This window comes from Tachypleus tridentatus, chromosome 13 (assembly GCF_004210375.1).
Source record: "Tachypleus tridentatus isolate NWPU-2018 chromosome 13, ASM421037v1, whole genome shotgun sequence".
Lineage (NCBI taxonomy): Eukaryota > Metazoa > Arthropoda > Merostomata > Xiphosura > Limulidae > Tachypleus > Tachypleus tridentatus.
The window spans coordinates 48675159-48819337 of NC_134837.1; the positions used below are offsets into that span (position 1 = coordinate 48675159).

Sequence of the window (144179 nt, forward strand, 5' to 3'; positions counted from 1 at the left end):
ATTATTAATTACTTTTAATAGAAAGTCATAATCTATTTTGAAAACTTTTCCAAATACCATTCATTCTAGTTGGATGCTATTCTCACCAATTATCTAAGGTTACAGTTGAACACCAGTTTCCTCTTTTGATATCTCTGTGATGGCTCACCGTAAGTTTGAGAGCTTATAAAACTATAAACTAGATTTCCCCTTGTGGTCACAAGTTATATAAGTCATTGTGTTGCTTTGCACCTAGCAGCAGTTTTTTTTGATGAGTAGTTTATTAATACTCCCTGGTGACTGTAAGTCTGAAAACTTATAACCCCAAAATTCGGGTTTTAGTACCCGCGATGGGCAGAGCAAAGATAGTCCATTGTTTAGCTTTGTGCTTAATAACAAATACACAGAACTTAATTGATATACACATAAGATATAATCTAATATTTTTCCGACCTGGTGGCAACACCAGTAACATCAAATCACACACTAGCACGGTAGCTCACGGGGAGCTCATCTCGAAAGTAAAACAAAATTAAACTTAAAGTTATCTTATGACAGGTCTTGACGAATCGTACTTTCATAAATGATATAATAAAATATGTTCTATCTGCCAATTGGTTGTTGAAATAATACAACCAAAGATATCTTCCTCTAAAAAATGTATGCAGATGTGGAGAATCTAAGAGAAGGATTTTAAAATTATAGATAGTCCTTAGCATAAAAACAAAATGTTATCAGTTGTATGATAACTACGTTTGACTGATCTGGCTGCTCATAGATGTGACGTCATTTTTAGTGAAGAGCTGCAACTGAACGACACTGAAGCAGCACATCTCTTCACTTCAAAAGATGGAGGCTAAAGGAGACGAGCAGGTAAGCTTGTATTTCGTATCTTACAACACATTTTTGTAGTGATTCTTAAACCTAATGTTGTATACAATCTGAGCTATGACTTTGCAAGTTGTGAATACTAATACATTTGTTCCACTTACAGCTTATTTGCGATGGAATTGTTTAATAGGAACAGTTTCAGTGTCCCAATTCAGATAAGTTTTCGCGTAAACTTTAAATAAGATGACGGAAGTTTATATATATGCATATCGCACAGAATTTCAACTTCAATATATATTTTATTAAGAAGAGAACAAGAGGAAAAGCAAAATATTACTAAAAAGGTTAAACTATCTAAGAAGTGCAGCCAAACATGTGTAAGTGATTAAAAGTGTGGCAACTGTTTCCTTATAAACGACAGATATGAAGAAGATAAAAATTAAAACAAGATAAAGATTTTGTGCTGTTGTTAGATTTAAACATAAGAAAAAAATAGTAACTTACAACTCTAAGGGATATATATACATATCTTTATTGTGTCAGTTTTAGTTTTTTCGGTATCGAATGTATATTCGTGGCTGGCTGACAACAAAATGTGGAAAAACATATAAATTTCAGCATTTTAACGAAATATATATTTGTATTGTTACATTATAATATGCTATAATATAATGTAATTTCCTCATGTGAAATTTTTTTTTAAATCGAAACGTTAGTAGAGTATTTTGTCTGCGAAAAAAATCATATTTTAAAGGTAAAACTGTATGAATGTATTTGCTATAGGTTTACGCAAATAACAATTAAGTCCTTAACTTCTACAATGATTTTTTATATAAATTTTTTCGAAGAACAAAACTTCTGTTCTTCCACTTCTATCTTAAGGAATTGAGAATTTGTTTAATTAATTCCAGGTGTCTTTAAACAGATTTAATATATCATCACCCGTTTCGTCAAAATTCATGAATATTTAACTGCTGTTTCCCCTATTTATTGGATAATTACTCTGATATTTTTCAAAACAAGTTAAAATAGCTTTTATAGTTTTTATTTTTTACGAAGAGAAGGCAAATATTTATTTTACAGCACTGAACCAAAAAGTGTACCACTTAAACTTTAATCGCCATTAGGTGGCTCTTAAGTGAAAACAAATGTTTAGTTCACACGTCTTGATTTCTGTTAAGTCTCTTAATAAACCGTCTGCCTTCCTTTAACTAGGTTAATTCTGAGCACCAACTAATTTATTTGGAGTGTCTTATAACAAGATTACTCATATGAGACATTGTGGATAAATGACATCGAAAGAGTGTTGACTTACTTGATTCTTTTCTGTTTTGTATGTGATAGGTGTCCGTACGTAAAACGTTGTTTTTGTATTGAGATAAAAAAACATAATAGACTAATGGACGCTGGTTTAAGTACAATTCATATAACGGTAGATTATTTTCATGTTTTTTTAGGCAAGGGGTGCTGTGGGTTCGAGGCCGTATCTTTAAATTCCACCCATAAGACATATTTCAAGGTGTGAACATAATCTAAGACACCTTCCAAATGCACCATTTTCAGTAAAAAGTTTAAAAAACTCGAGGGTGCGTACCTATCATTAATAAACGGAAAATATTAAAATTTATGAGTCTAACCCGCTCACTATGAGGAAACAAAACACTAAAAGCAGTAAAAGGCTATAAGTTTAAGTATAATTTACTTACTACTAAGTAGTAAAATGGGTAATTTCTGAAGCTATGTATAAGAAACGGCAACTTCTAATCAAGCTAAACCAGTATTTAAGTCAGAACTAAACTGTAAAATGTGACTAATAAATCAACAAAGACAGTTCTGTATTAAAAACAAATGGAATTGCTTGATGTTATAGATCAATACACCAGAAAACCGCTGTACTGATTGCAGTGCACTGAATCATTATTTGGAGACCTTCGTTGTTTCGACATCTGTGGTGGACTGATCACAGATAGCTTCTTGTGTATCTTTGTACTTAACATCAAACAAATTAAATCAAATCTTCGTTGTTGAGAAGATATTTGTTCAATGTACTTCCATTGAGGGAGAAGATAGTTTGAGTTACGATTCCTCACTATGTTTCTGTTCATGACTATTAAATTATACTAACGGAGGCATAGCTACGAGCTTTTCGTATCGATTGCCTTCATCTGTCTTGGTGATTAACATATAACTCAGACTTTGCGAGGCCAGTTCGCAGGGACCATGCTTACATCAAGAAGTGTTACATTTAAAAAAAAATTGGCAATGGTTGCTAAAATATTCTATCTATCAGTGACGTGTTTCAGAAGCTGGCTGGGTGGACTCAAGCTCCTGCTTTCATGTCCTGAAAGAGCCCTTTTCCTCAGTCATAAGACACTGTCAAGAACTTCTAAAAAGACACACCTTATTCCACGTCCTACTTAATGTGAGGTAATAGGAAAACATAATAAGATTTTGACTTTAAAATGAATGGGACTCATAAGTACTTACAATAAAATATAATTGTGATATGCTAGTTTTGCTGTTAAGTGTTGATAGGAAAATTCACTGTCCGGTTTTAGATTTTAGATGGTTATAAGACTAATTATATAGGAGTAAGCGAGGACCTGTTTGTTTCGTATGTATTTTAACTTTATATGTACCAGAGACAACCCACAGTCCCTTCTAGCGTACACACCACAATAAAGACTTATCTCACGATGATTGAAAAGTGCCCCTTTTTTAATACACCACAATAAAGATTTATCTCACGATACTTGAAAAGTGCCCCCATTTTTAATACACCACAATAGAGACTTATCTCACGATGCTTGAAAAGTTCCCCCTTTTTTATAAATGTTCTTTTACTGTCCTCTGCACATTACTGCAATATATACGTTGTACTTATGAGTACAGACAAGTGCAATCCATAAGCATAGGATAATTTATCATAGTTTATATAAAGATTTGTTTTATTTCTATAGTTTGTTGTTCCATCCTAGGAATATTTATCTGGAATAAGAATTAGTTGAAAGCTTTTTTAATTATCAGATTTCTAAACTTTTGTCTCAAGCAATGATGTTTGCAATATCTAATCCACAATATTTATATATTTATTATAAGTGAAATATTGTCATTAAGATATGTTATTACTCTACAATACCTAATTAGTAATATTATAAAATTGCAACAGATTATTGAAATACGCGAGATTATCTACTTAAAGAAAAACAGATTACATGAAATATCCTATTAGTACTAATTTTAAATATAGAATTAGGGACCATTACAAGCAATATACTCGCGTGCACAATTGAATACAGAGACTTAATAGACCTGTCGTAACCACTTGCTACTTATCTGGCTTGTTGTTTTTTTTTCACTATATCCAAATTAGCGTTGCCATAGCGATAAAAGAAACAAGCATAGAATGCTCACGCAAAAAATGACGTTTGGTAAAGTCTGAAAGGAAACGTTACAATAGCTTGACTATGATTATTTGTTTGCTTTAGGGTAAACTTTCACAGTAGAATATAGCTTTCTGCTCACCAGTAGAAACTAAATCTTGGATTTTAACGTTGAAAATCTGTAAGCGTAACCGATGACCCACTGGGGACAATCGTTTGAGAATTAATAAAAGAAATAGATTTTAAACATATCTGTCAAGAGGAAACGAGGTTATTCTTGAAATAACAGTATTATCCAGGAAACTAAATTCGAAATAATACAGGCAGTCATAACTTTGGTGTATAAATTAAAGAGAGACGTTCCACCTATTTTTACGATGGTTTTTAGCGGCATTTCACATCTGATGATACGTAATAATATTTCATTTCTGTAATAAAATGGTATTCAGAAAATATGTAGTCAAGTTGAAGATGGCGCAAAAAGAGAAAGTCTTCAATATGATTTAGTGGTTAATTTCCTTATCTGAAGTAATAAAATTGAAAGATTAATATCAGAAAGCTTGTCAGTTTGGTTTGTTTGGAATTTCGCGCAAAGTTACACGAGGGCTATCTGCGTCAGCCGTCCCTAATTTAGCAGTGCAAGACTAGATGGAAGGCAGCTAGTCATCACCACCCACCGCCAAATCTTAGGCTACTCTTTTACCAACGAATAGTGGGATTGATCGTTACTTTATAACGCCCCCACAGCTGAAAGGACGAGCATGTTTGGTGTGACGGGCATTTGAACCTGCGACTATCAGATTACGAGTCAAGTGCCTTAACCACCTGGCCAAAGCTTGTCACAGGTACTTGCATCTTTTCATTGCTTATGCCTAATTCCTTTAATGCTCCCCCCAGTGGCTCAGCGGTATGTCTGCGGACTTACAACGCTAAAATCCAGGTTTCGATACCCATGGTGGGCAGAGCACAGGTAGCTCATTGTGTAGCTTTGTGCTTAATTCAAAATAACAAGAACCACTTCCTTTAATGCTTTAAGTGTTTTTATAAGGTTTTTTGTTTAGCTTTTCTTATAAAATATCACGATTTGATAGCACAAAAAATATGTATCTCATTAAGCAAAGAATAGGCTAACCTGAAGATGACTTAAGAAAGTCGAAACGTTGTTCTCTGCTTTATTTTGGTAAAAGTGTTAATACCCATACTAATCGTCCTGAGATACATTTTTACTTCAAGTGGGATTTTGTTATCACGAAGCACGAGAAAACGTTTCGAAATTCTAGAAATTTTTGCCTTGGTTACAGTGCTTCTCTGGTTTAACTTAGTGAGAAACCAATAGCTTGACGAACTACGGTGTACCACAAGGACCATAAAAAACAAGAGGAAAACAAAACTTTGACTGGAAGGTGTAATATCAATGTTTCACTCTATCTGTTGCAGTAGCAATGTATTGGCCTACACTTTCCTTATCGTATTTAAATATTCTGGGATAATTTTATGTGTATATTACGGTATAAGGTTACATCATGTAGTTTGGAAAACAATTTGTAATCTTTTTAGTACTTTGTACGGAAAAAAAATAACATCAGATATAGAAAAAGGAAGACTGTTCAAACAACAAAAAGGAAAACGGGAATTTGTTTCTGAGGTTTTGAGGATCCTCGCATCTGACGCATTTCACATTCATTTGTTAGATAGAATATTCGGAATTCTATTAGCCATTTTTGCTTTTTTTCTCAGAAATAAAAATAATCAATTTTTTCAACATAAACTCTGAATATCCTATACATAAAACTGCTATTGGAACTGCTTATCCTGGTTTGTTCGGTGAAACGAAATCGGCTAGATAGGTCTTAAAGAAGATTGCTACTATGAAACAACGAGAAATCATGTGAAATACTTTGAAATATGTAAATACATTAATACTTGAAATCACTTGCTCAGTGTGTAAATACTGAAACAAATCCTTCTATTCGTTGTAATAAGTTTAAAAATGAAATTATAAAATCCAATTACAGAACAATTAAAAACAAACGCACAAAGGAATAGTCTAAAAGAAACTCTTCTAATAAGCTATGCAAATTAATATTTCATTGCTAACAAAATTATAGTTGCAGCTCAAATACTTCAAGTATTGTCATGTTTATAAGTAATATATTTCTCTGAAGCATTTGTTATGATTGGTTGTGTTTACAAAATTACTGTTTATGAACAATCTGTTTTAGTAGAGCTTCAATGAAGAGGAGTTAGGTTTAAGGAATTTTGTTTAAAGACTATATGTTTTACTGAAACTTTGTTTACAGTTGATTGTGCTTAAGAAAGCATTGCTTATAAATAATTCATTTTACTGACGCTTTGATAAAAATTAGTTGGACTTAAAGAAATATTGCTTATAAACAAGATGCTTCACTGAAGCTTTTTTGACAACTAGTTGGGAAACTGAGAGATCAATGTTAAGAAATCTTTTTATCATTATCAGACGGTCTAACTAGTCTGCGTGAAAAGAATTTTTATTACGATTAGACGGTCTGATCGGTCAGTGTAAAGGTATTATTACTAATTGGAATAAACAAAGTAAGGTGTTCAAACTGTGAGATAATTTTGCAATACAATAGTCATTTTGTTGTTGTTGTCGTTTGGGGGAGACACTGGTATCATCATCTCAAGTAACTAAGTTTAATAGTACGTTGTTTGTTTGTTGTTAAACACAAAGCTTCTTAATGATTGGAAGCGTCAATAGGCTTCCGCACGCGGAGCCCGTGCTCCGAATCCCCAGTTGGTGTCTTGAAAAAATCAGAACAGAGAACTATAATCAATATCATACTGAAACGTTGAAAACTTCCGTGCCTGTGGACCCGAGGACCGAGTCTTGTATGTGCCCAGTAACGTTTCTGATAATAAACTACTTCTGTCAGACCACAGCAAGGATCGAGCCGTGAATTTTAGCGTAATAAGTCCTCGCTGCTATCGTTGAGCCATTGGAGTACAGCTTCATAGTAAAATATTACAGTTTATGTAGCTCAAAACTGTAGAGTCTTAGGTGATTGGATTTTAATGAAGATAAAAAGGTTGATGCTCTTCTCTTACTTGTAATACAATACTTAGTTTCTCGGCTTCACGATGCTGTTCTTCCTTCCATCCAGTTCACTAATATTTATAATATAAGAACAGTTAACCAACTTGTGAAATTGAAAGACGATATATTTTCCATGTGTTTTCCAAAACTATACAGTTTTATGATTTTTATTAGAATGCTATTCAAGATTGACAGCCCTTGTCATTATATTAATTGTAATCATTATTATATTAAATACATTATCAATTATATATTGATTATATTAATAATAATTGTATTAAGGCATGTTTTCTCGGACCACAAAAATTTATAATTCCTGAATTTTTTACGTGTTTCTGAAATCCTTAAAAATTCTGGATCTCCAATTACATGACCTCTTTTTTTCAGATTACTAAAATTCCCCATTTTCTGAATTTTTTACGTGTTTTTTGGGATCACTAAAATTTATGATCCTTTGAGTTTAAGATATGTTTCCTCGGATCTCTATAAATTATTGATATGCGAGTTTAATACTTATTTTATCGAATTCTTATTAGTTATTGATGTCTTTGAGTTCAAGACTTGTTTTCTGAGTCGTTATAATTTATTGAATTTCCCAGTTGAAGATTTGTTTCCATGGGTCCTTATAATTTATAGATTTCTGAGTTTCCTTGGATTGTTAAAATTCACGATTCTCACAGTTCTTGACGTGCTTTTTGGAATAGTTAAAAATCCACGATTCTTTGACTTTAAGAAAATTTCCTCGAATACATATAACTTACGGATCTCTGACTTTAAGACCTGTTTTCACGTATCAACACATGCTGTAAACCTTGGAGTTCAATATATGTTTCCTCGGATCACTAAAATTTGTGAATTTTTGAGATCATGACTGTGTTCTTGGAAAACAGGATTTTTACTATTTCTTGTCTATGGTCTTCACATTTTCAAATTCTTCCCTTTCTCTTGAAAGTTTTTGATACATATTTTAGTAGTTTTATAGTTTAGTGTTAAATATTTCTTTCCTTATAAAACTGAGAAGATTTTTACACATGACCTTTCGAAGATTAACAATTATTTTTTTAGTGACTTACTGAGCCGCGTGGTGAGAATAAAACTCAGACAGATCAATATACTAGTATGAGGGCGCTGTAGCAAGTGAGAGAAGAATTTTCTGAAACAAAAAGACCTTTGTCTTTTACAAAAATAATACAAGCATAATTATATTATTTTCTGAACATGCGAACAATGATTACGTGATATCACTGGAAATTTTAACACAACGTATTAAAACTGAAACTTCAAAAGTAATAATATCAAGGTTTTCGTTTTCACAGTGTTGATGTAATTCCTTTCGTTTTAACCTACTTTAGTTGCTAGATCTCGCGTTCAAAATGAGATTATCCCAATAAAAATAATTTATATAAGGAAACGTTTTATTTTATATAAAATAAATTACTTGCATGTTTGTTTGTTGAATTTCGACCAAAGCTACCCGAGAGCTGAGTGGAACAATTGTCCCAAATTTAGAAGTGATAAACTAGAAGAAAAACAGCTGGTCAACACCACCAACTGTCAACGCTTGGACTATTCTTTACAAATGAATAGTGGCATTATTTGTTTCGTTTTTGTTTTAGAATTTCGCGCAAAGCTACACGACGGCTATCGCAGATAGCCGTCCATAATTTAGCAGCGTAGGACGAGAGGGAAGGCAGCTAGTTATCATGACCCACCGCCAACTCTTAGGCTACTCTTTTACCAAGGAATAGTGGGATTGATTGTCACATTATAACACCCCACGGTTGAAAGGGCGAGCATGTTCGATGTGACGGGGATTCGAACCCCTGGACATCAAATTACGTGTGGATCACCTTAACCACCTTGTCATGCCGGTTCATAGTGGCATTAACTGTCATTTTATAATGTTTCACGTCTGAAAGGACGAGCATGTTCGGTGGTGGAATTCGAATCTGCAGATTGGAAGTAAAATGCCCTAACTATCAATTTTTGCCAGGCCTTATTTGTAAGAGCATAAATAAATAATTATTTTGTGAATGCAATCTCAGTTTAATTGGACGTTCTTTATTATAATGTGTGTGAAAAATCCAACAAACAAAACAACATACGTAATGTACCCAAATGTTTGAACAGTTTAAAAATAAGAAAAACAAATATCTTCCTCTAAACATTATTGGGGTGAAAACTGTTTAGTTTATACTTTTGATTAACTTGAAACAGTTTTATAATTTGTACACTTTTAATTATTCGAAAACTTTAAACGTGTAGTAGATTAATAAACTTTTATGATGAAGTCAACTCACTTAAAGAGTTTTTAAATGTACAAGCATTACATATAAAGCATTAACGGTTAAAATGTTATTTTCGACATATTTCATGAAAATGTCAGCTTTATGAAAAACTATGCATTATTTGTTCGTTTTTAAATTTCGCGCACAGCTACACGAGGGTTATACGCGCTAGTCGTCCATAATTTAGCAGTGTAAGACTAGAGGAAAGATTGCTAGTCATCACCACTCTCCACCTACTCTTAAACTACTCTTTTACCAATGAATAAGTGTATAACTTGTATACGTTTATTGCTATAATTACTTAAAATATTTCAAAGCATTATGAGTGTATAATAGGGTTAATGGACTTTTATGGTGAAGTTAATTCATCTCGAAAGCTCCTAAGTTACCAAATATTACACATTAAACATGAACGTTTCAGAGAAAAAAATGCTTCTTACATATTTTCTAAAAATGTCAGCATTATTAGAAAGAATTATATAAAGAAATATAAAAAAACCAAAGTAAGGCAAAAAATACCAGGTTAAAGATCGACATCGGCAAAAATAACATCTAAAACAAAATGCGAAATAAACTAGAGTAAATAGAAAAAAATACCCTCTAAAGATCAGAACCCTAAAAGGGTGTCAGTTAAAACTAATTAAGAAGTAAAGGATACAACATTAGCAACTAGAAATTATTAACATCAATGATGCTTGGCAACAGAGAAAATCTCGGGTAAAACTAGATGATTGGGATAATACTGGGTAAAGCTTAATAACTGGGGAACGCTAGTTTCGATGAATTTTGGCAACTGGGAAGTACCGAGTAAGTTAAGTTCAAAAACTGGAAATTACTGACTGAAGATTACCAACCGGTAAAAAGTCAATATTGATGAAGCTCAGCAAATGAGAAGATGGCGCAAAAAAGTCAAGAACGAGAAAACTTAATAAGTTGGGAAATGTCAAAAGCCACTTGATAGATGAGAAGAATTATTGCCAATGAAAGTGAGCAACTAGAAAAATCTTGGGTAAAAATTTAAGGACTACAAAACTGTTGGCTGAAACTTGATCTCTCTGTAAATGATTTAAATACGTCTCAAATGTTGCTAGCAAGGCAAGGCAAGAGTGCAGAATATTTTATGGTATTTAAAATAATGTAACTTTTAAAAAGATTTATTTTTCATTAGAAGTAGTGTAAATAATTCACAGTACCATAAGGCACATATAAACCGTAAAATATTAGAATTTACGGAGCATCAGTTGGGAAGGAATGAACTACTTTAAATAGAAAGGAAGTATTGAATCGTAACAACTGACTTCAAATGTTTTAAACTGAATATACTGGAGTTTCAAATAAGCTTTTCAACTAATTTAGTTTTTGTGCTCCGTTACGTGTCGGAATTTTTTTATATCTTATATCGAACATTTTTTGAAAGAAAGAGCATAATAAACAACAACCGTCCTGATATACATCAAGATGTTTTACATTGAAATGTAACAATAGCATTGAATTACACATCATATTGCGTTTTGGTAGCTCAACAGTACACTTCAGGCCTTTTAACGCTGAATACGAGCTCGATACCAAAGGCGGATACAGAACAGTTTGTTTGTTTGTTTTGGAATTTCGCACAAAGCTACTCGAGGGCTATCTGTGCTAGCCGTCCCTAATTTAGCAGTGTAAGACTAGAGAAAAGGCAGCTAGTCATCACCACCCACCGCCAACTCTTGGGCTACTCTTTTACCAACGAAAAGTGGGAGTGACCGTAACGTTATAACGCCCCCACGGCTGGGAGGGCGAGCATGTTTAGCGCGACGCGGGCGCGAACCCGCGACCCTCGGATTACGAGTGGCGCGCCTTACGCGCTTGGCCATGCCGGGCCTACAGAACAGATATCCCATTTGTGAAGTTTTGGTTAACACATTTAGACTGCTCTATTCAACCGTACGGATCACAATGACATCCAAACTAGAGACTGCGAATCGTTTTAAAATCTATCCAACTAGTATCTCTTTATTTATTTGTATACTTTTTATTGAAGCATTTATTTTGTTTTGGATACTTCTAATAGCAACTCTACGAATAGCCAACGATCCAAACCTTCTGTTAAAATTTTGATTTTTTTTACCTATTTATCAAACTTAATATGCTCATCTTGTACAATTCACAAAATATTACACCCTTTAATACGTCTCACGATAGCTTTATATTCATATGAGAAAACGAATTTCTTAGGTATAAAACCAACAGAGTTAATAAGGTGGTTTCGACTATTCTTTCGGTGGAACAGCGATAATTCTACGAACGTACAACGCTAAAATCAGGAGTTCGATTCTCTACGGTGGACACAACAGATAACGCAATGTGGCTTTTTTCTAAAAAAAAATAAACGACTTGTCCGTATATAATTTAAGAGCTAAATTATTATCTCATGTTTAAGATTAGGGCACCAAAGTGAATAAAGTATGCCACTAACACCCAGCAGGTTGTGGCGTGTGTGTGTTTTCTTATAGCAAAGCCACATTAGATTATCTGCTGAATCCACCGAGGAGAATCGAACCCCTGATTTTAGCGATGTAAATCATGTAAATCCGTAGACTTACCCCTGTACTAGGAGGGGGCGCAGGTTGTAGCATATAGAATTTTGGTTTAAACATTATTTATAGTAGCAGTTCATAACATACGAAATCTTATGGTGTTTAACACTTAATTAAACATCACAATAACTCTGAAAATGAGATTAATAATATCATTATTAACTATCCTAGTAGGGGCCTTCAGTAAGACGATAATCATATCATTTTCAACTAATTAAGCATGGATCTTCAGTAAAATTAACCACTCCATTCTTTGCTAGCCCAGTTGGTCTCTTTTAGTAAGGACATTGTATAGTTGGTTTAAATGTATCTCAAGACGGCTGGTATAGGTATTAAAACTCATTAAAATCAAGTAGAGAACAATGTTTCGACCTACTTGGGTCATCATCAGGTTGAGGATGACCTAAGAAGATCGAAACTTTTATCTCTATTTTATTTTAATTAAAGTTTTAATACTCATATCAGCCGTCTTGAGATTCATTTTTACTTCAAGTGGGTTTCTCTCATTACGAATCGTAGGTTTAAGCTATTTTAAAAAAAATCCAACTGTATCTTCTGTTTATTACAAGAGCTTTATCCATAATTTTATGACAGTTGGTTGTTATGTAAATTACGCATTGTTTTTACCTCCAGTTTTGTTATTCTATTATACTATTTGGTACATTTATTATTGTACTATCAATTCATATGTATGTATATATATTTAAACACTATAAAAATAACATTTGCGACAAAAAGCATTTAAACTGCAGAAGTTCATTTGGCATATTCTCTTTAATTTGCCTATTTCGAATTCAAAATCAGAGCATTTCAGGTCTATCTTTTGTCTCTCACTATTCACTTCCCAAGAGGCCTTTCTTTTGTAATAGAGCTTGTGGCTTGGACTGGAAAATGAGAGACAAAATATTATCTGAATCACTATCTGTATTATGTTTATATGCATTATAATTCTTTGAAAGTTACGGTTTAAAAATCAAATGCTGGTATATTATAAACTATCAGTCTTAAAAATTTAGGCCTAAGTGCTACCAATGCTTCACCGGCTTTTGGCGCTTAAATTAAATATAATATATATAATATTTATACATTAGTGTACAAAAAGACCGTGAAGTTAATCTTTTAAAAATAAAGCTTTTGGTGTCAGGTATGAAGCAAAATACTTTTCATAAATATAGATAGAGAGTTTTATTAACGCTCATTTAGTACTTCGGACCTTTCAGCATTTCAAGTTACAACAGATCATCAGGGATTTTACTTGTTAAACCAAAGGTTTCATAGGTATTTATCCATTAATTTCATTTATCTTTTATTGAAAAGTAAAACATAGCATACATGTATAAGTGTATTGTGTATAGGTCAAAACTATAAAGCATTTAGCTGGTGTTGTGTCCTCTGTGAGATCATTTTGCATTGTGTATCAGCCATCCAAAATTGTACTAATGATTGTGGTATACACTTAAAATTGTGACTAACAATTCAATTAATGTTATACTTATGATTAGATAATAACTTTACATGTTAACTGACCAAGTAATATTTCTAAACAATTCTAGAATGAATTTTGAAATTGTCATTGGGCTATTTACAAGTGCCTAATTTAATGTAATGTAGTAGTTACATTATTGTAACAGGTGCTTGTCACACTTATGATAATAAGAACAATATCACAATCACAGTTTTACCTGTATGAATAATGTGAACTTATGAAGAAACCAACCTTCTGTGAAGGTCAACTGCAATTTAGCATACCATGGTGTGGCAAAGGATGACCTCGCAGTGGAAGTCCACCAGTTGAACCGGCTAATTGCCAGGAAGAAAGACAAGGGGCAGGAAGTATCCACACCATTGGAGCTTGCAATATCCTTCATGGATATCCACAAACTTGTATGCATCGCTGTGACCCTTCCTGTCACTTTAGCTGCCTGTGAGAAAAGTTTCTCATGTCTGAAGCTTCTCAAGATATGCTTGCACAACAGCAGTGGTAACAACCACACCAGCAACCTTGCTGTCATATCAGTAAACTTCAGGAGGGCAAAACAACTCGATATTGATACTGTTATAGACACATTTGCTGCCGATCAGTAGAACAGGCGCATTGTTATGAAGTAATATTGACTATAAACTCAACATGATGAAAGATAGTTAGCCTGATAGTGACTTTTCCTCAGAGTGTATTAACTTCACATGGGATAATTCGTTTCTGCTATGTAAACTATGTCTTTATGTTATATTTCTTTTGATTTGTAGCTTTACTCTTAATGGTATATTAAATGTTCAATCTAAGCTAATCTTGATTTTCTTTATTATTATGTATTACCTTTGGTGATACTTAGGTGAGCTTTCTCTTTTACATATACGCATATTTTCATAAACAGATTATTTCTGATATGTAATAATTAATTATTAATCAAAGAATGAGTTTCCAATGAAAACTGCATTGAAAACACAGTTCAAAATAGCACACATTTCTGAAATGTACCTTGGTATTTACATGATCATAATTTACCATCTATACTTCATATTGATGGCATTTTGGGAAGCCCCTCAACAGTTTACCTCAACCCCTCCCAGCTCCCCCAACGAAAATATCCTGACGCCGCCACTGGCCTGTATTTAGTACATTTCGTTTCAGAGATATTTTTTCCAGTCAGATTTTAATATTTGATGCAAAATATAATGAGTGTTACTTAAGGAAAGATAATTCTTTTTTGTTAGTTTTAAATGTGAGTTCTTATTAAGTATCACCTAAATGAGTTTTCCGTATAGAATCTTTAATTATATTTCATTGTTTTTAAAAATGGTATTGTATAATGAAATTATTTTGGTAAAGAGCATTACTAGCAATAGGGGAAATCTTTGTCATTCTGTAGTTCCGGGCGGGGTCTGGCATGGCCTAGCGCGTTAAGGCGTGCGCTTCGTAATCTGAGGGTCGCGGGTTCGCGCCCGAGTCGCGCCAAACATGCTCGCCAGCCCAGCCGTGGGGGCGTTATAATGTGACGGTCAATCCCACTTTTCGTTGGTAAAAGAGTAGCCCAAGAGTTGGCGGAGGGTGGTGATGACTAGCTGCCTTCCCTCTAGTCTTACACTGCTAAATTAGGGACGGCTAGCACAGATAGCCCTCGAGTAGCTTTGTGCGAAATTCCAAAACAAACAAACAAACAAGTAGTTCCGGGCAGAAATCAGTAAATGGAACCCAATAATAATAACAAAACTCAGAAGTAGATTAAAAGACATGACATCGGGGGCCCTTCCATTTGTGAGTTCTTGTGGAATTACCCTGTTTGCCCAATACATAAAACAGCCTATGACTAGCGAAGCACACTTTCAGTTCTTAAAGTTTGTTTTTTAGAGCAAAACCACATTGAGCTATCTACTTGTCAACTACAGGAATCGAACCCCCGGATCTAAGTGTTGTAAGTCCGTAAACTTAACGCTGTTCTTCGTGAAGGAGTATCAATATTACTCGATTGGTATTTAAAGTTTATGTGTTGGAGTATAACTTATATCTTTTCTACTTGTTTCAATTATAGTACGGGCGGTCAGACAGCTATCGAGTTGCAGTGACTCCAAATATGGCAGATGGCACTGCTCCTGCAACAGCGAAAAATAACCCACGAGCTCGTAGGGGTAAGAAGAAAGGTGGATCTGACCTGGATGACCTTAAGAAAGAGGTTTCCATGGTGAGAATAACAAATTATAAAGCTTTTAAGAATAAAAACGATGAATAGCATAAAAAATGTAGGCGATCTTGATTGAGATGAGACTTGAAATCAAGGTCTGAGAAAAACTTTTCATTTATTTGTTTCTTACTTTTACTTAATATTTGTGTTGCATATAATAAGAAATAATTATTTTCATTAATTTTTACGAAATAGCTAAACCACAAAGAAATTTAAATGTTGTTAAATATTTCAAATCTTAACGTTTCTAGCGTGTACTTTATTTTTAACATCATTTGTACCTGATAAATTACAACTAATTCCAAAGGACTAGGCTATTCTTTAAGCCTAACGTTTCATTTTAAGCATTTTAAGGCCTTCTTAGTATACATACAGGGTGGCCCGTAAGTCCCTACCCATACATATATCTTATGTATCCAGGGTGTCACCAGTACTTTTGCGCTCATGTACCCACGTACTTGTCACAATAAGCTCTTCAAGTGTAAATGGGCTTACATCGGCCATATTTCTCGGAAAAATAAACAACAAATTTATAATATATGCGTAATTAAATATAACATAATAACATATGGATGGGTAGGGACTTACGGACCATCCTGTACAGTCGACAACGGTTTCAGTTGAGTGTATTATGTTTTAGGACAAAACTGTTGTCGACTGTATATAAATATATATATATAAAGGCGTAAATGGAAATAATGGACTTTTAAAAAAGTTACTCTAGTGCACTGGAGTTAGTTGTCGTTTATATTTTAACCTAAAGCATATTTGTTATCCCCATGAAGAATTTCAAATGCTGTAGCTGAACCAACGAGTAGGTAATCTTTCCTTCCAAGAAAAAAAAATATTTATAATATTTTCGAACTCTTTGGTGGTAATTTCGTTACTTGAGATGTAACTTCCTCTATCGAAGTGAAATGTTTTCATTAAATCAATAATCGATTAGTAGCCTTAGAATGTAAATAACTATACATATCTTAACAGGTAAGTGAAGTGGGAGTTACTTAATGCCAATATGGCAACATATGTTTAGTATCTCTTGTGCTTTTTTTTTACAGGACGAACATAAAATATCAATTGATGAACTGTGTTCGAGATTACGTACAAATCCTGCAAAGGTGAGTGCTAAATAAATTGAACAATAAATAGTTATAAATGTAATTAACTAAACGGATTAACAGTTATGTAAAACAGTTATGTTGTATGGCTTGGAATGCCATAAAATGCTCAGATGTCATTTGTAACGCAATAATAGCCTTAAATGTTGTTAGTTCAACAGCATATTCATAGCTGCTAAGAATTTAATAATATGAATTTTATTAATTAAATCAAAATAAAGATTTACTCGACTTTGCACATTATCGTTATAAGGCTATAAAAATAATAATAATTTGCAAATAACTACAAACCCACCTACAGCTCATCTTCAACTGTAAATATGTTTTTATTTACTATCAAACAAGTAATAATTACTTATATGCAATAATAACTAAAGTTGAACAACCGACCTCTGGTGGCTTAAATCTGGCTCTAGCAGATTTCTTTGTGTACAAACAAGGTTCTGATGCTTCTATGTTGTTTCATTTCTGGGTTTATTCTATGTAAGTAAAATTATGTACATTTTACTTTGTATCCGATAGGGACTGACCTTACAACGAGCTAGAGAAATCTATGATAGAGATGGTCCAAATGCTCTTAGTCCACCTAAAACAACCCCCGAATGGGTGAAATTTTGTAAAAACCTGTTTGGGGGGTTTGCCTTGCTCTTGTGGATAGGTGCTATCCTGTGTTTTATTGCATATTCCATACAAGCAGGAACATTTGAAGAACCGCCAGATGATAACGTAAGTAAGATAGCCAAACCAAGTTATTGATAAGTTTAAGTGCATATGAATACTTACTGTGGCATGTTAAATGTAATAACATAGTAATATATCTTGCTTTGGCATCTTACATGTAAATACATAACAGTACTTGTTGTGGTATGCTAAGCCTAAACACAATACAGTACTTGCTGTAACATTTTATGTGCAAATAAAATAAGTACTTATGTAATATCTTAACGGTAAATATACGACAATACTCACTTTAACATATTAAATGTAACTTCTCTAAAAAGAAGTTAAAAATTAAAACATACCAATACTTGCTGAGAGATCTTAAATGTAAACATATAACATTAATTGCTTTAAAACCTTAAGTTTAAATTCATAACGGTACTTGTGTAACATCATAAGTGCAAATCTGCAACAATACTTACTATAGTATGGTTAACTGTAAATATACAACAATACTTGTTTGGGTATCCTAAGTTTAGACATACAATAGTACTGGCTGTAACGTGTTAGCTGTAAATACATAAAAATATTTTCGGGGGTCTCTTAAGCGTAGATGTATAACAATAGCAGCAGATTGTTGAAACAGATATCTTTTATAAAGAAGACTGTGTAATAAACACTTTAGTTAGTACCACAATTATTATCACCTTCATTCCAGCACACTGTCAGAGTCATGTACTTTATCTAATGTTTAAAACGTGTAAGAGTTTTATAAAGTTTAGTATTTTAATACAACATAATTATATTTAATCTTGGTGTGGGAGTTTTGCCACTTGTAAGTAAAGGCCCTCTACCTCTTTATTGTGAAGTGTTTCATTTACTTTACTCAACAGAACTACGGGAGTATTCTAAAACCTAATCTAAGATGTTGACAACAAAATAAAATATTATTACAACTTATCGATATTCAAGTCTTACGAATATAATGTTGATATTAAAGATTCAATCCTAGCATACAGTTGCATTTCCACAGTTATAACCTAAACGTAAGTTCATTAGCAATACCATACTCTGTTAAAAGGGTTTGTAGAAGTTATAAAAAGAAACATCTAAACACATTTTTGGTAAAGAAGTTCTGTGTTCATATTTGGTGATGTCTATGATATAATGTATCTCCATATTCACAAATATCTTAATGGTTTGTGTATTTATTAGTTATTCTAGCCTTAATGGTTTGTTTATGTATTAGTAATACCAAGGAGTTGAATTAATGGTTTATTCATGTATTAGTTGTACCTAGGAAATATCTTAATGGTTTATTTATCTATTAGTTATACGTAGGAGTTGCATTACTGGTTTTTATATATTTGTTATATCTAGGAGTTGCGTTACTAGTTTTTTTTATATATTATTTATACCAAGGAGTTGCATTACCGGTTTCTATATATTTGTTATACCTAGGAGTTGCATTGATGGTTTGTTTATCTATTAGTTATACCTAGGAGTTGTGCTAGCAGCAGTGGTAATAATCACCGGATGTTTTTCATATTACCAAGAAGCTCGAAGTTCCAAGATAATGGAATCCTTTAAAAATATGGTTCCTCAGGTAACATTTTCTCACGTTCTTCATTAATGCATTAACCTTAGTAGCTAGCTTTTGGGAAGAAAAATAAAAAATTAATTTATTGTTAGCAACATATAATTTTACATAAGAACACTCTCAGTGTCTAAATATCTCCATATGTTTTTGAGGTAGTTATTTATTATTTAGTTATACATTTAAAACTTATTCTATGTTATTAAGTACAGTATTAGAAAAGATAATGGTATTTGCAAACGAGTATTGTCGATATTTAATACATCACGAACCACGATAGTAGTTCATAACAGGAATCATAAAGAATTACGTAAAACTTGAAGGGAACGTTTGGGCAAAAAAGCGCCTTCAACAGAAAAGATTCGGTTCAAACATTTTAAAACCTTTATTATCGACCGCTAAGACAGTACACATATACAAATGCACAAAAACGCACGCACGTTAGGCTTAAAAGGAAAACTAAAATCCGACCAAAACGGTTCGTTTGTTATTGACATTGGGCCCGGCATGCCCAAGCGTGTTAAGGCGTGCGACTCGTAATCTGAGGGTCGCGGGTTCGCATCCCCGTCGCGCCAAACATGCTCGCCCTTTCAGCCATAGAGGCATTATAATGTCACGGTCAATCCCACTATTCGTTGGTAAAAGAGTAGCCCAAGAGTTGGCAGTGGGTGGTGATGACTAGCTGCCTTCCCTCTTGTCTTACACTGCTAAAGTTGGGACGGCTAGCACAGATAGCTCTCGACAAGCTTTGAGCGAAATTCAAAAACAAACAAACATGTTATTGATATTATTCTCTTGCCAGCATAAAACAAAAACAGCTTGGTCAATTGCACCAAAACGTTTTGTATAATACTAAATAAAATACTGCAAAGGTTGTATGGGTATTGAAAAGTCGAGTTGTTTGTTTTAATTCTCGTGTAAACGATGTTTTCATCATATCTTGAAGCCAGCGTTTTTACAAATATCTGGTGTTCTTTTAAAAACAAGTAAGCACACAGGTGAAACAGGAACTGGCAGTCAATGATAGAGGAACACCAGATTATTTTATCCTGCTTGGTACAATATACAGTCGGTATCTTTAGCAAATTAATTCCTATATTATGCACGAAGTGAAGGAGTGAAGAAGTATTACATATAACATTATATTTTATTACACACATTCGTAGAATAACTGCTTTAAAAGACAAAAAAAATTATTTAAAGTGGTGTTTCAAACGTATATATTTTATTTGAAAAGACTGCTTTTCCACTGATACTTATTTCCTGTTTAGTAGCATATATTTGCATACTGCTGTGCATTATATATAGATAATTTAGTTACATAGGAGCTATACATACTCACTATATTCTCAAACAAATCTTTCGCTGCAGCTTGAGATTTCACATCTCGAACTAATGTGATCAAATATTCAACAGCTACAGTAAATCATGATGAACCGTAACCGCCATCTACTAGCAATGTTTATTATAATTACAATGTATAAAGTTAGCTGCCATATTAAGTAATTCATTGTTCTCGGTTGAGCATAAAAAACAGCATAAAAAATAAATAAAAAATTGGGAATTTAAGAACATGTTAACAGGGATCGTAGAAAAATAAGGACACAAGGCTGGAGACACTGGATACATAATTTAATCAAACTACAAATTTCTATTTTACTTCATCATACGCAGTTCTAGGGAGAAACATGGAGTCAAAATAAGGCCTTGTAGTTTAAATACAATATGCCTACAATATATCTAGCCTTGTTTCAGTACCTTTTACGATCATTATTTTCAGGTTTTTAAGTTCTCAATCTTTTTATTTATCTTGTGTCTTGCAACTCGAAATGCTACAGGGGAAAAAAGGATTTATCGCAATTCATAAGAATGACCTTTAAATAATGTTTTGTTGTCGTAGATGTAAATCATTACGTCATGGAAGAAACGTTTGGCATGTGTTTATTTAGTTCACGAGAGTACTCTCAATCATTCAGCAATGCAATGCCAGTGCGTATGTTGGGGAAGTATATAACACTGACTTTTTAAGAAAGAATGCTAATATAGTAATATTATTAAATAACATGAGGCCAACGGTCACCTTAATCCAAATAGCTGTTGTGATGAAGATGGACTTATCTCCTGTTACCATTAATAAGAATGAAAGTGGACTTATTTCCTGCTACCATCAGTAAGATAATAAACAAGGGTTTGAAGTAGGCTGAGACTCTCCAGCTAGAAATCAAAAAGATGTTTCTTGAGAAAAATGGTCTAAAAACTGGAATCAGAACAATCCCTTTCTACCATTCACTAACCTGTCAATTCTTTAGTGCACTCCAATTCTGGAAATTAATCTTGGAGATTACACACAATCTACGCACAATAGAAGTTTTGTGAGAAAGCTGGTCAGGATGTATGATATAAAACTGACTTCGCAGTCTTTCACAGTAACTTGTCAGTAAATTTAAGGAGTGAGTAATATATATTAACCAATGCCGCCAGGTTGAATAGGATCGATGACCTTAAAGTATCACTCTAAGAAGGGGCGAGTGACGCTAAGTAGTTTAACGTTGAAAATGGTCTGTTTGGTTATTTTTCTTTACATTTGGAATTCGTAAGACGATACATTTCCAAACTAACTTTAATTACCTTCTGTCATGGTCATTATACCTTTTTTTATAGTTCCAGGTGCTAAGACTGTATTATTTATTATTGTTCTGATCTAAATGAAACAAATGCACTTGCTTTATTTTGCTTATGATAATCTGTCAATAAATCTAGGAACTCAGCAGATCAGGTGATTTATATATAAACAAATAAATGGATAAACTTTTAAATACATTTATCAAATGTAGAATATTGTAATCAGTTTTTGGAGAATATTAATTAGATTCGAGCTGTCTGTAACTTAAAAGCTATTTGTTTCTTCTTGAAACACGACATCTAGCCCCCCGCCAATACAACGGTAAGTCTACGGATTTACAACGTTAAAATAAAGGGTTCGATTTCCCTTGGTGGGATCAGCAGATAGCCCGATGTGGCTTTGCTATAAACAAACTCACTCACGACATCTATAAATAATGATTGAACTATATTTACCAACAGTATGCAACCGTAGTGCGAGAAGGTCAGAAGTTTAGCATTCCGGCAGAAGAAGTTGTTGTTGGTGATATCGTGGAGGTCAAAGGTGGTGATCGAATCCCGGCAGATATACGAGTTATAGCTTCCCACAGCTTTAAAGTGGACAACTCCTCTCTCACAGGGGAATCTGAAGCTCAAACTAGATCCCCTGAACTAACCAACGATAATCCACTGGAAACAAGGAACATGGCATTTTTCTCAACTAACTGCGTGGAAGGTACTGGTTTTATTTGAAATTTGTAGTAAATAGGTATATTGTTAATCTCGCTATTATGATGATTTTGGAAATATTGTTATAGATATGAGGAGAGAGAGCCAGAGTTTGCCACAAACTAAAATATATAAGGCAAAATTAGTGCAAGATCAAAACATTTTAATGTTCGTAAAGTTCTTTTACTACAGAATTACACCACTGGCTGAGAAGTTTTCGGTTTCAAAAACTACTAATTAATCACATATTTCAAATATTATGAAAAAATTAATAAATAATAACAATGAGGACTCTTTGGCAAACCATTTGTATTATTTATTTATCAGGTTTTTTTTCAGAGGATTTTTTGGTGAGCCATTTTTATTGTTTATGTAGGTCGACATGACCAATCTTTCACGAGGTTCTTTGGTGAGCCAAATATTGTTATTTATGAAGCTTACTAAGACACACATTTGGTTTTATGTAGGTCAATAAGAATAAGCTTTTAGATGTCTGTTTGGTAGCCTAATGTTTGTTATTTCTGTAGGTCAATAAGATAACAACGTTTTAGAGGTCTGTTTGGTGAACCAATGCTTGTTATTTCAGTAGGTCAATAGAGAAAATTTTCCTAGGGCTCTTTTGTGAGCCAACTTCTCTTATTTTCGTAGTTTAGTAAGACAAACAATTCAGATAATTCTTTGGTAAGTAACAATTTTTTATTTATATAAGTAGAAAAACCCAACCTTACCCGTTGGTGAGCCAAATTTTATTATTTATGATGCTCACCAAAACAAACATTCCATGGGACTCTTTGGTGAAATAACTGTTATTGTTTATGCGGATCAATAAAAGAAATCTTACAGAAGTCGTTTTGGTAAGCAAATGTTTTTCTATTTCCTTAGGTCACTGAGAGAAACCTTTCAGAAGACTGTCTGGTTAGCCAACTTCTATTACTTTTGTAGTTCAGTAGGATACATCTTTCAGGGGACTGTTTGGTTAGTCAACTTCTGTTACTTTTGTAGTTCAGTAGGATACATCTTTCAGGGGACTGTTTGGTTAGTCAACTTCTGGTACTTTTGTAGTTCAGTAGGGCAAATATTTCAGAGGAATGTTTGGTTAGCCAACTTCTGTTACTTTTGTAGTTCAGTAGGATACATCTTTCAGGGGACTGTTTGGTTAGTCAACTTCTGTTACTTTTGTAGTTCAATAGGGCAAATATTTCAGAGGAATGTTTGGTTAGCCAACTTCTGTTACTTTTGTAGTTCAGTAGGATACATCTTTCAGGGGACTGTTTGGTTAGTCGACTTCTATTACTTGTGTAGTTCAGTAGGACACATCTTTTAGAGGACTGTTATGTTAGCCAACTCTTGTTACTTCTGTAGCTTGGTAAGACAAATCTCTCAGGGGCTTTTTGGCGAACCAACTTTTCTTATTTTTACATTTCAGTAATGGAGATCTCGCAGAGTACTTTTTTAGTGCGCAACTACTTTTTTATTGAACTCCTACTATATTTTACAAACAAATTTAGAATATGGCTCGAAATGTTTTTAAGCAATGTACAGACAAAGTGTAATAAACATTTATTTTATCTAAGAGGGTACCAACATTAATTTCTGTAAGTTATATAAAAACATGTTATTCCAATTTATATAATTAACCTAACGTACTTTAGAAATCTAACCAGATATTTATACATAAAATTACTTTAACAAAGTTTATATATATATATATGTTAGCTAATTTCCTTTTGACGGTAACTTCCACGTCAAATATATGACTTAGTAAACGCCCCCAAAATATAAATGGATAGTAGAGAACAAGTCCGCACATAAATCATTTAAAATCATTGATGAAACTAAAAATTATACTGCTTAACTTAAGTTCAATATAGTTATACTTTATAAGTCCGAAGTTTTATTTTATCAACTTTTTTGTGAACGAGTACCGGTACGGCCAGGTGGCACTGGACTCGTAACCTGAGGGTCGCGAATTTGATTTCCCATCACACCAAAGATACTCACCTTTTCAGCCGTGAGGGCTGAAAATGTGATGGTCAATTCCACTATTCGTTAATAAAAGAGTAGCCCAAGAGTTGGCGGTGGATGGTAATGATTAACTGCCTTTCCTCTAGTCTCACGCTGCTAAATTAAGGACATTAGCGCAGATAGCCCTCGTGTAGATTTGCGCGAAATTCGAAACAAATCAAACCAATCTTTGTAAACGGAAACTGACAAGAACGAGTTGTAACTGAGTTCTGTTGGTTAATAGTTTTTAGCACGCTCTGATCAATTCGATTAAAATTTTGAGTTTTCAAGTGGCCTGTTCTCTTGGTTAATTTTCAGGTACTGGTACAGGAGTGGTCATTAACACCGGTGATCGTACAGTAATGGGTCGTATCGCTAACTTGGCTTCTGGTCTGGAGATGGGAGATACGCCCATAGCCCGAGAAATTGCTCACTTTATCCACATCATCACTGGAGTGGCTGTTTTCTTGGGGATCGCCTTCTTCTTTGTAGCTTTTATCCTAGGCTACCACTGGCTAGATGCTGTCATATTCTTGATCGGTATTATCGTAGCCAATGTTCCAGAGGGTCTTCTGGCTACTGTAACCGTATGTGATTTTATTGTCTTATAAAACCAATTTCTATGTTTAAGACTCATGTTTTATACTCTTTCTTTCTTCTAATTTTTTAAGAAAAATGAAATACTTCTACACGCTCAAAGCCTAAATACATGCTACTATACAACCATAAAATTCCCGTGAAGGCTATGGAATAAAGAGTTTTAGTATTGAGCAAAAATATTTTTAGCAAATGACTGTCAACGTTGGCCACGCGAAAAATATATTCCATTTGTGCTCTGAATAGTATGATTAGTAAATGTAGTCATTCATGGTAAAAGGTAACACAATGAAAATGTGATGATCTTAAAAACAGACTATTATCGCATTGACTCTTTGAAGCATAATATCCCAGGAGAAAAGAGCTAAGATTAAATAATAAATGTTCAAGGATAAGATTTATAAAATTATGATATTGATGATGTCTTAAAAATTTTAAAATTAATTATAACGTAATAATAATAGAACTACTCCTCAAAATTACATAACGTACTTTTTTAAACCATCTGATATCAGTGAAGTGGAGTCGTCATGTGTAATTTGTATTTTAACTTCTTTCACCCGTTATATTGTTGTTTTTTATTTCTTGGCATGGATTAGTTTCTACAAATATGTAAGAAAAGTAGTTTGATAAAAAAACTAATATTTTTCTTATAACACCCTTAAAAGAAAGAGTTGGTGATTTCATTCTAAAGTATTAATTTCGCGTTTTATAAGAAAAATATATTATAGTATTCCAACTAAGAATACAATGAATAATATCCCAAACAATAAAATCGCACGTTCTTTGAAGAAATGCTGAAACGTGACAAGTTCCATTCTGGGTGGATCTGGCATGACCAAGTAGTTAGGGCGCTTGACTCACAATCTGAGTGTTGCAGATTCGAATCTTATTCCCAGAAAACATGCTCACCATTTCAACTCTGGTGGGTTTATAATGTTACAGTCAATCCCACCATTCGTTGGTAAAACTTAGCCCCAGAGCTGGCGGTGGGTGGTGTTAACGATCATTTACCTTCCCTCTAGTCTTAAAATGTTAAATTAACGACGGTTATCATAGCTAGCTCTCGTGTAGCTTTGGCGAAATTGTGATGATTTGAACACACATACATAACATGTATAAATATATATACAAGCTGAGCTATAACATTTCCTACTTTCAATAAAGGAAAATAAAATTTGTAGCACAATAAACCATTCTTCAAGACTAAGTGTGTTACCTCAGCACTGAATTAGTATGACATCATAAATGATCAAAATGCCTACCACCATTGTTTGCGAATGTTTGGCAGCTTACCACGAAAATATTTTTACAATACGTTGCATCAAATACAACAGATTTAGTATACTTAATATATCTATTGGAGTGTTCGTTATAAACTGTTTATTTTCAGTTTACTTTTTATTTACCGTGAATGAATTATAAAAAAAGTGTTGGTTTTAGCTTAGGTTGTGTCTTGCAGCTTTATGAAATTTGATTTCTGTTTTGGCGGTGATGAAAAAAGTAATTACCTTTCGATGTATTAATATCTGACAAGGAGCTAAATAATAAAGAGATAATAAGTGATTCATCAGAATTTGAAAGAACCTAACTTTTCAAAATTAACGTATTCTCTTTAGGTGTGCTTAACCCTGACTGCCAAACGAATGGCGGCTAAAAACTGTCTGGTAAAAAATTTGGAAGCTGTCGAAACCCTCGGTTCCACATCTACAATTTGTTCCGATAAAACAGGTACCCTGACTCAGAATCGTATGACTGTGGCCCACATGTGGTTCGACAGCCAGATTATAGAAGCAGACACTACTGAAGACCAATCGGGTAAATAAGACCTTGTTATTTTACTACCAAAACTTTGTTTCTTATTATAGTTATTTATCGTTACCAGCGATCGACGATAAGAATTAAGTTAAAGCTTTAATTTCTTAATAGAAAACGTCTCATTAAATACTAAATTATTGTTCATTTTATGGACAACGAAGGCAGACTTTCCGAACAAAAGATCACTTACAGTCAAACCTGACTAGTTCTTCAATCATCTACCGAAACTTAGATAGCGAAAGAGAGAAAGCAGCGAAATTTGTAAAAAAAAAAAAAAAAAGAATCAAGATATTATACGTATAAAGAAACTAAAACCCAAACTTAATTGTTCAGCGCGAGAAATGCTTTTGACGATTTGAAACATAGAGGTTATTTATCATACTAGTTCATGCGCAAAGTATATTTTATTATTATACCATAGTAAGATTATATTTTATTCCAAACTAGAACGAAGTTGTGTTTTATTACCAGGTGAGGATTAAGTTATGTTTTAGAACCATGCAAACTAGAATGAAGTTGTGTTTTACTACCAGGTGAGGATCAAGTTATGTTTTAGAACCATGCAAACTAGAATGAAGTTGTGTTTTACTACCAGGTGAGGATCAAGTTATGTTTTAGAACAATGCCACTATATAACAAAACACACACTATGTCAAGTAGAATTGACAAAAATTCTGTTTTTACTTGAAGAATTAAAGATAAAACTAGATGATAAAAATATTTTGTTTTAATTATAACATAGTTACTTAATTATTGATGAACAATTATTTAATAATTTCGTTGTTTATTTTGTGTCTCCTGGTGGCACAATTGTATGTTTGGGCGCTAATAACGCTAAAAATCGATTTCGACACCCGTATTGAACATACAGTAAATAGCCAATTGTGTAGTTTTACTTGACAATAAACACGGCCCGCCATGGCCAGGTGGTTAAGGCGTTCGACTCTTAATTCAAGGGTCGCGGGTTCGAATCTCCATCACCAAACATGCTCGCTCTTTCAGCCGTGGGGGCGTTATAATGTGAATGTCAATCCCACTATTTGTTGGTAAAAGAGTAGCCCAAGAGTTGGCTGTGATGATGGCTAGCTGCCTTCCCTATAGTCTTACACTGCTAAATTCGAGACGGCTAGCGCAGATAGCCCTCTAGTAGCTTTACGTGAAATTAAAAAATACAAAACAACAACAAAGAAAGAGAGACGCCTTTAACTAGTGGAAATGTTCTTTAAATTTCAAAAACAACTGTTTATGAGAATTAACTGCACATTATGTAAAATAAATTATGTTTTTAATTGTTAACTTTCAGGAGTTCAGTACGACAAATCTTCGTCTGGTTGGAAGGGTCTATCCAGGGTAGCCTGCCTATGCAGTCGAGCCGAGTTTAAAGGCGGACAAGAAAATATTCCAATCTTAAAAAGGTGAACACATTACTGTTCTTTTTACTTAAAGTATCAGTAAAACTGAGATATGGAAATTCAGTGCATTACATGTTAACATCATATATAACAAACAAAAATATTACATAGTTTTTGTACAATGCAAAGAGAGTGGGGAAAAAGTGTTATATGGAAATTTGTTTGTATAACTATGTCTTTACAATGTTGCGAGCTACGTATAAAGGTGTATCAATATGTGTGCCACAAAATACAAGTATTTGTCACTAAATACAGATGTATAATGTGTCACTATAAATAACCGCACCAGTTGTGACAAAGTGGATAGAATGTCCGAACGGGACTAATGGATCTGGTTTCACTTACTAGACTTCTCGTACAGAGTTTCAAATGAAGAACTGTATAACTCTGGAACAAGTGGTGAAATGAATCATGGATGGAGCTTCATTTGTATTTTTATAATTTACTAGTTAATATGTTTGTTTGTTTTTAATTTTGCGCAAAATTACACGAGGGTTATCTGCGCTAGCTGTCCTTAATTTAGTAGTGTAAGACTAGAGGGAAAGCAGTTAGTAATCACCACCCACCGCCAACTTTTGTGCTACTCTTTTATCAACGAATAGTAGGATTGATCGCACATTATAACGCCATCACGGCTGAAAGGGCGAACATGTTTGGTGTGACGGGAATTCGAACCCGCAACCCTTAGATTGCGAGTCGACTGCCCTAGCCACCTGGCTATGCCGGGCCGTTACTGGTTATTAGATATTGGTATTTATCATTTATTTTTGACTAGAGTAAGCTTTCTTGTAAATCAGTTAAAAAATTAACCAGATAATAAATAGCTAACCTAATATATTTGTATCGGTTTTTCTGTCTGTAACAGATATTTTCAAATTTCCTTAACTTCGAGCACTATATAACTTTCAGGGGCTCGAATCTTGGTAAATATTTAGATGAAAAATCCTTTGGATCACAATTATATGATTCAAACATTTGACATCCAGGATGTTTAAAGATTACCGAATCCTCTTTCGTCTCTCACAAGGAATAGCTGACTCAGACAAAATAGGGGTACTTTGTTTTACGGGTTTTTGTTTAATGTGTGCGGCAGCGAGATATTAAGAGAGATTAAAAGATCACGTCCGTAATAGGAATAAAAAAGGCGAAACCAAAGACAGCCAGATCCACTGAAGAGAAGATTGTTTGTTTGTTTCTTTTGAATTTCGCACAAAGCTACTCGAGGGCTATCTGTGCTTGTCGTCCCTCATTTAGCAGTGTAAGACTAGAGGAAAGGCAGCTAGTCATCACCACCCACCGCCAACTCTTGGGCTACTCTTTTACCAACGAATAGTGGGATTGATCATCACATTATAACGCCCCCACGGCTGAAAGGACGAGCATGTTTGGCGCGACGGGGATGCGAACCCGCGACCCTCAGATTACGAGTCGCACGCCTTAACGCGCTTGGCCATGCGGGCCCTAATGAGAAGAAAAATCGTCGACAAAATACTTCAAGAAACAGGCTTTAATAAAAAAATAAAAACTGAAATTGTTTTTCAACTTGTACGAGTTTGAAAACCATTTCAATTTTCCCTCTTGCTGTTTCAGACACTGATGGCAGTGCCTGATGTAGCTTGATGTAAAATTATTAAATAATTCTAACCTTTTATGTATATTTTACACAATATACAACGTTTTTTGTTATGATTGTGCAATATACTTCTGATTTGTAATTTTCCATGACTCAAGTATATAAATTCTGTTGAAAAGGTTCGATTTTGTGAATCAAATAGTTATATTTTTTTATATTATAGGGAATGTTCTGGCGATGCATCTGAGTCGGCCATTTTGAAATGTATGGAATTGGCCATAGGAAATGTTCAACAATACCGAGCTCGTCACCCAAAAGTCTGCGAAATTCCCTTTAATTCCACTAACAAATATCACGTGAGTACTCAGGACTGAATAGTTTTGTTTGAATACTGAATTTTTTGGATTATATTTTATTCTTCACAGTAAAACTAACTATACATGATGTGTCACTTTACACAAATGTATCAGTAGGGACTGGGTGTGGTCAGTTAGATAACGTACCTGAACTATGAATCGAATGTTTCATGGTTTTTATCCTACAGCCCAAAAGACGCGCTCTGCAACTAGGGGGTCCTGTAAGAGTGAGAGTCAAATCCAGTTATTTGCTGTGTGAATTGTAAACGTGGATATTAAAATAAGTACAAGACTGCGGTAATGTTAACACTGAAAGTTTTGTAGTGTTAGCTGTAAGTAATTGTGAACATATTTAACGAAAACATTTTATCATATTGAAGTAATATTTATTACACCGCACTAATAACATTTTAATCGTACCAAGAATAAGAAATATTGAAATTTAAAGGTGTAGAAAACATCCTTAAAACAAAGTAAGTCGTGTGTATATAAAATGTTTTCCAAAGTGACAAGTCAGAAACGCAGAACATGAAAACAAGGGTATTAGAACTCGTTTATTTACACATTGTGAGACATACTTCTTGATGTACATTTTATGCAGACAAGTCTGTAATCCGAGTTCAGAAAAGCTGAATCTATTGATTACCTTTGCCTAGTAAAGTCTGCTTTCGATCATTTTTATACAAGCCACTTTAATATCCACTAAGATTCTTTAAGCAGTTACTGTCTTATGAAAACTATGAACGTGTCTGTAAGGACATTGGTCATAAAGGATCTGTATTCTTTTATGAAAAAACGAAGAAGTACTTACAGAGATGGGACGTTACCAACGGACACGACATGGGTGATCGTTTGGACTTTTGAGGCTGTCTTTACGGACCCAGCCCCCCTAGGGAAAAAAATCAAAATTCTAACCCATCCTTAATTTTTCAGGAAATAATCGACTCATCTTTTAAGTGCTGACCTCTTAAATCACTTACGATTACTCATTCCATATCTTTAGTCGTCCTGTTAGAGAAATATGACCCTTAACTGGGGTTTCTCCTATCTTTTCCAAATTTTAAGCTTGTGTTTTCTCCTGATTTCTTTATGATACAACAGAAGCAAACTAAAGACTCTTATTCTATCAGTCTCCCAGATAATTCAGTAAACTTCATTAAGATACTTTTTACCCTAACTACAGATTTATATAAAGATATTACTACCATTATTTTAATTGTACTTAACACGTGTGTATGTAATCATAAATTTTCATAAACTTCACTACCTACAGAAACTACCTCAACAACTCGAGCAAAATCACGTCAAATCCTGTTATTTAAACTGAATACGTTGCTTTATATTATTTGCTGTAGGTTACAATAAACGAATTGGAAGAGCCCTCCGATTGTAATTATGTCCTCTGCATGAAGGGAGCCCCAGAAAGAATCTTTGGACGCTGCTCAACCATTTATATTAATGGAAAAGAGAAGCCTCTGGATGAAGACATGAAAGAAGCTTTTAACAATGCTTATTTGGAATTGGGGGGGTTAGGAGAACGTGTAATTGGTAGGTATTCTGAAAATGAGGAAAAGTTCATTTAGCTACATCTCTGAGTTTCTTCTAAAACAATTATTGACTTTTTCCCAGAAATAAGTATAAGAAGCTAACAATTGTTTTATTTTAGATTTTCATTAAGTTTTTTAGATTTTAAGTGAAAATTTTTTTCAACAAATCTGAATTGTATAACAGCTCACATATTTGTTCATTCAACGCATTCAGTGAAGTAACTAATTTTGGTTCACTTGTAAAAATTACAAAAAAGCCAAGCCCGAATAATGTCCAAACCCAAGGTTAGTAATACTCTAAGCAATACAATTGTCAAAGTGAAAAGGTTTAACCCAAATACTAAATGAATTAACAGAGGTACCTTCAGTGGCAGTGGCTATTTTTTCACCATTGTACGTGTATGTGCTCGTTTCTCTGCAATATTTCTCAAGAACGGCTAAATACGTTTGAACGAAAGTTGGTACACATTTTGAACTATGACCAAACTTAGATGTGATTAGTTTTTGGATGGCCAAGGCCACAGCAAGTTAAGAAAATACAAAAAAGCCGTTATGTGTTAACATGAGGACCGATGTTTTACATTGTGTTTGCTCTGTAACTCAGTCAAAAATGATCGGATTCTGATGAAACGTAGCGGTCTTATTAAGAATATTATTTCTCTTTGCAGTGTCAAAAATGGTCCGTGTCCTTTGATAACAACGGACTACATTTTCATATTTTTGCAAGGGCCACAAATAAGAAGGCGTGTGATCCAATGAGTACTCGTTTAGTTTTGTTATTTATTCGTTGAATTATTTCAAATGTAATTGCCTGCATGTGAATATAATAAGAAATAAAGATATTTAGGTAAAGAATTACCCATTATTTAATCAACTCTTAATGTTAATAGGATTCTGTGACCTCAAATTACCTGCTGACAAATATCCACCTGGGTACCCATTCGACCCTGATGAGCAGAACTTTCCTTTGACCGGACTTCGTTTCCTTGGACTTATCTCTATGATTGACCCTCCACGGGCTGCTGTCCCTGATGCTGTAGCTAAATGTCGCAGTGCTGGCATTAAGGTATAGTCAGGAGTACTGTAAATTTTGATATATATTTAATTTACAGTTGTATGCTGTGTATTTCATACAGACTTTTTGGAAATATTAGGGAGCAATGAACACATCGTATGTAATTCTACTGTCGTGATGTACAGTACATAGGTTATATGCTATTATATTATTCAAATTCGTAGTTTTGACACTAAAGTCAAACAATAGGTGTACGAATTGCAATATCTGCGCGATTTTGTTTTGTGAATTAAGATAAGTTATATGTATATGTGGTTTCTGTATGTATAGGCAAGAACAAATGAGGATACAGGCTCTATACGTGAAGTAATCAGTTGAAACACACGTCAAAAAGCAGTTAATGGTTGAATACCAGAACAAAAATAAATACATTTTTAATCTTAAATCTTGTAAACAAAAATACACTACCCCAAACTAAAATTAGTTCTTTTGTGACCTAATATTTGTCAATTATAATATGCCTATAGGTTATCATGGTTACTGGAGATCACCCCATCACTGCTAAAGCTATTGCTAAAGCTGTGGGTATTATATCAGAAGGCAATGAAACAGTCGACGACATCGCTGCACGACTAAACATACCCATAGAAGAAGTTAACCCAAGGTAAGCCACAATATAAATAAACTAACACTGAGTTGAGTGACGACAGTGTTCTCGTTTCTAATGTTCCAAATTCCTGGTTAACTCTGGAGTTAGAAATTGAATTTTTTTCTCATTATTTTTCTTGCCTTTTCCAGTCGAACCGGCTGTGGCTGCTAGTAACGTGCTCGTAGTTTGAACTTGAGGATCTCGTTTCCACAAAAACGCGTTACGTATCTAGGAACCATGTTTAGTTATAAGAGTGACGGCGAATGCTAACCACCTGTGTAACATTACATGAAAATTACGAAACAAACAAACCATATATAGTGCTTTTAAATTCGTGCATGGACTTGACTTAGTCGTCCCTATAATAGTTTACTTGAAGGCTTAACACCAAACGATTCTAAATGTTCCAGTAAAATGAATTGTTTGTATGTTTAGTTTGTGGACTGAAGAATCTGAATGTCATTGGTAAGATTATGATAATAAAATGGTGAACTAGATTTTAAAATCTTTCTTTTATGTTTTATAATTAAAGTTGAAAATTGGTCGTATAGAAATTGTTATGTTTTAGCGGCGTGTTTAACAAGAGAAAATTTAATCGTGCCATACCATTTTGACCTCGGTTCGCAAGGTGAGAAAGTTTTTAAGCATATTCATAACGTCTAGGATACTGTGCACTTTAGCTATTTTTTGCAACTTTCATTGGCTGATGTCTGACCAATCACATCTGTGAGTGTACTTTAACACTTAAAACAGGTCTTCTACGGGTAAACTGTTTCACAAAAAGCAATGAATTTTCACCAACATTTTGGAAAATATAGGAAAATAATACACTTTCAGCAAGGTTTCTCTGAAAGAGGTGAACCTATTGGTACAAAGGTTGTATTGTTCGAAAGCTCTGGTACTTGAGAATTTTTTCATTTGCTAAATATTGCGATGTCTAAAGCAAATACTAATATCTATACTATCTGCTCCCAGTTTTAGGTTTAATACATGTACTTATCATCACGTTATGAGACATTATCAATACTTACATTTACTTTCATTGCATAATACAATACGCTCTATACAGGCTTAGGAGAAATACATATTATATATGGAAAGTATTGCAGTTATTACAATCACTATTAAAGATTGTATGTGTAGTTCTTTCCTCAGACAGCTTATGCTCACTTATAAATCTAAATTCAATAGTAATTTACTTAATACACACACTCAAAATAAGAACTAGTCAAGGCGACGACTTTTGAATAGTAAATCAGGTAGTCAAGTGGTACCAAAAAAGACTTTCCAAGTAGTCGCTAAAATCTATGACTACCTAATATGACTATTAAATATTAGTCATTTTTACTATTGTGTAGTCGGAAAATAGTCAGATGGTGGTGGCAGGGATACCTGGCAGGTAATAAATTTGACTGCTCTATGATAATCGTTATGACTTTCGTTAGGTAGTTATTCTGACCAATGCTGACTACCTGACAATAGTCTCATTGCCTACCTGCAAACCACTACAGAGTAGTCATGACATAGTCAGTGTGACCCTCTTCGTCCAAGGAGCGGTTGTCACTATGACCATCCATTAACAATGGACTGTTGTCATTATGACTATCCAACGACCATGGAAGATAAGTCATGTTGACCCGGTCAGGATCACCTCTGCAATGTCACTGTTAGGCAAAGAGACCATCTTCAGTCAGTTGTGGTCAGCAGAACCATCACTGAGCAGTCGACCCCGCTGCCATCTGATGATTCAGCCTAAGTCCCAATAACCTGCCACCATCCTAAAAAATATAAAATGCATTTTAGCAGCACCATTTTTATTCCAAACTGAACACAAGTGTACATCAATATACATGTACCAAAATAAGATTCAAAATGCAGCAACAATTTGAAAATAAACAACTAAACTTTACACTTGGTTTTGTAAATTCACCCTGTATCAAATACACATGACAAGTTACTATTACCAAATCTAATATAACCTTATGGCTTTGAACACTTTCCTCTTTCTTTACCTTTGGACGTTTTGATAGATTTCCCCCTGCTATGTTTTTTGACATTCAAGAGATCAAGCAACTGAAGAACACATCTGTCTGCATCTTTTTCAGATTTGGTAATTTTCCTGGACTTATAATAGAGCTTCAGAACAACTCTTTCAACAAAGTTTAAAGTTTTCTTGAGTTTTGTTGGAAATGCAAAGTTGAAGATATAAAAACTCCCTACATACATAGTGAATGCTTCCACAAAATCTTCAGTGGCACAAATATCAAAGCCATCAACATATAGCTGGGGTTGACTGATTGCAATGAAATACTAAGACATAATTGTCTCAAGTGAAAGATAAAACTATTTCTCCAACAGATTGAAAGATCTGTTTGACATTCATTAGAACATATCCTACCATGATGATATGGACTGAATTTGTTCAGTACTGGGACCAGGTGAAGATGCACTCTGCTTGCTTGAAGGCACTTCAGAGTTCGGTGTATTCTGGTCAAAAATAAATTTTTTTAACGGGTCTAAATTTGTAATAAAAAATTAACAGTAATTGTGCTATGTTGAATAATGTATATTGAACAATTTTACTTCTTTTCTTCAGAATAAAGTTTCCGCAGAGTGATTTCCAATGACTACATAAATGATTATAATCACTCAAATTTAAATAAATTGCGCATTCTTACAAACGACTTACCACAACAGCTATCTCTCCGTCAGAGGCCCCAGCATTAGAAACCAGAGAAACGCGCAACTTTGTTCGTGGTTTTGAAATGTCAGACCATTGAACATCCACCCAGTCTTCCATGTACACTTGAGCTGACAAGTTGGTAGCATCTACATCCAGATTTAGGTTGTCAGAAATCTTACTGGGAAACAATCCCAGGTCATCCACTGACACCACAATTTTTTTTTCATTGTAGGTAATGTGGTAGGATAAAACCATCTCTCTAGAATCTAAAAGTATGATACTGATTAAAAATGAGTTATATGTATGCACATGCAGAAAAGTTGTCATTGAAGAACAACTACAAAACACCAAAAAGATATATTAAATTTCCATAAACTTAACATCAACAGGACTGGTATAAATCAGCTAAATAAGTAATTTGGTTTCTTCCCTAACAAATAGTAGCCTTTAAAAGGTGAAAGCAAATACAAGTAGTCTGACCTTAAGAGATGGTGATGATAGTGGTGATTTTGGTGCAAATATGTATGATACATATTAATATGTCACAAGTTTTCTCTGTTTGAAAATTTTGATGAAATTTGTCACAAAAAGGCAGAAACAAATTTACGTAAAATAATGTCAAATCTTTGGTGAAATTTGCCACTGGAAGGTACACACCAAGTTACATAAAATAGGTTAAAATTTACCACTGATTACAGAGTTCTGTTTAAAATTTATCATCATTTAGTTGCTACGAATGTAGTGATGCAGGATGATCATATTTTTACCTTTGTTCACATAACAAGGCAATGGGTAATGATCATAAAGATCTGGAATGCTCAGGAGTTCATAGCTTCTCATTGGCTCTACAATGTAAGTATGAAGATGCCTGTAATAATCAACAGTTTGGTATCTTTGACAATACAAAAAAGGTTTTCCCCAAAGAACAAAGCAACAGATCACTGAAGAAAATTGAAGACTGTCGAATTCATAGCTACTGACAACCATTGTCCCTGTGTTGTATGTGAAGCAGTTGACTTACAACATGATGCTTTAATGACAAAATCGCCTTCTCCAACAAATGCACTGACAAGGTTTCGCTCTTCACCGAGTGAATTCACAGGCAATCTGACAGGATTAGTCATGTCAAAGGCATCTATTCCAAGAAATCCATTGCTTTCCAAATGTGAAGAGAGTTTATACTGGTGTCTTACTGCAATAGTTTTGGCTAGATTACTCCTGTTTTTGGTACATCTTGTAACATCAACAAAAAACTATGTTTGGCCTCAAATATCATGGTCTCCATACATTCCTCAGTGGACCAAATCTGCTGGTCATCTCTGGGTAATGCAAAATAAAATGTTCCTTTGGTTTGAGAGTTCTATTTGAAAATTCTTTTTCATAAAGAGAATGGAACTGTTGTATCGTATCATTTAAGAATTCAATGCTTGCATATGACATTGATAAACACATTATCAATTCTACCATATCCAGCAGAGCCAACAGAACTTCCCATTTGTTGTTGCCTTCTGGCACTGCGTCACCCACCAGTAATGGAAATAACCTTAAGAGACACCAAACTTGCACAGCTTTTTGCTTAATGTGTACAGATCCTCTCAAAATAACAAGCTCAGGCCTATTGATTTTATCAGTTCCTTTGTAGTGGAACTCCTTTACTCTGCCTGCAAGGTACTGAAGGCTAAAGTATCCAGACAAGACATACTAATCTATGAGCAAAACAAAAATTTCTAACACCAAGCCAGATTCAAAAAGGTCGTGTAATATGTCAGGTGGTAGAGCATTTGCCACATGAAATTGCTGCAGAACGTTCAGGGGCGATCTTTTTTTAACACCATATGTACTTAATAAAGTCGGTTCAGTTTCGACCATTGAAACTTGGTAACTATAGGATGCAATAGATCTCTCTGGCCATCTTGAAATATTAGTCAACTTTCTCAAATCATCTCAAGTTACCATGCAGAATCCACATGATCTGAGAGCAGAAAATGATTCAAAAAACCCTCCAACAGCATAGCTTCCCAAATTACCTGCAACAACAACAACAGGTGCACCTTTGAATTTGAATGTTCCTTCTGGTTTGACAATGTCAATACCAATGTTTTCAAGAACAGATAGTTCTTCAATCAAAGGTCTCATCACTGTATTTAGCCCATGTTTTTTTACATTTTGGCTCTTCACCAAGATTGCTAAGAATATACAATGAAGCTGAGATCTCAAAGCAGGTTCAATATTGTCTAACTGATAGAAGAAAGCAGCATATTTGTAAGCAGGAGCTTGTATTCCAGCCTGATTCACAGCTGTAAACTCATCAAAATAGAGAATGATTTGAAGGGCAAGGGGAGTTTCTTGCTAGAATGGATGGTTTTTGAAATGTTCACCATCAACGACATCTCTAAGACAATCATCAGCTGACTGGCGAGGATAAACAACCTGGTTAAAAATATCATCATGTTTAAGCAAACACTTCAGAGTATTTAATAAAGAAACATACTGCATTGTGTCATGTTTCACATCACCAGCAATTCCCAGGTCATACTCAACAGGTTTTACAAATGTCAAATTATCTTCAATGTAAGACTGGAAATTATTGTGGTCAGTAAAAATTTCAATCATGGAATGAAAGTCAAGACTTTCTTTCTTGCAAGCTTCCGTCACTGTAACTATACTATTTCTAGGAACCCCCTTACTGATCAATGTTCTTTTTATGGTTTGGAATAAATGTTTATCTTTGGCAGCCACAATAGAACAGGACAAATTTTAAAAAATTGTTTTAGCTAAAGTTCTTCGCTTGTCTGTAACAACCATTTGCTTATTACCATCAACTGTCTCACCACTGTCAGAGTTTTTATATCTCTGTTCCATAAAGTATTCAGCACATTCACCACCAGCTTCATTATCATGCATACTGGTAGTAGCAAACCATCCATGCTTTTTATTTATGTGTCTTTTCAAACATCTGATGCTTTTGAATGGTCTTTCACATTCATTAACCCCACATGGAACAACAAATCCAGGCTCATGCCAATGAACCAAAGAAAAATGTGAAGAAGCTTGCTGAAATGCCTAACCTTATACTTACATGTAATGCAAGGGAAAATATTGAAAACGTCTCACTGTTCTGCCATGTTTAACTCCAAAGTTTACCAAACTTCACAGTGTCTATTAATAAATATCGTGCAAGACATGCATCTAAATGTCACGGGTTTCCATTCTGGAACGTAAAATGTATCATTTATTTAACTGAATTTAATGATAAATTCCAACAATAACAAACTAACAAATGTCGGTCGCCCGCAAACCGACGGTGTATCCTCGAACTTACCCTCAATTTAGCGAATAAAAACGTACCTCAAAATGCAAATTCTTGCCACAACCCCTTCCCCCATAGTATCCCCCGATTTTCATAATGGTATACAATTTTTATTATTTTAAATACACAACTCGGTTGCTCCTGAATCGATGCAATATCCCCCGGATCCTACATTTCTCTCACCGGTATGGATGTGGTTTGGATTATGGGAGGGATCCAAAGTCTGAGAAAGTTCCCGGGGAGTGAAGAAGGGAGAGGAGTTGGCATAATATTTTGCAGGATTACAGGCCTTTTATTCATAGTGTACGGCCTGGCGCTGGCTCCTGTCTCGCACCACTCGATTTCAAAGTATAGAGTTTAAAAATTTAAATACATTTTGTACCTAAAGAGATTTTTAGATAGTTTGTAATATTAAATTAAAGAAACACACATTAAACACAATATATGTTTCACGTTTTCGCTGTTTTCAAATGATTTGTCTTGCCACCCCCATTTGTAACTTCATTGTTGGCTGTGTCAGTGAGTCCCGTCATAATACACACGTCGCATAAAGTGTGTACGCTTTAGCATTTGTACCTCTGCTCATTCATTAAAAATAAGAATTTATTATTTACGTATTATCGTATGTCATCTTTCATTATCAAAGGTCTATAAAATAATAACAGACGAGGTCCCTTTTAAAGAGTATACAACTTTCATCTGTGTAGCGGTGGCCGTAACAAATCTTTTTAGCAGCGGTGTAGTTGGCGCTAAATTTAACAGAGCAGCAACATGGATCATTGCGGGCTTTTGATTCTATCACAGGATATGCATTCAAGATACCAAATATGTGCATTTGTGATGTCAAGACTGGGGAATGTTTTCGATTTCATACTTGCTTCAAAGCATTACCTAAATATAAATATTCCTACTCTACTACTACTAGACTACAGTAGTACGGACCTACACAATGTAACGGGCAACCATCCTTGTTTACACATAACGAGTTGTACAAAAAACACGGATGGTTTCAATTCAGCTAATATAGAAAGTTAAACATTCGTATTCTTATATTGTTTTATTGAAACATGGTATAGGAAAATAAGACATAAACGATTAATCTTTACCTGAATTTCTTCTTTCCGTCATCTGCGCGGTTGCATGACAATTGTGCAATGTCAGTACAGGTTTCGATCATTATAAATTTTATAAACGTCATATGTAATTCTGCAATGTGCGATAAAATATTGCTGTGTGTGATTTCTCCCCCCCCCCTTTGGGTTTATAGTGTCATCCCTACCTTCGGCTGCCGCTAAGGAGTGGACCGTGCCGTCTTCACTCCCCCCCCGTGTATGTATTGTTGTATGTGAGCCCCTAAATCCCCCCTCGACCACCTTGAGGAATGATCAACCTCTCTCTACAAATAGCATCTACATAAATAACTCCCTCCTACAGATAACTCGACCTGGTATACCCCTCAGGAAAAGAGAGTCTCGCTCGCGCCTAATGTAGCTGCTTTCCATTTGTACTCGATTTGCGCTGCGGACCACTAGACGAATTGAATGCATTTTCTGGACGAGTAGTGTCAGCGCGAATGTTAACCTCGTGGGGAAAGCTTATTTTAGTCATACTTAGATCGTTGTGGATTGTAATAATAAATGTATTGATTATTGGATTTCATATTCCAAGACACGCACACAGCAATATTAAAACACAATTATCAAATAAAACAGTGAAGAAACAGTAGTGGTCGATAAATAAGATTTATTTAGGTAGGATTTAGGTAAGATTTATTCCCCCCCTAAATAAAATCAAATAAATAAATAAATAAATTCTTGCAAGGTTTAGCCCTGGTTACATTTCAATTGTTGCATTTATGGAACAAAACGCGTGTACACAGTCATTTGTTTGAACTGCACCTTAATACTATAAGAAACCTCAAGAGTGTCAATTCATGAGTTAATGCTGCCTATGGTCTTCCTGACAACAAAGTAGTCCTTAAGACTAGCATAGAGTCTACCGAGGGGAGGCCCTGCATGGCCAAGCGCGTTAAGGCGTGCGACTCGTAATCTGAGGGTCACGGGTTCGCATCCCCGTCGCGCCAAACATGCTCGCCTTTTCAGCCGTGGGGCATTATAATGTTACGGTCAATCCCACTATTCGTTTGTAAAAGAGTAGTCCAAGAGTTGGCGGTGGGTGGTGATGACTAGCTGCCTTCCCTCTAGTCTTACACTGCTAAATTAGGGACGGCTAGCACAGATAGCCCTCGAGTAGCTTTGTGCGAAATTCAAAAACAAACTCTACCGAGGGGAATCGAAACTCTGATGTTTTAACACTAGAATTTTTTTTCAACTGAAACAATTTTCCATATTAAACGCAAAAGCACTTAAAAAACAACTGATTTTTTTACTAATATTGAAGGAGATTTTTAGAAACAAAACCAAGCGATCATTTTCACTCTTCGTTACGAAAGTAGTTGAATCAAGAAAATTTTAAAAATATTTTAAAAATACATCGTAATAACATGAATGTGTAACAAATCTAATTTATCGACGAATTGTTAGTGTTTCACCAAACATCGACTATTTATCGTTCATTTACCTGCCCAACATTCCGTGCGATCTTTTGGTTGCAGAGATGCCAAGGCTGCTGTCGTGCACGGGTCAGAGTTGAGAGATTTGCCTCAAGAGCAGTTGGACGACATCTTGAAACATCACACGGAGATTGTTTTCGCTCGGACATCTCCTCAACAGAAGCTGATCATCGTGGAAGGGTGTCAACGACTTGGTGCTATCGTGGCTGTGACAGGGGACGGTGTGAATGACTCACCTGCCCTGAAGAAGGCAGATATCGGTGAGTTAAACATACGAAAAAAAAGATTCTGAAAGGGAAAGATGACATGAGGTTCTTTAGAAATTCGCTATTTATATACATAAAACATTTCTGAAAACCTGAATGAAATATCTGAATTATTCTACATTATAGAAAACATAAGTCCAAACTTTATTATCTCCTCATATATTAAAGGATTTAAGTCAAGTGTCATTTTAATAGCCCGTCTCTGTATTCTTTTAAACATTCTAATATCCTTCCAAGAATACGTGACAGGATTTGAAATGACTACTAGATTGAACATACAAACCCTAGGTGGTACTAAATAATTTATGGAAAGATAAATGAATACTCCTTATTGTGGATAAAGAGAATGAAACCCAGATAAGCAGTTATAACTTCCTTTATATTATCAAACTTTGGTTATACCTGGGGTTTCGTTTTCTACCATGACAGCTTTAAAGTACTTGACGAAGAAAATGCTGGTTTTCGTTTCCCAGTAGACAGCTTTCGTGTAACTGACAAAGAAAACACCGGGTTTCACTTTCTGTTAGATAGCTTTAATTTACTTGACTAAAGAAATATGGGGGTTTCTTTACTAAACTGAATAAAGGCTTTCGCTTCTAAGCGTATAATTAGCCAAGGAAATACTGGACAGTAGACATCTTTTATGTAGTTGACAAAGGAAATATGGTGGTTAATTTCCTAGTAGACAGTCTTCATGTAGTTAACCAAGGAAATACTTCTTAGTAAATAGATTTCGTGTAATTAGCAAAGAAAATACTGGGTTTTCCATCCAAGTAGAGAACTTTTGACTAGTTGATAAAGTAAACAAAGGAGTTCGTTTCCTAGAAGACATCTTTCATGTAGCTGATAGTAGACGCTGCCCGTTTGATACTTAAAAAATAAACCAACATATAATTCAAACGCTATGGCACAAATATATATAGCAATTTATCAGTAATAAACCCAAACTATTTGAGAAAACGTACAAACCGCTAATTCTTACTTTTGAAGCCAAAGTCGTTCTTTGTCAAGTGGATTTGATAAGCTATCTTTGTGAATCCGAAACATTGAGACATGTGTGTCTCTTGAAAGGGAAAGGTTTCTGAACTTTTCGAACTTGCATCATATAGAGGACACGCCATCGAACAAGTAGAGATGTTTGTCATTATGTCAATACCTTAAAATAAACATTAACTCTCAAAGGTAATGTGGCTATCTTAAATATTAATATTCTTATCTCACAAAATTACCAGAAAGTTGATGTTAATTGATAGGAATTATAGTCAACTTCCTGTTTCACATTTATATAAACTTATATGTGAGAAAACTATAGCTAGAAATCAACTTCAAACAAACAAAAAACAACATACTTTATATATACATATTCTACGGGTGGGTGCACAAATTTTATTTATTCTTCACAAATTTTGACAAGACTCGCAACCTGAGTATCTCAGATTCGAATCCTTGTCCCTTCAAATGTGCTCGCTCCTGAGGCTGTGGGTGAGTTATAATATCACGGTCAATTCCACTACTCCTTATTAAAAGAGTAGCCCAAGAGTTGGCGATAGGTGGTGATGACTAGTTGCCTTCTTTCTAGTCTTTCATTGCTAAAGTAGAGGTAGAGAGCATAGAAAGCCTTCGTGTAGCTCTTCGTAAAATTTCAACACACAGCCCAAACACAAAATAACCATATGTATATTTTGTGTATATATCTACATATGCATAACCAAATCACGGATAACTTTCACCTGTGAATAACAAACACATTATTTTCCAACAACAAAATACAACTAATTTTTTTTGACACATTAAATGAATAATAAAAATTCGATTTCCCTTTTACTAGGATTGTTTGTTGTTGTTTTCTGAATTTCACGCAAAGCTATACGAGGGATATATGCGCTAGCCGTCCATAATTTATCAATGTAAGACTAGAAAGAAGGCAGCTAGTCATCACCACCTACCGTCAACTCTTAGGCTACTATTTTTCTAATGAATAGTGGGATTGACCTACAAATTATAACGCCCCCACTGCTGAGAGAGCAAATGTGTTAGGTGTGACGGAGATTCAAACCCGTGACCTTCAGATTACGGGTCGAGCACCTTAACTACCTGGCCAGGCCGGGCTTCTTTACTATGTATTCATATTGATTTGTAACATCATAAAAGTATTCTTCAAGTCTTAACTTCCTATATTATTCATATATATATCGTCTGCCAGTCGAATTTTATTAGGTTTATTTGTAGAAGTAAATATTAACCCTTTTGCTAATGATCATGTTTCATTCTGTTGCAAGTTATTTTATGCTGAATTAAAATTTTTCAAAAATATTAACCCGTTTTATCTAAAACGTTTTTTGAACTCTACCGTGTTACTGTTTTTTTTTTTTTCAAAAACACAACTCTTTTGTACAGCATCTCTATAGTCGTCTTCCACGTTGTAAGTATAACGTTTGTCTTTGTATCGAATAATACTAAATACTGATAAATACTTAAATACTAATTATGGCTAGATATACATTTCACTTAATTGCTTTACCTGTAGAAGCAACGAAAATCTTCTAGGAGAGGTAGCGTACTGCATAGATTAGACTAATTTAAGAAAGCAATATTACTTTCTGAGTTGTTGTAATCATATTAAATGTACGTTTTAAAAACCAAGCCGGTCGGTTTCTTTGACTAATCTGGATTATTGCAATTCGAGTGTTCTCTTTGACAGGGGTAGCCATGGGGATTGCCGGAAGTGATGTCAGCAAACAAGCAGCAGATATGATACTATTAGACGATAATTTTGCTTCGATCGTTACAGGAATTGAAGAAGGTTGTTATTTACGTCTTAATATGTAAATACTTATCTATAAAATTAAAAATGGCTAATATTTTATTGTATTGTTTAGTTTGAATTAAATAAATAAATCAGCGCTTAAGAACAATTGACAAAAGGATTTTATGCACTTAAACCATTAGTAAAAATAAAAATATTTTGCATTTAATACTCTAAGAAAAGTTTTGTTTTTAATAACTTCTAAATTCTAAGAGTACAAATATAATAACGAGCATTTCAATTATGTAATATTGCTGATTTGAAAACTTTCAAATTACACTCATCAATCTTTTGGTCTTTATGGAATTGTGTTTAATTTTGTGTTTTAACTTACTAGTCGTTACGACTTTATTGTAGCTAGCGTAACTCTACATATTTGCAATTTTTAGATAATATATAAATTAGTGAAGAGAGAACAAATACAGTTGTCATGACATATCAGACTTTACAGGAAGTTTTAAGCTTTTTGTTAAGTAAACATTTGGATACGAAGTGCAGTGAATATATATATATATATATATTACTTTGTTATAACAAAGTAATGTAATTAGTCAGAGGTTTGGATTCGCTGTTTTCAACGCAACCCTTTCTTTTGATTTTGTTTACTTAACTCTATCAGTATCAATTTTCTCTGAAGAAATATTCACTTTTAGCAAAATAGAAAGGGGATTTATATTACACAAATCATATATTAATCTGTTATTGAAGAAAGAAGTCAGGCTTTTGGTTGCAAGAATCACAGTATATTATAGAAAAAAACTAGGTCTAACTTCAACAGTTAATATTTTTCCTTGTTCATCTTTAGTTAGTATTTTAGTTAACCTCTGAATAGAGAAAAGAGAGAAAAAAATAAAAATATATTTAAACTCATAATTATCAAAGCAAACGAATGACGGTAAACGTTCTTTTCTATGTCAGGTCGGTTAATTTTCGATAATTTGAAGAAATCCATTGCTTACACTCTCACCAGCAACATTCCTGAGATAACCCCTTTCCTGCTGTTCATCATTGTTGACGTCCCTTTACCCTTAGGTACAGTAACAATCCTGTGTATAGACCTGGGTACAGACTTGGTAAGTTCTGTCATTATCTAATACTATACAGGTGCTCTGATTGAGCTACATATTAGATATGGAACAAATACTTCTGGTTTAGTTCCTTCAGATAACAATGCAAGTTACCAAACTGTTAGTTATTGGTCATGGTTTATGCTGCTAATTTAAAGTGCATACTAATATTTTAATTAAATAATATATTTTGTACTTCTTGGTTTGTAAATATTTAGATAATTGACTGAAGTGTATAATAATTACATGTAAATTATTTTACAAGAGCTTTGCTGTTTCAAGGTGGACTTACGCCAATGGACTCATAAGGATTACGATGAGATTCTATATGCTCATGAAATATGTATTTTTTTAAAAATCGATTTTGAGTTTATACACGTGTTATGCTGTGATAGTGTATATCAACTACAACAATTTCATGAATTATTGATTTCTATATTTCGTTTTACAACTTGTTTTGCTGATTAATGTAATTTTACAAAAAGTTTGAAAATATATTAATACTAAAACATTATAATATGATTAAACATTGTAGACACTTCTAGAATTTCTATTCAGTGAACGTGTAAATTTAACGTCAACAGTTCTGGTCTTCCCGTGATTCTCTAGCAACACAGCCTCAATGTAATTCTTCAAGTGATTCTATGATTAAAACACTGCTCAGTAAAAATGTTTTAACAGCTACACAAATCAGTTTTTATATTTTGTTTTCATTTAAAATAAACTTATTAAATTCAGTACAAAATGATAATATTATACTTGAAAACTGCCCTTGTGAACTGAAACTAAAACCTAATAGTGGCTGACAGACAAAGATTTAAACATGCTAATAAAATATCTAATAGTAATTATCTTAGTTCCTTTATATGAAATCACTAATTTACTTTTATAAATATAACTGAATATTATGTAAGCTAAAGCGATTGAGTTCAATGAACCTTCTTTTCAATTATCTCCAATACCCAGTTATTATGAAGACAGATTTTTAAACAAATCAATTTTAACTAGCATTCTTCTTTCAGTCCCTATGTTTGTATTTTAACAACATTATACGTTAATGCCTTGTTGTTCTTGTAAAACCTCTAACTCTTACGAAGATGCTTGCTATTTGTAGTCAACTAGCTGAGATAACTAAACTTTTTATGTGTAACTGTTCCCATTTAATGTTAAATAGATTATTGCTTGTGTATGTGTATGGTGACTTAACTTTCATAGTTTCTGATAAAATTAAAAGTTATCTGATAATAACATGGGTGTATTATTCTAACTGATAAACGTTTTATCTCTTGTGTAAAACCTGATGCGTGTTCTGTTGTTGTAGTGTTAGTAAATGTATATAGTAATTGCTGGTTGTGGTATGATAGCATGTTGACCATTGTTGTGTCCGAAGTTGTGACCTTTGATGTTGTACGTTCTTCCAACTATCCACTCTAGGTTCCCGCCAAATCTTTGGCTTACGAGAAACCAGAATCAGATATAATGAACAGGAAACCTCGTGCTCCGTTATACGATAAGCTTGTAAACAATAGGAGGTAACAGACATGGTTAATAAACACATTATTTTTTACTAAAAACTGTAAAAAATGTAAGGAAAGTATGTTGAAAAAGTTTTTTTATATATTAGTATTGTGCATTTATACGAAAGTAACAACAGTCTGGTACAAAGTAGGTACTAAATCTCTACAGTGTAGACCAGGTGCAGATATACAGAGTCGGCAGTGTTAAATTAGTATAGAAGGACATAATCTGTGTGAAACTTATACAGCGTAAACCAGGAGCGGATACACAGAATCGGTACGAAACCTGCATAGAGTAAATCTGGTGCAGGATAACATAGTCTGTACTAAATCGACATAGTGTTAAACGGGAGCAGGAGTGCACAGTCAGTAGGAAACTGGCATAATGTAAATCTAATGCAAGAGAACCTCGTCGGTACGAAACTGGCATAGTATAAACCTGGTGTAGGAGAACATAATGCGTTCGAAACCTGCGTAGTTAAAATTTAGTACACGAAACCTTCATAACGTAAATCTGTACGAAACCTGCATAAACCTAATACAGGGACTCAAAACCTGCACAGTGTAAACTTGTCACAAAAGAACGTAATCGCTGCGAATCCTACATAATAAAAATGAATCCATTAAGGAGCTTTTTTTTTGTGTGTGCGAAGAACAAAAATGCCAAAGACATTCTATGCGTTATGAGTTGTATTCTCATAAACTAATAAATTTTATGACTTGTATGTTGTATTTATAACCTGGTGGAGTTCTGATCATATAAAATGTGAACTCATTCCCGACAAGTCATGAACTCCATACAGAAATGTTGAAAGTCGATTTTTTTTCTCAAATAACCGACTCGTTGATCCTTTTTGATATGAAAATTTCGCGTGGGACCTTCTGGTAGCACCGTTTGATCTCCGTTACTGTTGTAGGTAAGAACAAACTTACAGGTATTGTATTTCGTTATGAGGCAGAATTGTTTATTTGTTTTAAATGTTGCATGGTTTGCGTAGCTTTCTTATTATGCTTGAATATATGTTTCATGTAACGGTGCATGCATCTCCCCTATCCCCTACTTATAACCTTAAACTACATGTGAGTGATATGCCACTATCGCAAACAAATACTTGCTTATCAGTAGCTACTAAATCCAACCCACTAAATGTGCTAACACACTGATACGTTAGAGAGCAGGTACTTTTGTAAAACGTTAACACATTATTACAATTACACGATATGTTATACGAAATGAAAAACGTAAAACTATAATAGTCATGTTATATATAAATACACAACACATGAAATGAGAAACATAGTGCTATAGCACCAATATGATATATATATATATATACACAACACATGAAATGAGAAACATAGTGCTATAGCACCAATATGATATATATATATATATATACGACATCCGAAATTAGAAACATAGATCTATATACAGCCATAGATACGATCGGAACAAGTGGTGTTAAAACAACAGATAAAAGCTGCAAACCCACTTAAACAAAACAGTATTTCACGTTAATATCAAACACCTTCAGACTGTTGTTTGTACACATTTAAAACGTAATTTATACGTAATTGTATATGAAAGAGGTTTGAAAACATCTGACTTTGGTGTTCCTTCCGATTTTTTTATGTCAGAAACTGAATAAGTTGTTAGTAAAAATTTTAATATTCTTAAAACATGGCGCAGATAGCCATTGTGTAGCTTTGTGCGAAATTCAAAACAAACAAACAAACAAATCCTAAAACGTGAAGAATTCACCAGTAAACCAGAAGAAGGTTAAAATGTAAGATTCGAATGTAGATGAATCAATGGTGATAAAATATAATAGTTCTCAAAACATGAAGTGTTCACTCATAAATTACGAAGGAATTAACACCAAAAACTGATTAATTAGTTGGTGAGATAAGGTGCAAAAGTCCTCAGAAATTGAAATACAATCAGCAGTATCCGTCCCCAGTGACGGGTGAAAATTAAGTTAACGTATAGATTCAAATAATTTCGTGGTTAATTGTGTTGTACTCTTGGTTTCCACTCAAAACCAAAGTTCTGAACTACTTGCACCGTTCCTCGCGATAAGTGATTTTTTTAGTATGTCAGTCATGCTAACAGCCGCTCAACAATAACATACAGTAAATCTGCATTTTTATTCTTTAAGTGACGTCACTTGTTGAAATATGAATAATAATGAAATTAATTCGTAACAGTTTAGTGTTGAATATCCAGCTTGTGAGATAACATTTGGTATCAACGTTATTCACGTCTCTTCTCCCGTCAATTGAAAATGGAATGTTGAACTTTGACTGCGTGCGCAGCTTTTCAAACCGGAGACAGGTGAACTCTCGGACAGACAAACACCACCTTTCGCAATATGTAAAAGATTTACTAATAACCTGCAAATGAATTAACGTAATAATAAACTTTAACTTCAATTCAGTTTTTAAATCTAATGTTAATATTTGTACAACAATTCATAGAAAAGAAACTGATTTGTTTAGATTCGTTTAAATCTTTGTATATCTATTAGTCTACTCTTCTGTTCGTTTCCATACATTATTAAACGCTTTATTGCTATATGAATGTTCGCTAATAAAGAGAACTTAGAACTTAAAGTGCATTTGTGGTCTATTTTGACTTGCTTATCAGTCAAAATATTTTATTAAAAAATTATTTAATATTTTTTAAATAAATTATAGTTATTTTTGCTATATATTTTAAAATTAAACAACTGTAACATACTATTTGAGAATATAGTTATTTTAATTTTTTGTTAAATCACGATCGTTTTGAAGTTCGTGCGATTTTAAATATTCAGTATTGAGTGAAGACTATATTATTACTTTATTACGTGATTTGGCCTGGCATTGTCAAGCGAGTAAGGCGTGCGACTCGTAATCCGAGGTTCGCACCCGCGTCGCGCCAAACATGCTCGCCCTCCCAGCCGTGGGGGCGTTATAATGTGACGGTCAATCCCACTATTCATTGGTAAAAGAATAGCCCAAAAGTTGGCGGTGGGTGGTGATGACTAGCTGCCTTCCCTCTAGTCTTACACTGCTAAATTAGGGACGGCTAGCGCAGATAGCCCTCGAGTAGCTTTGTGCGAAATTCTAAAAACCAAACCAACCATAACATGATTTATATCCATGGTTCCTCATTAAACAACTACTCTGTTATCTTGAAGACAAACGAAAATAAATAAAACAACAAACGGAAGTTATGTATTTAAAATGTAACCTACCAACATCCATCGTTTCTATAGACAAGCCACACTTCTGTAATGACTACAGTTTTGTTATTTCAGATTGTATGATAATACAGTTCTGATAAACTTTCAGTTAGCTCAGTAATGTACTCCTGAGAAAGAACTAAATAACTGCATAAAGAATGTTCGATTACATTAGCTTATCACTGGGTTATTCTTGCTTCCATAAAACTTAAGTTAAAATAAAAGGAAAGCTAGGCAACATCAACTGAAAACTAGCTCAACCTAGTTTTTGAGAAGAGTCAATGGTGGTCTACAACCACGTCAAAATGACCCAATATTTTAAAATGCGGTTTTGGTTTCTTTTTTTTCGCCTGAATGACTAACCCTTGTTTACTTGAATCGTATACTATATCCATTGTTTCACCGTATACAGTGGTCCATTAAACAACTTTTTAGGTTCCCGCCATCTCACTTGCTTATGAGAAACCGGAAAGTGACATCATGAAGCGTCAACCTCGAGATCCTTTGAAGGATAAGCTTGTCAATGAAAGGTAAGTTAAGTTAAAACGTTTTAATTTTTTTGTGGAATAAATGTAAAAATAGTCTCCTCTGTTAATAGGTTGAGAGGTAAGACACTGTTCTAGTTGTTTTGTTCATGTACTTAAACTATTGTACTTAACATCCAAGAACATTGTTTGTGTAGGTTTGTGTGTGTGTGGGTGCATCAATCTGATAAGAAAGTTAGAACTAATCCGTAAACGGAATTCTGAGGGCAAAACAAACCACTTGTTCAAAGTAAACATGCAATTTAGAATTTTTAAATTTTAGAAATGTTCGTTCTAAAACCTGTTTTATCTTCGCATCAACTAAAATCAACAAAAATGCGAAATGTGCGTTTTAATATGTTATGTCAGTATTTTTTAGAATTTTCCACATGACCCCAGTGTCCAGGCTTTGACTCTCACAATCTTCCATTATCTGTACAAGGACGAAAAATTCTTATGTTACCTGGTTCACTTCGTTATAGCTCACAACAAAGGTGATATGTGTACCTCTCAGACAGCTAAATGACTAAAAAAAAACATTCGGTCGGGGCAGACAGCGTGTGCCCTTTCGAAACATGATCGCAGACCATCATTTGAGAAACGCTGTCTTAAATCCAAACCACTGCGCAAAACTTCAAGTGGCACAGGTATTATAAGTACAACAACTTGAAAACAACTTCTGAATGGTTTTTCTCTTCCTCTCGCGCGTACTCTTTATTGTTCTGATCTAATTGTTAAAGTAATAGCTATCTTAGATTGTACAGAATTAATCCCTCTGTAAATACTTCAGTGAAATAAAGACTTAATTGTTTGCATCGCCTTTTGAAGCCTCTAATACCAAATGCATCGTTCGTTTAAAAGAGAACGCGACGTGGTCTTGTGGTTAACGTGCCGGTGTATGTAACTGTGAATCTATAGATCGCATTCCTTTGTCTCAAAATTGCATTTCTCATTTAAGGGTCTTATTATTAGAATGATGATGAAATCTCACTCTTGGATTAGAGTAACCAAAGAGGAGTGATGAGGGCAGATGAAAAGTTGTCTTCCCTCCAGTCAACCACTTCAAAATCAAGGACGATTTGTGTTGGTCTTTGCTCTGTCTGCCACAGGTATCAAAACCTGAATGTAAGCGTCGTAAGCCTGTAGACTTACCGCTGAATCACTGGGGGTCAATCAGGAATGACTAGTGTAAATATCTTTTGTGTAGCTTTGCATAAAATTACCGCAAAAACAAACACACGTATAAAAGAAGTTATTTTCGTGAATGTCTTATGACTTATTCAAATAAGGTAAGTGATGAATCATAATTAGTATACAATCGCTTGCTTGTTTCTTTTTGAGCTAAGCCACATTTGGCTATCTGCTGTCTCGGCCCGGCATGACCAGGTATTAAGGGCGCTTGACTCGCAATCTGAAGGTCACGGGTTCGAATCCTCGTCCATCTATGTATGCTTGCCCTTTAAGCCATGAGGGCGTTATAAGTTACGGTCAATTCTACTATTCCTTGGTGAAAGATAACCCAAGAGTTGGCGGTGGGTGGTGATGGCTAGCTGCCATTCCTCTAGTTTTTCAATGCTCACATAGTCCTTGTGTAGCTTTGAACTTACATATTAAACTGGCAATGTTGATATCAAAATACAGTACCGAAAAAACTTTTTAATGGAAACTTTTGGTTGATATACTTGTATGACGACGTCAAGAAACCTTGACAATTAGGCAAAAGGACGTCATCAAACTAATCTGCTGTGTCTACGGCAAAACACAGATTTTAGCGTTGTAGTTCCATGCACTTACTGATGTTCCATTGGATGATATAAAAAAAACAGTAATATTTGAAAATATTAGTGTGTTTTTTTATTTGTCACTGAAACCTAAGTAAGTATTGTGTTAATTTGTTAGAAATCGAAAATTGTTTCGTGACTAAACTAGAACAAGGCTGAAGAGTTTTATATTTTATTTTTAAATTGAAATACTTAGGTGTCTTTGTGTGACTTTGGGTGAAAGTAACAGAACGTATATAAACTAGTCTCTGTTTTGTTTGTTAAAAATATTTAAAATTTCTTTTTATTTTAATCTTTTTATTATTAAAAATAGTTTCTAATACTTTAAAACAGCACAAATGTGTTAAGTAGGTGTTAGTTTTATTCAATCAATATATTATGCAAAATTTTATGTAGTGTTCGAATTCGTATTTACAAGTTTTCAAACAGAATATTTATGAACTCTTTTGTTGGTTTCTTTCCTCTCGAAGATGTGTCAGTTTCATCATAAGTTAAATGAATCAGTTTTTTTTTTGTTCAGCCACTGACGTATTGAGACTTGTTTATTTATAGGCTAATTTCTATAGCATATGGTCAGATTGGGATGATTCAAGCAGCAGCAGGATTCTTTGTATACTTCGTTATTATGGCTGAGAACGGCTTCTGGCCGTCAAAACTGGTTGGAATTCGTAAGAAATGGGATTCACAAGCTGTGAACGATCTAATGGATTCCTATCGTCAAGAATGGGTACGTGTTAACTAGTGAGATGAGAAATTGATTACATGCTTGTCAGGACTATTGATGTGTGCCAACTAATGTGTAGGATAAACTCGGTTTCGTTAGCTCCTGGTTGCCTTCTACAAAGCGGTTTATCAAATGTGTAACGGAGTTTATATAAAATTAAGAACAGTACAACAGCGCCATCTCAAAGGATTTAGTAATGTTATTACAAAGTCACAGATTCTCACGACGAAATATATTCGAACGTGTTTATTCTTATTTAGTCAGAATGAAATAACTGAGAAAACACTTCTATATACTCATGGGAATACAGCACCGTAGTTTGATACATTGTACATGAAGGAACCTGTGTATTTACATACACTTCTGCTTTGTTCTACCATTACTACTAGTTACTTCTGTCATTGCCAATCCGAGTTTATATGTTAGTTACTCCTTTATCAGCCCGGCATGGCCAGGTGGTTAAGGCACTCAACTAGTAATCTGAGGGTGGCAGGTTAGAACCTCCGTCACATGAAACATGCTTACCCATTAAGTCATGGGGGCATTATAACGTCACGATCAATCCCACTATTCGTTGGAAAAGAGTAGCTTAAGAGTTGGTGGTGATGACTGGCTGCCTTCCCTCTAGTTTTTCACTGCTAAATTATGGACGGCTAGCGCAGATAGCTCTCGTGTAGCTTTGCCTGAAATTCAAAAACAAACGAAATTCCTTTATCGGAGTTCTTTACACGGTGAAAAAAATCAAAACTATGTTAAATCAGGACAGATCCTGACGTTGAACAATTACCTCAAACTCATAATAATATTTTTCATTTACAGACAGCGATGTAAAACAATCCCTCTATTATTTAAACTTTTTAATTTCTGTTATATAAATTTTACAGTTCTGTAAAATGTTCTTGTCAAGTGTGAATTATTCAGGAAGAAATTTTAAATTATGTGGCAAAATATCTCTTTTCAGATGTTTTTCACAAGCCTGCAGTCTCTGTAATATACACTGCTGGCTAAAATCTTAAGGCCAATGAACATAAAGAAAAAATACGCATTTTGCGTTGTTAGACTCAACCACTTACTTGAGTAGAGCTTCGAAAGATGAAAATAAGAAAAGGGAAAATAAAAAAAACTTTTTTAGCATTTAATATGTGAACATTATAAAATTAGCCTAAATACTAGCTAAATACTGACATCTCCTGTGTTACATTGAGTAAAAACATGGCAAAAGGCTAAAAAGTGGACAGAGTTTGAACGTGGCAGAATTGTCGAGCTGCAAAAGCAAGGTTTCTCTCAACGTGCTATCGCTGGTGAGATTAGGCGTAGTAAAACTGCTGTTGCCTTTCTTAAAAGGCCCTGAGGAATATGGCACAAGAATTTCAAGTGGTCGGCCCAAGAACATTTCGCCAGCGTTGAGCAGAAGGATTCGACGGGTTGTCCGGCAAGACACCAGCCGATCGTCGAACCAGATTAAGGCCCTTACGGATGCAGAATGCAGCTTAAGAACAATAAGATGGTATCTACGAGAGAAAGGCTTTAAAAACCGTAAACATCTTCAAAGGCCATCCCTCCTTCCACACCACGAAACAGCTCGGTTAAACTTTGCTGAGAAGCACCAAACATGGGACGTAGAAAAGTGGACGAAAGCTTTGTTTTCTGATGAGAACGAATTTAACATGGAAGGTCCAGATGGCTTCCAATGTTACTGGCACGATATCCCACTGGAGAAATTTTCTACACGACACAGTGAAGGATGTTCCATCGTGATCTGGGGTGCTTTCTCCTTCCATGAAACAATGGAGCTTCAGGTTATACAGGGGCGTCAAACAGCAGTTGGCTACATTGGCATGTTGGGGAGAGCATCCTTATTGACTTAAGGCCCTCGCTTGTGTAGAAATGACTGGATCTTTCAGCAAGGCAACGCTACAATTCACAATGCCCGCAGGACATAGGACTTTTTCATGGCGAATAACGTGATTCTTTTGGACTATCCAGCGTGTTCGCCCGAACCGAACTCCATTAAAAATGTTTGGGAATGGATGGCAAGGGAAGTCTGTAGAAATGGACGTCAATTCCAAACAGTGCATGATCTTCGTGAAATCATCCTCACCACCTGGAATGACATTCCAGCCAGCCTTCTGCAAACGCTATATCGACCATGCCAAAGCGAATGTTTGCAGTTATTTGCATTGCAACTCACTACTGAGACCTCTTGTTGGGCATTTCCTACCCTGTTTAGGACTTCTTTTTGATATAGTCCTAAACTTTTGACCAGCTAGTATTTAGGCTAATTTCATAATGTTCATATTTTCCCTCTTTTCGTATTTTAATTTTTCGAAGCTCTACTCAAACAAGTGGTTGAGTCTATCAATTAAAAATGCATATTTTTCTTTGTGTTCATTGGCTTTAAGATTTTGGCCAGCAGTGTAATGACTGAACAACATAGATGTTTAACATTAAGTTTGAGTTTTGTTATAAGTATTACTTTTTCAGAGATCTTTTAAGTTTAAATAGCTATTAAACCGTTAAAAATAATGTACACACATATGTGTTATCTGTAGACTTACCACGACCGTAAAATTCTGGAGTACACATGTCATACGGCTTTCTTTGCCTCCATCGTGATCGTGCAGTGGGCAGACTTAATCATCTGTAAAACAAGACGAAACTCCATCCTTCATCAAGGCATGACGTAAGCCTTTACTGTGTATAGATATCAATGTATTACAGATGCCTGACAACACGACACTCAAATATAAATATCAATGTATTAAAACTTTTTATAATGGAACATTACCGAGACTAGATATAGCGAAGTTGCTGGTGTTGCGCGATCCATTGCCACAAAAACACACTACACACATTTTGAGGCCAAAGTGCTGTGTAAGAATGATGGTGAAATCCAATTATCGATATTTGGTTAGACAAGATTAGTGCAAGAGTTTGAAGTTAGTTCCTTTTATTAGCTGCTTTCCATCTGAAGTATCACTTTATAATTAAGATACTACTATATGCGGCTAATCCTTTTGTATCTAAGCGTGAAATTCTGAAACAAATAAACAGTTTATTCCCACCTAAATAGTTAAATATGTGAACTATTTAACTAGCTTGAACAGCAGCTGCTCAACAAAAAGAAATCTCGTGTAATTTTTCATTCCTATACATTTATTTTGTTAAAATCTTGGGTTTGGGAAGTTTTCATAAGAAACAGACAGTTATTTGTAAATCTGAAAACCTCAAATACAGACTAAACTGGTTTACATAACAAACAAGTTAACACCTATTTTTATTTTAACAATTTCTCCAGTCAAGTGATAGGTAGTTATATTATAGTCTTTGTTAACCGATTACAGTCATTATGTCTTGCTTTCCTGGATGGGAACATCAGTACCAGAAGTTATCCGTAATAAAAGAATGTCATTTAACATTTTAATGTAAATTTTTATTACGCATCGCTTATTTTATTGCAATCAGGGCTAACTTCACAAAGCCAACATTTCATACAGAGAGTCTCTTTCAAAATTATATGGACGTGAAAGAGGTAATTATTTTTGCCCAATTTCATTATACAAATAAATTACATATTGCATAGGCAGCTTTGGTGAGGTTTTAACTTTGAGAAAAGTTTTCTTTCAAGTTGATCTTAAAAAACACAAGCAGTATTAAATGAAAATTTAACCTGTATATGCTTCATTAAAGATTTGTTCAGTTATAATTGGATATTTTTAAGATTCAGATGGTTATTTTTTAAATCGATATAAATATCGTTGATCTTTTTGACACGTTTTATCTTTAGGCTTCACCCACTGTCCACTACCCTTAAACACAAGCATAAAAACCTTGTAACTGTTGCTATTAATAACAATAGTATACTATTAGATTACCATAATAGTGTTCCGATAATATAAAATTAACTTCTAGAAGTGTTGTATCTTCATATAACTTGGTTCGAATGAAATGTTTGAGTTAATACATTTTGGGGTATGAAATGCTCTGAACTTAATTACTCTGGATTAAATATTAGGACTAATTGAGGAATCTTTATCTAGTTTTCAAGGTAAATTAGAAAAAGCTTTCAATGTCCATCAGGTTATGTAAGAATATGACCCTGATGTTTTGGTGTGGATAATATACTTTCATCGCTAAATTTGTTTCGAAGATACAAGACTTTCTCTTCCTCAGGAACCACGTCCTCAACTTTGGTCTGGTGTTTGAGACAGCACTGGCAGCCTTTTTATCTTATTGTCCCGGGATGGACAAAGGTATTCGAATGTATCCATTAAAGTAAGTACTATTCAAATCCCTTGTGGTTTATTCTTCCTTTTTATTGTGATATGCATAGCATACATTATTCATACGTTTATTTTCTCATATCCTGTGTGTTTTACTTTTATTGAAACATCCTAAGCATTCTGGTCCGGCATGGCCAGACGGTTAGGGCACTAGACTCGCAATTCGAGGATCGCGGGTTCGAATCCTCATCACACCAAAGATGTTTACCATTTCAACGGTGGAGGCGTTATAATGTGACTTTCAATCCCACTATGCGTTGGTAAAAGAATAGCCCAAGAGTTGGCAGTGAGTGGTAATGACTAGCTGCTTTACCTTTAACCTTACACTGCTAAATTATAGACTGCTAGCGAAGATAGCCCTCGTGTAGTTTTGCACGAAGTTCAAAACAAACAAACATCCTAAGTATATACTATTACCGCGTGTTTCTTTCTCATGTTTACTTTTTCTTTTCGGATCCTCTCAATTATCCATATTTTTTCTCTTATGCTCCACCTGTTTTACTCTTCTTGGATTACCGCTTCTGCAGCTTCTTTAAAAATAATGGTTACTTATTACTGAAGAAGTCAACTTATAGTTTTTCTCTTTTGAAATATGTGTGGAGAACCAATTCCTAAAGAGATTTTAGACTCCAATGTCTTCATGATCTGTCATCACTATTCACTGTTCATTTATAGATCCATCATGTAGAAACCATGCTCTACATCTACATATTTATTAACTTAATGCCAGTTGTGGTTTCACACAAAACTGGAGACTGAGAAAGGTAAAAGTAAAACAGCAAATAGATTTAATCATTCTCAAAATAGGGGTTCAATACCCGCAACGGATATACTGGAGATAGATCTTTGTGTGAAAAAAAACAAAAGGTATTTAGACTATACCATAAGAACAAGACCAGCAATCTTTTCTAACAAACCTTTCTTTACTGCTCGATCCAGTACAGAACGAAGAAGTGGCAGCACACAAAGTTGTGGTCGAAATATTATAATTTTTTCTTACTGGAAACTCATCAGGGGCAAGTAAAGAAATATTCCTTAGAAAATGTTATAAGTCTTATAGTTATGGAAAATCACACAAACCATCAATCAGTACCTTACGCTTCGCTGGAATAAGGCGTTATACGTCATCAAAACAAACAATCTTGTTTAGTATATATCTATACAATGCATGGCCAAAAGTATGTGGACGTCCCTTCTTATTAGTGAGTTCGGCTATTTTAACAATGGGTGTGACTGGGCAGAAATTTGACGAACTAACTTGTTGAAAAGGTCACATCCTATAACAGTACGACATTGAAAGTCACTGAGCTCTTTAGTACGATTCATTCTACTGCCAATGTTTGTCTATGGAAATTGCATGGCTGTATGCTTGATTTTATGCAATTTCCATAGACAAGCATTGGCAGTAGAATGGGTCGTACTAAAGAGCTCAGTGACTTTCAATGTCGCACTGTCATAGGATGCCACCTTTTCAACAAGTTAGTTTTTCAAATTTCTGCCCAGCTAGAGCTGCCCCAGTCAACTGTAACTGCTGTTAATGTGAAATGGAAACGTCTAGGAGAAACAACATCTCAGCCACGAAGCGGTAGGCCACACAAGCTCACAGAAACGGACCCCCGAGTGCTGAAGCGCGAAGTCATAAAAATCGTCTGTCCACAGTTGCAACACTCACTACCAAGTTCCAAACTGCCTCTGGAAGCAACGTCAGCACAAGAACTGTTCGTCGAGAGCTTCATGAAATGGGTTTCCATGGTCGAGCAACCGCACATAAGCCTAAGATCACCATGCGCAATGCCAAGCGTCGGCTGGAGTGGTGTAAAGCACACTGCCATTGGACTCTAAAGCAGTGGAAACGCATTCTTTGGAGGTTATGAATCACGCTTCACTATTTTGCAGTCTGACGGATACCAGAAGAACGCTACCTGCCTGAATGTATAGTGCCGACTGTAAAGTTTTGTGGAGGACGAATAATGGTCTGGGACTATTTTTTGTGGTTTGGGCTAGGATCTTTAGTTCCAGTGAAGGGAAATCTCAATGCTACAGCATACAATGATATTCTAGAGAATTGTGTGCTTCCATAATTGTGGCAACAGTTTGGGGAAGGTCTTGTTTTTTGTTTCAGCATGACAAAGTCCCCATGCACAAAGCGAGGTCCATAAAGACATGGTTTGCCGAGGTTCGTGTGGAAGAACTTGACTGGCCTGCATAGAGCCCTGACCTCAACCCTATCAAACACCTTTAGGATGAATTGGAACGCCAACTGCGAGCCAGGTCTTCTCGCCCGATATCAGTGCCCGACCTTACTAATGTTCTTGTGGCTGAATAGGAGCGAATCTTCGCAGCCATGTTCGAAATTTTGTGAAAAGCCTTCCCTGAAGATTGGAGGTTGTTATAGCTGCAAACGGGGGACCAACTTCATATTAATGCCCATGGTTTTGGAATAAGATATTCAACAAGCACATATGGGTGTCATGGTCGGGTGTCCACATACTTTTGGCCGTGTAGTGTATATGTGTATACACCACCTGCCAAAATCTTAAGGCCAATAAACATAAAGAAAAAATATGCATTTTGCCTTGTTAGACTCAATCACTTATTTAAGTAGAGCTTCGAAAGATGAAAATAAGAAAAGGGAAAATAAAAATATAAGGCTTTTTTAGCATTTAATAGGGAAAATGTGAACACTATAAAATTAGCCTAAATACTAGCTGACCAAAAGTTTAAAACCATACCAAAAAGAAGTCCTAATCAGGATATGAAATGCCCAACAAGAGGTCTCAGTAGTGAGTTGCACGGCTGTCATTGCGAATAACTTCAAACATTCGCTTTGGCATGGTCAGTGTAAGCGTTTGCAGAAGGCTGGCTGGAATGTTATTCCAAGTGGTGAAGATGGCTTCACAAAGATCATGCACTGTTTAGAATTGACGTCCATTTCTATAGACTTCCCTTTCCAACCATCCCCAAACATTTTCAATGGGGTTCAGTTCTAGCGAACACGCTTGATGGTCCAAAAGAATCACGTTATTCGCCATTAAAAAGTCTTTTGTCCTGCAGGCACTGTGAATTGCAGCGTTGTCTTGCTGAAAGATCCAGTCATTTCCACACAAGCGAGGGCCTTCAGTCAGTGAGGATGCTCTCTCCAACATGCCAGTGTAGCCAGCTGCTGTTTGACGCCCCTGTATAACCTGAAGCTCCATTGTTTCATGGAAGGAGAAAACACCCAGATCAACTCAACGCTGGTGAAATTTTCTTGGGCCGACCACTTGAAATTCTAGTTCCATATCCCTTAGGATCTTTTAAGAAATTTGCAACAACAATTTTACTACGCCTAATCTCACCAGCGATGGTACGTTGAGAGAGACCTTGCTTTTGCAGCTCGACAATTCTGCCACATTCAAACTTTGTCAACTTTTCAGCCTTTACCATGTTTTTACCCAATGTAACACAGGAGATGTCGGTGGGAGATGTTGACAACGCTAATGCTTGAACACAAATGACTAAATTTCGTTACGTGTTTACTGATTAACGCTTCGTTTCAGTATGGTCTCAAACTTTTGACCAGTTAGTATTTAGGCTAATTTCATAGTGTTCACATTTTCCCTATTAAATGCTAAAATTTTTTTTCCCTTTTCTTATTTTCATTTTTCGAAGCTCCACTCAAATGAGTGGTTGAGTCTAACAACAAAATGCATGTTTTTTCTTTATGTTCATTGTACTTAAGATTTTGGCCAGCAGTGTAAATAATGATAGTTCACATTAGTAGAAGTGTTCTTTAAGAAAGTTTTTTCTTATCTTTTGCATCCGCAGGATTAACTGGTGGCTTCCTGCTCTTCCTTTCTCTCTATTAATCTTCATCTATGACGAAATCCGCCGCCTTACTTTACGGAGAAGTCCGGGTGGTTGGATGGAACATGAAACGTATTACTGATCCTATGTATTTTTCGTCTGCTTGCTGTATGTAAATGTATACTCTACACAACCGAACTCACGGACCGACGTCATTCTCTTCTAGAACTTTAGAATTGTGAGGTCCTTCTTGTGGATGTTGTATGTGTTTATTAAAGGGAAAAAAGTTTTGTTAGAAAACTTAAATAGAACACAACTAGTTAAGTTCTACAATTGTGTATGAGAACAAGATAAGATGTAGTGCTATTATCCTTTTATTTCTTCTATTTAAACTATTCTATTTTCAGTGTCACACATTCTTATCTACTCGTGTGAATTTAATTTACTGAAACATTTTCTTAATTTGTGTTTGCTCTGTTCTGTAGTTCTGATAAATATATGTACACACACACACACACATAGACATACGTGTGATGTCATTGTAAGTTAGATTTCTTTTTTAATTCCCACTTTGTAGGATTTTTGGGTTATTTTGTTTCATTTGATATTCGGTAAAGTCCTTTTTGTCAGTTTTGTTGTATGTAAGCGTCACAACTTTTACTACACGTTATAATATAATTTTACTCCATTCGTAACAATTAGAATCCGCTAATGGATTTTATATTTCTTTAGCACGTTTTGATTACGTGATGCTAATTGGCATACTCTTGAATGTATTGTTCTAGCTTATAGAATGGGTATGTGTAGAAATAGTAATGAGTTATACGCAAATTGAAGTAATATAGTTCTATTACGTTTAACATAAGAATTTTTCCAAGCTTAAAATTCAAAATATGTTTACATGTTTCGTTTTGAAACATTCATTTGCCAAGCTGTAGAATATGCATATATAAATTTACATATTCTTCTCAGGTTGAACGTTAAGTGTGCATAATAGTGTAATAAATTAGTGTAGGTTTAAATATTGGTCATTGGTACTTATCCTGCCACGTTCATATCTGCTATATTAAATATTATCACACGTGTCTCAATAAGCGCTACCTTCTGTTTAATACTTTACCCTTGTTTCAAGAGGTTTAAAAGGTACCATAGTTTTTTAATTTTTTTAGAATATCTGTTTCTTTACCTCTTCATGTTAATTAACACAGGGAGTGTCGTTTTCATGTACTGCTATTTTCATTTATTATGTTTCGAAATTTTAGATATGCTATGTTATACAATCTCTCAAAATAACAAATACTACGTACATGCATGCATATATATATATATATATAGTTAACGTGAAGCAATGCCGTAACATTTAGGTCTGAAATTTGGAAACTAAATGAACACGTCTGGCTGTTTGTCGTGTTTTAGTTTGACACCAAATAATTGCACCTGCAATTTTAAAAAAATATGCAAGTAATCCATTAAAAGTTAGCTAAACACAATTTTGCAGTTCGTGTAAAATATTTCTGAAACATACGTTTGTAATCTCTTTTAGAAAATGATACACTCAAACATATTTATTTGTAAATCGTCTCACCACAACAGATAACGTGAATGAATCAGATTGTTTAAATGATTATAAAGCTGTTAAGCATATAAAATATTGCTCCAATTACAGTACACAATTAAAATACCCTCCCCCTTACACTTACTGATAGGATTTGAGATTCTCTAACGCTAAATTTCGGGGTTTAATTTGCACTTAAACAAACACAATTAACACAATTCTCCTTCCAGCAGCTCAATGGTAAAGTATAGAGATTTATAACGCTGAGATTCAGGGTTAGCGCCTTTGTGATTAAAGAAACAAAATTAAAATAATTTTGATTTGTTATTAATGGGGTCATATATATATATATATACAGTATTTGTAAAATATGGTACAGTAACTGAATTTGAATACTATAACACTGACAAAACGTTATAGGTATGTCAGTGCATGTTCATACAATATAACTGATAATGCAAGTTATTTGTTGTGAATACTGTAATAATTTCACCTTTGTTTCAGTAAAGGTCATATAAAATGTTGTTATTTCAATAGAAATCTATTTCCTTCTGTCACGGACCACAGCCACTGTGACATTAGGTTTGTAAGTTAACTGTTGTTTCTCAATGTTCTCTTTCGTCATTTTAGTTTTATCAGCATTTACTGTATTCTCATTACGCTCATGAATAATAATGCACTCCTCACTTACAGGGTTTTACTCCGTACAGTGCAAGATGTCCTGCGTAGGAATTTCTTTAGCATCATAACGTATTATCTTCTTCTGTCTTGATTAGCCTCGTAATAAATTGTGATGTTGTATTTCATAGATTTAGCAACAAAAAACAAACAAACACAAAAAGCTTATTATATATAATATACATATATACAATATATATTTAAAATGTGGCACAGCTGCGAGACTAGTGTTGCCATTTTTAGGATAATAAAGTTTTATCTTTTACTGTACATGATTGTGTACAAATCACTGATGTCACAAGGAGACAGATATAAAGAAAAGAAACGATGGATCAAATGCTTAATGTGTGAAATTAAAATTAAGTCTCTTCATGAACGTACATAGGAACGAATAAATTAGTCATAATTAATATAAGTATAGTTAGACAGGAAGAAGTGGCTGTACGAAAGAGTTACTCAATAAAAGATGATTCCTCAAAACTTGGTATTTCCTGAGATTGTTTTTGTTGTAGGAAAACGCAAGTTAGCCAATTATTTTTATTATTTATACGTTAAATATGCTGTCATTTTATAATACAAAAGCGTAACAAAGGAAACAAATATTGTTTGAAAGGCATGTTTAGCTAATATAAATCAATAAAATATTTTGAAACATACGATCAACAACCTAAGTAAGTTTCCGTATAAATCTTTAATACTTTAACACAAAACATATACATGCCTTTTTTGCTTTAATAAAACAAGTAAACAATTAACTACAACTAGACACAATATTAAAAGAAAAATAATCAATTTCTTCTTTTATTTATTAAAACTAATCAACTATTTTATCTTTTTATTATTGAAATAAATAAAATGTTCCATCTTTTATTCATTAAAAGCAACCAACTGTCACATCTTTTATTCATTAAAAGCAACCAACTGTCACATCTTTTATTTATTAAAACTAATCAACTATTTTATCTTTTTTTATTGAAACAACTAAAATGTTTCATCTTTTATTCATTAAAAGTAACTAACTGTTACATATTTTATTTATTGAAATAAAATAACTGTTTTTACCTTTCATTAAAAATAATCAGGTGTTTTATGTTTTTTTAGTAAATAATTTTAAGCCTGACTTTTGGAGCTAAATGTTTGTAGCATTTGAAATTGGTCACGAAATTTGAAACAATTGCTTTCGGCTATGAGTAAATAATATACAGTTTTCTTCTATAACAACTTGTAGTTATGACAAGTCTCAGATCGGGTCACATAACAGCTTTTTCTTTAAAGCACATTTGGTCTTATCAGTATTTTCCCATAATCTACTATATATATATGGCCAGGTGGGTTGAAGCGTGCGACTCGTAATCTGAGGGTCGCGGGTCGGCATCTCTGTCGCACCAAACATGCTCGCCTTTTCAGCCGTGGGGGCGTTATAATGTAACGGTTAATCCAACTATTCATTGGTAAAAGAGTAGCCCAAGAGTTGGCAGTGGACGGCGATGACTAGCTGCCTTCCCTCTAGTCTTACACTGCTAAATTAGGGACGGCTAGCGCAGATAGCCCTCGAATAGCTTTGCGCGAAATGAAAAAAAACCAACAAAACTACATATATATATCTTCAGTACTAAATGTTAAGAAAAATAAGCGAGTAAATAAAATCGAAAATATGCTAAAACACACTAAAATAACAATTATAAGAGTAGTTCTGGTAATAATCTGGTGATAATCTACTGCTTTTGGTCTTAGAATCTCATTGAAGTATTTTAGTTTGAAATATGTTCAGTGTGTTGACACAATAACAATTATTTTTGTTTACATCTCTTGTAGATAGATGGCCTTCATTTCTTTGTTAAAATCATTCTGTACCAACAAATATTGAATTTAAAAATAAACTCTTTTTGAGAGGTTCATTAATAAAGGAAAACCATTAATTTTCTTCCAAATTTTGCTTAATTCAAAACAACAACAGCTACTTTGAAATCACAGCATTTAAGTGTTTTTGCATATAAATTTCTCAACAAGTGGGTTTCTCGACATCACTGATTTAAATGTTTTGTTTTGTTGGAAACACAAAAAATCTGAGAAGTCTAACAGTAGAAATTTCAGCGAAAGTTAAATTAATATGCTATAACTTAGATTTAATTTTGTTCTATATAAGACGTAGTAAATACATTTGATGCCACAGTAACAAAGGAATTTTATTCCTAAGTTTAAGTAGTCTAAAAATCATATACGTTTATATTTCACATTATAGCCTCTAGCTGTATGGGACTTTATCAAAGAAAATTACGTTTTTGTATTAGTGGCCAATAAGGGAATTGTTATAATTGATCTAAACTGATACAGCCATAAACGACATAGCAAAGAGACATATTGAACAAAACATAAGGGGTTGAAAAAAGAAACTCTGCAATGTGATTAACAAGCTTTGAGTCAATATCAAACAATAAAAATATTTTCTGTACATATTTCACAATATCTCTCATCTTTGAGGTGTACTGAATATCCACCTCTCCCTCACCTCATATTCCTTATAACTTAAGCAACTTGTTAACTGCCGAGATAACTTGTATGACTTGTGGTTTGATTTTTATTCACTATCAGACCATTTTTGCACAGAGATTGTGTTTCTGATTTTAATGAGCAACCGTGTTACATGTATCAAAGCGTAGTGTAGTGGCTACGGTACTCGGTTTGCAATCTGTAGGTTTTGCGTTTGAATTCCGTTACCAAACATGTTCGTCCTTTAAGCTGTAGAATAAATCCCACTATTTGTCGGTGAAGGATAACCCAAAAGATGGAGATAAATATTGGTTACTGGTTGCCTATTGCTTCTAAATTAGGAACTGCTAACTCAGATCTACCTCAAGTACTTATGCGCGAAATTTGCCAAACACCAAAGGCATACTTGACCATTCAGATTATTTTATGATTTAGCTAAGACCAGTCATACAGAAAAATTAAAGTACTTTTATCCCAATCTAAGACTACAGCTTAATTATATGAGTCAAATGATTAACATATCACGTAAGTTATAAAGTAACATTTTGTGCTGTTACTATTCAATAATATAACAAATTGGCATTTTACAATCCCTGCTTTCAAGTTAATACTATTCTATAAAACTTGAAGTACATTTGTTGACTGTATCCTTAATCAAAAACAATCCACTTATAATTAACTTCTCTTCAAAGCATACGTAGGTCAGAACTTGAAATATAAAACAGTACATACTATAGCTTATATGATATAACATTCTAACCATGTGTATGCAAAATCATAACAAAAACTTATAATAGTTACAATGCATTGATTTGTCAGTTTGATAAGAACCAATCATATTGCCTTACCTTTCTATTAACCCTTACTCATAAAACACATTTATGAAATGTGGAGGGTGGGAACTTCAGGCAAAAACAACTGAATACAAAACTCTAGTGAGACAAACTGCAGACTAAAAGGATACCACAAAATAATCAGATATTGTATTACTCGTACAGAAGTAGCAGCTGATAACGTTTAAATACAAACCCATGGGAAGGGCTTAAAAATAAATAAAAACGTGGAACAAAAAACCGAAAAAAGAATTTGATCCCAATCAAGCTCAAAATTGTAAAACACCAATACCTATAAGACTTAATGATGACCAGAAATCTCTCAGCACTTACAAAATAATAATTATTTGTCTAAAAATACCTTTATATTATTTGTTCTAGCAGTTATACCCGTCATCCGAGTAGATAAAGCTGTAAGTTTCTGCTATTAGGTCTGAGACCTTTTCTGGAATTGTTTGACAATTCTACAACAATGAACTCACACTTGACATTCAGTAATGTTCACAATCCTTGAGAAACTGGATTTTATTGAAATTTTAGCTTTATAATAATCTATCATCACAATATTCATGACATTTTTCACTAAAAAGAAACAAATATTTTTTAAAGTTTGTTTTTGTTCGTTTTATATTTAAAACTTACTCCTTTTTGTTTGTAATTTCTTTGGTTAACTCTGAAACATATTATTTTTGTGGAAATTTTAATTGTCTTAACAATACTGTCAGGTTATAAAAATATTACCCAGTTATGATTGGTTATGATCGGTGAGCGGGTAACCAAGAGCCGAATTTTAGCAAGCTTCGTTATTATAAGATACTTCATTATTAAATATTTATTTGTTTGAATTTGCGTTTAATATCTTCAACACTAGATGGCAAACGCTGATCGTAAAATGTCCTCAGGAGAAAAGTTCAGTTATGTTGGGACGGACTACTGGGCCAGTGTATTGAACTGCACCTGCAAATTTACTACATATGGTGTACTCTTTAAAATATGTCATTAAATAGTATAAATGCGTGTTTAAGAAACATAGAATAATATTTTCAGTAATTAGAAAATGTATTAAGTTAGTTCTTACAGTGATAATATTGACTTTTTTTTTCATAAGTGCAAACGATTGTTTCTTTATTTTATGGTAAAGCCACATTGGATTATCCGCTGTTTCCATCACAGAGAATCAAATCCCGGATTTTAGCATTATAATTCCGCACACTTACCGCTGTTCCACCGGGTGACATTCAGGTTAGTGAATTTTATTTTTATAAGCATTGTATTATTTATTTAAATTTGATATATCGGGCAGATACAATGCAGAAAATTTAGCGTGTAGCACTAGTTGTGCGCTGTGACCGAAAACAAACATAAAGAACAAGTAACCATAATTAAATTTTAATTACATGTGAAAGTCAAAAGACATGGAACGAAGAAAAAGCTCTACTTTAGTAAAATAAAATCGAGAATCTAGTGACGATTTTGCTTTAAATAATACAGATTATGGTTCATTCTCCCGGCCCAGCATAGCCAAGTATCTAGGGTATTCGACTCGCAGTCTGAGGGTGGCGGGTTCGAATCCCCGTCGTATCAAACATACTCTCCTTTTTAGCCGTGTGGAAGTTATTAATGATGGTCAATCTCCCAGTTCGTTGATGAAAGAGTAGCCCAAGAGTTGGGGGTGAGTGGTTTGGTGTTTGCAAGCATACCTCTGGACGAAACCACTGGTCTTTATTCCACTACTGTGTTTGCTTAGCATGAAATAACTCAGTCTTTGTTGTTATTTATTGTGTGCTCAAGACACTCCTACATATACTCTACTGTATCCTCGATACCCCTAACGTTTCATAGCCTAGCTAAGAGTGGCATAACCAATGAAATGGAGTAATAAAAATAGCAATATTTTGCTGAAATTTCGCGCACACCTGTTGACAAACACTGGCGTAATTAGATATATTTCTCAAAAATGCTTACGTTTTGCAGCGAAAGCAACACGTTTTGTTTAACAGCTAAATCTACGAACTGACTAATGGAATGGCTGTAAGCTACATTCTTTATTGTTTGACCCGGCATGGCCAGGTGGTTAAGTCACTCGACTCGTAATCAGAGGGTCGAGGGTTCGAATCCCTGTTGCACCAAACATGCTCGCCCTTTCAGCTATGAGGGCGTTATAATGTGACGGTCAGTTCCACTATTCGTTGGCAAAAGAGTAGCCCAAGAGTTGGCGATGGGTGATGATGACGAGCCGCCTTCTCTCTAGTCTTACACTGCTAAATTAGGGACAGCTAGTACAGATAGCCCTTGCTTTTCGCGAAATTCAAAACAAACTAAACCAATCCTTCATACTGGCCTTGCTAATGTTTTTTGTTTTCTGTGCTTTCGTGAAAAAGTTTGTTCACAGTCCTGTCCTACACGTTTTAAATTTGTATATTAAAGACGATAAGTCGATGAAAGTTTTTGGTATTTGACTAATTTCTCTGGTTTTTGAACTTTAAACATCCTAATGTAAAGTAATGTAATACTTACCGTTAAATAACAGTCAATTTAATTTACATTTTCAAGATATCTTCCCTTCAATGTTTGGAGAATCCTGGATGAAACCCTCTTGATATTATATAGAGCTTTCAGAACATCAGGAAATCAAACATTTTTTTTAAAAGCGATAAAGAATTTATTTTATAGTTCTTAGAATAAACTATTTTCCTTTGTCATTCCTAAATAACATAAAACATAAAAGAACTTGTTATATTAGATATTTCGAAAGAAACTGCTACTTTAGTCATATACTACTAAGATATTATTTCATACATGGTTAACGAATAAAGTTATCCGACACCTACACCCACAAGTTTAGTAAAAATGTGTCTCTAAAACAGTCTCTAGATTAAAAAGACTCTTGAACTTTAAAGACAAGGAAAAATATTTAATATTTACTAACGGTGTACGAGTTCACGAGTCCGAGAAACAGTCAGTAATATACTAAATCAACCAACACAAGATTCGAGCCCGGCATGGCCAGGTGGTTAAGGTACTCGACTCGTAATCTAAGGGTCGCGGGTTCGCATCCCCATCGCACCAAACATTCTCGCCTTTTCAGCCGTGGAGGCGTTATAATGTGACGGTCAATCCCACTATTCGTTGGTAAAAGAGTAGCCCAAGAGTTAGCGAGTGGGTGGTGATGAGTAGCTGCCTTCCCTGCAGTCTTACGCATCCTTAATTAGGGACGGCTAGCGCAGATAGCCCTCGTGTAGCTTTGCGCAAAACTCAAAGCAAGTCGAACCCAACTAGAAGACCCTGCAATTGAATTAAAAAATGTAACTGGGTTAACAAATTTGTAATTCATTGTATCTTGGTAGTAACGTGATTATTTGAAACGTTACATTCAATACGTTCCTAACGTGATTATTTCATATGTTACATTCTCACTCCTTATAATCCAATCAATGTGCCTAAAATTGAAGTATCCCAGAGTTATATTATACCGTATTTCCCAGCGTCGAAGATGCTATTCTTTCCCCCAAAATAAATCTCAAAAATTTACCCTGCGTCTTCTAGGCCTAAACCTAATCCTAGATCAGGCATGGCCAAACCGCGGGTCTTTGACACATGATGTGCGGCTCGCGGAAATTTGTTGGCTTAGCTCCTTTTTGCATCACAATTAATGTAAAAGGTAAATAAAAAAAATGTTCAAGCTTTATAATAAGTTACCGGTATAAACTGAGAGTCCACTGGATTAAAAATTTTAATGCTCACTGTGAGTAAATATATTTAAGAATTTAAACCCTAATCTTAATGCTAGATTTGATTCAGGAGTTAAAGAAACTTCGGATCAGCAAGGATTACAGAGGAATTGTACTAGAGAATCAGTAACTGTACAAGCCAGTGCTAACAATGTTAGATTTAGTGGGCATAGTTTGCGATCGCGTGATTGTGGCGTGTGTGGCTGTGTTGCAGGGATTGAAGTTAGAGGAGTGTTAGCGTGATAGTGCTGTAGAGTTTGGTTACGTTGCACGAGTTGGAGATTATTGTTTCTTCATACTTTCACTTCTTATAATTTGATGATGCCATCTTCCTTCACAAAAGTTTCACAGACACTTCTAATAACTTAAAGTGAAAAGAAACAATAAGGAGGTAAACCTTTGTGTATTATCTGAAATATGTTACTCAGTCATTACAAAACTAGTAACCTGAAACGCCACTATGAAACAAATCACAAAACCTTTTCATCTGATTATCCACCTAAATCAGAATTACGGAAAAAGAAGTTAGCTGTGTTAAAATCATTATTAAATAGCCAGTACACACTGTTTATAATGTTCAGTAAGGAAGTTGATACAACGACTGAAGCTAGTTTTGTTATATCATGGAATATTGCTCGTGCTAAACGCCCATATTCTAATGGTGAATTTGTTAACAAGAATATAGCTGAAGTTATTGCAGTGTTATATCCAAATAACACAAAACATCAGCGACTAATAGCACAAACACCGGTATCACGCCACACTACAGAGAGACGTATCTCCCAGATCAGTGCTTATGTTGCAGGCAAAATGCAAAATGATTTCAAGAATTCCCTTGCATTCAGCTTAGTACTTGACGAATCTACAGACATACAAAAAACCCACAACTGGTGGTATTTTTTCGTTATGTTTCCTCTGATGTAACTGTGAAAGAAGAGATGTTGGACTTAGTGGAACTAAAAGAAACAACTAGTGGTGTTGACATTAAAAATGCGCTTGATAGAGCCTTAACAGATGCTGATATTCCACTGGATAAACTCGTCAGTGTTGCAACAGATGGAGTACCTGCAATGGTGGGGAAAAATGCAGGATTAATTGCACTTATGAAAACTGATTCCAGCTTACCAGCGGAAATGGAACTAATAGAACCACAGGAGGACCTTGGTCTAAAATGATCCATAAATTCCATTCTACAATTAAGTTATGGAAGCAAGTTCCAGAAACAAAATATCCTGAATTAAAGAAAACCAGTCTGTGACTCATCTCAATTTTTAGCACAACACATTGCTGTGAATCACTGCACTCTTTAATGAAGTTTGTGAAGTCGAAGCATTGTGCAATCTTTACAAATCAACACCTGACGGAGCTAATTCGTACAGTCTTGACAACATATCAGCCGGAATTTCAACGACTCACAACCAAGATGGAAACTCACAATACCTCTACTAGCAGTAAATATCCTGACAATTGTATCAAAGTCTGCTTGTTTTAGAAAAATATTATGATAAAACTAAAATTTTGTAAGGTGGTATCTGACTAAAATATCTCTAATTTTATTGTTTTACATATTTTTCTCCATGTTTTGATCAGATATTTATTAAGACAAATAAATATCGTTAGAAATATCTGTCTTTACCTCTTCTAGTTTTATTTTTGGTAGTTTCGTTTAATGTTAATGAAATGCAAATTTGCGTCATTACCGTGTGAAATATGCTCAGTATAGTTAAATAATCAGTCAGGATTTTGAAAGCATTTAGTATATGTATGTTACGTTGTGATTATTGAAACTAGCACAAATTAACAGTTTAAAAACTAAATACATCAATAAATATTATTAAGTTCATGTATTTCTTAATATTTATATAAAATTTATGTAACAAGATATGCATGTTACAATAAAAACATGTGTAATATTTGTTCATGTCTTGTGGCTCTCAAACATCTGAACTTTATCGTATGTGGATCTCACGTTAAACAAGTTTAGCCACACCTGTCGTAGAGGAAGCGTTTTGATACTAGATCGTAACTCAAGCCCCTCTATATGACCCAGAATGAAATGTATATTACTTAGTATTAAATAACAAATAAACAAACAAGACAATCATAAATAATCACAAAATTTATTTACACTTTCAAAGTAGACTAAGGTAAACCAGTCGATGGTCTAATCTGTCCTTCAAATAATGACATTTCTACTCACCTAAAACGATACTGATATTAAGGCAACATTATAAGAACATATGAAAAGTAAAATTGCGGAAATACTACCCGGTAACGGCTACCATTTGCAAAATGTCGTAAGTTTGTTTTGGTTCTGTTCAAACGATTCTGTTCTGTTGTTATGTAACGATTTCAAATACAGACCTGTTCGCAGTAGAAGTTCTCTATGAGAGTTCAGATGAATCAATTTCTTTAACACAGCCCATATTATGACTTCTACAAAAAAAGAAAAAACTACTCCTAGAATAGGCTTAGAATAACGTTATTACAGATAATAATACAGATATTTCAGTGGTAATATAAGGTATACACTTTCAAAGGTATATACAATATGCATATAGCTCACAAAAAAAGAGAAGTGGTCAAGAAGATTTAATGTACAGTAAGTCACTACACAATCCATGAAACATCTTGGTAAGACTGGTGGAAGTGTTGTGACTTTATTCTTATGTTGTTGTTTTCAAAATTAACTAGTCAAAACAGGGATGTAACTTCGACGAAAGGAAACATGGTAACAAAAAAATGTTGATTATGTTCATTGATTTTATCTATCTGATAAGACCATCGATTGTTAAATACACGGTGGACTGAAAACTTAAATATAACATTCATCACAGAATACCATTGTACATTGTTAATGCTTTGAAATTAATAAGTTCAGTAATGAATAAAAGTTGATAAAGCAAAGGCACTTATAACATAAAAAACGATGTTACATTTATTCATAGATAAACTACAGTATGTTTTTATTAAATAAAAATATTATTGTGATTATTAGAAACAATGAGAATTATTGGTTTGTAACTTTTACTTGGTAATAATATTTTGGTGATAGAAAATGACGTCACTTACCTGCACTGAGTTCAAAGCTTACAATAAAAGGAAACTAGATCTTATTGAATACTTTTTGTTTGGTTAAGGAGGGCGCCCCTAGTGGTATACCGCTAAAAAATGGGTTTCTGTACCCGTGGTGGGCAGAACTTTGTGCTCAATTCTTACATAAATAGCTTAGGCAGAGAAGTGTAAATAACTGAAGATAAAAGAATTGCGTCTCGCATCTTGGAGCTGTGGGTATGTTATAAGAGTGAAAGTCAAATCCCAATTTTTGATTAGGGTCGTCCCAAAGTTGGTGGTGGTTGCTGTCAACTAGTTTCCTTCTATCTCGTCTGTAAAACAATAAAAAGGAGAAAAAAAACGTTTGAAGCTCTTCAGTAATATAAAAAAAATCTATTTACTGTTTGTTTGTAGCTAAGCACCCAGCTACACAATGGGCAATCTGTGTTGTGCCAAACATAGATATTGAAACCATGTTTTTAAAATACTAAATCTTCGTTTATTGAAATCGAAAGTAATTCTAATAATCCATTCATTTTCTGTTAAAGTTTACGACTAACGTCTTCAATACTGATAAATAATCGATAGGAATTTGCTTCGTTGTAGGTAAACTCAAGGACAGTGAGAAACACTTTAAATGATTTTAACATAATTGATGTTTGTGTAAGTGCTAAGTATTTAGATTATTTAAAATATATTCTACCATTATCACGTATTTAAAGATTTCTTTAAAACTGTCTTTAAAATAATTTTCTTATGTTTGAAACGTGATGTTTTTCTAAATATATAAACCTGATGCATTATTTTCCGCTATTGTCATTATATATAATTGATATTGTATGAGATTTTAAATTGTTTTGGTAAATATTCTAAACCTTTTAAAAAATTGAAAACAGATTCACTTTTCCATCTTGGAAAACAACGTAAACAAAATTTCGATAGTTGGTTAATTAATTCAGGTATTGAAAACCAAATGTTAAAACTTGGGCAAAATGTTTAAACGTATTTTTTTCAAATATTTCCAATGAGATGTATAAAGAAGGCAACGTTTAGGTGTCTCTTTCTAAACATGTTTCAGATTATAACGCAAATAAACGAAATGAAGTGAATGCCTATCATTTTATTAAAATGCATATTAATATTGAATATCTTTTTTTTGTCAGAAAACAAAAACCTCAGCGTTTTCGAAAATATTTCTTTTTCCTTTCTTAAGAATGAAACTGAAGATAGACCCTGCAGAGTCAGGTGTTTAAGGCGTTTAGTGGGATTGATCGTTATATTATAACTCCTTCACACCTGGAAGAACAAGCACGTTTTGTAAAAAGATTCATAATCTAATGGTCGCGGGTTCGAATCCCCGTCACACCAAACATGCTCGCCCCTTCAGCCGTGAGGATGTTATAATACCACGGTCAATCCCACTATTCGGTGATAAAAGAGTAGCTCAAGAGTTGACGGTGGGTAATGATGACTAGCTGCCTTCCCTCTAGTCTTACACTGGTAAATTAGGGACGGCTAGCGCTGATAGCCCTCGAGTAGCTTTGTGTGAAATTCATAAACAAACAAGCCCTCGTGTAGCTTTGTGCGAAATAAAAAAAAACAAAAACGAAGATAAACCTTTCGAAAAAGCCCAGGTTATCAGGCTTTGTAATTTATCTTATTATTTATTCTACACGATTCTCTATTGTACAAGGTATTAATTAAAAGAGGGTTTTTAAGTAATTTAATCTCCTAATGTTTGTAGGCATTAGTAATAAGGTAAAGTTTGTTAAGTATTGAAGGATGATTTTGTTTCTTTGTTAAATTTCGCGCACAGGTACTCGTTTGTTTGTTTTGAAATTTCGCACAAAGCTACTCGAGGGCTATCTGCGCTAGCCGTCCCTAATTTAGCAGTGTAAGACTAGAGGGAAGGCACCTAGTCATCACCACCCACCGCCAACTCTTGGGTTACTCTTTTACCAACGAATAGTGGGATTGACCGTCACATTATAACGCCCCCACGGCTGGGAGGGCGAGCATGTTTAGCGCGACGCGGGCGCGAACCCGCGACCCTCGGATTACGAGTCGCACGCCTTACGCGCTAGGCCATGCCGGGCCCGCACAGGTACTCAATGGTTATTTCTCTGCAGTAACTGTCTTTAATTTTGAAATGATAGACTAGAAAAAGCCAGATAGCGCCACCAACTCTTGGGCGACTCATTATCAATTATTAGTGGGATTGATCGTTATATTATAACTCCTTCACACCTGAAAGAACAAGTACGTTCTGTGAAAGAATTCGAAACCGCGCCCTACATTTTGCGAGTCGAATGCCTTAATCATGAATTAATGAGAAAAAACACGGAAAAGAGGTAGGTAGAAAGGTAAGAAAATAAAGTAGTCTTTAGAATAATGAATTGTAAAGGAGAACAAAAATTCATACATATTGGCTGGTACGACTTGTTGAACGACACCCACAAATGCAAGATGAAAAAAACACGACTTAATGTATACAAGAGTAGCCCAAGAACTGGTGGTAAGTGTTATCGACTAACTTTAGTCTATGGGTTCATATTTATGGACAGTTAGACGCATGTAACACTTTGTATAGTTTTGCGCCAGAATTATGAAGCGTCTTATTTTTGGTGGAGAATTCTTACAGACAGCATCACTAACATGTTGTTGTTTGTTCCATTGTAAACCTTTCTTTCTTTCACGCTCAGTCAAACAAACTCTGATGAATTTGTTTTACCAAAATGTTGCTTGTATATGATTTAAATTCACATAAGTCAATTATTATAATATTTACGGTCCCACAACTCACTACTTTTTTGTTATTTTATATACGTGCATTTCTAAAAATTACGTTTTTTTCGTTAACTCATCCCACCCTTCAATTCTCATCTTAATGTCGAGATTTTCCCTCTGTGGCTTAGAGGTAAGCTCAAAGACTTAATTAAAACTCTGTGACATGATCCGGCTACAGTTCTCCTATATGGCCTGTTGTGCGAGTCTATGCTTATTAACAAAGAAAAGTTCAGTGTTATTATTACATATTTATTAATTTCCCTCGACAAAAGAGCATTTTACAACACCCGCATAATGATACAAACATCTGTTTAGAGTTATATTCCCTTAGTCTAATATTATATTCTTGAACTTTTTAATGAAAAATTTGTTATTTTTACAAGTGATTCTAGCAACGTCCAAACTTGGAGAGATTAGATTTGTAACTAGGGGTATAAAATTGTCTTGCCGCTTTATTTTACTTTGCTCGCCCCCTTAATGCCTTCTCATCGGTTACAAGAGAGGGGTACACGTCTCGGGGGAATAAGCGCGGTACCTGACGTTTCTGTAGACAGTTAGGGAGAGAGATATAAACGGCAATGGACCCGAATTCCCTCTGTCAAATCGACATCGGCTTTTTCCGGACTCAATCCTTAGAAACATTGCTCTAATTCAGCAAATTCAATTTAGGCCAATCGCAAGTTGATCCTTAGGTTTACCCGTGCACAGATGGGTTCTCCTTGGGGAGCGCTCTCAGATCGATTTCCACGCTACTTCTGAATACGCACGTGTGCGAAAGCAAGAACGAGAGCCATCCCCGCGTAATTCTCTTGATAGAGTGCCTTCAATCTCGCTACGAGCGCCTGAAGAAGGCTGTGATTTAAGGAACGCAGCCAACTAAAAAACAACAAAATGTCGATAGCGCCAAGAAAAATGACTAGAAAATAGTTTTTTAGTGGAGATTATTTCGGATTGGATAGTAAATTTTATTTCCTTGAAATAAGAGACGACAGAGACACCGAAATTTGTATTGTCTATAGAATGAGCTGGGACTAATCAAATGAAAACAAAGAAAAAATTAAATCTTTCTCCTTACTATAAAATCTTCGGTCATAGTACTCGTGATTTTAAGCACTCTAGGTCTGTATAGCAGCATTAGTGTTTATTAGCGTATCGATAGATTTTGTTTGTTTGTTTAGGAATTTCGCGCAAACCTACATGAGGGCTATCTGCGCTAGCCGTCCCTAATTTAGCAATGTAAGACTAGAGGTAAGTCAACTAGTCATCACCACCCACCGCCAACTCTTGGGCTACTCTTTTACCAACGAATAGTGGGATTGAACGTAACTTATAACGCCCTCACGGCTGAAAGGACGAGCATGTTTAGTGTGACGGGGATTCGAACCGGCGGCCCTCAGTCGAGTGTCATAACCACCTGGCCATGTCGGGCCCGTATCGGTAGAAATATTTGTTTACTGAGATTGTTTTCATTTAGATATAAACCCAAACTGAAGACAATGATTTTCCTTTATATGTTACAATAAACACAGTACATTTTAATTTATTGATGAAACAAGCCTTTGAAATTCGAAATAATAACGTGAACAGTCTGAGAAAACATAAAGAGTACTTAACGTACTACTAGGTTTTTCACGGAATCACAAACTTCAGTTCTGATTTAGGTAAAATGATTATCAAAATTCCAACCTAATTTAATATAAGATGTACTATACCATTCTACTATTCCATTTTTCTTATTTTGAGCGATTTCAATCATTTAATAAATTAATTTATTTCATGTGTATATCTCTCTATCCATCCATTAATTAATATGTTCATTCATTCATTATTCCATCCATACATCAATTTATGCATGGATCCACCCATCCGTCTGTTTATCCACTAATCCATCCATCCATCTACTCATTCTTCGTTCATCTGTACATACATTTATCCATCGATTCGTTCATCCATCTAAACATGCATACTTGCATCTGTCCACGTTACATACACGTGCCTGCATCCATCCACATCACATACACATACTTGCATCCATCTACGTTACATACACATGCTTCCATCCATCCACATTACATATACATACTTGCATCCACCCATCCAATTATATATATACATTTTCCATCCATTGCAAAAATTTTATCTTTAAGTAAGTAAGTCTGAGATTTACTGCTTTCTTTGATACATGAAGTTATTACTCATTACAAGTAACTCACTCATCACAAGATCTCCTTAACCTTGTTTGTTTGTTTTTTTTTCAGTGACTGATATGATTGTAATATAAGATTTTTGTCTTTCTTTATTCCACTAAGTCTTAGTTATAAAGATTTATTAATAACATTCGTTGTAAAAGGAAACAAAATTCAAACAGATTATGTACAACAAAGGTTATCCCAGTGTATTTATAACGTAAATATTTGAATAACATATAATTATAAATGATAATTTAACACGTTAATCTGATCTTTTGCGAGTAACGTAACAATCGCATTCTATACCTGGCCATGTAGTTAGAACTTTCGACTCGTAATCTAAGAGCCGCGGGTTCGAATCCGTGTCCCACCGTATATGCTTGTTCTTTCAACTGTGAAGGCGTTATAACGTAACGGTCAATCCGATTATTCGACAGTAAAAGAATAGCCCAAGAATTGGCGGTGGGTGGTGATGACAAGCTATCTTCCCTCCAGTCTTTCACTACTAAACTAAGAAGGTTAGAACAGATATCTCTCGTAGGTTTGTGCGAAATTCAAAATCAAACAAACACATTCTTTATTTAAAGAAAGTTGCTGTACCTCAGTTAAATGTTTATTTGTTACTTTTGGAATGTCGTAGAAATTTACACAAGGGTTTTTTTGGCACAATTAGCCTTTTGAATTGATAGACTAAGGAAAGGTAGCTAGTCAACAGCACCCACCGCCAACTCTTGAGCAACAACACACAACAACAACGAAGAATTTGACTCTTACCCTCATAGCGAACCCAAGACTCCAAATTAAAGAGAGTGTTTTTTAGCAACGGGTCGCGAATTACGAATCATATAATTGGCTCTCCGTGTATGATAACCACTTAACCATAATAAATTAAATTATTTTTAAAGTAATAAATGTATAAAGATAATATAAATAAGGTATCGAACGTCGATCATTTGTTCACCTTCAGAAAACAGAAAAGAACTTATTTGAATATTTTTCAGCATAAAAGAAAACAATATTTTCTTTTCATATTGTTTTTAAAACTTTATTTTGAAATATCTGATTTAATAGAATGACGTTAAACGTAAACTGGACATATAATAATACTATGATTCTTTTTTTCTATAATAACTAACCGAAAACAATGTTTTCTTTTCATATTGTTTTTAAAACTTTATTTTGAAATATCTGATTTAATAGAATGGCGTTAAACATAAACTGGACATATAATAATACTATGATTCTTTTTTCTATAATAACTAACCGAAAACAATGTTTTCACCCCTAGTTTGAAGTTTTAGTTGCAAGTAAACAGGATTTTTCATAATTAATTGTTTTCTTAAAATCTGTTTTGATTTTTTTGTTGTTGTTTAGCGAAAAGGCACAATGTACTTCACGTGTTTATCGAAACCCAGTTTTTAGTATTGTAAGTCTGAGAGCTTACATTGAGCTATCAGGAGGAAACTGTTTCAGAACAGCTCTGCTACATGACGACAAATATTAAACAATAAAGTATTTCTGTATAGTTTCTATGTAATAAAGAAAGTTAATAACATTAACAAATGGTAATTATTCCTTGTTATCACCGTACACATTACCTGACTGAAACATTCATATTTCACCGATCGCATAAATTTTACACGTCCAACAAGAACTACTTTTCTTTCTTCAGAAACAGCTTTCTGAAATCTTCAAGTCCCGCGGTTCTGAAAAACGTTTATCCTGGGTTTAGAAAGATCGCCATAACACCAAAAAAGGTTTTGTTTTATTGGATAGAAATCCCATATAAGTTTCTGTGTATAATCGTGGTTTATTCAGCTCTAAACCGAAAAACGTGTGAGATTAGATTTGCTTTCAAAAGAAGCTATAAATTGGAATTTGATGAAACTGAGAGTGCGCTGTTAGTTGGGACAAACGTTCTTCAAAGCATATTTAATCTATTTTATCGTTTAGACGTGGAGATGAAGACCTGTTTAGTACATTAGATGTAAACTAAGGATGCTCAAACATGGTGAAAATATTTTAAAAAAATAAATAATAAAATCATACCGATAATGTTCAATATTTGTTATACGGGGTGTTTGTGAAGAACCATTTGTAAATGTTATGTATAAAGGTAAAATAGGGGAAACAAATTTAATGAAAAGCGCACTGATAATCATAAATTTAATATTGAGTGGCCCAAACGTAACGCAGCATACCAACCTTATTCCTAATGAAAGCTGTTACAAATATCACCTATTCTATACTGTGTTCGTTGATTCTTGTAATCTCTTTTATAACGACTGTTTTCAGATCCCCCCATCTTTATAGGCTATTCCAATAAACAAGTGTCAAAAACCTCATCATGTGGTGTCCAGGAATCTCGCCAGCTAGTACTGGGTGTCTATTGTCTCTTTTGAACGCGTTTTATTTAAAAGAAAAATATCTACATTTTTCGATATAATAGCCAACTAACAATTCTACAAACCTACAAACTGAAACACGTTTTATTCAAATCGCCAATCTCGTATTACTGAAAGACAGAAAAAGAAATAAATGAATGGTAGTTTGTGAAGATAGCGATTTATGTAGGTTATATAGTAGAGTTTCAAAATAACCTGTATCATATATATATTCCGATTGACACCTACAATGAGTCATTTGGGGAAACCTTGTTCCCACGATATAAGTTGTTTTAAAGGATAGTTATTTCAAATGTGGGTCTTTTTTTAGTAACCTCGTATATTATACGTAATTATTCCAAAAGTTTTAGAAAAATAGTAGAGGTTAAAAAACACAGTCCTGTAACATTCCAGAAAATAAAGTCATCGTTACACAAGATCTGTAAGTCTACACAAAGTGTTTATGTACTTGTCACACATGTAACACCATATTTTACTTGCTAAATTAGGGATTGTTTTGAAAGTGTATTTAGATAGTTATTTCAAATGTGGGTCTTTTTTTAGTAACCTCGTATATTATACGTAATTATTCCAAAAGTTTTAGAAAAATAGTAGAGGTTAAAAAACACAGTCCTGTAACATTCCAGAAAATAAAGTCATCGTTACACAAGATCTGTAAGTCTACACAAAGTAAAGGCTTTATGTACTTGTCACATAGGGCATGTAACACCATGTAAAAGAGAGGTTTTACTTGCTAAGGTATCTGTAACAATACATATGAAGAATAATTTACGTATTTAGTTGGGTTTTTTTTTCCTGTAAAATCTGTTTCATCCTTTTCTCTCATGTAATTTTTAAGACTTTAGTAAATGCATATAATGTGTAGTGGCAGCAGTTGCTTTACTACGTAGCAATTGTATTAAGAGTAAAAACATACTTTACAGGGGTCACCTTTGAGTAAAATGAAAATTTTCGCGCCCCCTTAACTTGCATATATTACGACGTAACTCAAAAAACTAAGCATAGATTTGCTAGTATGAGAAACATTAGATAGTAAACATTTTGTGATGACATAACACGTGGTTAAGTATAATAAAGTGGAGTTGATGGCTTAACTACTGCTGGCGGGAACTGACTTGCGGCGCGTGAAAATTTCATTACGTAACCGCGATCGGCAAGTGTATAGCGGTACAAGAGCGGCAAAGATCCACAAAAGATATCTAGGACTACGTTCATCAAGAGCGTAATTTAAAAACAGTAATTTCATTGACCAGTGCACGTACGTAACCACCTGCTACCATCATTATTCGTGGATGTTCGTTGTATTTTCTACGAAAAGATTGATAAAACTTTTCAACAGTTTTTGTTGAAATCTTTCTTACTGTATTTTTATTAAATAATTATATACATGCCTTACTAACTGACTGAATTATTTTTTAATGATAAATAAAACTATAATATACGAAAAAACGATGAAATATACCGAAAAACAAAAGGTGACGACGAAGAAATATACATCTTTAGTAATATGTTTGTGTTTTGAACTAGAGAAGTGTTACAAAGATAAAACATACAAGTGTGTTACGAGGACAAGCAATAACAATAAGATAATAAGATAGAGTCCGTAAAGTATAACAAGTAACACTAAGTAAAATTTTGTTTTTGTTTGAAGTTAAGCACAAAGCTACACAATAGGTGTCGAAACCTGGTTTTTAGCGTTGCAAGTCTTCAGGCGTACAACTGTATCAAAGGGGGTCTTGTTAACAGTAAGTACGATTTTTAGCAGTGAGTTAGTGATAGGTTTACGAAGTTAAAACACCAAAATTATGGGTTCGATTACTCAGTGGTGGACAGAGAATAGACAGCCTGTTTTACACATTTAGATCTCTATCTCTACACAGCACTAAGAAAGACGAGATACGTTTTACAGGAAGGAGAACCTAGAGAATACAATGATTGATAATGGGTATGAATTCAGTTAAACTAATACTTTGAGGAAGGAAAATACACCAATCAAAAGAAGCTATAAGAATAAATAAAGTTTCAGTAGCACCAGTGATAAAAATACACCAATCAAAAGAAGCTATAAGAATAAATAAAGTTTCAGTAGCACCAGTGATTAAAATACACCAATCAAAAGAAGCTATAAGAATAAATAAAGTTTCAGTAGCACCAGTGATTAAAATACACCAATCAAAAGAAGCTATAAGAATAAATAAAGTTTCAGTAGCACCAGTAATTAAAAAAGACACCACGTTAAATAAGGTATTAACAATAAATATGGCTTCACCAATCAAAAGAAGCTATAAGAATAAATAAAGTTTCAGTAGCACCAGTGATTAAAATACACCAATCAAAAGTATAAGAATAAATAAAGTTTCAGTAGCACCAGTGATTAAAATACACCAATCAATAAGAATAAATAAAGTTTCAGTAGCACCAGTACACCAATCAAAAGAAGCTATAAGAATAAATAAAGTTTCAGTAGCACCAGTGATTAAAATACACCAATCAAAAGAAGCTATAAGAATAAATAAAGTTTCAGTAGCACCAGTAATTAAAAAAGACACCACGTTAAATAAGGTATTAACAATAAATATGGCTTCAGTGACACCAATAAGTTAAGAAAGAGGATATACACCAAGTGAAGTAAGGTTTTAATAACAAATACGGTTTTACTAACACCAATACGTTCAAAAAGAAGAAAGATACCTAGTGGAGTAAGGTATTAGTAACACCAATTTGCTAACTTTCAAAAGAGAAAGAAACTTAAAGACGCTTTTATCAATAATATGGTATCAGTAGCACTTGTAAGTTAAAAGCGGAGAAAAAATACTTAGTGAAATAAAATGTTAAAACTATATATGGGTCTGGTAGAACTAATATAGAGTAAAACCTATTTAAAATGTAAAAAAGTAAAAGAAAATGTTAACAATATAAAAAATATCGTTTCTTGTATAATAGTAATCAGCTTGTTCACAAAAACAATCGAAATACTTTTAGCGGTAAGCTTGTAACCTTAATATCATAATTTCGTAACAACTAACAATAACATCTAAAACATATGTAATTTACTTTTTTTACTTATAAAACCGAAACGTTATGGTATGAAAGTGAAGAAGATTAACAATTTACTTTAACATGACTTGCCTTAAATCATGTATACGAGTAATTTTCTTTTTTATACGTTCTTGTCACTATAATTAGGCCCGGCATGGCCAGGTGGTTAAGGCACTCGACTCGTAATCTGAGGGTCGCGGGTTCGAATCCCCGTCACACCAAACATGCTCGCCCTTTCATCCGTGAGGGCGTTATAATGTTACTATCAATCCCACTATTCGTTAGTAAAAGAGTAGCCCAAGAGTTGGCAATGGGTGGTGATGACTAGTTGCCTTCCCTCTAGTCTTACACTGCTAAATTGGAGACGGCTAATGCAGATAGCCCTCGTGTAGCTTTGCGCGAAATTCAAACCATCATAATTATTAATCATGTTATTTTTTCAAATTAATACCTTATGCTTCTCTGCCCAAGTTATGCATGCGTCGCTGTAATAATTAACTCCATTATTGTTGGTTTTCGGCTCTATTAGAAACGGCGTCCTTGAAAGTGTATTTTTAATTTATGTTTTGTGTTTTATCGGAAATAAATTTTTGAGAACCTATTCAGTGAAGTTAGTCTGAATATTCAGTATAATGTTTTTTGTTTCTTCATGAGAACTGTTGTATTTTGAGTTTCTTATGGCATAGTGCTCGAAGACTAATTGCAAAAAAAAGGAACAAACCCAATTTAGTCCCGTTTAGTCCAGTTTTCAAGTTTTTTTAATATATATAATTAAAGAGCATGACGCCGAAAAGTGAAAGATCGTCTACTTTTCAAATGCTGATTAATATAAACGTGAATGCAAAATCTCAAAACCGCCTTACATTTAAACTCCAAACTGCAAGTTGCGTGTGTTAGGCTTAACGTAATAAAGAGCCGAATTAGGAGCATTGATTATCCCTGACCGTAAATGTAAATTATTTCCAACATTCAATTAGAACAATTGTGTGAAAATATTACTTTCCATCGAATATACCTGGCATGACCTGACGGTTTGGACACTCGACTCTCAGTCCATGGGTCGCGGGTTCGTATTCTCTCAACGAGCAGGATCACCCTTTCAGCCGATCAGTTACACTTTTTCTCGGTATAAGAGCACCGTAAACGTTAGTGGCGAAGTGCGTAAGCTTGCTATCCTTCCTTTAATCTATCACTTCTAAATTAGGTACGGCTCACAAAGACAGCCCTCGAGTAGCTAGCTCTGTGTGAAATTCAACAAACAAACAAACTATGCAATGATAAAATTTAAGAAAAAAACGACCATCACACTCCAAACAAAGTTAAAAGAATAAACTTATTTAAACCAAAGTTTCGCCTTTGCAGTATCTTCAGGGTTTGCTTCGGGAGTGTAAAAGTCGTTTTTTTTTCTTAACTTTTACCAAAATTGTAAATCCCTCCAGCATGCACTACAAAATTTGAAAAAAACTATGCAGTGCATGAACAATATTGCATAACAACTGTTATTTATTCCATTGTCTTGGTACTTTTAAAAAGAAACTAACTGGTGAAAAATAATTAGAAGAAACAGACAAGCTGTGTGACCTAACTCATCTCTATTAAATTATTAGTATCGGTACTGAAGTCTAAACTGAAGAGGACGGCGATAAATCATTTAACTTTTAAAGAATCTTAAAATCTACAAAGGTAATAAGTAATATAAGCAAACAAAGGATGGTTCTTTCTTTCAGTGGCCCAAAAAACTGGTTCCCTCTATGATACACAGGCAAACATTATATTCTCTCTTTGATCACGAACTTGAAGCATTCTCTTATATTTGGGCTTTCATCCTCAAATTATCAATTTATTTGTATACCTTTCAATAGCGGAATAAATAGTGACGAAAATAAGATTTGAAATCACCCATTTCTTATGTACAATAATTTGGGATGGTTGAACAGTGATCAGAGGGGTTAACTGTAATATTAATGGTACTTTTGTCTAAATGTTTTATGTGACACGTACGTTGGGCCCGGTATGGCTAAGCGTGTTAAGGCGTTCGACTCGTAATCCGCGGATTCGAATCCCAGTCGCACCAAACATGCCCTTTCAGCCGTGAGGGCGTTATAATATGACGGTCAATCCCACTATTCGTTGGTAAAAGAGTAGCCCAAGAGTTGGCGGTGGGTGGTGATGACTAGCTGCCTTCTCTCTAGTCTTACACTGCTAAATTAGGAACAGGCAGCGCAGATAGCCCTTGAGTAGATTTGCGCGAAATTCAAAACAAACAAACACATTCGTTGTTAGGGGCCTTAAGCTATTTAATATATCAGCAGCTCATACAAATGTGTGTGAAAACCGATGTAGTTCACATAGTGGGTAATTCTATATTAAACATTCCAATAGTATTCTCGTTAACCAAGACATTTCTTCTCAACACGGAATATGTAAGATTTTTTCACCTTTCCGACATGAGAAACTTCAAATGTCATAGTAATACTTTAATAAAGTATAAGGAAACTATCAGCCTTACATAAAAAGTAATAACAAGTGGTGAAATTTTAATTTATATATATAATATTTTTTTAATAAAAAAAGTAATTAACTTTACTACTGATCAGCTTCGTGTTACCCCGAAACACTTGATCATTCAAAATAGAAACCTAGTTAATCTACATACTTTTGTCAACAGGAAAACAAGACTATTTATGCCATAATGATAAATCTGTGAAATCCAAAGACTAAAAAATGATTTAAAGTCATTCTCTGCTACTGCTTTGTTGTTGAATATTTTGTCATGTAAAAAGTTTTCCAAATGTTTGAAAAAGTGGTAGTCGGTGGAGGACAAGTCTGTGGAGTAAGGAGGCAATGTTTCGTAATTCGTTGAGCTTCTGGAGAGTCATTAGAGCACCGTGTAGCCAAGCATTATCACGAAGCAAGATCGGTCATTTTCCATTGACTAATGCTGGCAATTTTTGATGCAACTTTCTATGAATTTCTTCCAATTCTTGACAGTAAACCTCCGTAGTGTTATTTTGGCCCTGGTTGAACAAGCTGTAATGGATAATACCGGCCGCAGACCACATACAGTGAACATAATCTTCTGTTGGTGAAAGTTTGGGAAGTGTTTTGGAACCTTGTCACGGTCGAGCCATTGCACAGATCGCTTTCACTTATTGTAAAGGGTCCAGTTTTCGTTGCAGCTGATAATTAGATCAAGAAATTGGTCATTTCTGTTGTGCAAAATCAATATAGAGCATAGTTCAAAACAGCGATTTATCTAATTCAATTCTCATTGAGTTCGTGTGGAACACACTTGTAGAACTTTCTAACTTCTTCAATGTGCTCAAAATGATCCGAAATTGTGGAAATACCAACACCCAATTCTTGTGTCATTTTTCAAACAGTTTGGCGCGGGCTTCTTTCCATCAATGCTGTAAGTTGATCGTTTTCAACAACAGAAGGACGTTCTTCTGTCCTACTTATATTTAATACTCACATCTCCATTACGAAACTTTTAGAATCAACTTTGTACTGTACATTTGGAGATGGTTCCTTCGCCCCATGCTTGGTTGATATTGAGAGCTATTTGTGATGTAATATGACCAAATTTGAATACATGCAAAAAAATAATGTGCAACTTTTTTCCAATCATTAATTGTAATGGACTGAAATATTGGAAATAAAGTTTTAGAAAAAGTAAAAGCATTAACGAATAGAATAAAGCTTCAGTTTTTCAATGGTATATATGAAGTCGTAAAAAATACAGGTTTATTATCCCTATAAGTGACTAAAATGTTAGTGTAAAACTTCGCCATTATATTTCGAACAACCTTATAAAATATATTTTGAAGTAGTTCCACTTTAATTAACGTTATGTCGTGAAGGACAATGACAATAACTACTCTTAAAAAATATAAACTGAAATTGAAATTTCACCAGTAATTTATTAATGAATGTTAAAAATTGTGGAACCAGAAAACTTAAGTCTTTTCGTTTCTTTTATTTTTGTTGTCAGATCGCCCATTTGAATTGACGTAAAAAAAACATTTTAATAGCAGGTGTATATACTAGAGTCGCTTTACTTCTATGTGGGCAATATTTTATTGATGTGAGACAGTAAAAAAAAAAAAACATGTTTTATGAATTTCGCGCAAAGCTATACGAGAACTATCTGCGCTATCCGTCCCTCACTGTAAGACTAAAGGGAAGTCATCATCATCCACAGCCGACTCTTGGGCTACTCTTTTACCAACGAATAGTGGGATTGACGGTGACATTATAATGCACCCACGGCGGAATGGGAAAGCATGTTTGGTGTGACGCGGAGTCGAACGTCTTAGCCCACCTGGCCATGCCGGGCCACGGAAAGAACATTCTTTCTTACAAATTTTATCTCTTGTTTTGGTAAGAGTTTAAGAAGACACCTTTATACCACTTCCTTTTTTTCCTTAATATATTCATAATCTGTGTATTGTTGTTATTACTTTTTTAAACATTAGTTAGTTGCATGTTTATTATTTTTAAATGGCATTTAAACCTGAAATTAGTCATTTTAGTGCGTTTTTTTGTATAACAAGGGTTAACTGTTGTTGGTCCTTTTTATAAAATACACGTTTATAAACGCAGTTTTAAGGAATAATATCACTTGTTATGGAATAGCAAGCCTTCACATAAGTTTTAAAATCAAATGTAGTATTATTTAATATAAAATTTAGTGTTTGATTACCCTCGGTGGACTTGGCAAATAGCCCAATATCGCTTTGCTATAAGAAAATTCATGAGATATAGTGCATACATCACTCATAAAGCCCATCATGGCCAGGTGGTTAAGGCACTCAACTCGTAATCCGAGGGCCGTGGGCTCGAATCCCTGTCACACTAAAAATGCTAGCCCTTTCAGCCGCGGGGGCGTTATAATGCGACGGTCAATTCACTATTCGTTGACAAAAAAGTAGCCTAAGAGTTGGCCGTGGTGGTGATGACAAGCTGCTTTCCCTCTAGTCTTACACTGCTAAAATACGGACGGCTAGCGTAAATAGCCCTTGTGTAGCTTTGCGCGAAATTCCAAACAACCTAAACTACTCAAAAAGAATGGTAAATGTCATATGTAGCACTGCTACCATCTAGTATTACGTTAATGAATAACCTTCGAAACCATATTCAACCAGTATGTGGGAGCACAAATATATATAAATACCCAACAACAGATCTCACATTTTAGTACGTTTATTAAAAGCAACAAATATAAGTCATACACATTCAAATTTGCATATTGCGATATTGTAGTTACACCCATCCATAACTTTATATATTTCCATATCATATTCCACATTTTCGATTCAATTTCAAAACATTACTATGCGTGAAATGAAAAAAGTGTTTTTATAATAATTTATCTTAGAGTTAGTGTTTTCATTGAGACTGTTTGTTTGTTTTTCTTCCAGCACTTTCGAAAAAAAAAGTAATTCTTTATTTGTAACTATTGCACATTAAATATATATTAAACCTGCTGGTCGCGAGTCCAAATCTCTATCACTGAACATGCTTGGCCTTTCAACGTTATAATGTGACGATCAATCCCATTATTCGTTTGTAAAAGAGTAGCCATAGAGTTGACGATAGGTGCTAATGACTAGCTGCCTTCCATCTAGTCTTGATCCGATATGGCCAGGTGGTTAAGGCTCTCGACTAGTAATTCGAAGTCGAGGGTTCGAATCCCAGTCACATCAAACATGCTTGTCCTTTCAGCCGTGGGAGCGTTATTATGTAACAGTCAATCCCAATATTCGTTGGTAAAAGGGTAGCCCAAGAGTTGGCGATCGATGGAGATGACTAGCTGCTTTCCAGGTAGTCTTAAACTGCTAAATTAGAGACGACTAGCACAGATAGCCCTCGAGTAGCTTTGCGCGAAATTCAAAACAAAACAAACCAAACCAAACCAAAAGTCCCTTTCTCCAAATATTTACCACATCCACTTTCTTTGCCTATATTTCCCTTCTACAGTTGCATATTATGTTGTGGAGTTTACCTGTTCATGATATTACTTGTTCTTAAATGACTCTACAAGCGTTGCAAGGTCGTGCAATTTGTTAAAGTTATATTTCTTAATTTCATCCTAATATTTTATCTATTGTTTAACCCTTTTTTATTAATTGTCTACAGTGACTAAACTTTATTTTTTTATATGTCTGATAATATGTTTCTAACATTCAAACGCCGAGCGTATTTGCACATTAGGGCTGTAGATGCTTTATTACAGTGACTGAAAAACTGTGTTTTATCTTACAGTATTATTGTAACGTTTGTCATTAAAAATTAGTTTTCGTTTCCTGTCAGAAATTTTCTCATTGGCCGAATGTTGAAATACTGACAAGCTTTGTTGTTTTTTCCCTATACTTCTTGAATACTGATTTATATTATTTTATTATTTAAAATAATATAAAATTTGTTTGTTTTATGCTCTTTTTCATTTACATCAAATTTATTCTTTAAATGAGTCTTATTATCACGCCTCCCAATGATACAGTGGCATTTCTGTTGACTTACAACTATAGAAACCGAGACTTCATACCTGTGGTAGGCATAGAACAAATAGCCCATTGTGTAGCTTTGTGCTTAATTCCAAACAAACCAAAGCTTTTCACAATGAAGGCCGCAGCCCGAAGATAAGACGATTTTTCATGGTGTATTTGAAGGTTGGTAATATTGTATTAAACGAACATATGAATACTTTTGATATACTGACGTATTCTCTAAAAAAAAAAGTAGATAATTTAGATTCTGGCTTCCATACAAACTGTTTAAAATTTGTCAAACATACATGAATAAAATTGCTTGTTTCAGTTCATATCTGATACAGCGGTAAGTCTACGGATTTACAACACTAAAATCAGGGGTTCGGTAGACTCAGCAGATAGCCTCATGCGGTTTTGCTATAAGAAAATACACACACATACATTTACTTATTTCTAGGTAAGAAGTACATAATGGGTTATCTACACCACAGCCGCTACGAGGGCGAACCTCGAATTCCAGCATTATGTGTTCTCACGTTTACAGCTGAGCTACAAGGAATAGTATTATGTACAAATATTAGGTGATAAAGACCGCTTAAATTCAATAATTCTACCATTGAAATAATTAAAAAGCACCAGTAGTTGAAAGAAATATTATGCACGAACACTGCTAGAAAAAGAAAAGCACAAAATGTATCTTAGTGCTTTTTTAGAATTTTCTAACAAGAGTTACTTATACACAGCCATCCTGTGTTTTTACCAGTGTTTACTGAATACGATTTGACTGTTACTCTTCTAGTGCGCCTGCGGGAGTAGATAACGAACCATGAAGCTTTAAAATCACAGGTAAAGCACGCTAACGACTAAGGCCATGCCCACCCTAGGCTTTTAGTAATTTTTAAATTTACATATTACTGTGGTTATGTGTGGCAGTTATAACTAGAAAATTAAGTTAGTTAGGAAATATTTGACCAGTTAAGTTTTTGGAAAATGACGTTACAGATTTTTCGTTTGTTTATTTTTAGGTGCAAAGATACTATCTGTGCTCTGCCCACCACAGGTATTGAAACCCTATTTTTAGCATTATAAGCCCTGAGACGGAGAAATACCTTGATATTTAATAGCTTTTGAATATGGATCATTGGGGCATCAGGATCACCCAGAAAGGGGGTCTACAACAAGCGATAAGCAAAGTTTAAGTCTTTTAACGGACGAAAATCCACGCACACAAGTGCCGGAAGGAAAAGCCGTCTATTTGTCCCAGGCAACAGTATGCAAGATCTGAAAAAGCAACATAAAACACATGTACACAAGTTACTTTACTACATATCTGGTCCGCAGTCTCATACTTGAAGCAGCTGAAGAGTGAAACGACTACCCATGTTACTTCTAATAAATACATACCGGTCAAATCGCCTTTGGGTTTCTGTGCGATCGTACTTTTGAAAAATCTTTGTCTTCATATGAAAGGTGGCATATGGAAAGTAAGCAGGTGAGAGTGGTGTGTGTTACAAATGAAAACCTCAGAAAACTACGCAGCAGGACTAGGTTTAATATGCACAGCCGTCAGATAGAGTAAAAGCAAGTGTGGTGACACAGACTGTAATGACGTGGTGAGACTCCAAAATCGTTTTACTATAGTGTACTCGAACTCCGTAAAAAGAATAACACTTCGAACTAAAGACAGGAATTATTTCTACTGGAGAACACACAATTTTGTAAAAATTAGATAAAGGCTGACGAATAAAGTCAAATACCAGGAATTGAAAATGCACAAATATTAATTAGTAATTAATAAACACAACACAGTAATATAAAGTGTTACATCGAAATATTTATATTTTATATGACACTAAGTAATAAAAAATAGACTGTAAAGGGAAAAGATGAGAAAGTTATTCTTGAGAGGGTTACAAAATATAACCTTCAGAAGAGACTCGTTTCAGCCTTACAAAAAAGAACAAAAATATGCCTTGTGTTGTTTGTAAGCCGTTTTTTTCCTCAGTTAAATCTTTCAAACTTCTAACTGGTGAACCATTATTATACCTATTCACTGCAATATAGGGCCTGGCATGGCCGTGTGGTTGAGGTAATCTGAAAATCGCCGGATCGAAAACCGATGCTGATCATGCTCGCCTTCTCAGCCGTGGGTGCGTTATAATGTGACGGTCCATCCCACTTTTCGCCGATAAAGAGTAGCGCAAAAGTTGTCAGTAGATGGTATTGACTAGCTGACTTCTCTTCAGTCCATCACTTTAAAATTAGAGAGGATTTGCGCAGATAGCCTTCAAGTGACGTCACGCTAATTCACTAAAATACTAATGATTTTATTTCATGACATTAATAAACATTTTGAATAAACTAACTTATTTTTATTATAATTGTAGCCTTGTTCACACTGCATCATGAAACATTTCTGGCTTTGCTATTTACTTAAAGAAAGTATTTTGATCTTGTTATAAACTAAAGAAAGTTATTTGGATTGTTTTCTTCATTGCCATATTTTATTTACAGTTTTGGTATTCCTATTTGATGATCGTTTCTCTAATTGACAATAGCGACAAGATCTAACATACAATAATAGCAAGGCTATTATTTCTTTGATTATTGTTTGTTTATATCCGTATTTCTTGTTATTTATTGTAGTTTGCTTATTTTGTATTTTCAAAGATGTTATTGGCTGTATCGACTATAAACTGTAATGTAGTTTATATTGGATTTACTCAGTAGATATGTCCGAGTTATATAACTTTTAGTTATATTGCATATTGTGTTGAAAGTTAGTTATATTAATAGTATTGGTTAAAATGTTCATTATATGTATAATTATATAATTTTATTTATTTTTCCTTACGTTTTACATCTGTGTAGAATATTTTGCAATAATATCTTAATATAGTAGTTTAGAACTAATCTAAATATTCTGAACTGACAGAATCTCGTGAGATATGATTGGGATTGTGGCCGAAAATATGGATAACAGCGAGTGTACAAAACTGATAAATTAATAAATTTTAATCATAATGAGTTTCTTTATGTTTCATGACACTGCAAAGTTCGATATATTAACTACCGACTTGGTCTAAAGATGGGTTTTAATATCATATCGTATTGAGAAGTACGACAGAAAGTGTTCCTACCCCTACGTCCCGAGTGATTTTTTGCCCATAACTTAAAAAAGTATCACGATTAGGCTAATAGAAGTATAATATATTATAATTATTATACTAACACACATCTACATAAACTTTTATGTAAATTAATCGACAAATAAACTGTTTATAAACAAATAACCAAAAATAGGAGGAGCAGAATGTGTTCGTACAGTCCAGAACGTGTGAAAAACTGATATTCCCGTAAAAAAAAATGTTTAGTTTGGCGAATAAACTACATTATACCATTTCAGAACTAGACATGGGGTTCATAATTATTGGAATTTAGCCATAAAAAAATGTGCTTCCAACAATTTAGCGCCGTCTCCGTCATTATCTGCTTGGTCATCATGGCGAACAGGAAACAATTGTCCAGTGATTTAAAAGACCAAATTATTGTAAAATACAAGTTTCGTGTGTCTCTTTCCGGTATTGCTACACAACTTAATGTGCTGAAATCTACTGTTCAAAGCATAATTGCCAAGTTTAAGCTGACAGGATCAACTGCTAACCTCCCTCGTTCCGGACTCCTTACCAAAATTCCAGAGAGAACCAAGAGGAAGGTTCTCAGAGAAGTTAGTAGGAACCCTCGTTTCACACGTAATGACATACAGAGACTGGTAAGGGAAACTAGGGTTGAAGTAAACATCTCTACAGTTACGAACATGTTACGCTCCTCTGGGTTCAAAGCATGCCATCCTTGTAGAACTCCATATTTAAAGCCTGTTCATTTAGAAGCACGATTGAGGTATGCAAGAATGCATGTAGATAAACCTTTACCTATTGGAAGAGTATTCTTTGGTCAGAATGATTAAAATCGAGCTTTCCGGCCACAATGATGTTCGCAATATTTTCCGTAAAAAGGGGGAATGAAATCTTCCAAAGAGCACCATCCTTACAGTTAAACATGAAGGTGGCTTGATCATGCTATGGGGTTCCTTCAGCTATTCTAGTGTAAGCAGCCTTCACCACGCCAGCGGAATCATGAAAAAAGAAGAGTACGTTGATATATTAGGTACTTTTATTAAAACTGATGTTCGGAACTTGCAGCTTGGGAGTCGTTGGATCTTCCAGCACGACAATGACCTTAAGCACACATCGAAATATTTGCAAACCTGGTTGCAGAGGAACCATATAAGCGTTATGGAATGGCCGTCACAGTCACCCAATCTCAACCCAATTGAAAACGTTTGGCATGAGTTGAAGACCAGGGTTCATCAGCGTCATCCGAAAAACTTTCAAGAGTTGGAGGCCTTCCGTAAATAAAAATGGAAGAAAATACCAGTCGAGTACTGTCAAACGATCATGGAGGGCTATGAGGAGAGATTGCGGCAAGTAATTCACCTGAAAGGCTACACAACTGACCATTAAAGTAGACGCACGAACACTTTCTGCCCCTCCTATGTTTGGTTATTTATTTATAAACAGTATTTTTGTCGTTCAATTTGCATAAAAATATATGTAGATGTTTGTTAGTATAATATTTATAATATATTATACTTTCATTATCCTCGTGATACTTTTTAAGTTATGAGCAAAAAAAGCCACTTGAGATGCAGGGGTATGAACACTTTCTGTCATAACTGTACACATTTTTGCTTTAAGTTGTTTAAGCAGAAAATTTATACATGTTTTTACTTGCTACATGTCTCAGTGTCAAATGCGTAGAGAACCCCGATAATAACTAGAGTGATCAGTTTCAATATTGATTGTATATTTATTTAATTTTTTCTATGACTCATCTGTTATTAGAGATCTCACAGCCAACAAAGTCATTGAGTCACAACTGCACAAATATCTTAGAAAATTTATTTGTAAGCTGATGAGATCCTTATGTACCCTTCTGGTAGTTATACTCTTTACGAGGGCTGTTCAAAAAATACGCCGACTGACGTCATAAAACAAAATGTACTTTATTTAGAAGTTACAGGTCTGGGACCCCTTCAAAGTACTCTCCTCCCCAACGCACACACTTATCCCAACGGTGTTTCTACTTGTTGAAACAGTCCTGGTACGATTCTTTTGTAATGTCCTCCAGCTCCTTCGTCGCATTTGCCTTAATCTCGGGAATCGTCTCAAATCTTCTTCCTTTCAAGGGTCTTTTGAGTTTGGGGAACAAGAAAAATCGCAAGGAGCAAGGTCAGGTGAGTAGGGGGGTGGGGAAGAACAGAGATTAAGTGTTCGGCCAAAAACTCACGAGTTCTGAGGCACAACTTTCGCAGCAACGTGGTGCATCTTCAATTTTTCGGTCAAAATCTCGTAACAAGATCCAACTGATATCCCCCACTCTTCAGCAAGCTCCCTGACAGTCAGGCGTCAATTTGCCCGCGCCAGGGTGTTGATTTTGTCGACGTGTGGGTCGTCAGTTGACGTGGAAGGACGTCCAGGACGCTCATCATCTTCAATGGACTGTCGACCATCCTTAAAACGTTCATGCCACTTGAAACGTGCCGTACGCTTCATAGCAACATCACCGTAAGCCGTGTTAAGCATAGCAAAAGTTTCAGTCGCAGAGTTTCCAAGTTTAACACAAAATTTCACAGCAAGTCGTTGCTCCTTCAGGTCATTCGTTCTGAAATCCGCCAAACGAAAAAATCGCACTTCACTTAAACCCGTGTAGCTAATACACAAATGAAGATATCTGCAATCGGGAAATGGCGTCGTAATCAGCTGATCTGTGCAAACCTAGCGACACCAAGCGGATTCCCCTGGAACCAACTGGAGCCGCGCAATTCAAACAGTCCACGTATTTTTTGAACAGACCTCGTATATTATGTGCAAAATTAATTGTTAGTTCTGTTCTATGTTTATATATTTTCCTTTGATCACAAGTTATTGATTATAGACACAAGGAACACAACAATATCATTCCATTAGTTCTGAACTGTATAAGAAAACCTTGGGCAGTTTGAGAAATGAGAAGGGCCTGAGTCAGATAATATGCCTGCAAAGGTTTTGAAGTAGGTTAAGGATTAAATATGTGAGCCAGTTGCTACTATTTTTGTCAGTCCTTGAATAGTGGACAAGTGCTATACAATTAGAAATTAGCTAATGTCACTCTTTTCAAGAGAGCTAATAAAATTTATCCCAGTAATTATACGTCTATTAGTCTTACATTAGTTGTAAGAAAAGTTTTGGAAATTCTGTTTAAAGATGCTTTACAGAGTCATTTAATAAAGTTTAGAATTTTATTGGATATTCAACACGATTTTGCTGAGGAAAAATCATGTCTAAGCTAGCTTTTGACATTCTTTGAAATATTATTGCTTATGTAGATGAGGGTAAGAGTGTAGATTTGGTGAATGTGGATTTTGAGAAAGTATTTGACAAGATGCCACGTCGGAGGTGCGTAAAAAATTATCTCTACTGGTGTGGGAGATAAATTTACAAAATAGACAAAAGAGTGTTAGAACGGAAGAAAGTACAGTTATTATAAATTGAGTTCAGTAAAACTGAATTAATGTTGCATGTAGGGTACTTCCGGCTTCTGTCTTCGAACCTGTGCTCATTGTTTATTTACATCAATGACATAAAGGAAGGAGTGGTCAATAAATTGCTCAACTATGCAGATAATGTCAAGGTCTTTGGTGTTGCTAGCTGTGAAGACGATGCTGCTGCTTTGTAAAATAGTTTAGATCATACATTGAGATGGGCAAATAAATGGCAGATTGGTTTTAATTATAATAAATACAAGAAAATGCATGCGGTTCTTATAATTTGAATTATAAGTATCATTTAGATGGGAATAACCTTAACAGTGTCACGAAAGAAAGAGATCTTGGAGTAACAGTTGTTCAGTGTATTTAAGTCATCCAAACCATGATTTTAGGTTGTAGCTTCAGAAATATTGAATACAAGTATATAGAGGTCATACGTACAGATCAGTGGTTAAGATACATTTGGAATATTGTGTTCATCCTAAGAAAGGACATTGAATTATTGGAAAAATTTCAAAGAAAGATCAGTAGAAGGGATGGAGAGTTTGTCATATGATAACAGATTAAGAATTTTGAAATTATTTTTTCTTGAAAAGATAAGAGTGAGAGAAGATATGATTGAAGTGTTTAAAATTATAAGTGGAATTGATAATGTTGATGTATCATCTTTTGTCATACTTAACTACGAGAATAACAGTACTAGAGGACATACGAGGTCTGTTAAAAAAATACGCGGACTGTTTGAAATGCGCGGCTCCAGTTGGTTCCAGGGGAATCCGCTTGGTGTCGCTAGGTTTGCACAGATCAGCTGATTACGACGCTATTTCCCGATTGCAGATATCTTCACATGTGTTTATTAGCTACGCGGGTTTAAGTGAAGTGCGATTTTTTCGTTTGGCGGATTTCATAACGAATGACCTGAAGGAGCAACGATTTGCTGTGAAATTTTGTGTTAAACTTGGAAACCTGCGACTGAAACTTTTGCTATGCTTAACACGGCATACGGTGATGTTGCTATGAAGCGTACGGCATGTTTCAAGTGGCATGAACGTTTTAAGGATGGTCGACAGTCCATTGAAGATGATGAGCGTCCTGGACGTCCTTCCACGTCAACTGACGATCCACACGTCGACAAAATCAACACCCTGGCGCGGGTAAATCAACGTCTGACTGTCAGGGAGCTTGCTGAAGAGTGTGAGATATCAGTTGGATCTTGTTACGAGATTTTGACCGAAAAATTGAAGATGCACCGTGTTGCTGCGAAATTTGTGCCTCAGAACTCGTGAGTTTTTGGCCAAACACTCGATCACTGTTCTTCCCCACCCCCCCCTACTCACCTGACCTTGCTCCTTGCGATTTTTCTTGTTCCCCAAACTCAAAAGACCCTTGAAAGGAAGAAGATTTGAGACGATTCCCGAGATTAAGGCAAATGCGACGAAGGAGCTGGAGGACATTACAAAAGAAGCGTACCAGGACTGTTTCAACAAGTGGAAACACCGTTGGGATAAGTGTGTGCGTTGGGGAGGAGAGTACTTTGAAGGAGTCCCAGACCTGTAACTTCTAAATAAAGTACATTTTGTTTTATGACGTCAGTCGGCGTATTTTTTGAACATCCCTCGTAAATATGAATTTTGGCAAGGTGAAAACATCTTCAGCTAACACAGTTTTATTTTTCTAAGAGAGTGGATGGCTTATGAAATGGGTTACCTTCAGATGTTGTAGAGACAGTAAAATTAAGTGAGTTTAAGACAAACCTTAATAATTGTACGAATTGCACAGGCAAGTTTAAGATTCTTTTAAAATTATAATAATTTAATTCAAAAAATGCGATAGTCGAGACAGAGCAACAGGTCCTTCGTAGTCCCTAAACATAATGAATATCAAGTTCTGAGATATGCAATCTGAACTGTATGTGAAGAACAAAAGATAAAAAAAGACCTTTTAATTTACTTTTTATTATGAAATGTTAAAACACCGCTTAGTCTTACGTCGGTGTGAAATGTCACTAAATATGATGCCCAGTATTATCACTTAATAACAGTGGTTTGTACATTGGCGTATGTATAACATCACAGTTTGTATGTAGTCGTATGTATAACATCACAGTTTGTATGTAGTCGTATGTATAACATCACAGTTTGTACGTAGTCGTATGTATAACATCACAGTTTGTATGTAGTCGTATGTATAACATCACAGTTTTCAGTTTGTACGTAGTCGTATGTATAACATCACAGTTTTCAGTTTGTTCGTAGTCGTATGTATAACATCACAGTTTTCAGTTTGTTCGTAGTCGTATGTATAACATCACAGTTTTCAATTTGTACGTAGTCGTATGTATAACATCACAGTTTTCAGTTTGTACATAGTCGTATGTATAACATCACAGTTTTCAGTTTGTACGTAGTCGTATGTATAACATCACAGTTTTCAGTTTGTACATAGTTGTATGCATAACATCACAGTTTTCAGTTTGTACCTTGTCGTATATATAAGATCAGAGTTTGTACGTAGTCGTATGAACATCACAGTTTTCAGTTGAATTTTATTGTTTTACGACACTGTGTAGTAACACAGACAATGAGTGAATAGTTACTTTGTAAAAGAAACATCAAGACACAGTTTTAGTTCGAAAATAATAATAACAGAATGAATTTACATTTTATTCACTTCTACTTTGTGGAACTCAAATATCTATTTTAAAACACGCCTAAACACCGAGAAACTAGAGAACCAATAAATACTGCTCATTTTATAATTATTTATTCAAACTTAAAGAATAACCAGTATTGAATTAAACGTCATACTTTTCTAACTTCATAGTCCTTCATTCATAGAACAGCATCACATTATAACTCACACACAGTCGCTTAACTTTACATTTTAATAGCTATGCGCGATTCTACTTTTGTAGAATAATCCTTTTTACATAGTTTTGATCCGGTTTGTGTCACATTGCAGTGAGAAACGACAGTTTTACGTATTGTTAACTTTGCTGAAAACGTGATCCCAACCTGTATTGGAGATTTTCCATAAATTATCTTCACCGAATAGAGACCAATTTTTCTACAATATAGTTAAATAAATACGACTTAATTCACGCGATAACCCATAAGAAGCTCGTCTTTACAGCGCCACCTAGTGACTCGTCCTTCTTGTTATCTGATATCGCTCTAAACGTCCAAAACGTGGTTCAAGTAAGCGATATAGCAAATTGCTAATCGCAGAATCTCGATCTTTGATAACTTTTTATCAGGCGGAAGGGTTGGCAACAACTTTCTCAGTTCGGCAAAGGCCACGTTAAAAGCCTCCACGCGAATTCTTTCTCGTGTTGCGTGAGCTAGGCGATACTTTTGCGTAGCTCGGCGCCTTCTTCTACGTTCTTCTCTGCTGAGATGTGGCATGCCATCTCGTGACGTTCTACGCCCGCCGCACGTGCTGTTTACAGCAGAATCGCCACTGGGAGAAAAACTTGTTGAATACGAAGGTGAAGAACCATTCCCAGAAGGAGAGGACGAAGGGTGATTCAGAAAGTCCTGGTGGGTGTACAGTACAAAAGTGCCTTTGTCCTTGTTCTCGGGTTGATTTTGTTCCTGGACCATGCCGACTCTTTTCAGCTTGGAGGAGAACATCCAGTGAAAAAGTAGACGGAGAATTAATAAACATGAACTTGGTCTGAAGAACAGCTATCCAGGAAATACAAAAAGTGTGTCATCTGCTTATCTTCAGTACACAGAAGAATCTGTAAAATATTGATGGGTGTGTATTAGTAACCTTCCTGAGAATAACAAATGATACATTGCGTGTGATAAAAATCAACATAAATACACTTCAAGCTATTGTTTCATTTCATTCATGCAGACGGAAAAGAAAAGACAGGCGTTATATGCTGGGCAACTGTGAATAAATAATCAAAAATTACCGTTAGAAATATGATGAGACATTCTAAATACCAATATGTAAACACTTCTAAATGTTAGTACTTAAAGTTCAGCAAAACCTGTTTCTGGATTTCTTATATTAACACATTTCACATTTGTACTAAATAGTGCTGTTGAAAACGAACTTTGAAACTGTTATGGCACGATTAAAGCCATGGTTTCTTTGTTTGTTTTTCTAATTTCGCGCAAAGCATATTAATAATGGTATGTCACGTGACTTAAGTTTCGAACGTTGCATGTTTAATACTGGCGTGTCACGTTACTCACGTTTGAGTTCCTGCTTGAATGGTTTGTTTGTTTGTTTTTCAATTTCGCGCAAAGCTACACGAGAGCTATCTACTCTAGCTGTCCCTAATGTAGCAGTGTAGACGTAGATGGAAGGTAGCAGCCAGTCATCATCACCCACAGCCAACTCTTGGATTACTCTTTTACCAACGAATAGTTGGACTGTCACATTATAACGCCCCCACGGCTGAAAGGGCGAGCATATTTGATGTGATGGGTATTCGAACCCGCGAGTCGAGTGCCTTGATCACCTGGCCATGCCGGGCATACTAAAGCCATGGGTCTGATGTGCGTAGCGAAAGTATTTTTAAATAATCCAGCGATCACAGATCATAAGGATATAAATAGGTGTGAAGTCAAAAAATTAAACATTTTAGCTGATCATAGTAGTCATAGTTATAGGGATATAAATAGGTGTGATGTCAAAAAATAAACATTTTAGCTGATCCTAGTAGTCATAATTACAAGAATATAAATAGGTGTGATGTCAAAAAATTAAACATTTTGTAGATGGTCCTAGTAGTCATGGATTAGAAAGATAGAAATATGTGTGATATAATGAAATAGAACATTTGTAGGTAACCTTGGGGTTCACGAATCACGATAATATAAGCAGGTGTTTTGTAATAAGACAAAACATTTTAAACGATCCTGGCGGACACGAATCACAAAAATATGAACATGTGTGATGTAATAAAATGAAACATTTAAGATGAACTGGACACGAATTACACGAAAATGAACGTACGTGGCATAATTATAACATACAGTATTTTGTTTCAATGACCCTCGTCGTATTTCTACACAAGTCTTGAGGTACAGTCTTGAAAAATCTGTCTTGTTACAGTAATTCACGAGAACATAAATCTTTCCAGATATTTCATGGTTTACTTTTCCACTGATTAAACCTGTAACATTTAGATACGTTTTAAAATTAAGTTTTGACTTTCCACATTTTATTATATGCTTATATTGCAATACATTTTTTACCGTTTCTAGAAACTATCTCGTTTTAAGTTGTTATATAAAGGATATAGATACAAACAATTAAGCACTTCGCTTTTTTATGCAGTATGTTTTAGAATTACTTTATTAATATAAAGTTATTTACTCTATTTGAACAATGATGGTTTAGTCTCAAGAACAAGAGCTTAGTTTGCCTTCCGATAACCATCAGCTTAGTCCTAACGACATATGTTGAGTGTCTTAATAAAAGCACCTTAATACGTCTTAAAACACTTGTAACTCTAAGTTTCCAACTTCTTAGAAGTAAACCCAATATCACTGAAGACATTGTTTCTATGAATGTCACGATAGGGAAGTGAATGTTTCACAGTCATTTATTAGAATCCTATCATCTGAATCACGTTAAAGATTTTCATTTCTAAGTGCTTCTTATTATAAGCAAAAAATACTCTTATTCCCATGTGAATTATGTACGATGTGGATGAAATACAAGTTTGGAGTGAGTTTTGATAAGACTACTTTTTTCTTGTGCACTATTATGCCACTTTCGTTGTTGTTGTTATTGTTATATAGTTTTATGGCCGTTTGCTTTTAACATAATTGTCAACATTTGAGTTACTTTGCTCTTAACGGGGAAGAATTAATTGAGTGTGTCGATCAATTTTGAAATGTTGTAACTTATTAGGCTTAGTTAATACGTTATCGAGGATTTAACCTCCGTTTGCCATTAACTCCAAACAGTTTGAGAGGGAGGAGATGACGCTGTTTAAACATAATGTTAGTAACTTTATAAGGAAAATCGATATAGTTTGCTAAATCCGAAACAAAACAGCATTAAAGTACATAAAGAAAAGGTAAAGACCGAACGTCTGATAGGAAGCTAACATGAGTCAGTGTGGTGTACACTGATAGCTCAGTAATGAAACATGCATGAGAAAGAAGCAGGATTTCTGTTACTTTAACGAATTATTCCGCTCCCTAGAGTGGAACAATCTAACCACTTTTCCCTCACTAGAAAATTGGTTGGGATGGCAGGCCTAATTAGATTTTGCACCGTCGCCGAGCTTTTAGTAAATGCTCGTGATCGCTTACGAGTACACAACGCTCACATGTCACGCGATGCCCCTGCAAGTCGGACAAGAAACGAATATCAATCGTTCCTGTGTACGTTAGTGCTTACATACATAGACCTACACGTTAAATGATGTAGAACCTTCCTATTGGTTTTGACAACTGTTCTATCAGGGTCGGCTTAACTTTAGTTGGTAATTGTCAGGTAACATTTGTGCTTCGAGACTGTCTCGAACAGCGTCAAGATAACTACACAGAGCCCAGGTAAAGGAATGTATTGCATGGGCATGTTGCAAGCAGTGAAAGACGTCCACGAAAAAAAGTCTCATAAATTATTAATTAGTAATAATAAACGTGAATTGATTCCAACGATTGTTAACGATAATTATAGTGTTAAATTTTTAAATAAAGAAAAATATATTAGATATCAATAGAACTATACTTTGAAAACACACTTCAATATGAGTAGCAGAAAATTATACCAATGTAATTAACCTGAACTACTAAGTCTAAAACATAGTGGTTTGAAAATAGCACGACAATCGAATCGAATAACATTGCTATGCTTCATTCAACGATAAAAAGACAGTTCGACAAGCAAAACGATAGGTGAAATTGTTCGCCTATCATAGTGTGATATAGAAAAACACTTCACAAATACCCAGCTTGCTTTAATTCACACCAGGTGTTCCCTTTCTTCTTTTTGATTCAATGCATAGTTTTATATTTAGGACAGTTATATGTTATACTTATTGTACTTATTACCTAAAAAAGCATTATGTTAATTTATATTCGAAGGAGAAGTATCTAGGAAAATAAAAAATTAACAAACTCTCAAACTTCACGCTGTTCTATAACCTAGTAACGTTAAACTTCACACTGTTCTATAACCTAGTACTCGTTAAACTTTATACTGTTCTATAACCTAGTAACGTTAAACTTCACACTGTTCTATAACCTAGTACTCGTTAAACTTTATACTGTTCTATAACCTAGTACTCGTTAAACTTTATACTGTTCTATAACCTAGTACACATTAAACTTTACACTGTCCTATAACCTAGTACTCGTTAAACTTTACACTGTTCTATAACCTGATACACGTTAGACTTTACACTGTTCTATAACCTAGTACTCGATAAACTTTACACTGTTCTATAACCTAGTACTCGTTAAACTATACACTGTTCTATAGCCTAGTACTCGATAAACTTTACACTGTTCTATAACCTAGTACTCGTTAAACTTTACGCTGTTCTATAACCTAGTACATGTTAAACTTTACACTGTTCTATAACCTAGTACTCGATAAACTTTACACTGCTCTATAACCTAGTACACATTAAACTTTACACTGTTCTATAACCTAGTACACATTAAATTTACAATGTTCTATAACCTAGTACACATTAGACTTTACACTATTCTATAGCCTAGTACACGTTAAACTTCACAATGTTCTATAACCAACTACACGCTAAACTTTACAATGTTCTATAACCCAGTACACATTAGACTTTACACTGTTCTATAATCTAGTACACGCTAAACTTTACACTGTTCTATAACCTAGTACACGTTAAACTTCACAATGTTCTATAACCCAGTACACATTAAACTTTACACTGTTCTATAATCTAGTACACGCTAAACTTTACAATATTCTATAACCTAGTACACGCTAAACTTTACAATGTTCTATAATCTAGTACACGCTAAACTTTACATTGTTCTACAACCTAGTACACGCTAAACTTTACAATGTTCTATAACCTAGTACACATTAGACTTTACACTGTTCTATAATCTAGTACACGCTAAACTTTACAATGTTCTATAACGTAGTACACATTAAACTTTACACTGTTCTATAATCTAGTACACGCTAAACTTTACAATGTTTCATAACCTAGTACACGCTAAACTTTACAATGTTCTATAACCTAGTACACGCTAAACTTTACAATGTTTTATAACCTAGTACACATTAGACTTTACACTGTTCTATAATCTAGTACACGCTAAACTTTACAATGTTCTATAACCTAGTACACGCTAAACTTTACAATGTTCTATAACCTAGTACACGCTAAACTTTACAATGTTTTATAACCTAGTACACATTAGACTTTACACTGTTCTATAATCTAGTACACGCTAAACTTTACAATGTTCTGTAACCTAGTACACGCTAAACTTTACAATGTTCTATAACCTAGTACACATTAGACTTTACACTGTTCTATAATCTAGTACACGCTAAACTTTACACTGTTCTATAACCTAGTACACGTTAAACTTCACAATGTTCTATAACCAAGTACACATTAAATTTTACAATGTTCTATAACGTAGTACACATTAAACTTTACACTGTTCTATAACCTAGTACACGTTAAACTTCACGCTGTTCTATAACCTAGTACACGCTAAACTTTACAATGTTCTATAACCTAGTACACATTAGACTTTACACTGTTCTATAATCTAGTACACGCTAAACTTTACACTGTTCTATAACCTAGTACACGCTAAACTTTACAATGTTCTATAACCTAGTACACATTAGACTTTACACTGTTCTACAACCTAGTACACGCTAAACTTTACAATGTTCTATAACCTAGTACACATTAGACTTTACACTGTTCTATAATCTAGTACACCCTAAACTTTACAATGTTCTATAACCTAGTACACATTAAATTTATACTGTTCAATAACCTGGTACACGTTAAATCTCACGCTGTTCTATAACCTAGTATGCATTAGACTTTACACTGTTCTATAATCTAGTACACGCTAAACTTTACAATGTTCTATAACCTAGTACACATTAAACTTTACACTGTTCTATAACCTAGTACACGTTAAACTTAACGAACTGTTCAACTTGTTCTGTAATCTACAACACATTACTTTTTATATTTTTGCAGTGAATCTCGACATTGTTACTTTGTAGATACAGAACATTTAAGTTTAAGAAAATTTAACCAATAAGTTTCTCCCTTTTAGCCAACAGTTTTCACATCTATAAAAGCCCTCCTTGCTGCCACAGAGGTAAGTCTGCGGATTTACACCGCTAAAATTTAGGTTTCGATACCTGTGGTGGGCAGAGCACAGATATCCCTTTGTGTAGCGTTGTGCTCAATAACAAACAACAACAAAATATATACAAACTTAAATAAGAAAAGTGGATTTCCATTTTCATTTATTCCTTCGTAGAAATATAGATATCTAAGACGTAAAATTACCAATTCTGTCTTGCCCCATTTTGTGGCTTTAACATGACTTCCTTTTTAAACTGGAATATCAAGTAATATAACATGAACATCAAAATAAATCGCAGTCCTAAAACAAAATTTCGTTTGAAATTACAGAAACTACTGCAAATGTATTTTTTACAATGACTTAAATTTTGTCGCACCTATTTCCTTAACACTTTAAATTAATCCAAATTTCGGCAAACAATAAATGCTTTTAAATACTAACAACGTAACTGGTGGTAAAATTATGGAAAGTGAGATGAGAGAAGTGAAGACGCTTTCCGTAACGTGTATTTTAGCTTTAAAATTGTATAATATAATAATGAGTTTTAATATGTAAAGCAATGTACTCCAGATTCAGATTTTTCTACATTCATTATTTTTAACTGAAGTATGTTGGTCTACCCAAACTCCAAATTTCTTGAGAGACAGAGATTTAACCCTTAAACAGCAGGAATGTTGTAGGTAGCATCATCATGTGATAATGGCCGTCGTTTGCGGGTTAAATGCTAATTTTAGAACTTACATTTTGCTGCTGTATATTAACAGCAAAAACGACTTTTTTGGCACAGTAAAAGATAAAGTCTTTGTTAGTTGTTTTAGCCAACTAGTTTCGGCAACACAGTTATATGGCTCGGCATAGCCAGGTGGTTAGGGTGTTTGACTCATACTCCGAAAATCGCGGGTTCGAATCCCCGTCACACCAAAAATGCTCGCCCTTTCAAAAATTGGGGGCGTTATAATGTGACAGTCAATCCCACTATTCGTTGGTAAAAGAGTAGATCAAGAGTTGATGGAAGGTGGTGGTGACTAGCTGCCTTCCTTCTGGTCTTACACTGCTAAATTAGGGGCAGCTATCGCAATAGTCCTCGTGTAGCTTTGCGCGAAATTCCAAAAAGAAACAAACATCACAGTTATCATTTCAGTGCTTAATAATGGTAACTGTTACCAAAACTGGTCAGCTGAAATGACCAATGAAGACGTTATCTTTCATTGTGCCAAAAAAAGTAATTTTTTAACGTTCTTCGTTTATCTTAAAAATTAACTACAATCGTTCAACCCCCCTCAAAATATAGTCCTGTAAAGATCCAATATATAAGCCTGAAAGATTACAATTTTTATAAAGGCTGAATGGTTAAATATACAGACAAACAGATGATCCTCACACTGCTTTTAATATACATAACATGGAAAGCTTAGACTAAGAACAGCTGAGATTTATACTGTACTGTAAACCGGTATCCATATCAGTGTTATCTAATATAGGGTCACAACTTTCTTAAAGTTGAGATTTAAGGCTATGTCAATAATATAAGATAGTTTTAGATACAAATGCGACATAATTATACAAATAATGAAAGATTGTATATTCTAAAACCCCATTGTTAACTCTGATAATATATAAACTTATTGTATCCTTCAATTTATGTTAATCAAAAGTTGAACCTTAATAAGATAAACGTGATAAAAACTGAAATGTTTTATAATGGTTTTCCTTTGGATTACTGTCAGTCCTATTCGCAGAAAAATTCAACATTATAGATCTTGTTTAAAGAAGATAAAATTTACAGTTGCAACACACTGAAAGTCCTCATTTTAAACCTACAACTCTGAGGCAGATTCTGGTGTAAATCAAGACTAGCTTTAGAATAGTGGTAAGAATATATTTTCTATTCCCTCTACACTGTCTCTTATCAATGGATTAAGTGATGTAAGTAACTCTGATGTTACGGAAAAACAGCTTAGCAACGAACGTTCCTAGCACGTTCGGTTGTTAACGACTCCCTATTGTTCCTGCTCGATGTTTATAGCTTTATAGCCAACTGTAGAAAGTGCCCAATAGGGGTTTGATACAGGTACCACGTGACTTAATGATAAATATGATTCCTAAGAATATATAGTGGAGAGAAAGAATTTATTTATATTTTCGTATACAGATTTGTCCTGAAGGTAATTTTTTTCATAGATCATCGATTACAACTTAATAAACAGCACGTGAACATTAAGTTGTGAAAACGAAAACAAAGCGATAAATTGAGAAAAATAAAAAGGAACAATGAACGAACACGTTTGCACACTTTAAACAATAACCCAAATAACTTACTCAGCAAAAAATATAATTAGCATAAAAGTCCAAGTGGAGGACTTCCTTTTTATCTCCAAACTATACACTAAAAAGACGTCTATAGTTAAAACTGCATTGGCAACGAAAATAACAAAAAATAACTAACAAGTTGAAGAATGGCCAAGTTATTATATATTTAAAGATATATTTAAAGAAAGATGATGTTTAGAACTAGTTCTCTTCGTCATATGGCACCGTGAAAAAAAGAGAAGATAACATAAAAACTAAAACGGATATTATATATTTTCACAAAAATGTAAATACCTGTGATATTTTGTAGTATATTTTAACACATAACTATAAAGCTTATCGAAAAATTATCTTTGTATGAAATTAAAATAAGTAACCATTTCAAATTACATCCGGTTCCTTCTTAGCCTAATAAATGTCTAATGTATTGTATTATAAATAAAAAGAGCGATAGGCTTAGTATAGAGTTGAAATTACATTACAACTTCTGATTTGAGTATAAGCTAATATCATAGTTAAGAACCTTTAGAACTCAATTATGGACTTGCCAAGCATGGCCTAGTGGTTCAGGTGCCGCAGATGTGAATTTGAGGATTCATAGTTCGCGTCTTTTGTCACAAAAACGCTCTCTACACTTTGCGTCTGTGGGTGCATTGTTAAACAAGAATAGTTTCCAGAATTAGTGATAAGTGCTGTATAGTACTTGCATTCTTCCTAATCTATTACTTCAAATTCGAAACTATTATTCACAGATATTCCCTGTGTAATTTTACATAAAATTCTCAAACTTCTCAAACAATGAGATATTTATGAAGTTAAAATTTAGTTGTATATTATCAAGAAAGACTACAAATAATATACATCCATCTTCCGGCCTACAATGTGAACGCAAATAAAGAAAAGATCGTTTTAAGAAATAATATCATATTCTCAGCCAATAATTTAATATTTATAATTTTTATGTTCACGGTAAATATTATTATTGTAGAGATTGCTGTTTTAGTGTTGAGTTTATAATGCTTAAAAGTGAAATAAATAATGTGTTCTCCATTACGGTTTTATTCAACTGAAGAACTACTGGGAACGAGAGAGAAAATTATACCAATATTAAGACCATAACGATGAATGGATCACTAATCTGTAATACCTGAGACATCAGTAGTGAAGCATACAACACAGGATTGTTTGTTTAATTTGGAATTTCGCGCTGTCAGTCTCTAATTCAAAAGCTATTGACCAGACAAAAAGCAGCTAGTCAGCACCACCAAGTCTTGGGATACTACTTTTCCAATGAAATGTGGAAATAACTCTCACATTATAATGCCCCCTGGAATGAAAGGGCGAACATATTCGATGAATGGATTCGAACTCACGACTCGCCAATTGTGAGTTGAGAGCTCTAGCCAGCAGGACATGCTAGGTCACATTACGTGGGCCAATTAACAAGGTAGAATTGTGAAAGGTCAAGGTAAATGGCGTTGCTACGCTGTACAAATTTCCTGACAATTATGAGCGTGTAATAATCCAGTTATATCAATTTTAACATAGCGTTTCTAAAGTTAAGGACTATTTATGATTTATAATATGATTATAACACTGTATCAGTCGTTATAATCATATTAATACATAGCAATTCCCTTATTGACAAAAAAAAGCACAAAATAGGCTGTATGTAATAATGATTTTATTTTTCGAAGAAGTTGAAAGTTTTATAATATGTATATATATATTGTTCTGTCACTCTGTGTTAATTTTGTACTTTCAATTTGTAATACCTATTCTATTTCTGGGAATAACTTTGATACTTTATTAAATAGTCTCGTCCCCAGTTTAATTATAAAATAACATTATAAGCCAAATGTTATAAAAAAGGATCACTTACAAACATTTTTAACATTTTACATCGTTTTATAAATGTCGCCGCCATAAAAATTATTCAACTTTCAATGAATGTTTCAGTCCCTCCACTACGAATCTTTCGAGTTACCCACACTACTTCACTGAGTGGATAATAACTTCAACAAATGTTAATTTTCTATCATTTAACGATGTCGTTACAGAAGTTATACAGTTCACAATTGTCGTACTTTGCGTATTTATGTCTATCCAACAAATTTAAGAGTGAAAGTAACTTAAATGTTACATGAACTACAAAACCCAAAGCATGATTGCCAAAGCACAATTAAACTGTAATCAGTACTATGAACAGATATTACGATATGCATACACATATATGTACACATATACAATATATATATATATATATATATATTTACTATGCTTATGAACACTCATAATTTACACTCTGAACAAATTACAACCCAAGTTTAAACTGTACATATAGACATTGAAATTTTCAAAATTGAACAGAAATATAACCCAAATTTATACTATGTACTAAATACCTGTAATTTTTAAACTGATCAGAGATTACTTGAGTTTATACTATGTACACAAACACTCGAAGTATCAATATAAACAAAAATGCATCAAGGTGAATTCTAGCAAGGCATTTTAATATAGATTTTTACCTCTCCGAACTTAGCTTGATTTTAAAGATAACTGATCCTTTCACGCGCATTTGGTGTATAAGTGTTACCAAAATATTCACTAATGTGGACATTGTGTTATCGATTTGTATCCAGTTCGTCCTTCGATCAAATATTGACAGTAAGGAATAAAAAAATATTTTTTTTGCGATCTGTGCTTGGATTGGTGGTTTTAAACTTTGAAAATTTAAAATATTCTAAACGTCATTTTTTTTTGCCTCAAAGCTACAAAATGGACGATCTGCGTTCTCTCTACGAAATCGATCGATCTCTAGATTTTAGCATTATAAATTATTAAACTTATCGTTGGCCCATTAGGCGACAAACTTACAGGAAGTTTTACGTATTTTTTTAATTTACTGAAGAGTTTGTATTGAGTTTCTTTTAAATTATTCTGAACCAAGTAAGTGAGATGTTGGTTTTAAAAACTGCTAAACTCTCTACAATGTTAATAGGCTTAATAACTTCATTGGATGGCAATGTGGGTTACTTTTGAAATTTTAGTTACATTCGGTGATTAGTGTCACGTGATGGACAGAGCAAAAATTCTGTAGCTTTGTGCTAAAATATACACAAAAATAATTTTAGAAAATTTAAAATTAACATAAAAACACAAAAACTGTGGTTTAATTACATTGTACGGCCATGTATGTAGCTTTAGGCATATTCATATATTATCTTGCATAAGTAATGCTAGAATAATAATAACTGGCTCAAGTTGTACCGTGGTATCCATGACCTTTCTTAACTCATTATTATACCGTTAAATTCACTGTCAACATGCAATACATTTTGTATGTGTGTGTTAAAGTTTGAAATACTTTAAAACTCTGACCTTTAAAACCATAAAATCACCAAACAAATATTCGTATTTTGTGAACACTTCACATTGTTCCTTGTGAATAGGCACTTATTACAATGGAGGTAGAGAGAAAAGTTTGTAATTAAGTACAAAGCTACACAATGGGCTATCTGTGCGCTGCCTACCACGGGTATCGAAACCTGGTTTCTAGCGATTTAAGCCGCAGACATACCGTTGATTGGAGAACTTACCACCTCTCTTAAACATACACCTCAATGGCTCAGCGGTATGTCTGTGAACGTACACTCCAAAAACAGGGTTTCGATACCTAGCACAGACAGTCCATTGTGTAGCTTTGTGTTTGACTATAAATGAACAAATCTTATACGTTAACATTAATCGTGCATGTTCTTCCAATGTTATGGATTTTTAAAACTTTTAAATTTAAAGCTCAAGAACTATATAATTTGTTATTATGGAGAAGACCGATGTGTTTATAATTACTGGCACTTAGACCTTCGTAACAGATTCGCTCCCTTAGTGTAAAATTAAATACAAATTGCCACCCACCCCAACCCCAAAATACACTCAAATTTACGGTAAAGAACCTTCTGATTCTTTAGTTGTTTGTTTGTAGTTAAGCACAAAGCTAAATAATGGGTTATCTGTGCTCTACCCACCACGGGTATCGAGACCCGTTTCCTAGCATTGTAAGTCCGAAGACATACATCTGTGGAGCTTGGGGACTTATTTAATTGTTTAAGAGCAGGGCTACACACTAGGCTATTCCCCTTCTGTTCACCATGGGGAATCCAACTCCAGATTTTAGCGTTGTAAGTCCATAAACGTACCGATTACCCACTGGGATACACCGTTAATTTCAAATTTTCATATTTAGTGCGTTCTTAAAGCCATAATATACAAATTACTAGAGCTACTTTCATTGTTATTGTTTTTGTATTTGTTCTTTTTTATGTGTAATATCTCTGTTTACTTCGTGCTTGGTATTAAACTAGCAGGGGCTATGTTTTATACTCCAAAATTAACCCGTTATTAATTAATATACATTCGTCTTCTTTGACCAAGTTTAAACTACATTATTACGTACGACCTAAGTTTATAATGAAAAAGGTATTTTCGAGGCTATATACGATCAAATTAACTTGAATTTACATTTTTTATTGCAAGAGAAATTATTTTACTTTGTGCACGGGTGTTTGAACACACTACATATTTTAATAAGGACTCAAAATTAACTCTTTCATTGTTGAGACCGTTTTAAACTAACTTGTAGAGTTTATTTTCTTGAATATCTTAACGATAGTTTTATGTGAAACGATAACATTATCTAAACCAAATTAGAAATTAACTGTTTTATTGGCGTGCTAATTTTTTATTACTATACTTCTTTGCTACCCAGATAGCTTAGTTTTTCTTCGAAGTTTAAAGAAAGGGTTACGTGAAATAAGATTCACACGCCATAAAAACTTCAAATTAATTCTTTCATTGGTAGGCCAGTTTTTAAGTTACTTGCTATCATGAAACCTTAGTCTTTGTTGAATGTTCAAAGCAAATATTACCTGAAACACAATCAATTTGCGAAAGAAATTAGAAACTAACCGTTTCTTTGGTAGTTCTTTTTTTAATTATTTCACATCTCTATTGACAAAAGATCGTAGTTTTTCTTGCAGATTTAAGGAAAGTGGTACGTGAAATGTAATCCGTATTACAAAGACTTTCAAAGCTTATTTTTCTCTAACTGTCAAATCACTTTTCATATGATTTTCTTTCCTCGCTACTAGATGATTAAACTTGTCAATGTATTTCTAGTATAAACACGTCGATCCAAAAATATAGTGTAGTTTTGAACAAATCCAAAGAATAATTTTTGCATTACCAGTTCAGTGCCTAGATGTTATTGCTTAAATATCTAAGGTAACTTCCGTTAATATTTGATATAATTTACTAATATGAAATAGGCTTACTTTGTTAATACAAATTATGCAATGAAATAGTTTAATTTCGTAATTTAAGTTTGATGTGTTTTTTTTATTTTAGCTTGGTAAATACACAAAACAGTTAGGACTTTATTTCTTTTCTTTTTTTAAGGGAGAAGGGAGGAGTACAACCGGGTATTTTACTCTCTCTGTAGATTTAAGTGCGACAAAGGTGTTACACAACTTGAATAAAAAGTTTTAAAATAAGGCCCTTGCCAAACAATTCAGATTTTTGAGTATCTTTTTACGTTTATTGTGAAACGATTGTACCCACTCCTCGAATCCATAGATTTCCTAAACTCTGTACAGAATATCTTTAAAGAAACGGTTTACATATTAATCAATTTAACAAAGAAACGCTCTTTTACTGATACATTTATCGGCCACTTTCAAACAGAAGTATTTGAGTCAGTTTTTTTACCCTTTTTTTACTGCCTCAACAAAGTACACTAAAGTCTTCCATGACTTACTAAACATTGCTGAAGCAGAAAGAGGCCAGATACGTTTATGTTAAATACTATAGTCAGGCCCTTTGTAGTCAGTAAATGACATTCGTTTTCAAGATAGGAGCCGAAATAAATCGTTCAGGAGGGAAAATTATTTTCTTTTGCATTCTCAAGTAGAAATACTACTGTACATAATTCGGTTTTTCTTATTTTTTTCATGTCCACTTTTAACAGAATTAGCTTTCCTTTGTGTTTTTATTTAAATTGAATGTAATTTCACTTACTTTAAGCATCCGTTTTTAGAAATAACATGATTGAAGTTGAAAGAGGGTTAAATAGAAGGAATTGTGATTTGTGGGAGTGAAGTCCGAAGTTTTTCATCATTTGGAAACACATTGTATCATTCTGTTTTATGATAAACGAGACAAAGTCGTTTAAAAAAGCTATTCTGGAACTGAAAAGGGAATTAGGCATAACATAAAAAGACTGCAATACTTCCAGGTGCTTCTCTACTGCCTTACAGATCATACCTAACTCCTAAGTGTTTATTACGTGTGTTCACTAATGCGGAACTTGTACAAGCCGTTTTCAAATGTTATTTCAAGATATTTGTTATGCAATTTGTGAGAGTCACGTCCCAGATAGTGTAATGTTTAATACTGAGATTTAAGTGTTTTAGACCTCTTGTTTAATTACAGAAATGTAAGAAACTCAGGTGTGCAAGTTTATATTTGTGTTATGCATGTGTTTTGTCAAACGTGTATTTGCAATAATTCATCACATCAGTCTGATTAGGATATACGTAAGGCTGATTCGTTTATCAACCCTACTTGTTTGTTTCTACAGGAAATTTATACGGTTTTTCATAACTTTTTAATGTTCAGCAAAATGAAGACTCTTGAATCTTGCACTTAAAAGTTTGTTTCTTTGTTGACATATTTACTCTTTAATAATTCTCAAATATTAACGCTTGTGCACAAAACTTTTTAGACGTTTTTTTTGCATTTATAAAGCACGAGTTGCAAGTCCGAGGTACTTAACCCCTAATTGCAAAATGTTTGTAAATTAAAGGTTTGTTTTTGAATTTCGTACAAAGCTACTCGAGGGCTATCTGTGCTAGCCGTCCCTAATTTAGTAGTGTAAGACTATAGGGAAGACAGCTAGTCATCACCACCCACCGCCAACTCTTGGACTACTCTTTTACCAACGAATAGTGGGATTGACCGTCACTTATAACGCCCCTACGGCTGAAAGGGCGAGCATGTTTGGCGCGACGGGGATGTGAACCCGCGACCCTCAGATTACGAGTCGCACGCCTTAAAAGTTTCTCCACTATCATACATACAATTAAGAGTTTCATTATTGTATTATCTATGTTTCACTAGATAGGATTGGATATAATCTCCTCAACAGACTGTGCTATTTTATAGCTTAATAAACAGCTTAACAAACGAACATAAACTTGGCTTGGTGCTAAGAGTATCAAATATACATAAAAACAACACTTTTTAAAGAAGTTTTCACAGTGTATTTATAGAGCTGACTTAAGCTCTGCTGTATAAAAATATCTATGCATTGTAAAGTAAAACAATAAAATACATCTTCGTCTTCAATTCACAAAATAAAATTATCTTTAAACTTGTTCATGTGCCGTAAAGGACTTATAACAATTAAAAATAACCTCTTCTAAATCTTCCATTTCGCAGAATGTTGTTTACGTATACTGAAAACTGAAAGCATCAGTTTCTGAAACACAAGTATTTATACTTCATTGAAAAATTACATCTGCATTGTTGTTGTATGCTACTAACTAGAAAGCTACATAAAGGGCTATCTGTACTCTGCCCACCATGGGTTTCGAAACCCGGTTTCTTGCAGTATAAGTTCACAGACATTCTGTTGTGCCACTTGAAAAAAACGTTGAACGTTTGACCTTCTTATCGGATCCTTCATTGTTCAGTTAGTCAACAAAATCTCCGATAAGGAAGTTGAAAGTTCGTAACAACTAACAAAATATAACTTACTCAATACCTTTGTAATTCATTTAATCAGGTTTGACTTTCTTTTTAAAGCCGCGTGACTGAATCTACGAGTTCCATGTGTTTTCAAAGAGTGACACAAAAATTTAAGACTGTTGTTACAGATACCGACTAGCTGTTCCCTAAGCTGTCGGACCAACAAACTGTGAATACAACAAAAAGCATCACAATTTGTGAACCTGACGATGACCGAAGAAGGTCGAAATGTTGTTCGCTTCTCTACATAGAGCTTTCTCTAACCATACCAGACGTTCTTACATATATATTACAATTTATATATCTGTGACATTAGGGAAATGCGTGGGTTCAAGAAAGCTTGAAAGAAATGAAATGGAAACCCTATAATCCGAGCACTTTCGAAAGGTGGACCTTTCTTCTTCAGGGGAATTTTACGAGAATTTTTCCCCCTGTGGTATCTTTGGTTCTGTTTGGGCTAACATTTATAGAATTAATCCACAAGGGTATCTAAACCGTTTTATTTATGAATGTCATTTAAAGTTTCTGCTGAGCTTTCTTCAATGGTTGTAGCAGTAGACAACGAAGGTCTATCAGTTTTGTTTGTTTACACAAAGGTACTCTACAAGCTATCTGTGCTGTGGTCACCACAGGTATCGAGGAAATCCTGGTTTTTACGATTATCATATCATATCTAGAGCAAATGTAAAAACTACAGATATTTAGTTTTGATGTTTCAAACCTGAAAGCACTTACACTTCTCTCTTAGAATGCTGATGAAAGAAAGCGATGCCGGAACATATCACTACTATTGTAAAATGAGCCCCTTACAACGAACCCTAAAATTTTGTCACAATTTTGAAATAGCATATGTAAGAGTTTCACACAAAGATGTGTTAAGCACACTGTTATTTGTTAAAATCCGGGTTCAGTCGTTATCATCTAGTTTTATACGTAATTTCAGAAGTAATAAACTGACAATTATATTTTTAGAATGAATAAAGTTACCTATATGTGTTTAAATTCCACTAACCCGACTGAATCAGAGACTCTAGTGACTAGTCGATGCCGGTGTTGTTCTCGTAACGATAAGGTCGTATGAGAAACGACTAGATTACCCGGTTGTATAAATTGAAACTATAGAAGTAACTCATAATCTACGATGAACTTTAACGCTTGCACGTCCATCATTTGTCATTCTGTACTTTATTTTATAATTAGAAACGGAAATTTTTATTTTGTTTACTTGTTTCTGAGTTGTTACTATTTTGATGAAGGTTGTTCGTAAGTTGTGGACGCTACGAGAAATAAACATTTTTTGAACACCAAATCCGTGTTCAAGTGGGATTTCCAATATTAGTCGCTTAATGGTTAGCGTGTTGGGCTGCGATAAAAAAATCCAGTGCAAGAGTCCACAATATGCTTCCAAACACAGTCTTTACGTTTAAATATGAGTACGTAATAAATTAACTTTAGTTTCTCACCACAGTAATTTACCAACGTAAATGCTTGATTTGTTTTAGCGTAAAGCTACAAAATAGCTATCTTCACTTTGACCATCACAGGGAATCGAACCCCGGATTTTACTGTTGCAAGTTCGGAAACTTATTGCCGACTCACTAGAAGAAGTCTACATAGTTCAAAACTAAACTATTGCCGACTCACTAGAAGAAGTCTACATAGTTCAAAACTAAACTTATTGCCGACTCACTAGAAGAAGTCTACATAGTTCAAAACTAAACGTTAATCCCTTATAATCCCTTATATTAAAAAGAGATATATGAAACATTATAACCAATAAGCTGCATTAAAAATATAATGGAGTATAACTTACAGAACTCAAACAAAAGTGTTGATATTACCAATTTGTCATTTTTTGAAATATTTGACATCAGTAAATGGAGAACTAAATTTGAGGTAACCTTAAAACGTTTCGAAAGCAAAGAAAGCCCATTAAACAACTCTAACAGCGTAACTTTAGATTACATTGAATTGCTACAACATACATTACTACTTAACTATATAGACTGATTGGGTAGTGAGACACTAGAAATAGTACTGCATAAAGTACTGCTATGAAAATACAAAGGAATAAATAGAAAAGCAAATGTCTGACAAAGATGACTTTGCTTTAAAATCAAAACAAGCAATCTTATGGATATCCTTCAATGTAATATATTATACTTCCATTTTTTAATGAGCTACCAGCTCTTATATATGGCCGGTAATATATTACATTGCAGGATATCCATAAGAACCAGGTAGTTCATTCGAGAACGGAAGTATAGTACATTACAGGATATCCAGAAGAACCAGGAAGCTGATTGTAAAACGGAAGTATAATAAAATCATACACGTTCATGGAGATCTAGGTTTCTGCTGAAAACATTGAAAGGAGAGGACAGGGTGTATGTAAATTTTGTGTTTATCAGACACACTGAGCCTGTATTATTGTTCTAGGAAGACTGTTTGTAGTTAAGCACAAAGCTATACAAGGACTATCTGTACTCTGACCACCACGGGTATCGAAACCTGGTTTCTAGCGTTGTAAGTCCGCAAACATATCGCTGTACCACTAGGAGTCCCTAGGAAAATCCAAGAAACAAGGAACAAACTGTATTCTAAAGACGGCTGGCTTTAAAACATGTTTTTAGTTCAAGTTGGTTTCTCATCATCATGAAAAAAAACTGTGTTTTTGGTCATGTTCGTGTGACAGTGTATTTACGTCTACACCAGAAATACTGTATATTTTAAGAGTTTATGCAACAATCAATGTGTAGATATTCTAATGTATATATAATATTTAGAGCTTTACAATTTATATAATGTGATTAAGTTTCATTATTTTATCAATCTATTTATTTTATATGTTTTTGATGAGCATTTTAATTAACCCCTCTATTAAAAGTATTAGTAATAAATTTGTAATTATAATTAGGTGATCATATAGGCTACTAACCATGACAACAATTAATATCTGATAGCCACTTTGCGGTAAGTAGTCATGTAAGTCAATTCTAAGACCGATTATACATTGAACATCTGTAGCTTTTATCTAAATGGTGCTATATAAACGTAACGTTCCAAAAGAATGAAACATGTTTGAGATGACCATTAGGCCTTTATCTTGGCATAATTAGCTATGTGCAGCCTTCTGTATCGCGGGTCATGTCATGAAGTGAAACGTTGAGCGTGGATAGTGCGTCCATCCGTGAAATCGACCCCTGAATGAGACACATTTGTCGACTGTGTTGTTGGTTTAATCTACCGTGAGCTTGGCACACCATGCCGTAACCTGTAACCTCCCTGAACGCATTTAGGCTTAATGAAAGCTGTAGAGACCCCTAGTTGGAAGATCAGGGTAACAAAACCCTACTCGCGCCCGCAAAACTGCGTGCGGCAGCGATTTGTTTTCAAAGTGACAATAACAGTGTTTTTATTTGACAAAGAGCACCAGGTGTCCATTATCCCCAAGGACAGCTGATCTTATTTTGGTCAGTGTACAGTATTCCTTCTCTGAACGTTTATTGAGTGTGATTAAATATAGAGATAAACTGCATTTTATACAAAGTACTGGAAAATTTGTTAACTTCGCAAGATAACCCTTAAACTGATATTAATCTAAAATGAAGGATATTTACTCCCGGTTAAAGCATTTACTCCATCACATTTTTACTCAATCACGTTTTCTCCCTAAAGATACTGTGAGATAGCAAATTCTGATTTTTCTTCAATGCTTATGGTTTTGTTGGACGCTCATTTATTTTCTTTCATCGTTTAGTTTATTTATGAATTTTTTTAGTTGCATTGAAACGCTAACTCACCTTCTATAGAATAATTTGTATTTTGAACAAATATATATGGGTATGATGAAACTGACACCACCTTCCTGGCTTACGGATACTATTAATGTAACAGAAAAGCATTATTTAAATTTCTAATATCATAAGATTGTACTTTGGTGACCCACTCAGTAAGTAAATACCCTTCTAAAAGTTTCACTTAAACAGAGAGAGTCACGAGGTAGTTATCGAAGGGTATATTTATTGCTGTTGCTCACTCCATATTGTTATCGATAGAGAAAGGTGTTCATTGAACACTGTATTCGTTTTTTTTTCTTTTTTTAGAATGACACTGGTTCCTCACTGGTTCTTTTTCCTGATTCTCTTGTTATTGACGTTCCTCACTGGTTCTTTTTCCTGATTCTCTTGTTATTGACGTTATAATATTTATGATAAACTGTTTATTAATTTTGGTGCGAAGTCCTGGTCAGATATTTGCGTATCAACTATGTTTTCATACGTGTTGAATTTGTTTCTAAGTGTTGTTATTATGAATACTTTTTGTTGTTGTTGAACTCTGATTACAGTAGCGTGTTCATTGTAGAATGCTACGACACTGCGCCAGGATGAGTTTTTAATTAGCCCTAACTTGACCCTCTCCGAGAACAAAAATACCAAAGAAAAAAAACTTAAATAAAATTCAATAATATATAATTTGCCTTAAAATACATGACTTGCTAATCCTGATTTATAAGTGACTTACGTAGAAATGATAAAATTACATTTCACCAAGTTGACACAATTCACACCATAGCCATTGTTCTTTGTACAGCGTTGTACAAATAACGTCTTAACCAGTACAGTGTACCAACCATTCTCACCAGATCAATAGCATCAAGAGAAGATTCTCGTCATCACTGGATATAGCAGATATAGTATGGTTGACGTATTCTTGTACATTCTTCTTTACTTTCAACCATAAATTATTCAAATTAACGACATATATACTGAAAACACTGCTCCAGTACATGATATTTTTCACCTGACTTTTCCTTAACGTCATATTCTAAGCATACAGCGCCACTACGTGACAGTTTATACCTAATTTTTTTCTTAACATCATATTTTAAACATATAACTCCAGTATGTGACAGCTTATTCCTAATCTTTTCCTAACGTCATATTCTAAGCATACAGCTCCAGTACGTGATAGTTTATACCTAACCTTTTCTTAAAGTCATATTCTAAAGATACAACTACAAGACGTGACGGTTTATACATAACCTATTCTTAACGTCATATTTTAAAGATACAGCTCCAGTACGTGAGAGTTTTCACCTAACATTTCCTTGGTATGTTTTCATGAGGTGCTAGAAATACTGAAACTAACATTATGTGGACTCTATAATGAGACAAAAGAAATATATTAAATTAAGAACACAATTTCAATCTATAATTTGTTTTTATTCCTAAACGTATAGAACAGTTTTTTTTTTTCCTTAGAGTAGTCTACGTAGGTATCATTGAAACCCAATACGAATTTCCAGCTGAAGCTTTAGGTGTGACAGATGGCGCGTGTGGACACATAATCCGCTTAATACTCGAGCGTCCTGGTAATACGCAATGGCTTTACAAGAACGCACCACGCGACATAGGAAATCAGTAGAAGGATGAAACAGCGCCAATTGTTCGTGGAGCTTTTGGCGGTCCAATTTACTACCAGCGTAGCTATTATTTAAACTGAATGAGAACAAGGGTTGATGAAGTTTTGCGCTGAAAACTGTGCTCTTTTGCTTTTATAACGCCTACTTGAACCCTGTCCCAAATTCTGTATCGTACGAGCTGTAAAAAAGGCATGCGATGTGTATCACAGTAGGAACTACATTTATGTACACGACTCAATACGTAAGTGTTGTTCTGTAGATATACGTCTATTTCTCGTTGTCTGTATAGTACATTTTGATTTAGAAATGACTTTATAATGTTATAACTTTCCCCCCGTATAGCTTGCTACTGCATTGTGGGCTATCCGCGCTGTTTGTACGTCAGGGATCAAAACCCCAACTTTTTTTGCAAGATTGTCACTAAGCCACAAGAAGAAAATAAGTTTACCGTGTGTGAAAACAAATACAAAAAATGGTAAATGTATCGAACTTTGAAAGGTATAACAGTTCGGTGGCTAGATATCCACACAAACGCTTTTACCTGAACAACTAATGCTTTCATCATCTAGGTTTCTTATTTATAATTTCAAGTCTCATGTGTCAACTTGGTATGATATAGGTAAGGAGATTGTAAAAAAAAAAAAAATTAAAATGAATAATTTTCAAAACTAGTTGTCCTAACGAACATGGTTTTCCCGGACGGACCTTTAGAATAATGTTTCATTGAGGAAAAAAGAAGATGTAGAGGGTACATGGTATTACCAAAAACATATAGGGTACATGGTATTACCAAAAACATATAGGGTACATGGTATTACCAAAAACATATAGGGTACACGGCATTACCAGAAACATATAGGGTACATGGTATTACCAAAAACATATAGGGTACATGGTATTACCAGAAACATATAGGGTACATGGTATTACCAGAAACATATAGGGTACATGGTATTACCAGAAACATATAGGGAACATGGTATTACCAGAAACATATAGGGTATTACCAAAAACATGGTATTACCAGAAACATATAGGGAACACGGCATTACCAGAAACATGGTATTACCACCAGAAACATATAGGGTACATGGTATTACCAGAAACATATAGGGTACATGGTATTACCAGAAACATATAGGGTACATGGTATTACCAGAAACATATAGGAACATGGTATTACCAGAAACATATAGGGTACATGGTATTACCAGAAACATATAGGGTACATGGTATTACCAGAAACATATAGGGTACATGGTATTACCAGAAACATATAGGGTACATGGTATTACCAGAAACATATAGGGTACATGGTATTACCAGAAACATATAGGGTACATGGTATTACCAAAACATATAGGGTACATGGTACCAGAAACATATAGGGTACATGGTATTACCAAAAACATATAGAGTACATGGTATTACCAGAAACATATATGGTACATGGTATTACCAAAAACATATAGGGTACATGGTATTACCAGAAACATATAGGGTACATGGTATTACCAAAAACATATAGAGTACATGGTATTACCAAAAACATATAGGGTACATGGTATTACCAGAAACATATAGGGTACATGGTATTACCAAAAACATATAGAGTACATGGTATTACCAGAAACATATAGAGTACATGGTATTACCAGAAACATATAGGGTACATGGTATTACCAGAAACATATAGGGTACATGGTATTACCAGAAACATATAGGGTACATGGTATTACCAGAAACATATAGAGTACATGGTATTACCAGAAACATATAGGGAACATGGTATTACCAGAAACATATAGGGAACATGGTATTACCAGAAACATATAGAGTACATGGTATTACCAGAAACATATAGGGTACATGGTATTACCAGAAACATATAGGGTACATGGTATTACCAGAAACATATAGGGAACATGGTATTACCAGAAACATATAGGGAACATGGTATTACCAGAAACATATAGGGTACATGGTATTACCAGAAACATATAGAGTACATGGTATTACCAGAAACATATAGAGTACATGGTATTACCAGAAACATATAGGGTACATGGTATTACCAGAAACATATAGGGTACATGGTATTACCAGAAACATATAGGTGGTATTACCAGAAACATATAGGGTACATGGTATTACCAGAAACATATAGGGAACATGGTATTACCAAAAACATATAGAGTACATGGTATTACCAAAACATATAGAGTACATGGTATTACCAGAAACATATAGGGTACATGGTATTACCAAAAACATATAGAGTACATGGTATTACCAAAAACATATAGGGTACATGGTATTACCAGAAACATATAGGGTACATGGTATTACCAAAAACATATAGGTATGGTATTACCAGAAACATATAGGGTACATGGTATTACCAGAAACATATAGGGTACATGGTATTACCAGAAACATATAGGGTACATGGTATTACCAGAAACATATAGGGTACATGGTATTACCAAAACATATAGGGTACACGGCATTACCAGAAACATATAGGGTACATGGTATTACCAAAAACATATAGAGTACATGGTATTACCAGAAACATATAGGGTACATGGTATTACCAGAAACATATAGGGTACATGGTATTACCAGAAACATACAGAGTACATGGTATTACCAAAAACATATAGAGTACATGGTATTACCAGAAACATACAGAGTACATGGTATAACCAGAAACATATAGGGTACATGGTATTACCAGAAACTTATATCTGAAGTTTAACATTTCTCGTTTCCTTCCTTCTCTTTATACGATACGATATTGAAGACGTAATAAATACATTTTGGGGTGTAGAATATTGTACAGAACATATATGATGCTTACATTAGCTTCATTTAGGTATATGCTTGACATATTAGTAGAGGATAATATAGATTATGTTAAACACCTTCTGAGATAGTTTTTATCGTGTCTTGTACCACGAAATAACTTTTCAGCATAAAGCTTTATATTTTCAATATATATCTGGTAAAATTCTCTTTCCTGAGACAAGTAATTTTTAAAATGTAATAATTTCGTCTATGGAGTTTTATTCATATTCGTCTTGCGTGATGTAATCTCACGGATGGCAAATATTTGTATGTAAATTACTGTTGATCAGTTAAACAATGTTAATCAGCTCTAAGTATATGTCATTGAGTGTGGACAACATTTCAGGTGCCTCATATAGTATTGAAGTAAGTTTACATAACTGAGGTTAAACAACAATCAGGTATCTCATATTTAAATAAGTTTACATAACTGAGGTTAAACAACAATCAGGTATCTCATATTTAAATAAGTTTACATAACTGAGGTTAAACAACAATCAGGTATCTCATATTTAAATAAGTTTACATAACTGAGGTTAAACAACAATCAGGTATCTTATATAATATTTAAATAAGTTTACATAAATGAGGTTAAAAAAGTGCCAGGTGTCTAATAGTGTTAAAATACCTTACCATATATATATATATATATAACTGCGGTTATACAGTGTAAGGTATCTCACAACGTATAAATACACTAAGCCATGAGTGAGATGTAACGTTTGTTGATCAAATGTGTTCGCATTTTATAAACATTTTTTGCATCTTAAATAACAGTATATATATATCGCACGTGACTTTCGGGTCTCTATACAAGACTGATACGTTTTCGCTCGTACTGTTAACGGATGCTTGGAGACGAGGCTCGTGCGAATTCTCAGAAAGAACCCGATATCATTCGGTATAACTGTATGCATATCCTCTCTCTTTAATACTGTCATACCACTCTTACTGATACACTGATGTTTTATCTCCATGATGGATGTAAATTACAGTTCAACAATACTCACTGTCACTTACGGAACGTCTGTAATCTGACTCAACAAATGCTATATATTTTACATATGTTACATATGGAAAGTAATTTATAAACACGTGACAAAATTTACAGTCGATGGGCTAAGTGGATGTACTGTGTATTTAATAGACAGGGAAAGCTCGTAAGGTCAAATTTGCTGGATATTAGCTTTTTTAATGTATACTTAGTCATTACGTGAAATGTAAGTTTCCGAATTCAATCTCCTATTGACACGTTGGGATCAGTAAAATGTAAGGATCCCTAGTTGTAATAACTTACTTCTGTCAGTTGTAAAACATAATGTTATCAGTCATTTTTCTGACCCTCTTCTCACTTTGTTGTTTTTATCATCGAACTGTAAAAGTTTGTTTGTTTGTTTTGAATTTCGCGCAAAGCTAATCGAGGGCTATCTGCGCTAGCCGTCCCTCATTTAGCAGCGTAAGACTAGACGGAAGATAGCTAGTCATCACCACCCACCGCCAATTCTTGGACTACTCTTTTACCAACGAATAGTGGGATTGACAGTAACATTATAACGCCCTCACGGATGAAAGGGCGAGCATGTTTGGTGCGACCGAGATCCGAACCCGCGACCCTCAGATTATCAGTCGAACGCCTTAACCTACCTGGCCATGACGGGCCTTATAATTTAAGAACTAAAAAAGAATGTGTAGATTGTGTGAAGACAATATTTTTTACTCGTATTTCATCATTATTTTTACTTTGATGTTCTGGCTAAACCACACAATTTCAGTCATACTTATAACACTCCACACAGTGGCACAGCGATATGTCCGTGGACTTACAACGCTAAAAACCGAGTTTCAACACCCGTAGTGGGCAGAGCACTGATAGCCCATTGTGTAGTTTTGTGCTTACCTACAAACAAAATACTTATAATAAATATTTTTTTTATATAAAAAAAGAGTTTTTTTTGAATAATTTGCACCTAACACTTTAAAATGTGTATATCCTTATTTAAACCGTTGAGTTGTGCAAACCATCGTTTTGACCAATACTGGTCAAGCATTTGACTGGTGACACTCTACTCACACAATAGATGAAGTGGTCAGGTCAAAGACATCTGTGGCACACACATAGCCGCCTCTGATGTTGAGTGATGAAGTGTGTCAGAGGTCCTGCCAAAATTACATCTGGCCTTTTCCGAGACCATATCCTTCACTATTCCGACTTGGTTTGTAAATGTAATACATGCTTTTGACTATTTCATTTGCAGTTATGTTGAAAGACGTAACTTTAGAGACAAACAAAAACAGCCAACAAAATATCTCTCCGATTACCAACTGACGCAAATGCTTTACAAGTAGAATGATTATATAACAGAAGCGCTTTTATAACTTTATCACAGACGTCTCCATCGTTTGACAAAACATTAATAAACTTGCGTAGTTATTAATTACACAAAATGGAGATTGAGCTCTAAAACTGATACTAACGTTAAGATTATGACTGACATCTTTGATATAGTTCTGAAATATATTATTTTTCACTTTTTCCAAGAAACAATATTAGCAATATTTTTTTACCCAGAGCATGGTATGGGAAACATTGGGATTGTTTAGATATTAATCCGCTAGGAGAAAGTGTGTGTGTGTGTTCTTAAAGCAAAGCCACATAGAACTATCTGCTGAGTCCACCGAGAGAAATCGAACCCCTGATTTTAGTGTTTTATATCCGTAGACACACCGTTGCACCAGCAGATTACAGGGGAAAGTGAGAAACCGAGAACTTGAAACCCAATGTTTATGTCGATGTTTTTAACGGAGCCAAAAATTTAGGTTTCAGTCCCTCGCTTTTAGAAAGTAGGTATATGATTGGAGAACTGCTATTGTTATTGTTACTTCTATCTTTAACTGGGGAGAGGGAGATAAGACTTGCTCTGGAAATTAAAGGTCATTTAGTCTTACTTCTATAGCAGGAAAACTATAGAGCCTCAAAATCTTCAAGTGAAATATGAGAAACAAAATCAGAATGAACTCAACAAAGAGACATCTTTCCTTATTTATCTGTTTTCTCTTCTCTTGTAATAACTTCTTAACACGTTCAAATTTAAAATGCGTGTGTGTAACAGTTCGTTTATCTAACAAGATACATGAGTATTTAGGCCCGGCATGGCCAGATGGGTTAAGGCGTTCGATTATGATTGCTTGTATGCGTGAATAGACACAAGCTGATTGCATCAATTCTGTAACTGATAGTTTTATTGCTCGCTATGAAAATGTTTAAATTCCCTTGTAGATGTAAATTTAGTAATGTGGGCTTAAAAGGTATGTTTAGAAAACGTTACGTTTAATTATGTATAGAATACTAAAATTATAAACATCCCATCAACAAAATACAAAAGCGCATTTATAAATAACAATATTATAAAAGGTGAGTTTCTTTTCTCTGAATATTATTTCAACCAACTATTTCTTAGCGAACTAATGCTTAGAATAACTGGTCTAATTTCTTCACTGATTTTCAAAAACAGAGCTGCAATTATTGTATTAGATAAATGCACATAATCATGCTACTGTCTACTTAAATACATACACATATTCGATCATTGCACATTGAAAGAAATATATTTATGTCACTATTGTGTGCTTGAATATGTATGTTTATCTATATAAGGTTTTATGGCTTGAGTTTTACGTATTTCGGTGTTTGTGAACTTACCATATGGTTAGCAACCATCATAACGCTTTGACTTAGACTTGCCTATAGCTGATCATTGTTAAATAACACAAGACATTGATATTGTATTATACGTATATCATATTACGTTTATCGTCTTTATTTCAACCTTCGGTGTTATTCCAAGCCTTCTACCGAAAACGGAAGAAGGAAAGAATCTGTTTATCGAACTTCAACTTTATACTGTACAAACAGAAAGGAGATTACCAAGAGATAATCTAATTCTCTTTCTGAATTCAACTTTGCTTTTTGCATTATATGTTGTCTTCAGTAGGTAAGAGACATTCTTCCCGGTAAATATTATATAGTAAAACTTACAGCAATATTAGATTAACAGGAATTAACTGCGGGTTTTTCTTCACGCAAGCTTGATCTAAAACTTCGAGTCTTTTTCCGGGTTAGGGTTACTATCCAATTATGTCAATCATACAGCTCACCAACAACGGACATTCGCCTGTTCCTCTGTATTCTTGCACTGTTTACCTTTCAAGTGCGTATGCTATTGTGCTGACACAGCTACACTTAGCCGAACGTTTCACTTATAAAATACGACTTTATAAGTGTAAAATATAGTTATCCAATCAGAAACAGAGCTTTAGCTAGAGAAAGGCGAGTATGGGTTCAGTCACAATATCACAAATCAAGACTTGTGGGCTTTTTACGAAGGTATTCGACAGAGAAACGTTTATAATACATATAAAAAATATAATGTTTATTCCAAGTTCTCCTTGTGTCTCTTAAGATAAAAGTAAATAGTATACTATATATTGTTCCAACTACTTCCTCTGTTTTCTAAGGGTAAAACGGCTCATTATGACATATACAAAATTAACCAAATGTTATAGTTACTAACGTAATCCAATTCACACTGTAACAGTGGTCATTAAGATGTTTGCTAATATAAACAGTGTTTCAACTCTGTTGCATCCAAGCCATTCTGAGGAACTCTGATATTGGACGAAAGGTCTCGACAAACAAAAGTGGAATGTTTGATATATGTTATACAATAGTCTTTACTTTCACTCGGAAGTTATTATTAATAATATAATATTTTCGCTAAATTCTTTTAACCTGAAGTTGAATAATATTTTTCTATGTACTTATTTTGTTTCCTTGTGTTAAACTGAATAACATAGCATATTTCCGTTAAACATTTGTTTCCTAGGACTGAATAACATGTGATATTTCCGCTAAGTATTTTTTCTCTTCCGTAAAATTAAAATATCAAGTGTTTCTTTTTGTTTTCGGATATTAGGCATACACGTTTGTATTGTTTTCACCACAAAACCAATTTTCGAAACACCTGTTTAATTAATTAGAATAAGTTAACCTTTATTTTGTACGAATACATCAAAATCTCACTGTTATAATGATCAAATTCTCTGTAAACTTATCACTTAGTGACAAACTACAAAGCCAAAAAACAAGTAGTTAAAGTTAACAAAACAAATATTGTTCCTTGATCACGTACGTACGTCGTATTAAAAGTGAAGTCTATTCTATTTACCGAATTATAACCATAAAATGAAATGAGTAGTTTAAATAAAATTTAGGTGAATTGTTATATACACGCTCTTGTAATTCTGGGTTCGTTCTGGATAACGTAAATCTACTATGGCAGTAAGATCTAGAACCCATAATACAAGTTCTGACCCACGAATTTTTAAATCGATGATTATTTCTCACAGGTTTATATGTACGTTTACCGTACGTTTTATTTTCTGATAGTAAGGATGTGAAATCAGTTTATAAATTACTCCATATTTTCTTAATTTGCAGCTAGATATAAATATGAAATGTTAATTTACTTTAATTTGCGTGTGAGCCAAATGTTGGGTTCTAAAATATGACGACGTATCTGTTTGTGAAAAAATATCACCATTGTTATTATCAGATTCACTACTTCTTGCACACTTTCTGCGTGACATATAAATTAAGCTTTAAAGAAATGTTCTTTGGTCTTTAAGTACTTAATGTGTTAATTATGTAACAAGAAAGATTTAACGTACTTGAACAATGAAATTAACGTACAGTCTTTTCCTTCTATCTCGAACACTGTGAAATTATAATGGAATCACTTCCTTCTATCTCGAACACTGTGAGTGTACCGTGGAATCACTTCCTTCTATCTCGAATACTGTGAGATTATGCTGCAACCACTTCCTTCCATCTCAAACATTGTGAAACTATAGTATAATCATATACATACATCCTTAACTATGTTAGACCATATTACAATTATACCTATGCGTAAAAATTAATATAAGTATATAGTGCAATAACATCTATTTCTTTGAAACGCTGTAAAACTGCAATACAATTATATCATCCATTTTAAACATTGTGATACTATAGTGTAATCAGAACCCAAAATGCTCAAATGAAACTTAATGTATTACTGTCAGATGAAAATAATGCGCTCAAAATATTTGAAATATGAACAATATAAAAACTTCCAAGTTTCACAATCAGCATTTATGAGTTTTTATAGTGAGAAAAACCTAAACAACACTTATTACTATTGCAATCATAAATACAGTAGAAGTATAGTAGAAATAAGTCAGATGTGCAATACAAATTAAAATCTCAAACACATTGCAACAAGATGTAAACAAAACTTTATAAGCACTTTGCACCCACTGTTGAGTAGTAAACAAAACTTTATAAGCACTTTGCACCCACTGTTGAGTAGTAAACAAACCAACTGCAGACTAACAAGTAACTAAAGCATTTGAGAAAGTTGGTATAGTAAAAAACAAATAGTCTCCAAACCCGCAAATTAGTCAACCTGACTGACATACTGACTAACATTTTTGGAAAAGCTTTTCCTGCCATAACCTTATGGAAATCTAAATGTACATTATTGAATTTCGCTACGTTGGCTATAAACTCTTTTCTTAGTTTTGCTCAACCTTGATAATATCAAGTAATGTCAACAACTATTTTTCAATACTACTAACAATACACAAGTAGCCATATTATATGATTATGAACACGATTTGCCAAGTAACAATCAGCTCTCATAACATGTGGCTATGCACGATTGCTTATGGCACACGCTATGTAATCAGCCAACAGATGTATCAGATAAAAAACGTGTATTAAGTAAGTTCTCTAGATATAGTTTCCAACAACAATATAACCTTTGAGAGCGAAGTTTTCAATCATATACATCTGACTCGAGGGTTCTGCGTTGGACAAAGCAGTTCTAGAATAGTAGTCGGTGCCTGACACGTGAGGACTAAAGCGACTATTGCCGAAGTCTAACACAGCTTTGCTCGAGTGCTCTGGACTGAAAACAAAAGTGATAAATTGTATAGTTTAACTTTTCACTGTTTTCCAATTAAGTGTGGCCTACTGACATCTAAGGTTATAATTCAAACAGTACTATTTTTAAAACATGTCTTCCAAGAAACAAAACGATGGAAAAGGAGAAAATCTTATATTTACAACTCTGAAAGATCTTTGTCCCAGCAGAGACAGCATTACTGCTAGAACAGAGGTTAAAAATATGAAAAATATAAAAATGCTGAATATGTGAAACAAGCCTTAGCCGTTAATCCAGCAGAAGACTGCCACCCCAGCTAAATAGAAGAACAACCTACAGCGTATATCAGCAAAAGACAGGAAAAATCGAGAAATAGCTCCAAGAAAAATATAAAGTAGGAATGGGAGTACCAAAGGTAAGGAAACAATGTAGAAATGGGTGGGATAACATTACAACACATGGCGGTTTTTTTACACGATGCAGTCTCAAACTGGATGTGGTCACCATCGTGCTTTACTTTGAACCTCGATCAGTTATGGACATGAATTCACTTTTATCGGTAACCAATCAATTCTAAATTCTCAACAAACTTAAAACTTTCTAAAAAATCGGCTGTTGTGATACAAATCTTTTGGCCAACCCCTTACCAGTCACTCACAAGCAAAGTATGACTACTGGAGCTTCGTTTTTCACTCCCGACATCAAACATACATTAAAAATACCCACATTTATGACGTCATGCATTTCGTTAGGGTTACATTATTTGGTTGGATACATGTAATTATAGATGGTTGCTGAACCAAAGTTTACAACAGAGGAACTTAGCTATATACACCTTTCATTAGTTTGAATAATTATCACGTTACAAAAAAACACACGAAGTAGGAATGGGCGGAATGATGGCCACACCTACTTTGAGGTTGCACAGTGTGAAAAACCACCAAGTTTTGTAATGTTATACTACGAACTTCTACTTTGTTTCCTTAATTTTTGGGACTCCCACTCCCGCTTCCTAACTTTTTATTTAAAGATATTTCACACCTACTATAATGACTGAAACCTAAACCACATTTAGGACTATTACCACTGCAAAAGCTTAGTACATAAGTTTTACTACATGCACGTTCTGTTAGAAGTACGACGTATGAACCAAGGACCTTATATCTTCATCTTGTCGATACCTAAATGTTCAAGTGTACTCTAAGTTGTGATAACATTTTCATACTTGTCGCATAGAGTATAAATACGACTTTAGTTTAGCTGTGTAATGTATCTTGTAAAACATTTGATAATGGATTTTATGAAGGATTTTATCTACAAGTTAGTAGATATTAAATCAAAACACAAAACAATCTATATCTGTTTTCTATTTACTTTATTTACGCACTAGATGAGTACAAACCTTCCTCCTTTCAACTGTGGAGTCCCCTCACTACACGTTTATTAGTGCGCGGTCCCCGTAGTGTGAAAACAATCCAACAGGTATGTTGAAGTTTGAATGCTGTGATTAAAATTTCTATAACGATTTTTATAATGAAGCTAAAGTCTCTATCTACAGTTCTATGGCAAAACTGAAATATATTCAGATTGAAATATATATCGAACTATATTTATATATTCAGATTGAAATATATATCGAACTGACTATTTATATATTCAGATTGAAATATCTTTCATTAGTTCTTTAGTGAAATAAATTCATTTGGTGGAAACACTGACACCTACTTTTCCCTTATAGCAATTTCAACCATTGCTTTTCACTTGCTAACAAATAAAACTTGGTTTTACAATAAGTTGAAGCACTGCAAGAACTGAGTAGTGTTCCATTTCAAACTTAAATCTAATCAACCATATTTCTCTTCAACACTTAAACCATTTAATCAATACACTTTTTTTAAATTTCAACACAAAAAACCGCATAACCGATTCGACACACAAACAATCTAATCAACACACATTTCAACATGTAAACCACTTAATTAACATTCTATTTTATTTTAACGAACAAAAACTTAAAAACTTTTTTATATAACTTTGCACAGAAACATGCTGTATTAATAATATACACATAGACGTGTCTATTCTAATGTTATGATTACAATGATTTTTTTGTTCCCGATACATTGTTGTAAATATACCACAAGCTTTGATGTACGTATCTATTGTCTCAAATGTGAATTACTGTAACACCACAAGACTAGATACGTATACACATTTAAGTGTCCATTGTTATAACAACGCATGATATTGACGTCTTAGTTATTAACCATTTTGTTAAGGCCATTAATTTTTGATATTCATGTATAAACACTATACTCATGTATATAGAGTAATGACTTAATTTTATAAAGGCTGCTACATTTTGTTACGTTATTTCACACCCAGATTTATTTACTTATTAAGTTACACGCGTTTTATTAATCAGTATCGTAAAAATTTTAGTTTTTAGTCACTGGAAGACGATTTAAGATATCATCCAAGTCTACTGGTAGAAACATAAGCGTATTTTGTTTACAACCTGTTAATTATTGACACAGCTAAAAGAGAGCTTAGTGCACTTTGATAGCTTTTTATAGGAAATCCTGGGTCGAGATTATTACATTTGGGACCGTATGTATGTCCGCAAGCATATTTCAAAAAATAATAAACCGATTTACTTGAATTTTTTGTTGGAGACAGAGCGACCTTATGGGACAGTTCTCCTCGAATCTAGCGTAGATTCGGTTTATGGGTCACTTTGGAAAAATTTTGAAATGTAGATGTAGGGCATTTTCTCAATTTGTTGATAAAACTGGGTAAAAAGTGATCAAATTAGGACCAACTTTCAGGTACACATTAAAATCAAAAATGTAAAATTTGCGGCTGGACGAAGGTCTCACTGCTCTTGTTTTAATTTTAAGTGTTTTAAGGTTATATTTAAATGACATAGTTTCATTATCTGGAAAACTCAACTTATGACGTAACCAAGTTGAGAAAAACTGTACAAAGACTTGCTCTATAAACGGAAATGTAGTTCAGTATTATTTCTTACACATAGCGTGTGGTATTGGAAGATGAAACAGGTTTAAGTGACGTTGAAATTATCTTAATACGTGCGAGACAGCGCCATGGTTATTTTGGGGTATGAAATTATAATTACGATATACTGAGCTGTAGAAAGACACACAGGTAAATAAACGATATTCTGTAAATTGTTAAAGTTATATTTAGTCTTGCAACAACGCCGAACGTAAGAGAAGTCAATTTGCTAACTCTCTATTCAAACTTCGAAATATGAAGCTGAGACAGAGCTGACAGTTTGACCCATATAACCCTAAATACTAGAAATGTAAAAAAGGCCGGGAAGTTAGTCCCTTTATGTAAATAAAAGCGACTTAGGCCTAACGTCAATTCTACAAAACTGTTTTTTTCATTTGATAGATTTTAAATCCATGATATTTCAATTAGCAGTTAGAGATAAGGAATATTAGAAGCAACATTATTAGTTTATACAGTTTTAAAATGAAATACATATTTTAATCCAGATCGTTTTATTAAAATAATCACTTTGTTTCAAACATATATTTTTAAGCGCTTTATATCACTCTCGTAACTCTTTAAGTTAGGGTTAATCAAATACTAATAGCAATTAAATTCATTTTATAAAATAGGTTAAATAAATACATATGTTTTATTAAATAAATTAACATAAAACTTAAAGTACAATAGCTACTTTCCACTTGAAGTATATTCTTCAGTAAAAATCAACTGGATTTCTTTGGCAAATTTATGCAATATATTATTACCTACTAGTAACAGCAGCCGACAAACGTCCACCAACGAAACATAACCAGAACCTCCGACGTTGGGGGAACACTGGAAGAAACATCGAAGTATGTTTACCCTAAACGTTCCATCCGTTTCGATCGAGCGATTATTTTTATTTGGTATGCAGCCAATAAAACTTAATTAGCTATACTGACAATGGCTGTGAACACAGTTAACGATGCCCTCGTGACGCTCCTTTATCAACGATCCAGTGAGGACGCATGTCAGCTTCTCGGAACGTGCAGTGCACGTTATCTGACAGCTTGCACTTGCTGAGAGTGTGTGGGTAGTGGCTGAGAAGTGTGTAGTGATACTCCTAATTTCAATGCAATCACGCCTCTGATCTCACAATATTCGCTTGGTAACGCCCACGAAAAAGAAGAGCTACGCCATTGGCTAGAATGATAAAACGAGACTCTAATGTTGGACCAATAATAAACAGAAAAACAAAACTCAACGTTCTAAGTATATATATATGCACGTCAAAGTTATGTGTTAAAACAGAATTCTACCAGTACTAAACCATAACCTAGTTGTACTAAAATAGACTTCTACCACCATTACATCATACCTAAACTACACTAAAACGGAGTTCCACTGCTATTAGCTCGTATCTAAAGTATACTAACAGAGTGCTATTTCTGTTATATCATTATTTCAAGCTGTAAAGCAACGGGTGATGGTATTTTCAATATATTTGTAAAAATTGTTACTCAAAATAGTTTACCGTCTATCCCTCTGTACACATAACGTTTTTATACTGATCTGTCGGGCTAGACGGTTATATATCTATTACTCTGACTACACAGCGTTTCTCTAGTTACCTGTCCACATTATGTTTGTCTAGATACATATTTGTATAATGTTTGCTTAACGATCTATTTGTATAGACGCTCGTCCATGTATCTCTCTATTTATATAATGTTTGTCTAGCTATCTGCTTATATAATATTTGTCCATCTGCCTATTTGTATAACGTTTGTCTAACGATCTGTCTGTCTACATACACGTCCACCTATCCTCCTATTCATATAATATTTATCTAGTAATTTGTCTATATAACATTTGCCTATCTATCTTTCTGTCCAGAAATTAATCTATCTTTCTATATAATGTTTGTGTAGCTGTCTTTCTACATATATTTTGCATATCGATCTATGTGTCTAGAGTTTTGTCCATCTATGTATATATAACGTTTGTCTAGTCCAAACATTTCTTTATTTGTCTCTTTGACTATATAATGTTTATCTGGCTATTTGTCTATATATTTTGATCTAATGGCCTTCTCTAAATTCTTCACTCTACTAAAAATTCTCATTCAGTAATACACCCTCACTACCTGTGAATTAATCAACATTATGGGAAAAACATTAAATACTGTGCAAAGAGTGACTTTGACCACGAGAATGGGCGAAATGTCATAGGACAAAAGATTTATTATAATTGTTCTGGCTATATCTATATATGTATATATGTACACAGTCATTAAACTTATTTTTTTACCCATTGGTTCTCATTAACAGCATTCGAAGTTAACTGTTATTAATGTTTTATTTGTTATTTATTTTTTGTTTGGTTTGTTTTGAATTTCGCCAAAAGCTACACTATGGTCATCTGTGCTAGCCGTCACTAATTTTGCAGTGTAAGACTAGAGGGAAGGCAGCTAGTCATCACCACCCACCGCCAACTCTTGAGATACTCTTTTACCAACGAATAGTGAGATTGATCGACATTTATAACGTCTCCACGGCTGAAAGGGCGAATATGTTTGGTGTAACGGGAATTCGAACCCTCGACTCTCAGATTATGAGTCGAGCGCCTTATGAATGAGTTACGTTTATTTGAAGAATTTTGGTTTTACTGAAAACTTTCCGTATCGTGACGTAACAACAGACGACAGGACAAGTCTGTTTTGTCATTTAATTGTTTGATCTCAAACGTTTGGACTATGAAATGAAATTATCAGAGAGCGGGGCCTTAAATATATATCATGAATATAACGTTTTTTTTTACGAAAGGCACTTTCATGTGAGCATTTTTTGGTTCAAGTTTGAAATGATGAATAAGTATTGATTTATTTTTGATATATTTTTTTTCTCTTTTAAACTCAGTTTTAAGGTTCACATCAACATTTAAAATCCTATACCCTTTTAATTATAGACTATGTTTATTCACAGAGTTATTGTAAACGAATCGACTGAATCCTTTCACTGAAAATACTAATTCTTTTTTTGCTGTGGTTCTTTGAGTGAGAAAACGTTGCTGTTTACAACCTGATTTAAAACTATTATGTCTTACTAACTATTTCTTCTAGGAGAAAAACTTTTAAAGAGACGTCTAGTGAATCATAAGTTTTATTGAAGAAAATCTGAACATATACTGCGATTTTCTTCATTCCCCCAAACAACATGCTAAACCTATTCCTAAATAAAGTTACGGTGGGTTGCATGTGTTCTTGACAGTTTTCACTGATTCTCGTAATATCTTGCACAAGACATGATTTGTTTTTCAATCACCAATAATCTGTTTTTTAAATAGGGTGAAAGAAAATAAATGAATAAAACCTATTTTGAGAAATAACAATTCAGACATTATTATAACACAGTTCCTATCTTTAAAGAACTTTGGCACTCTATAGAGAGCATACATTATAAAACCTTAACAGTCTTTCTGGAATATATTTTGTATCATAAACAAACTTTATTTTTCTTTAATGAATATAAAACTGACAAGATGGAAGAAAGCAGAAGGTTATTATAAATGGAGTTCAGTCAAATTGAATGTAACTAGTGGTGTGAATCAAAGCTCAGTGTTAGGACCTTTGCTGTTTTTGATTTATATCAATGATATAGGTGAAGAAACTATCAACAGATTATTTAAATTTGTTGATGACATATAAGTTTTGGATGTTGCTGGCTGTGAAAAAAAGGAACTTGAGGAAAATTCCGTGGCAGGTATTTAGTTTTAAAGAAAGATGAACTTTCCGACTGGGGTGTTCAGGGATATTTATATCCACCTTCGTCCCGCTCGCGATAGAATTTTAATGCTATGAGAGTTTGCATTTAATTTCTCTTAGTATTGTAACATATCGGATGTTTATGAAGTTGATATAGTAAAGATAGTTTCAGATAAAAGCAACAAAAAGTTCCGGTCGATTCAAGACAGCAGAGTGAAAGCAATCCAGGCTTGACTTGAAGAAGAACGAACAGAAGCAGCAGGTCAACGATACATTAAACGTCCCATGTTCAGGGCCACAAGGTGGCTGGGATCTATAAATCTAAATGCCTCAGAGTTTGATGTGAGGGGAAACATGAGTACCCCGAGAAAACCCACTTTCACAAGACAGGCGCCGAATATTCTACCTGTCTTGTGCCCAGTGCTGAAATAAAAAAACAACAACATCGAATTATGATTAGTCAATCAATTTAAATATTGTGTCCAGTGTTACTTTTTGAGGTTTGGAGGCCATATATGCGTTGTATGGAGATATTATTTTGTGTGGGGCGCTTGTCATGATATGTAATTTGGCAGTTAAGGAGTTACGTGTCTCTGCGTTTTTAGAGTATTTGTAGACTAGTATCGTAAGGCGATCTGTGAAAAGAGGTATATTGCAAATGTCATGCATTTATTTTTAAGGAGTGCATTTGGGTAGTTTGAGTGCCATTCTTAATACTCTGTTCTGTTGAAGTGACCTCGCTGTGTTTTTTTGCATATTAGAGGACGAATGTAGGCTTTGTAAATGTTAGTAATAGTGTTAGATGTGCATCCTTTGTCGTTTCCTGTTAAAGTTTTAAATGATATATTCTAGTACTTAGAGATTTGATGATCGTTTTGAAATGTTGTGTCCAGGAGAATCGTGTGTCAAATGTTGTGTCGTATGTCAAATGTCATTCCAAGAAATTTGACATATGACCTTAATTTAATTTCATTATTTCCTAATTTTAGATTTATTTTTCAAGTTTTTATAATGTTTATTGAGGCTGTGCCTAAATTCAATAGCAGCGGTTTTGTGTGGATTTAGCAGGACTCTGCTGGCTGTGAGGAAGATGCAACTGCGTTGTAAACGGATTTGGACTATTTGGTAAGTTGGATGAATAAATTGAAATTGGCTTTTAATTATAATAAATACAACGTAATGCATGTGGCGTACCACAATTTGAATTATAAGTATAATTTTGATGGAAATAAACTTAACAGTTTTATGGAAGAAAATGATTTTGGTGTTTTATTTGATCAGTCACTTAAGTCATTCAAAAAAATGTGCTATTACCAGCGGCAGTTCAAATAGGATATGACGTTGTGTCTACAGAGACATACTTAATGCAAGTCGGAAAGAACATTGAATTGTTGGAAAGAAATCAGAGATATTTGGAAAGGAAGTGTCATCATATGAGGATAGATTAATAAGATCTTTGAACCTATTTTCTCTTAATAAACAAAAGAGTGAGATTGGATCTGATTCATATGTTTAAATTGTTAAAGGAATTAACAGCGTTGATTCGTCATCTAGTTTCATATTTGATGGTGAGAATGATATGACTTGAGAACAAAGACACACATTTTTGCAGAGAAATAGTCATTTTCAGCTAAAACATTTTATTTTTCTAACATGGTGACTAGCCTTGAAAATGTCTGCCTTCGGATATGTTGCATGCAGATAAGTTAAGGAAGTTTAGAGGAATATTTGAATAAGATATGATAACTTTGAGGTTTTTTGTTCTTGATTTAGTTTCACTTAGTAAATAGAACAGCCTAAATGGACCAAAATACCCTTCGTTGTTGGTTAATGTTATGTAACGTTAATATATTGTGGAAACTTTAGAACACTTTCTGGAATCTACTTGCTATCCTCACTGAAACTTTAGTGTTATTTCGGGAATATACTTTCAATCTTTATAACACTTTAATATTATCTAGAATACATTTTTTATCGTTACTGAAAGTTTAGCACTCTACTTGAAATAGATTTTCTATTATTATGGAAACTTTATTGTTCATCTTGGAATATATTTTATAGTCAAGTCAACTTTAGCTCTCATTCCAGAACATTACTACTGAATGTAGTGATAACAGTGACTGATAAAGAAGTGCGCTACATCATTATAAGTTTTGTTCTATGACATTACATATTCCTAGTTTAAGTGATAAGTTAATTAATTAAATTATTTTGCTAAGTAAACTTTTAATTTGTTATATATATATATACAACTGTTTTATTTAAATTTATTATGAGAGTATTTTGTTTTCTTTATTTTGTGTGAGTGTTGAAGAAAGTTATTTTTAGAAGAGATAAGTATAGCACTAACTATAAATAAACAAAATAAAATACTCTCATAATAAACTTTTAATTTGTTATATACATATATATGTATACAACTGTTTTAACTGTGAATAATTTTATGACTACAATGCGAATAAAGCTGCTGGACTGGCCTGGAAACTCTCCAGACTTAAATCCAATTGAAAATCTTTGGGCAATTTGTAAAGAAAGATTTCAGGAAGAAGACTGTACCACGAAAGATAAGCTAATTGAGGCCATAATTGGGGTATGGTACCGCGATCCAAAAATTAATAAAGATTGCAATCAACTCGTGGACTCGATGCCAAAGCAGATTAATGATCTTCTGAAAAATTTAGGCAGTCATATCATGTATTAATTTGTGAGTAATTTTTGGATTCTTAGAAATAAAACGCAAAAAATTGAAAAGATCATAATTTTCTGTCTTGTTTCAATTAATTTGCACAAGGGTGTATGTGCACATTAAAAACTGCTTCACTGCTAACCTCTTTATTATATCTCCTATTATGTCAGTTATATTTTCCATCCATTCCACTGAATGGTTTAATCCAAACCTTTCTTCCTATTTATCCCACAGAGTATCTTATCCACTGAACTTTAGAAAGGTCCAAATGTACATGTTCCCTTCCTTCACAACCACCCCAAGAACAAAATTGAATTTTGATCACTACCAAGTGAATAGTTAAACTATTTAAAGAGTAATTGAATATTTAAATCAATCAACCTAAATTAGTTTTATGTTAGTGACAAAAGAATTATTTCTACTTTATTTTATTGTACAAAGTGTGATGCAAAATAAGAAGCAGATCTAACCACGAAAAAAGATTAATCTTTTAAATTAATTCATACTAACAACTTCTCTCCAGAATATTAAATAACTTGATGCATTTTGGCATTAACTAAACATGCCCAAAAATGAGTAAAACCACAGTTGGATAGTGTCAACTGGTGTCAAGAATCATTGTTATCAAAATGAATATTACAGTGACTGTAGAATATAATATCTTTTATCATCTACAGATTTGCTTCAAAAGATATTTTATTCTGTCACTATGGGCATGTGAAGCCATATAAGGGTTACTGGTAATGCGATACAAGTAATGTTATTTTTAATTTTTAACATTTCAAGGTAAGTTTTTCACTAACATTTCATTATTTTTGTAAATATATTTATTGCACATTACAAATACAAAATTTTACTTTCTGAAAATACTGAGCTTTATTGAATATATGAGATAACAAATTCAATATCATAACTTATTTTCACAGCAGTCTCAAAGTAACACCAAAATTTAAATGAGCTAAAACAGTCAATAAACTGGTTTTCATAATTAAATTGCTTAAGCAGGTGAGTAGTATTTTCCATTTCTGAAAAAATTAATTTAGCAAAAGCCATATATTGGAATAATTTATGATACTGATCATTTTTACTTCCAATTTTAAAATAGCATTTAACATGATCAATCATAGAAATGTTTTATTGCTGTTAATGCATGAACTGTAGGTTACATGACATTATGTTTTATACCAAGAAAGGTAATGTTATGTGAACAGCATCAAATTAACATTTCATTATTGAATGTTTGGAAAACATTGAATAAAATTTAGTTCAATTATTTTGTAGTTAACAAAAAATCTACACAGTGGGCTGTCTGTGATATAATAAATAGATTTATCACTTTGTTGGATTGGGAGCAGCTGAATGTACAAAGATGACTATATAACTGTGTATTAAGCAGATCTTCTAAATAATTAAATTATAGTTAAGTGAAAAACTATATTAATATGTTTGTGATCTAGAATATTCAATATTTATTTTTCTGAGTATTAGATGAAAAGTTTTTGATTTTAAATATTCCACAAGTTGTACTTTTATTACTTAAGCAAAATAAATGTAGAAAAAATATTCACCTCCAAACAAAAACATTTTCAGTATATGAAATTGATTGGCTACATATTGCACTTGTCAGACTATGATAGGTGTGTGCATATGTGTGTGTGTATATATATATTTCTTTTATCACAAACAATGGATGCAAGTTTTTTAAATTAAGGTTGTTAGCCATAAACAATAAGTAAAACATAAAGGCTATTCACACTATAAACCAAACTGAATCAAGGTATTCAGATCTTGTGACAACACAGTTATATGTGTTACTTTTGAAGAGATCAACACTACAGTGGTACCTTGCTTCACGAACGACTCCCTCTTATTTTGGTTTTTGAACATATTGTTTAATAAAAAATGTCTCGGTTGTCGAACATAAACTCGGTTCCCGAACCAAGCTGTCGTGACCCGAACCCCCGAAATAACCCGACTGATGACCCGAACGACCATTCGACCAGTTTCAGCCCACGCCAAGCTTGCCCAAAACATTTTACCTGCACCTGTCGCTCAGTCCACACCCCCGCTAAAATCTGCTGTGAACGTTGTTGTTGTTGTTTTTGCTTTGTTTTTTTTTTGTTGTTTTTCTAAATATTCTGATTAAATAGGCCACCA

General features: G+C 34.1%; 2 protein-coding genes across 7 annotated transcripts; one reads left to right on the forward strand and one right to left on the reverse strand.

Annotated features, from left to right (window-relative positions):
* The first annotated feature begins 702 nt into the window (after window positions 1-702).
* LOC143236856 (sodium/potassium-transporting ATPase subunit alpha-like) lies at window positions 703-64740 on the forward strand. 2 transcript variants are annotated; one of them, XM_076475482.1, is made up of 21 exons: window positions 703-852; window positions 15664-15813; window positions 16872-16931; window positions 17454-17657; window positions 19084-19197; window positions 22273-22525; window positions 24841-25109; window positions 26739-26937; window positions 28241-28352; window positions 30146-30278; window positions 31634-31826; window positions 32716-32891; window positions 33368-33504; window positions 42097-42314; window positions 45022-45123; window positions 46045-46199; window positions 51373-51467; window positions 53795-53969; window positions 56519-56649; window positions 58140-58241; window positions 64284-64740. In XM_076475482.1, exons 1-21 carry the CDS (start codon window positions 829-831, stop codon window positions 64360-64362), a joined length of 3081 nt encoding a protein of 1026 aa, XP_076331597.1. In that variant the 5' UTR covers window positions 703-828; the 3' UTR covers window positions 64363-64740. The 2 variants fall into 2 exon arrangements, with proteins under 2 accessions (XP_076331597.1, XP_076331596.1); XM_076475481.1 differs by lacking the exon at window positions 64284-64740 and adding an exon at window positions 62057-62179.
* A 35772-nt stretch (window positions 64741-100512) lies between these two features.
* LOC143237176 (helix-loop-helix protein 15-like) lies at window positions 100513-136653 on the reverse strand. Of its 5 annotated transcripts, none has more exons than XM_076476147.1 (3): window positions 136363-136653; window positions 131315-131491; window positions 100513-101621 (listed from the first exon to the last, which is right to left on the reverse strand). In XM_076476147.1, exon 3 carries the CDS (start codon window positions 101509-101511, stop codon window positions 101053-101055), a length of 459 nt encoding a protein of 152 aa, XP_076332262.1. In that variant the 5' UTR covers window positions 101512-101621; window positions 131315-131491; window positions 136363-136653; the 3' UTR covers window positions 100513-101052. The 5 variants fall into 5 exon arrangements, with proteins under 5 accessions (XP_076332262.1, XP_076332263.1, XP_076332261.1 ...); XM_076476148.1 differs by having other exon boundaries at window positions 131337-131491; window positions 136359-136653; XM_076476146.1 differs by having other exon boundaries at window positions 136359-136653.
* Between the last annotated feature and the right edge of the window lie 7526 nt (window positions 136654-144179).

Bases quoted from the DNA above. Each gene is read 5' to 3' on its own strand.
- LOC143237176 (XM_076476150.1), bottom strand. From the start codon at position 101,511: ATGTTCTCCTCCAAGCTGAAAAGAGTCGGCATGGTCCAGGAACAAAAT.
- LOC143236856 (XM_076475481.1), top strand. From the start codon at position 829: ATGGAGGCTAAAGGAGACGAGCAG. The intron at 15,814-16,871 runs GTGAGAATAACA...TTTTTTTTACAG, and splicing joins TTAAGAAAGAGGTTTCCATG to GACGAACATAAAATATCAAT. The intron at 51,468-53,794 runs GTAAGTTAAGTT...GTTTATTTATAG, and splicing joins GATAAGCTTGTCAATGAAAG to GCTAATTTCTATAGCATATG.